Source organism: Telmatherina bonti (genome assembly GCF_933228915.1).
Source record: "Telmatherina bonti genome assembly, chromosome: 11".
NCBI lineage: Eukaryota > Metazoa > Chordata > Actinopteri > Atheriniformes > Telmatherinidae > Telmatherina > Telmatherina bonti.
Window position 1 is genome coordinate 11,326,173 of NC_136629.1, and position 121,896 is coordinate 11,448,068.

The window sequence follows — 121,896 nt, forward strand, 5'->3', positions numbered from 1 at the left end:
CAGTCCCAGTTATTAATGTGTACTGTCCAAGTTATTAACATGTACTGTCCCAGTTATTAACATGCACTGTTCCAGTTATTAACGAGTACTGTCCCAGTTATTAACGTGCACTGTCCCAGTTATTAACGTGTACTGTCCCAGTTATTAACGTGTACTGTCCCAGTTATTAACCTGTACTGTCCCAGTTATTAATATGTACTGTCCCAGTTATTAACGTGTACTGTCCCAGTTATTAATATGTACTGTCCCAGTTATTAACCTGTACTGTCCCAGTTATTAACATGCACTGTCCCAGTTATTAACGTGCACTGTCCCAGTAATTAACATGTACTCTCCCAGTCATTAACATGTACTGTCCCAGTTATTAACGAGTACTGTCCCAGTTGTTAACGTGCACTGTCCCAGTTATTAACGTGCACTGTCCCAGTTATTAACGTGTACTGTCCCAGTTATTAACATGCACAGTCCCAGTTATTAATGTGTACTGTCCAAGTTATTAACATGTACTGTCCCAGTTATTAACATGCACTGTTCCAGTTATTAACGAGTACTGTCCCAGTTATTAACGTGCACTGTCCCAGTTATTAACGTGTACTGTCCCAGTTATTAACGTGTACTGTCCCAGTTATTAACATGCACAGTCCCAGTTATTAATGTGTACTGTCCAAGTTATTAACATGTACTGTCCCAGTTATTAACATGCACTGTTCCAGTTATTAACGAGTACTGTCCCAGTTATTAACGTGCACTGTCCCAGTTATTAACGTGCACTGTCCCAGTTATTAACGTGTACTGTCCCAGTTATTAACATGCACAGTCCCAGTTATTAATGTGTACTGTCCCAGTTATTAACATGTACTGTCCCAGTTATTAACATGCACTGTTCCAGTTATTAACGAGTACTGTCCCAGTTATTAACATGTACTGTCTCAGTTAACGTGCACTGTCCCAGTTATTAACGTGTACTGTCCCAGTTATTAACGTGTACTGTCCCAGTTATTAACGTGCACTGTCCCAGTTATTAACGTGTACTGTCCCAGTTATTAATATGCACTGTCCCAGTTATTAACGTGTACTGTCCCAGTTATTAACATGCACTGTCCCAGTTATTAACATGCACTGTCCCAGTTATTAACGTGTACTGTCCCAGTTATTAACATGTACTGTCCCAGTCATTAACATGCACTGTCCCAGTTATTAACATGCACTGTCCCAGTTATTAACATGCACTGTCCCAGTTATTAACAGGCACTGTCCCAGTTATTAACAGTCACTGTCCCAGTTACTAACATGTACTGTCCCAGTTATTAACGTGCACTGTCCCAGTCAGATAAAGTAAATAAACACCACACAATGATCAATGTCACACTGTTGTTTCTGTTTTTTAAGTTCTCGTCATCATTTTCCTAAACTATGACATGAATAAATGAATGACCACACCTTACCTTGATGCTCTGATGTGATGTCAATCATGTCACTGACCGTCGTTGCATTGATGTGTTTCAAAACGTGACCTCTGACCCCTGGGAGGGGTGGGGCCTGGGGTTTGTAGGTGATGTCAGAGAGCAAAGAGCACGAGGCTCCAACTGCATTGCTGAGCGTCTCCCACTGCTCCATGTCCTTCCAGAACATTAACACACATAAACCACAGCACACATTCAAGGAGAGTTTTTTTTTTTTTTTTTACAAATGATCATCCACCAGAACGAAAACGTTTTTACACAAAGTTCACAATGTAAAATAAAACAGTTTAACGTGATTCCGGTTTGTAAACTACAAGTTTTCGTTATCTTTCTATAATCACCCGATTAAATGGACATTATCAGCATTATTAGTCCCTCCGTTTGGGTCAGTGGGGCCCTACTCTGCCTCCTAGTTGGTCCAGCAGGTTGTCATCATCTATGACACGCCTCAACAACACTGGACATTGAGGACACTGCCTCAAGGCCTATTCAGGGGTCCTGGAGAGGAAAGCCAGTCAGATAGTTTACCCTTGGACTGAGGAGGACCAGTGGTGTTTTCATCCTGGTCATGAGTGGACTGGCTCTACACCCTCTTCAGTGTCTTGAAGAGCTGTCTGTTTCTGTTTGACCAGTGCCAGAGCTTCAGTCGGACTAGTTTCCAAAGAGGATTGGACTCCAGGGATCTAGTTTGCAGGACTCAGGATTGGGTTTCCAGATGATGAAGTTCTGTTGGCTTCATAGGGCCGGATCTCCAGCGCTTGCTTGTGCAATTTTCAGCAGTGTTCAGTAGTTGGGATAAAAATCTGCCCCTCCAAATCCAAGACCGTGGTCCTCAGCTGAAAAAAGGGTGAAATGTCCTCTCTAGACTGGGAATCAGGTCCTGCACCAAGTGGAGGAGTTTAAGTATCTCAGGGTCTTGTACAGGATTGAGGGAAGGACAGAGCGTGAGATAAACAGGTGGGTCGGTGCTGCATCTGCAGTAAAGTGGACTCTGCATCGGTCTGTCGCTATGATTCATTTTCTTTTGCATTAAGTTGGAGTATATTAAGTTATTTTTCTTTCATTACAAAGAGCCCCACCCAACCTTAGCCTCGCTCTGGTGTTTTTTTGTGGTTAATCACTCTCAAGGTCTTTATTTATTCATTCATTTTCCTAACCACTTAATACGATTCAGGGTCGCGGGGAAGCTGGAGCCTATTCCAGCAGCCTGTTGGGCGAAAGGCAGGGTACACCCTGGACAGCTCCCCAGTCCATTGCAGGGCCACCTTTCAAGGTCTTGAAGTTGTATAAGCTTTAGGTTCTTTTTAAAATTAATTTAAAGTTATCAAAAGAGAAAAACAATCTATGCAAAACATGTTTAAAGCCAAGCGGTCTTCAACTCACCTCCCGTCTAAATGGATCGATCAAGGCCACCACAGCTGGGTATTTACTGACGAGGGTTTGGTACACATCCACTAATTCATCCGGAGTCTTCAGAACTCCTGCTGCAACTTCATACCTCCCTTTAGCCTAAAAGTAAAACAAATCTCATCCTCGCCATCGCTTGCTGTCTTGCCATCACTATGTTAGCATAGGAAGATGTAGCTGTGTCCTTTGTTAACTTACATAGTCCACCAGCACGGGGGCACAACAGTTCAGTGCTAAATGAAGCTCTATTCCCAGTGCCAGTCCAAGGTTACCGCAGGCTTCAGTAATCAGATCCAGAGGCTGCTCAGGCTGCTCCAAGTTTATGACCAGTGCTCCACTGTCATGCATCACGGCCTGGGCGGCCTTAGAGTAAAAAGACCACCTATCAAAGAGTGTCTCTGTGCCACGTTCGTACATACGCTACTACATTTAATACATTGACATAATACATCTCTTTACTGTTCTTCACAACTCGTGCCTTTGAACGTGTCCCATTTAAAAACAGCTAAAGCTACACAAGAATAACAATTGATAAGTATATATTCAAAATGAGTAAAGTGAGGTCACTGCAAGGTTGTTAGAAGCCAAGTGGCTCCCATTTAAACTCTGCAATTCATGTCATAAATGTAAATCATGGGGGTCACTGAACAATGCGGGAGATACTTTTGTGTGCCGTAGAAAGGCAGCATAGAGGATTTGGAGGTAAAGTAGGGAAACTATTGAATGCTTTAAAAAACATGTTTTTTTTTTATACTTCTAGGTCTGCATATGGACTTTAATTTGAAGATCAGCCATGGAAACTGAATAGGGCTCTCCTTTTATATACATATAAATTAGGAAAGCTCAGTCACAGACAAAGATTAAAATCCTGCCGGCAACTTCTTTATTCCTCTGCATGAACTCAGTTCAGAATCTTATAATAAAAAACGGCGATGGCCCTCACCCCTGCTTTTGTTGAAGAGTTCATTATTCTCATCATTTCCTTCAGTAGCTCAAAGGTCATCGTGACGGTCTGTTGAACAGGACGACAGTTCAGTGAGTTTTAGCATAAAAACTGTGCTCAAGCTTGCCAAACCTAAAATATGTTCCAAACATAACATCAACTAAAAAACAAGTAAATACAAAGTACAGAGACGAAGGAGGCAGGGTGCGACTTTTAAGTACTTGTTTGACTGTTTGTCCCACTTTGGGGACCAGGATAATCTCCTCCAGTAAACTTAGTTTTCCAGGAGATGTCTTTCCACAGCACATCAGCGTTACCATGGAGACGGGGATGTGAAACTGTTCTGGGACCTGGAAAGAAAGGGTTACATTTATCTCATGTTGCTTTCAGTGATGTTTTTCTGTGAATATCTGTATTTTATTCACGTGGCTGAACCTTTTGGTACTTCAAAGCTGCTATGTATTTGTAGAGAGGGACGCCCTGCACCTGGGCCCCGGATTTGGCCACTGCCAGTGACACTGAACCAATGGCCATGCTCCCAGGCAGAACTGGCTCTGGTGGCTCTGCTGGAGGAAGGGGTTTGTCTGAAGAGTTGTTCTTTTTACCTTTGATTAAACAAAACAATAAATAATATTAAAACCTAGAACACTTGTTCTGATGACAACAGGAGACTGGAGGAACATCTGGTTCTTCTGAACCCTACAGCATGATCACACAGGTGTCGGACTCCAGTCCTCGAGGGCCGGGTTCTTGCAGGTTTTTGTTGTCTCCATGCTCCAACACACCTGACTGAAATTAAGAAATAGGTTGACAAGAAGCTGCTGGATCCATTTGATTAGAATCAAGTGTGTTGGTGGAGGGAAACAACAAAAACCAGCCGGATACTGGCCCTGGAGGACTGGAGTTTGACACCCCTGCTTTATGAGCTCCACCTGTTCACTACTTGTTAAGTCAAATATCTAATCAGCCAATCATATGGCAGAAACTCAACACATTTAGTTACGTAGACGTGGTCAAGCTAAGGGATCCCCAGTCCTGGCCCTCGAGGACCGGTGTCCTGCAGGTTTTCTAAGTGTCCCTGCTGCAACACATCTTAAACAACGTACTTAGCAGACGTACAGAGCTTGTCTGAGTCAGAGCCAGGTGTGTTCCTGCAGGAACACCTGGAAAACTTGCAGGACACCAGTCCTCGAAGACCAGGGTTGGAGATCCCTGGTCTACCTGACTTGTTCAAACTGAGCATCAGATCGAGGTAGAAAGTGGATTTAAGTGACTGAACGTGACATGGTCTTAGAATTTGTGTGTGTTTCACACACACACAAACATCTCCAGAGTTTACAGAGATGGTCTAAAAAAAGAAAAGTGGTTTTGAATCAAGACTGGTTGGAGATGACAGAAAGACAACAGCTTATATCAGTATTTTGTTTAAAGCATGTTTACTTTCTTTATGATTAAATGACTCAGTTGTTTATTCCTCATTCTGAAAAAGCGGTTGTATTACCTAGGGCTGTGACGATTTGCTTTTGTCCCGATTCAATTCCAATTTTCATGGGTGCCGATACGATTTAAATCGCGATTCTTCAATATTGCTGATATTTGTAGCCTAAAAACAAATAAAAATGTACAAAACATTTTTATTCGACATTTTTCCTAATTTCAATGAGAAAAAACAACACAGTAGCCAGACTACCATTCTGATACTATAATGCCCAAGAAGACAAGTAAAAAGATCAATAAAACAACAAAAATGACAAAAATTTTATGATGGATTATTTTTATTTATTTTAAAAAATATTTGTTTTGTTTAAAAAGAAAAATAATTTTTTGTTTTTAAATTGTTTAAAATTGTGAAGTAAAATCTCTCGATATCCGATTTTTTTTATTTTATTTGATTATCCACCAATAATATTAACATTATTTTAGGTGTTTCAGTTTTTTAATGAAACTGTTTTGTATCATACATGTTTTATTTTATTATTCTATTTTTTTAAGTTCAATCAATGCCCTCCACGTGTGCTGATTTAATCATTTTAGTAGTCACAACTATTTACCTTTCTCCGCTCTCTTCTTGTCTTTATTCTGCGTTGGCGGAGGAGAAGGTACAGCCTCCTGCTCGCCGGCCTGATGTGTTTCCTGCTTCTCTCTGTACTGCTTGGCTTTTTCCTCCAGGATCTGGCTCTTTAGGTAATTCCTGAAGTTACAGAACACATCATTTAAATTTCTTATACTAGAAACAAAATACCGACTCATAGGTCCAGAGTGGGATTTAGTGGCATCTCCTGCCTCATTGTTGCTTTGAATGTCAGAGGAATGTAGGTTTTCTGTTCAGAAGAGTGACTGGAAAGTAAAAACATGTCACGCTGCTGGAAGGAAAACCATCTGTAACTAAAATAGCTACTCCTCATGGGTGTAAGTTTGAATCCTTTATAAAGCAGAGCATCCACCTCAGCCATACTGTTGAATAGTAACTCATAATTCTTGTGTCATTCTGCATTTTGCAAACAGGAGCTGAGAACAGGAGCTCTGTGCATCATGTTGATATGATAAGCTGTGACAACAGGCAACCCAAAGCAAATTATTAACCTCTGTGTGACCCCATTTTAAGTCAACATTCATGGAAACTAATTGGGTCCAGTTGGATCATGGAGCGCCCCGGTCATTAAACTTTCATGGCTGCCATGCAAATAACAGTCGTTTAATCAGTTCCTGCTGCCTCTGTCATACAGTACATGCACAGGTTTTTGTTCAGAAGAGTGCTTTAGAAACTTTGACATTTACAAACATAATAAGTCAAGAACAATTTGCCTGCAGTTTTAAGTTATTTTGCAGTAAAAGACTTAATTTTTGAACATTTTTGTACTTGTGTCAGATTTTAAGAGAAGTAATTAAACGGCTTTACTTTTTTACTCTGAATGTGTCTTTTCTACACGTACATCACACTGCAAATTAAAAAGTGAAAATTAATACTAACTAATTATTCTGAACTTGTTACCCCATCAAGCTGAGCAAATTGACACCAGTATGATGTAAGCCAAGTAATGTTAGTAGGTGTGTTATATTAATAGTGTTTATAATGATCAAGCATTAGTAAAAGCCGGTGATGCTGAGTGTTTGGCAGGGGGGCTGATGAGAACTCAGTCTTTGTTTTTGAGCCATGAAAAGCAGATGTTTACTCGTAATCTATAATCCTTGTTAAGATTTTTTTTTTTTTTTTTTCTCACATGGTCATACAAAAGGTAAAACAAGACTTTACAGTACAAAAAAACAAAACAGAGCACCATGCTCGAAAAGGAGCAGAAAAAAGACATTTCTTATATCTGCTCCCTTTTTTTCAAAGAAAACATAACACACCAATAAATGGTTATTGATTTTCTTAGCGATATTCATGAAAAAAGAAAATAAAAATCATTATCATAGCATAGCATGCCATATGTCTTAAGCTGTTCATTTATAAATGGATAATTTTCCACATTTTAACTGCTTGTGATAATTTCCACCAAATAAATTAAATTTCTCATACATAAAGTTCTCTACAATCATATTTACATATACATAGATGTATATACATACATACATGTATAAATATGCACACATGAAGCACGTACATACGTACTTAGAACATACATACTGTATTTATTTTACATGCATTATAATTATTTAGTCTGTCAAAACAACAACCTCCAGCGGTTAAAAGTAAAGTCTATACGGAAACTGTAGTTCCCTTCTCATCCACCAGGGGCTGGATGAGAAGGGAATGTGGCTGCATATTTCAAAAAGAGATTTTGTCACTGTACTACTAAGTGTAAGACGTGATGTTAGCATGAAGCTAAATATAATGTAGTTCAATGCTGGCAAAAGATTAGCTTTAAAGCCATGTAGGGAGGCCATGTCATATTTAGTTTCCAGTGAGTGTATTTAAGGACTACACATCAACTCAGTAAATTAAGATTTATACTGTAAAGCATGCAAGTTGCTTAGCGCTGAGTAAGCTAGCGATGATCCAATTTGACTTAAACAGGAGGCTAGCAACATGCTAGTTGATTCTAAAGTAACAACAACATGAAAATGTGGAGAATATATCCTGTAATGCAGGCGTGTTCTGTCATGATGTGTGTTTTGTAATCTTAGTTTTGGTCTCTTGTTTTGTATCTTAGTTCTGGTTTCCTGTTTTAGTTTGTAGTTTTCCTTGTTTAGTTCTCTCATGTCTAGTTTCCTTTTTTTTCTGTTTTCCTATTCATTAGCTCACCTGGTTTGATTTTCTGATTCGTTTCACCTGTTTAATTACTTCCTCCGTGTATTTATACGCCTTGGGACGTAGCCTCTGTGACGTCACCCATAGGTTTCTGAAGAGCTGAATTGAAGCTCAGTGGGCGGTTCCTACCATCGCCATCTTGGCAGCGTCATGTGTGTCATCTCGCCCGTAAAATACAAATATGGGCAAAGAGGTGGAGCTGAGAGGGGGGCTGTGAGCGTCATGGTGGATGATTGACATCGAGCGAACTCTGAGCTTTCTGTAGATAAAAGCAAACCGAACTTACCCGGTGATTACAGGAGCTAACCAGCTAACTGAGGTAAGCAGGCTAAAGCTAAGTCACGTTGTTAACCGGCTAAAAACCGCGGTTGTTCTACGTTTTTCTGACTTGAAGCCGGAGATTAGTACCTGTCAATCAAAAGGACACGCCCCTAAATATGCCGAACATCGAGATTAAATTACTTTTAAACGGGCGAGTTAGAAAAAAATTCACTCCCCCCACAGTTGTCATGAAGGTAAACCTGACCTATTAAACCTAAAATGGATTTTTGTACCAGGTTGTAAACATGTTTATTTCTGCTGTGAAGTTGGTCTTTTTAACATGGGAGTCTATGGGGATTTGCTCTGTTTTGCAGCCCCTAGTGGACGAAGGGGGAACTGCAGTTGTATGCACTTCTGCATAGGCTTCACTTTTAACCGCCGGAGGTTGCTGCTTGGTTCCCACGCTACGTATCCTGCTACGTTGCCAGATCAGTAACATTCAGCTTTTTAGCAAGGAATGGTTATCCTAAATATACACGGAATAATGGTATTCTTATGCAACAGTATATGGTGAAAATACAACAATGCCTCCAGAATATGGGTGTTTCTTTTTCATTATATATATGGAGCTACCGGCGGAGCAGCTCTTTGGCGGAGTTCGGTGCAGCTGAAATTAGCTAAACCTGGCAACTCTGACAGGGTCAGTTAGGGCCGTTAGGACAGCAGAGTTTCTGCAAGCAGCCTGCAGCTCTTGTTTGTGGAGAGAACTGCAGCGTTGAGGATCATTATGACTTGTTTAGATCGCATTTTCAGAAAGCCAGCGGCTGCTTCACGAGCTGCAAGTCAAGAGTCGGTGAGCTGCATGCGATGAGAAACACGGCACTAAAAGCTGGATCTTTGTGTCAAAACCACACATTTATAGTTATATTTAGGTAAAAAGTGCCAAATCAGAATGAAACTTGTTAGATCTGTAATGTTATTATATTTGTATGGTGAGGTAACTTCAGAAAAGGATGGGTCATTTATTACAACCTAATGAAATCATACACAGTTATAACCGCAATAATAACCATAGTCACAATAATGTTCACATAAACAGATTTGGTATCAGCTAATTTCGGTATCAGCAGATACTCAAGTTTCAGATATTGTTATCGGATCGAACTCCCAAAAAGTGGATCGGTGCATCCCTAGCAGATGATATTGTTATTTTTAAGAAGTTCTGAAAAAACTGACTTCAGCATGGACTTGTGTTGACGAGTGGCTCAGTAAGTCAAGCCTTTTTTCCAAGTCAAAGTTAAAACTTTTTGTAAAATGATACATTTAAGTTCTGTAATTTAAGACTAATTAGACCACGCTAGTGAATGCTGCAAAAACTTTTACTCATGCATTTTCTTTTTAACATTATTAAAAATATATTAGTAATTGGTCACTGTGGCTCCTTTAAACCAATAGAATATTTATACAAATAAGCTCTATGAATATTTGATAGAAAACCAATTTCTTCATCACTGCTTAATACTTCAGAAATACAATATTTAAAAATTCCCAGAAAATCTGTTGTTTAATTTATTAGGCTTTAAATGAATTCTCCCCACTATCATCGAGCTCAGACCCTGGCTGTGTCTCAATTCGTTAGTGCACTGGAATGCAGTGCACAGTGCGCACTTTTCACTACGGTGGGTAAGTGCTGTCCCAAGTGGAACACTGGACGTAGTGCACTAACCGCTAGTAACGAACTCACATTTGACCACAATTATTCTGCCGCCAAAAGTAAAACAAAGCGCTAAGTTACGAGAATGAATTTGCTTCTCTCATGAAACTCCATCGCATTAAAGGTGACGAAGGATCCTCCTCCGATTGGCTGAACATGAGTTGGTACGTATATTTATTTATTTCTAACGTGTATGACCCGCCTGCATACGTGCCCAGAGTGTGTACCTGTTGCCAGCCTCGCTTCATTGTTGGCTTATCGTTTCAGGGACAGTTCGTCCCACTAAATTCTTTTTAGGAAGTTGTAATAAAGAAATGAACAAATCCAGCAAACATAACTTTATGTATCATATCATCATATATTATGGCCTACACTATAGTGATCTATCTCAGTTGTTAACAATACAAAGCAACATCAGACTGTCATGTGTCTCTGCATGTCTCCCACAGGCTTATTAGTATAATAAAATGCAAATCAAAACACTAATAAAACAGCTTTTAAACATGCAAAGATATTTTCAGGGGAAAAAATGTCCTTTACATGAAACACATATGTTTTAACTGGTGTTTACTCTGATGCTGTGCACATTTGGCAACAGGAAACGGATTATAAATGATAATGTAGGGAATGTAATGCTGTAAAGAAGATGCTCAGACACGCAGCAAAGTTGTTATAGAAACATTTTATTGAATCCTTTATTGAATCTCCTCCTGCTTGTAGCAGTCCATCTTCCTCATGACGCTCCTCAGGCAGCCTGTCTGAATCCACCTGCAAGCTCGCTTCACCTGCTGCCTGTCAGAAGCCAGGTGTGTGTGGAGAGGTCTTTCAGGGTCCTAGAGACCAGGTGGAGGTCCGTCTTTCAGGATCCTAAAGACCAGGTGGAGGTCCGTCTTTCAGGATCCTAGAGACCAGGTGGAGGTCCGTCTTTCAGGATCCTAAAGACCAGGTGGAGGTCCGTCTTTCAGGATCCTAAAGACCAGGTGGAGGTCCGTCTTTCAGGATCCTAAAGACCAGGTGGAGGTCCGTCTTTCAGGACCCTAGAGACCAGGTGGAGGTCCGTCTTTCAGGATCCTAGAGACCAGGTGGAGGTCCGTCTTTCAGGATCCTAGAGACCAGGTGGAGGTCCGTCTTTCAGGATCCGAGAGACCAGGTGGAGGTCCGTCTTTCAGGATCCTAGAGACCAGGTGGAGGTCCGTCTTTCAGGATCCTAGAGACCAGGTGGAGGTCCGTCTTTCAGGATCCGAGAGACCAGGTGGAGGTCCATCTTTCAGGATCCTAGAGACCAGGTGGAGGTCCGTCTTTCAGGATCCTAGAGACCAGGTGGAGGTCTGTCTTTCAGGATCCTAGAGACCAGGTGGAGGTCCGTCTTTCAGGATCCTAGAGACCAGGTGGAGGTCCGTCTTTCAGGATCCTAGAGACCAGGTGGAGGTCCGTCTTTCAGGATCCTAGAGACCAGGTGGAGGTCCGTCTTTCAGGATCCTAGAGACCAGGTGGAGGTCCGTCTTTCAGGATCCGAGAGACCAGGTGGAGGTCCGTCTTTCAGGATCCTAGAGACCAGGTGGAGGTCCGTCTTTCAGGATCCTAAAGACCAGGTGGAGGTCCGTCTTTCAGGATCCTAGAGACCAGGTGGAGGTCCGTCTTTCAGGATCCGAGAGACCAGGTGGAGGTCCGTCTTTCAGGATCCGAGAGACCAGGTGGAGGTCCGTCTTTCAGGATCCTAGAGACCAGGTGGAGGTCCGTCTTTCAGGATCCTAGAGACCAGGTGGAGGTCCGTCTTTCAGGATCCGAGAGACCAGGTGGAGGTCCGTCTTTCAGGATCCTAGAGACCAGGTGGAGGTCCGTCTTTCAGGATCCTAGAGACCAGGTGGAGGTCCGTCTTTCAGGATCCGAGAGACCAGGTGGAGGTCCGTCTTTCAGGATCCTAAAGACCAGGTGGAGGTCCGTCTTTCAGGATCCTAAAGACCAGGTGGAGGTCCGTCTTTCAGGATCCTAAAGACCAGGTGGAGGTCCGTCTTTCAGGATCCTAGAGACCAGGTGGAGGTCCGTCTTTCAGGATCCTAAAGACCAGGTGGAGGTCCGTCTTTCAGGATCCTAAAGACCAGGTGGAGGTCCGTCTTTCAGGATCCTAGAGACCAGGTGGAGGTCCGTCTTTCAGGATGCTAGAGACCAGGTGGAGGTCCGTCTTTCAGGATCCTAGAGACCAGGTGGAGGTCCGTCTTTCAGGATCCTAGAGACCAGGTGGAGGTCCGTCTTTCAGGATCCTAGAGACCAGGTGGAGGTCCGTCTTTCAGGATCCTAGAGACCAGGTGGAGGTCCGTCTTTCAGGATCCTAGAGACCAGGTGGAGGTCCGTCTTTCAGGATCCTAGAGACCAGGTGGAGGTCCGTCTTTCAGGATCCTAGAGACCAGGTGGAGGTCTGTCTTTCAGGATGCTAGAGACCAGGTGGAGGTCCGTCTTTCAGGATCCTAAAGACCAGGTGGAGGTCCGTCTTTCAGGATCCTAGAGACCAGGTGGAGGTCCGTCTTTCAGGATCCTAGAGACCAGGTGGAGGTCCGTCTTTCAGGATCCTAGAGACCAGGTGGAGGTCCGTCTTTCAGGATCCGAGAGACCAGGTGGAGGTCCGTCTTTCAGGATGCTAGAGACCAGGTGGAGGTCCGTCTTTCAGGATCCTAGAGACCAGGTGGAGGTCCGTCTTTCAGGATCCTAGAGACCAGGTGGAGGTCCGTCTTTCAGGATCCTAGAGACCAGGTGGAGGTGCGTCTTTCAGGATCCTAGAGACCAGGTGGAGGTCCGTCTTTCAGGATGCTAGAGACCAGGTGGAGGTCCGTCTTTCAGGATCCTAGAGACCAGGTGGAGGTCCGTCTTTCAGGATCCGAGAGACCAGGTGGAGGTCCGTCTTTCAGGATCCTAGAGACCAGGTGGAGGTCCGTCTTTCAGGATCCTAGAGACCAGGTGGAGGTCTGTCTTTCAGGATCCTAGAGACCAGGTGGAGGTCCGTCTTTCAGGATCCTAGAGACCAGGTGGAGGTCTGTCTTTCAGGATCCTAGAGACCAGGTGGAGGTCCGTCTTTCAGGATCCGAGAGACCAGGTGGAGGTCCGTCTTTCAGGATGCTAGGGACCAGGTGGAGGTCCGTCTTTCAGGATCCTAGAGACCAGGTGGAGGTCCGTCTTTCAGGATCCTAGAGACCAGGTGGAGGTCCGTCTTTCAGGATCCTAGAGACCAGGTGGAGGTCCGTCTTTCAGGATCCTAGAGACCAGGTGGAGGTCCGTCTTTCAGGATCCTAGAGACCAGGTGGAGGTCCGTCTTTCAGGATCCTAGAGACCAGGTGGAGGTCCGTCTTTCAGGATCCGAGAGACCAGGTGGAGGTCCGTCTTTCAGGATGCTAGAGACCAGGTGGAGGTCCGTCTTTCAGGATCCTAGAGACCAGGTGGAGGTCCGTCTTTCAGGATCCTAGAGACCAGGTGGAGGTCCGTCTTTCAGGATCCTAGAGACCAGGTGGAGGTCCGTCTTTCAGGATCCGAGAGACCAGGTGGAGGTCCGTCTTTCAGGATGCTAGAGACCAGGTGGAGGTCCGTCTTTCAGGATGCTAGAGACCAGGTGGAGGTCTGTCTTTCAGGATCCTAGAGACCAGGTGGAGGTCCGTCTTTCAGGATCCTAGAGACCAGGTGGAGGTCTGTCTTTCAGGATCCTAGAGACCAGGTGGAGGTCCGTCTTTCAGGATCCGAGAGACCAGGTGGAGGTCCGTCTTTCAGGATGCTAGGGACCAGGTGGAGGTCCGTCTTTCAGGATCCTAGAGACCAGGTGGAGGTCCGTCTTTCAGGATCCTAGAGACCAGGTGGAGGTCCGTCTTTCAGGATGCTAGAGACCAGGTGGAGGTCCGTCTTTCAGTATCCTAGAGACCAGGTGGAGGTCTGTCTTTCAGGATCCTAGAGGCCAGGTGGAGGTCCGTCTTTCAGGATCCTAGAGACCAGGTGGAGGTCCGTCTTTCAGGATCCTAAAGACCAGGTGGAGGTCCGTCTTTCAGGATCCTAGAGACCAGGTGGAGGTCCGTCTTTCAGGATCCTAGAGACCAGGTGGAGGTCCGTCTTTCAGGATCCTAGAGACCAGGTGGAGGTCCGTCTTTCAGGATCCTAGAGACCAGGTGGAGGTCCGTCTTTCAGGATCCTAGAGACCAGGTGGAGGTCCGTCTTTCAGGATCCTAGAGACCAGGTGGAGGTCCGTCTTTCAGGATCCGAGAGACCAGGTGGAGGTCCGTCTTTCAGGATCCGAGAGACCAGGTGGAGGTCCGTCTTTCAGGATCCTAGAGACCAGGTGGAGGTCCGTCTTTCAGGATCCTAGAGACCAGGTGGAGGTCCGTCTTTCAGGATCCTAGAGACCAGGTGGAGGTCCGTCTTTCAGGATCCGAGAGACCAGGTGGAGGTCCGTCTTTCAGGATCCTAGAGACCAGGTGGAGGTCCGTCTTTCAGGATCCTAGAGACCAGGTGGAGGTCCGTCTTTCAGGATCCTAGAGACCAGGTGGAGGTCCGTCTTTCAGGATCCGAGAGACCAGGTGGAGGTCCGTCTTTCAGGATCCGAGAGACCAGGTGGAGGTCCGTCTTTCAGGATCCTAGAGACCAGGTGGAGGTCCGTCTTTCAGGATCCGAGAGACCAGGTGGAGGTCCGTCTTTCAGGATCCTAGAGACCAGGTGGAGGTCCGTCTTTCAGGATCCTAGAGACCAGGTGGAGGTCCGTCTTCCTAAAGGCTCTGGAAGGAGGTGAAGTACGTCCACCGTCCTCCACAACATCTGCATGAGCAGCGGTGACCTTCTGGAGCCAGATGATGATGATGATGTCAGGAGGGCAGCTGGGAAACCACCAGAAGGAGAACCAGCAGCATCTCCAGGAACCGTCTGTGAGGCTGATGAGAGGCAGAGGATGGTAATGATGTGTTACTCCCCAGATCATGACTGCATTTATATCTAAACAATAAATAATTTGGCGAATGGGGAACAAATTGTGTGTCTCTATATAATGAAGATGTACAATGAACTTCTCTTTACATTTTTCTAATATAATTAAATATTTGTAATGATTAATTTATTACCATAAAGAAAACACACTAAACATTCAGTAAATATTACATGACACCATCTACAACGTAAACTAAACACACACACACACACACACACACACACAAACACACACAAACACACACACACACACACACACACACACACACACACACACACACACACACTCGATCGATTATCAATCAGGGACAGACGAGGTGGAGCCATGCAGAAGAAAATTACACATCTCACACTTTGCACTCTAATAATCATACCAACTAAATTCACTACTATGTTTATTTTATATCTACATTTTCTCGTTCAGTCTCAGCAGTTCAGATCTGACGATACGATGCAGATTTATGGCATCAGTGGTAACCATAGTAACGGACCGCTCTCTAAAAACTGGCGCTATATCGGTATTAATACTTTACATTATAAACACCACAATGCATCATCTGGACGTTCAACAAGGATGAATGAACATACAGAACCTATTACATTGATCATTTATAACATATATAACCTGTATACGTCCACTACAGCGGATAAAAACTGCTAACAGTGTGCTAACCTACGGTGCTAACAAATGGTCAGATCCATAACTGTCGTCAGGGATATATTAGCAGGCTGCAGTATACATCACAATCATAACGGGATAATTTAATACTTACATTTACACAAATGAATCCCCGCCTGGATCGGCGTTAAACTCCGCCATTATTTACCTGGTAAACTGATGGAAAGTCCATCCTCTTCCACTACGTCAGCAAAATGGCGTCGATTTAGTGCGCGAAGTGTCCATCGTTCCACACTGCATTTATGGGCGGGTTTAGGGCAGCATCCGGGTACTTTCAGTGCACTGAGTTTTTTGCACAAAAGTCAGTGTAAACGCACTGAAACATAGTGCGCGAAGTAGTGTTAGTGCGCTGATTGAGACACAGCCCCTGTATAGGTGGTTACCTGTGTAGTACCACAGCGTGATCCAGTTTAAAGTGCTTAAATTTGCTGCAGCATCTCAGCTGGCATGAGACACTGTGCCACATTTAAAATACTTATTGGCTGAGGAGAAACCAGCAATGCAACGACCAGTGACTTTTCTCTCAAGTATTTCTCATGTCTCAAGTGTTGGATTGTGTGCATGATCATTACTGTTGTACCCTGTTCCAAATCTGTCCTGTTCCAAAGTTTTGTCCACACGTAGCAGGTATCTCACAAAACAAAGATATTTTTCTCCGATTTGGCCGGTCATCTACACCAAAACACAGATTTCTGCACTCAAAAACGCTGGTTTTAAAAACCCGACCAAAGTGAAGATGTGCAAATACTCCGTTTGCACGTCTGCATGTGGACATGTAGAAGTGGGGTTTTGGGTTTTTAAACATTACCGTATGCGACAGAAAATGCCATGACGTCACATGCTGACCTTTGTTTATGTAACTGAGGGTCTTGTTTATGTGTTCATATTTTCATAATATATAAACCAAGAACACAAAGAAGTTCTGGGGAACTGGCTGTAAATGACCTTGCTAATACTTGTTTTATTGTGAAATCAGTTCAGAAGTGTTTATGTACTGTGTATTGTTGATTTAGCTAAAGCTTTTATTTTGAAAGGGTTCGGAAGAGTAAGGTGTCGAAAATCGGCCGCAATTGCTGAAAAAGGTATGCAGCTGCAGCGTTAAGTCTCGGGTGTAAAAGAAAGTGCCCCACGGTTACGCAGGGAAATCGTTAGAGCTAAAGAAAGGCTACTTATACTGTCTTAGCACCTGGTTGATGAGGGAACAAGGTCAGTATTTCTGTTTTGTTATGTAAATGCAATTTTGTTAAATCTGACCGAAGTTTAATGTGGTCTGCAAAGTGTAAAGTTGAATGGCTTTTGGCCACTAGATGGTGCTCATGCTCTTTGATACGGACCATTCTTAATAAGAAACGTTCAAGTTTAATAATTCTGATGTTTAATCAATGTGAATGTAAATACATGTGGGTAATTTTGTGTTATACAACAGGTAAAAACAATGTTAAAATGTTTAATTAACATAAATGATAATAGCACTCAGAATAGAGATTGTTAAAGTGGATTTAAGGAAATAAGGTAAAAACATACAAATAAGGGTGCTAATCGTATTTTATTTGCTTTTGTAGCTCTTACGGCGTGTGTACATACACGGCTGATCAATAAAGGTTGTGAACCATCAGTTCGAGAGACCATCTTATCAATCGGGGATGCTACACTGGCACAGCCGCCATCTTTTATTATTAGTCAGCACCATCCAACGTTCACCAACAACACAGCGCAGATTTCCGGTCTGGCCTTTTCAAAATAAAACCATAGTTATACAGCTTACTAAACTCATTAACTCTTTTACATTTACATCAACATGGACGTCCTCGAAACTGTGACGACGTTATCTGTTGTCCAGGCGCTGGTGTTTGTTTTTACAAGCTCAAATATTCTACATAAACTACCAACGGGAAGGAACGACATAAAGGATGATCTTTTTCCGCCACCTAACCAGATCACGTTGGAGGCATGTCACGTGTTCTGTGGAAGTGATGTCATGAGACAGAAGGTTATTCTGATTGGATAGGTTGAGGGGCGCCACCGCCGCCTAAAGGTCTGATATGCTTATGGTTGTGCTAACAACCTGGTTATGCAGACAAGGCCTCTATGGCATATATGAGATGTCACAACACACAATTCATACATTCGCACACACAGTCTGCTGAACCTTAATATGTTTAGAAAAAACTGAGCCAAACTGAGCTGAACAAAGGTGGTACTGTTTATTAATCTGGTAAAGCACCAAATATTCATGTTGACCTAAAAAAACCCAAACAGTACCTGAGTTTTTGGTCGACTTCTGCTTGGTCACATGGGTTTTGGTCTTTCAGCATGCTATTCAGGGGTTCATTTATCCACTGGGAGGCAGTCGTCACATGATAAGCTCTCTCCTGACTATCGGCTCTCCAGTCCAGTGAAGTCCTTAGTGGTGCCAAACAGCTGGGGACAGCAGCCGACGACATGCTCTGAACACATTAAGAGTGGAAAAACATCTGTTACAAACTTTTTATCTAATTACGAGAAAAGTGTTAGGAGAAGACCTTGGTGTTTCCAGTTTTCTGTAATCCAGAAACCGATCCCAACCTTACGTTTGGCACCCTGACAAAGACAGAATACATGCTAAAACACAGAAAACTTAGCATTTTTCACTTATTCAGTAAAAACAATACAGCAACTCTTTTTTTTTTTTTTTTTTAATTTATCTATTTCAAACAGTAATTAGATTATAACTCAAACATGGACATAAAACGACAAAGCAAACAAAACTAAGAGGTCACACTTGTGACACACAAAATAAAATTTACAAGGGAACAATCTATATGTTCAAAAAGGAGTAGGAAGAATCCAATCCAATCCAATCCAGTTTATTTATAAAGCACCGTTAAAAACAACAAAGTTGACCAAAGTGCTGTACAGAAGAAACAATAAAACATACATATTTACATCATAATGGGGGCATCAGCACATTGTTAATAGTAAAACAACCCTTTAAATTAGTCAAACGCCAAAGAGAAAAAATGAGTCTTCAGACAAGACTTAAAAACAAGAAGCGATTCAGCCTGTCTAATGTACAGGGGCAGCTTATTCCACAACTTGGGACCAATAACAGAAAAAGCTCGGTCACCTCTCAGTTTACGCTTCATCTTAGGAACCACAAGCAGAAGTTGATCTGTGGACTTCAGAGAGCGTGTAGGGGAATACCTCACCAGCAGGTCTGACAGGTAGCGAGGGGCCAGACCGTTTAGGCATTTAAAAACAAATAAAAGAATTTTAAAATCAATTCTGTAACGGACAGAAGTGTAAAAGAAGTGTAAAACTTATTAAATCCTACCCCTTTTTCTGAATATCAATATTACACATCACATAATTACACTAACTACACAGCATAAATCCACATGTAAATAAATAGTTACAGCTTCAGACATCAGACCATCCATATTAGCCTGGTCTCCAATTTAGAGCATAGAAGATCTTAACTCACACATATTAACCCCAGACGACACTATCCATATCCTCGTATTCAGAATAGAATAGAATAGAATAGAATAGAATAGAATAGAATAGAATAGAATAGAATAGAACAGATCTTTATTAGCCACCGAAGTGGATTTTTTTTTCAGCTCACCATCCCAACCTACAGGCACCTCATGGTACTGCATGGATACAATAAAAAAGACACAAATACAAAGACATCTCAAAGATTAAAAAGGTAAATGAGTAAAAAAAAAATAGCAAAAATGCAGCAGATCAAGTAAACCTCTGTGGATTGGTCACTTTGTTAGGAATGCCAGTTGCATTTGGTATAAAAGACATTTTGAAGGGACTTTTAGCCAGTAACTTACAGCAACCAGTAAAAGAAACTTTGTCGTCAGCAGACCAGACAAGCACTGGCAACCCTGATCCCTAAAATCCCAACACTCCCATCACTGCAGATTTCATTTCACCAATAAAAGATTCATAGTACGTTTCTACCACTCAATGACGAGCTTATTCATGATGTTTTAACGTTCAGGGAACCCCCTGTTATGAAATAAATCAATCCTAATCCAGTGGCTGGGATTAAAAAATACTACTTTTGCTTTGCGTATACACCCGAGGGGATTCCAGTTTTTCACAAGCAAGCAGAAATAGAGCAGAAAAATGCCAGGAACCTGATTGGTACCTTCCCTTCTTGCCACAGGCTAACTCTTCACATCCCAGCCTCTGAGGAGACCCCTCCCTGTCACTTCGGACCACACCATGATGAATCACGCATCCTTTGTCATTTGTTTCATCTTCACACACGCTGAACTGATTATCCAGCATGACTGGCATCCAGACTTTAAAAAGCTGTAAATTCACCACGTGATATGCTGAAACAATCCTGCTTTCTAACAGCCTGACAGGATGCCATGGAGATGTTTCACCTTTTCCTTGTTGCAGACGTGACAGAAGACCTCTGCTTCAACGCAGAGCTGTCCTCGGGCGTCATAAACCTCTCTCCCCTTCAACCTGCTGATGCTCGCTGGCGCAGAGAGTTTTGCGAAGTAATCTACCTGAGAGACAGTAGGAGGTTGCAAGAATGTTAGAAGCTTCAGCAAAATAATTCAATCACTTACTGATCTGAGTACTTATTTAATAAAGGTGTAAACATGTAACCCGGGTAAGGCACATTTCACTGCAGGACGATGCGTAGAACTTGAGTGCAGAGAAAACTAAAAACAAAGAAACAAAATAAATGTTTGAAAGAGATTAAATAAAAAGAGGAAAAAAGCGCTTTGTATGAAAGTTACAGTGTTGGGAATTAACAGTTACTTTAATAAAAGGCGCAAATAAAAAGGTTTAATCTCGATTTAAAGCAGCTGAGAGTTTCAGCAGACCTGCAGGTTTCTGCGACTTTGTTCCTCATGTGAGGAGCAGAAAAACTGAACGCTGCCTCCATGTTTGGTTCTGACTCTGGAAACAGAAGGTGGACCTGTTCCTGATGACCTGAGAGATCTGGTTGGTTCATAACAAACCAGAAGATCCGGAGCGTATTCTGGTCCAAAACCATGCAGCGCTTCATAAACTAACAGCAGGATTTTAAAATCAGACAGGAAACCAGTAAAGATCTGAGGACTGGACTGGATCAGCAGCATTCTGGACTAACTGCAGCTGTCTGGTGGACTTTAGGGAGACCTGTCAGGACAGCGTTACAGTCTAGTCCACTGGTTCTCAAATGGGGATACTTTAAGACATTCCAGGGGGTACGAGAAATTTTTTCAAAACATATCCCTTTTATGTTTCCTATGCTTCTAGAATAAAATAATATAAATATAATATATAAATATTTAATAGATTTCAATAAATGTAAGTGTACATTAATAAACTGAATTTACATTTAGATTTACACCATTTTATTCCTCCTAAAACCGACGGAACATAAACCAGTCTGCTTGTTAAAGTGTGTCGATCCTTGAAAGGGAGAACTTGCATTATGAAATGAAAAATGAACAATACTTTATTAATCCCCAAAGGGAAATTAATATAAAATTAGAATTATCATTATGAAATTAAAATTATTATGGTATTATTGCTATTTTAGCTGAAAATGGTCTCAAAATGACAACAATATTATCGTCTAGCGCAATAATTTCTGAGACAATTAATCACATGGCAGAATTTGTTACCGTGACGGGCCTTTCTGAAGCTGATTGCTGATTTTTTTTATCTTTGTTATTTTAGTTTTGTAAAAAAAAAAAATCGGAACCATGTGTTAGACAGATATAATGCCCAACGTGGAGCCGGGAACACCACAGCGCGCAGAGTTGTTTAATCCTTACTTATATTTATCTATTCAGTTTACATTAGTATTTACAATTTGTCAAGACAAAGGTTCATGTTATTTGTTTGTTTTCTAAAATATGTGGAATCCTAAAGACATTTTTTTAAAAGTCACGGTTTAATGTAAAAACAAAAAAAGATTCATGTTATAGATAAAAGGATAATTGTGTTAAATAATCGAGATCTCAATTTCAGTCAAAATAATCATGATTATTATTTTTGCCATAATCGAGCAGCCCTAGCGTGAGTGTGTGCATGTAGTTGTTGAACAGCAGCGGCCCCATCATGGAGCCCTGTGGAACACCACGGGTTATTTTAGTTCAGTCAGATTTATAGTTACCTATTGATAAGACTCAAACCGCCTAATCAAACTAAATATGATACTAAAATATTGTTTTTGTTATATTTTAGTAAATTCTTTCAGATAATCCAACAAATGTTGTGACTTCAAACAATGAGGCATTTTTAATTTGAATGAAAGAATTTCTTTACAAAACAAAAACAAGTTAAACAAAGCCTGACAACATGGCCATCTTTGGTGATTTCACATCACATGACCAAAGAGTTCAATCCCTCCACTGTAAAAAAAAAAAAATCACTCATTACAGAGCACACAGGAAATAAGCGCTGATCCTTCGGGTTTCATTTAACCATAAAAAACAACTAATTATTAAAAACAATACCACATTTTTTTAACGTGCAATATTTTACTTCTACATATGTGTACAGAGATACGTTACTTTATTTGACTATATATATAGTTTATTTATTTTTCTGTTTGACTAAAATATTTATAACATAATATGTAGTCATATTTATATCGTGTAAATATTCTAAAAAGATTTACTGTTATCATCTTCTTGTTTCTCTGAGATTCATCATTTAAGACAGACTTGATGGTTCCTGGACGGGTTTAGATCGAGAATACAGTCATCTGTTCAGACAATGTTACCTAGAAGAGCTCCTAGATCCAACAACTCCGATCAGCTAGTCCAGACCCGAGTCCAAGCTAGAGTCCAGACCCGAGTCCAGACCCGAGTCCAGACCCAAGTCCAGGCTAGAGTCCGGACCAGAGGCCAGGCTAGAGTCCAGGCTAGAGTCCAGACCAGAGTCCAGACCCGAGTCCAGGCCAGAGTCCAGGCTTGTGTCCAGACCCGAGTCCGGGCTAGAGTCCAGGCCAGAGTCCAGGCTTGTGTCCAGACCCGAGTCCGGGCTAGAGTCCAGGCCAGAGTCCAGACCAGAGGCCAAATCCGAGTCCAGACCAGAGTCCAGACCAAAGTCCAGGCAAGAGTCCAGACCCAAAGTCAGACCCGAGTCCAGGCTAGAGTCCAGATAGGAGGCCTGACCAGAGTCAAGGCAAGAGTCCAGACCCGAGTCCAGACCCGAGTCCAGGCTAGAGTCCAGACCCGAGTCCAGACCCGAGTCCAGGCGAGAGTCCAAGCCAGAGGCCAGACCCGTTTCCAGGCTAGAGTCCAGATCAGAGTCCAGACTAAATACTGAGAAGCAGCATTTGGCTGCCAGTGGAGGTGAAACTGAATGCAGACATTTTAAATCCATGTTAAAACATTTGTTATCTGTGGATAAAGTCTGCATCTTTTCTTCTAAATGATTCACATTAATTCATTCGTTTATTTAATTTTATTTTCCTAACCTATTTGCAATGGCTTAATATGACTTTTTATATTCTTTAATGTTCATTTTAATGCTTCCTCTTCCGTGCGGAGTGATGCTTTTAATGTTCAATGTAAAATACTTTGAAATGTCTTGTACATGAAATGTGATGTACACATGATCAGTGTAGCTGTGAACTAGCCATACATGCAGTCATATATAAACAGATCTAATAAGAACCACTCTACTACAGTAGAGTTCTGCTCAGTTTCTTCTCCGCTCATCACTTTGTGCTTCCCCCTCCGCACCATCGGTGATGGTGGGAGAAGAGAAGATAAAGAGTGGTGATGTGGCTTCTTCAGAAAAATGGAAGAAAATCAATTTTTCACATCTTTACAGACAGATAAAGACATATTTCCAGGTTTACTATTAACTGTGAAGCCATCACAAAATGCATCAGTATATTTTTTCAATACTTGTCATATTAAAAATGTTAGTTTATTGTGCTTTAATGGGATGTTTTCATCCTAAAAAGTGAGGACAACAACAACAGACATTAAGTGATCAAACCGCCCTTTAAATGGCTAAAATCCTTAAAATTCTCTGAATGTTTGGTATTTTTTTGCAGGGCTGAAGGTTTTCAAGTAATTTATCATGACAAAGGATAATAAAATATGAATCTGTGAAGTTTTATAGCAGTTATTTGGAAATTTCTGTCTATGATGACATCTGTTAACAGAACTGATGCCTGTGGGTAAATAGTGAGAATCTATATTGGAAATAATGACAATTGCACTGGCAGGTATGGATTTTTTAGTGGACGGGGGGGGGGGGGGGGGGGGGGGGGGGGGTTATTGAATCCGATTTGTCCCATAATCTCCAAGCAAAACTTTTTAAAACTCAAGCCAAAAACAACAATTAAAACCAATAATTTCTAAAACTTAAGTCAAATAAATGATCTCAAAATCAAAAATAATCAATCATGAAAACTATTAGGTTAAATTGAGTAGTTTTGTTTGCAGTTTCCTCTTCCTGTTTCTCTCTTCTCGCTATTTTGGTTGCGCTTCACAGTCTTTGGTTTTGATTCTCGATTGTTTGGTTTAATTTCTGACATAAACCTTTCATGTGCGGGCTCTTTCGGGGGCGCATTCCGATTGGCTAGCGAGTTTTGGAGTGATACAGCTGTAGCCCAATAATATGTACACTTTATTAGGAAGTTTAAGAAGTTGAAAATTAAAACGACTTCTGATTCTCTGACAAAGAATTTGAAACTGTGGAATTGTTATTGTTTAATGGTAATTTTCTTTAACCATCAGCATTCATCTGTGCTGTTTAACCGTAACAATGTAAATATGCTTAAAACCATTAAAAGATTAGTTAACTGTTTACTTCTGAATCCTCATGAACTCAGCCGCTTTTACTTTTCAGGACACAGTAGTTAAAATGCTTTCCCATAAAAGTATACTCTAAACTTGTATCAAGAAACTGATGCAAACTGCACACTTAGTGATAAAACAGACATGGGTGTATCCATAACTCAAAGCTGAATTTGGCATACAAGGGTTTAAACATCTGGGCTACAGTTGTGTCACTCAAAAACTCGCTAGCCAATCGGAATGCGCCCCTGAAAGACCCCGCCCACGAAAGGCTTGTGTCAGAAATGAAACCAAACAATCAAGAATCAAAACCAAAGACTGTGAAGCGCAACCAAAATAGCGAGAAGAGAGAAACAGGAAGAGGGAACTGCAAACAAAACTACTCAATTTAACGAAATAAAAGCCTAATAGTTTTCAGGATGATATCTAATTTTTGATTTTGAGATCATTTATTTTACTTAAATTTTAGAAAGTTTGGTTTTAATTTTTTTTTTTTTTTTGCTTGAGTTTTAAAAAGTTTTGCTTGGAGATTCTTAAACAAATCTGATTCCACAGAGTTTGTTTTCTGGGGGGGCCACGAAGCAGTTGGCCACAGGGCAGCTAAATGTCCAGCAGCGGTCCTGGTCTTGTGAAAGGATAGTTTAGAGTTTTACTTTTTTATTCATTTCCAGCCAGACACATGTAATACCTGAATAGTTTCAGAGAAATTAAAGGAACATATAAATGTTTGTGAAGGTCTATAACTTTCCTCCCATCACGTGTTAAATGTGGTGGACATACAGAGGTTGTTGAACCCTCTCTGGGCAGGAAACTTCACCATACCAGGTGTCCGTAAAGGTCTCCCGGCTGGAGGACGAACACCTCGTTCAGAGCTCTCTCGATCTCCTGCGGGACTCGGTGGACTCGGTAAAACTCCGCCGCTGCGTTTTTAACTCCCTGGAAGTCGTGTTCCTCCGTGGAAAAGCAGAAAACACTCTGGTGAGACATTCTGGGTCGCTGAGACTCTTCTGCTTCTCTTCTCTCCCCTGTTGTCCGCTGCCGTGGAAACGAGGCGTTCACGTGACAGCGAGGAACGCCGGAAATGGGTGACAAAACGCTGCTCTTGCATTTACATCGAGAATGATTAATCATTTATTATTATTCATTATTATTATTATTATATTGATAATAATAATAATAATAATAATAATAATAATAATAATAATAATAATAATAATAATAAATAATAATAATACAGTTGTGCTCATATGTCTTCATCCCCTTTCATTAAAGAAAAGGCTGAATTTACAACAGTCACTCAAATAACTGGAGACTTAAAAAAAGAACAATAACTAAAAATTTGCAAAAATATAATTTAGTAATATAAGACACTGTTTTTTCATTTAATTGAGTTGAAGAAAGAAATAAAAAACAAACAAATGTGTCCTGGACAAATGAGAGACTTTTCTGTTGAACAGTGGGACAAAATACCTGTCCTGGTCAATAGGTGCAGAAGTCTGACTGAGAGGAACAGAAAACATGACTGGGAGCAGAACATTAAATGATTGTTTACTAATATTACTTTATGACTCATGTACTAAGTGTAATAAATGATCTTATTTGTTTGCTTTTTTAAAAAAAAAATATTTCTATTGAACCAGAATTAGAAAATAATGTAATGATTTTCATAAAGTTTTTATTTATTATTACTTTAGTCAATTTCAGCTTATTTTACTGGCAGCTGTCCCCCCCCCCCCCCCCCACCCCCCCCACCCGCTTTTTTTTTTAATGAAAGAGTATAAATAAATATGAGACAACTGTAACAATAATAATAATAAGGCAAGGCAAGTTTATTTGTATAACACCTTTCATGTACAAGACAATTCAAAGTGCTTTACATGAACAAAATCATAATAAAATAATAAATTATATTAAAATCATAAAAAGCAGAATTAATTAAAAGTTACTGTGCAGATGTCATGCATGAGAAAAGAAATGTTTTTAACCTGGATTTAAAAGTTTCTACATTCTGTGAGAGTTTAATCTCCATTGGCAGATTATTCTACTTGTTTGCAGCGTAACAGCTAAATGTTGCTTCTCCATGTTTAGTCTGATCTCTGGTCTGGACTCTGATCTGGACTCTGGTCTGGACTCTGGTCTGGACTCTGATCTGGACTCTGGTCTGGACTCTGATCTGGACTCTGGTCTGGACTCTGGTCTGGACTCTTGTCTGGACTCTGGTCTGGACTCTGGTCTGGACTCTGGTCTGGACTCTGGTCCGGACTAGTTGACCCGAGTCTTTGGATGGAAGAGCTCTGCTTAGTTGATATTCTCACTTGGTTTATATATATTATTTATAATAATAATAATACATTTTATTTCTTGGCTCCTTTCTGGTCACCTTACAAAAAGAAAGAAGAAACAGACCACATAAATTAAAAACAAATAAAAACAAAAACAGGCAAGGTAGATAGTTATACTGTTTAGAGAGAGTAGGCCTTCTTTTTAAATATAAAGTTGAAACATGTTTAATAAATGAGAGTTAAGACTAATCAAATTTGATGGAAATACAAACTGAGTCAACATTGTTTCAGCCTAAATGTGTAGTTCTGACTCAGAACCAGCAGGCTATTTGCAGCTGTCATTCATCAGACTTTGAGGTTTGTGTTTTTATCATATCATTTTTGACCAAACTGATGTGATGTGTAGCTAAACTACCTGTTTGTGCTGCGTTATTAATACAAACCATCTGTCTACACGCTTGCTGTGTAGTTCATCTTCTTCTTTTTAATGAAAGATCACATGAGTAGCGATCACATGATGCTGACGGTTACAGGAAGCATGAGGTTGTATCTGCTGAATGACTGGCATGGGGAAAAACTACAGGTAATCTTTCAGGTGAAAAAACAACAACAAACAAATTGTTTATATAAAATCATTTTCACTTAACCCTAACAGTAAGATAAAAGCTAGAGAAAACACAATCACCAAAACCTCAGTCTCAACCCAGTCCAGGTCCTCTGGACCAAATGCCCTACATGTTTTAGATGTGTTCCTGCTCCAACACACCTCATTCAGATTAATCAGGTTCTTTGCAGTCTGCCCACATCAATTAGTTAAATTCATGTGTTAAAGTTACTTCTAAAATATGTAACACTGCTACAAACAGCTATACCTTCATTCATATATCTATATTCTAAACCCCACAACACATTGTTCTTATTGGTTCTTTTAATGTTTGCACCTGATAACTTGGATAAATAAAATAATAATTCTGTTTCCAGAAAGGTTTCATTCCTGCAGCTGGTTTATTTGTATTACTTGGATTTTGGGTTGAAAGGGCTGAAATATCCAAAACCAAAACAACAAAGAGAAATGGGAGAAAAAAGGAAAAGCTCCTCCAGTTGAAGGAGGAGCTTCAGAACGTGTCTGTTTATAAGAACAATAAGGGTGACCAATGAGGGCGTCCCTACAGGTGGCAGGAGGAACTACAACTCATTAAAGTTTGCACTCCACATATGTGTGTGTGTGTGTGTGTATATATATATATATATATATATATATATATATATATATATATATATATATATATATATGTATATATATATATATATATATATATATATATATATATATATATATATATATATATATATATTATTTCAATGCAATGGATCATAATGGATTTCTTTCTTCATTGCTTTTATTTCCTTAATTGTTGTTTTTTTTTTATTTTTTTATTATTATTTTATTGTTTTTTGTTCTCTAAATTACTTTGGTTCGCTTAAACATTAGATAAAATGCTGTTCAAAGAAAGTTAAGTTAAATATCGTCCATCTGTGTTTTCTGAATAAATGACAGGAAGTGACACCAAATGTTCCTCGTGTATCTTGTAAGGCCAGTTAGTTATTTTTCTAGATTTAATCTTTTTTAATAATCTTTAAAATCTGTAAATTTTTTAGTTTTTGACAGTTAAAAAGAAAATCAATTTGCTTTTTAAGTCTCCAGAGTCCCAAGAGTCCCTATATTTCACAGACCAAAGATAACCATCATCCAGGAGGATGTTTCGAAAGGAGGAAGAGGAACGAATGTGGTTGGGATCAGAAATGTAAATAAACCATTTTCTGCAGCTTGAAGTTAAAATGAAACGACTATATGTATTTATATTTTTAACACCTGTTTCAGACATAAAATATATAGAAAAGATCAGATCAAACCAGGATGGCACACATCACAGCTATGTCTACTGTTTCTTTTCTGTTCATAATAATTATTAGAATAATGAAATGGATGAAGTTTGTATTAGAATAATCTGACTGGAAACATGAAAAGTCAAATTTGACATGAAGTGTGAACTTCATGGCTTTTTCATTAACTGGATCATAAAAAGTTAACATAAACCAATTTTCTCATTGTTCTAATATTTTCTTTACTTTCTGGGAGATGGAGAATATTCCATGAAAGTTGCTAAAAAAAAAGAGAGAGACTTGTCTGATTTAACCCAGACTGATTCCAGATAGTCTCAACTGGAATAACAAGCAGATGAGAGCATGAAATGATGGAGCATCATTCTTTTCTTCCAGCAGATCGAACACTGAAGATGAATCTTTACGATATTTTCACTAAAATCAGCTCAAAGTGCAGCATTAACACGTCTAACGAGGTGGGATGACAGAAACAGAGACTATATGATGAATATACTTTTTGTTTAACATACTGTATGTTGAATATTTGCAAACCTAATGTTTTTATTTATTTTAGCAACAATAAAATTGCAGTTCATCTCATATTAGTATATTCTATACAGACTCGATGTAAGCAGCGTGACGTAACCAGCGAGGCTATGACGTCATCCAGCTGTCCCTCATGTTGCGTGTTTGGCCCCCAGTCCCTCATCTGGATGCTCCCCAGTACCACTGGTCCAGTTTAACACACAGCTGCAGGCGACGTCGCACAAGAATTCACGAGCCCCCACGCACGCGCGCACACATCACGCACTTTCACAGCAACAACTTCTTCTTCTTTCTGAGCTCGTGACCCTGGAGCCTCATGATGTCCATTGTCAGCCTGTGAGCAGGCTGTAAATAGGACCGCACACCTCCAGCTCCACGCTGATGTGCACAAGGCCACGTAGGTCACGTGGGTCGTGGATTTCTTCCCACGATGAGGTCTGCAGACATCACAGACAATAGAAGAAGAATCACAGATGAACAACAGTCTCAGTCCCTTTCTTCTTCTCCCTCTCATTCAGCCAAGCTTTAAAAGAACATTATTATTATTATTATTATTATATTTTATTTTATTTTATTATTATTATTATTATTATTATTATTATTATTATTATTATATTTTATTTTATTTTATTATTATTATTATTATTATTATTATTATTATTATTATTATTATTATTATTATAAACAGAAGGGTTTGAGCGGTGAGATCACACAAACTGAACCCTTGGCCTGTTTATGATCTGAAATTCCCGCATAACCTTCCTCTCCTCCCTCCCTTACACACACACACACACACTCTCTCTCTCTCTCTCTCTCTCTCTCTCTCTCACAGACACACATATACACTGAACCTCTGGCTTTTGTATCCTGTTGGGGCGATGATGGACATTTCTTTCACACGCGCACAAGCCCGAATATCTATCTATCTATCTATCTATCTATCTATCTATCTATCTATCTATCTATCTATCTGCGTGTCTGTGGGTGAACTCTGCGGACAGTGCAGGAGGAATGATGAAGGATGAGGGGATGAAGACAGGAGGAGGTGGAGGAAGCTGTTCTGCAGCTCTCTCTAATCTAAAAAGGCCATTTGCTGCCTTGACATGATCCATCTTTAATAAACATCGTGGTAATTTATTTAGATGAAAAAATCCCGGTGTCATTAGATTAGAAATATAATATAAATGTAAAACCCTTCCGATCACCTATCCGTTGTCTCAGGTTGTCCCCAGTTGTTGTTACGATGTCCCACATTGTTGTTTTTCTTTACGTGATCACCGTGCGTCATTCTCCAAACACACAAACAACAAACAACTGTCTGAAAACATGAAAACTGACGAGAAAAATCCAGCAAGAAACCAAAAGCGTCAGTTCTGTCATCAGCTCTTTAACAACAACAACAATAAGAATAATACGAATAAGAATAATAATAATAATAATGTTTTCCAATTTCTTTGTGACCATTTACAGCTATTGCATACATGTGAATAAATAAATAAATACATAAATAAATAACTCGGTCCGATCAGAAGGCCCATACAGCGTTTCAGCGCGCGCCTGTGCGGCCACGCGGGGGGGGGGGGGGGGGGGGGGGCAGAATGTCTCTGCTGACGTACAGAGGGATGAATGTGATGAAGATGAGTCCATCTTCATCCTGAAGAGGGTCAGCAGGGTGGGCTTAACAAACAAATAAATAAATAAATAAATAAAAGAATAAATAAAAGAATGAATAAATGAATAAATAAATACATAAATACATAAATAAATAAATAAAAGAATAAATAAATAAATGAACAAATGAATGAATGAATAAATAAATAAATAATAAAAGAACAAATAAACAAATAAGTAAATAAACAAAAAGGCCTTTTATCCAGACTTGTAACTCTCAGATATTCTGACCTTCATGTCAGTAAACATTTAAACTGAAATAAGATGAACAAACCCAGGAGGGAGCTCCTCTACGGGAAGATTTACGTTATTTGTTTTAATAAATCAGATTTTTCATGTTCTAATGACTAACAGAAAATAACCTGAATAATAACAGATAATAATAATAAAAGCCAGGATGTCTTTACTGTCGTCACGTTCCTCTTTTACCTGCTGGACGAGGCCAGGTCGCCTCCACCACCATGCTGCAGGACAGACAGCCCTCTTGGCTTCTGGATCTTCTGCCTGTTTGCTACATAAAACACAAGTTCATTCAGAATAAACAACATTTAGGCTACAGATCTCCTCACAAGGAGCTACAAGCTCCTGCTGCTGATAAAACTGCTGCCATGCAGACGTTAAATCCTAAATCTGCAGCTTTGTGTGAAGCTGCACGTCCCTCCAACATATGAGCTTATAATACAAGCATCTTTCCTATTCCTTTGTTTTTTTTTCTTCTTTCTTCTTCCAGCGGATTGCAGGCTGCAGCAGCAGGGTGCCGGGAGGCTTTTTTAAAAAGAAAAAAAAAATGGAGCAGCTACAAAGAAAATAATTCTGGGGCGGTGAGCAGTTTGGTCTAAGTGACACAAATGGCGCATCAAATTGGCTGCATGAAAGTGTCGACAACTCATCCCTCACAGGAACAACTCTGAATGTCTTTTTCTGAAAGAGCTGCTGCCATTTGTGGGGATCCACAAGGAGTCCTTGAGGGGCTTCAGGGATCCTCAGAGGGGCTTTGTTGCGTCCCCTGGAAAATGGGGGGGGATTCCATGTCACTGTTATCTCCTTTCCCAGGAAATGTGGAGCAGAGATTCCACGTTTTACCCAAATATAAGCTGAGATACGATGTGGGTTTAAGTGAAAGGGGCGAGCATTGTGGGTAATTTTCTGTAAAGGAGTATTTAGATGAAAAGCTGTGTCCCACATCGGTTTGTTATTAAAAGGACTATGTGTGGACTTGGTGTGTTTCTCCACCTCCCTCTCTGCTGACCACCTGTTGCTGTTTGTCCTTCCACACAAGCCTTTCAGCACATGGACACAACTCATCCCGTTCCGCTGAAAGCAGTGGTGTCTGTTTATGTCATTCTAATGAATTCCAGTTTTAATGGTGGCACTGGTGACGTTAAACAGCTTACAGGGTCTCCACAGGTCACATGAATAAAAGTAGCCTCCCGTCTAATTAGCACATCTTTTTTGCAGGGGGTGCATCCAGGTCTCCGCATGGCCGCCGCCTCTAATTGCGTCTAATTAAAAAATCTCCCAGTCATGTTTTCAAACTTGACCAGGTGTGGTTTGAATGGGAACTCTGGTGGGCTTTAAAAGTCTGCTTTCCCGCTGATATCTGCAGGAGAGTCGCCTGTGATCATGATACACGGAGCTGACAAGTTACTGGAAACTTCTGATGTGTGTGTGTGTGTGTGTGTGTGTGTGTGGCCTGCTTTATGGTTCATAACTGGACTGATGGCCAATGCAGCACCAGGCTTGGATCTAATGAAGCCTCTCAGTCATTCAGGAAGTTGTAGCTGCTTCCTGGTATCAATACATACATAAATAAAAATTAAATAAAATGAAGTTGAGTTTTTACTTTTTATTTTATTTATTTGGATCGCACACAATGTGGGCTTTTAGTCAGCTGAGGAAGTCAGGACTCTAAAGTCCATCAGGTTTTCTGCAGAAATTTGTCATTTTCTATAAAAGGAAGTTGTTGTTTTTTTTATTTACAGCTGTGCTCATATGTATTCATCCCCTTTCATTAAAGAAAAGGCTGAATTTACAACAGTCACTCAAATAACTGGAGACTTAAAAAAGGAACAATAAATAAAAATTTGCAAAAATATAATTTAGTAATATAAGACACTGTTTTTTTTTTCATTTAATTGAATTGAAGAAAAAAAAAAAAACAACAACAAACAAATGTGTCCTGGACAAATGAGAGACTTTTCTGTTGAACAGTGGGACAAAATACCTGTCAACAGGTGCAGAAGTCTGACTGAGAGGAACAGAAAACACCTGACTGGAGCAGAAACATTAAAGGATTGGTCAACTAAATATTACTTTATGACTCATGTAATATGTAATAAATGATCTTATTTGTTTGCTTTTTTTTTAAAAAAAAACAAAAAAAAAAAACAAAACACATTTCTATTGAACCAGAATTAGAAAATAATGTAATGATTTTCAGCTTATTTTACAGGTAGCTGGTATTTTTCCTTCTTTAATGAAAGGGGATGAAAAAATATGAGCACAATTGTATTTAATATTTATTTATTTATTTATTTATTTTACTTTTAAATAAAAGAATAAAATTGGAAATATGTTGTGCAAATGGACAAAAGGTGTTAAAAATTAAATATTAAAAAGAAAAATCTCCCAAAACACCGCAGGACTCATCTTCCATGCAGTTATCTATCTATCTATCTATCTATCTATCTATCTATCTATCTATCTATCTATCTATCTATCTATCTATCTATCTATCTATCTATCTATCTATCTATCTATCTATCTATCTATTTTATATTCAACGATAAAATAAAATAAAATAAAATAATCATATTGTATGATTATAGTTGTTAAGTCACGTAGAGAAGCAGAAAGTGTAAAGCAGAAATTCTCTTTTTGATGACTTCTTTGTTATTTTGATTTATTTTACTTTTGGTCTAAAAACATGGAGAATTCTGCATTTTTATAAAGAGAGAAACACAGAAAATGCATCCTTCGTGCAACTAATAGTTTTTGTTTTTTGCTCAAGTTTCAGTTCCATGATAATCAATTGAACACTTACTGTGGCATGGAAATAAAATAAAATAAAATAAAATAAAATAATTATTTTAATTTAATTTAATTTAATTTAATTTAATTTAATTTAATTTAATTTAATTTAATCAACAATGCTGTTGAGTTTTAATAAAGGAGTTCAGCAGAAAGCAGGATTTTATTCTGATCACTTCTTGATTTGAATTTGTCCTGCAGAAGGAAACTGATGCTGGAAGCTGCAGAGAAAGCTGAACACAGATCCAACAATCAGCCCAGATGTTCAGGAAGCTCATGCACAACGTCCCGTTGAAGCCCAGGAAGACGACGACCTGCTGATCAACCCAGTTCTCGTTGAAGGTCAGACATTTCTACGTCTCAGATATCTGTGGAGAATCGTTACTGCCTTCCTTTTTGGTTTGTTACTTTTACCAACAACACAGCATCACATTGTATTTGTGTTCATCGGTGAAATCTCCTCGGATTAAACTCAGGAACATTTTCCCTGTTTTAGGGTGAAAACTGCAGAAAAGTGGCTCCACTTTGCGTTTCTGTTCATGCCTGTGCAGGTTGTGGAGTAAAGTAAAGCTTCTAATGATCACTACTCAGATAAAATCTAGTGAATATTTTGCATGTTTTATCCACAACACATGTGGAACATCTGAGGAGCTCAAACCCAGCAGCAGTGTGTGGATATTCTCTGTGCACACACACAGGTAAACACTGTTCATAAAGAGAGATAAACTACATTATTTCACTATTTCTATTTAACTTCAGCTCCCCACTAAGCTGCTAATGCAGGCAGAGTGAATCTCTTTGTCCTGCGGGTAATTTAATACTTCCATGATGAAAGCCTGCAGTCTGCCCGTGGTTTCTGCATCTGTACCATCCTCTAGTGACGTCCACGAGTACTGCACCTTCATCTCCATCATCCTCATCACCCACCACTTCATTCTACCACAGTCTCATCGCTCGTTACACAGCTGAACCAACTGCAGGGAAATTACACCCAAACAGGATCAAATAAACCTGGAAGAACTTCCACAGCGTCACATCTGGACACGAGGATGGAACTGGAAGCACACGGGAGGTGGAGTCAGAAAGGCAAGCAAAGCGGAATAAAGTCATTCCGCTTAAGTTTCATTCCTATGTCAAACTACAAACACGGAAAACACCAGAAGTCCTCATTCTGGTTGTGATGTTCGGGGACGGGATGTGGACATTAGATGGTCAGGCGTTTCCATGGTGAGGATGTGTTGTGATCAAAGAACTTTAAGTCAATAAAATCATGGAGCAGGATTGTCCTCATCACAACAGATAGATAGATAGATAGATAGATAGATAGATAGACAGATAGATAGATAGATAGATAGATAGATAGATAGATAGATAGATACACAGATTGATAGATAGATAGATAGATAGATAGATAGATAGATAAATAGATAGACAGACAGACAGACAGATATATAGATAGATATATAGATAGATAGATAGATAGATAGATAGATAGATAGATAGATAGATAGATAGATAGATAGATACACAGATAGATAGATAGATACACAGATAGATAGATAGATAGATAGATACACAGATAGATAGATAGATAGATAGATAGATAGATAGATAGATAGATAGATAGATAGATAGATAGATAGATAGATAGATAGATAGATACACAGATAGATAGATACACAGATAGATAGATAGATAGATAGATAGATAGATAGATAGATAGATACACAGATAGATAGATAGATAGATAGATAGATAGATAGATAGATAGATAGATAGATACACAGATAGATAGATAGATAGATACACAGATAGATAGATAGATAGATAGATAGATAGATACACAGATAGATAGATAGATAGATACACAGATAGATAGATAGATACACAGATAGATAGATAGACACACAGATAGATAGATAGACACACAGATAGATAGATAGATAGATAGATAGATAGATAGATAGATAGATACACAGATAGATAGATAGATAGATAGATAGATAGATAGATACACAGATAGATAGATAGATAGATAGATAGATAGATAGATAGATAGATAGATAGATAGATAGATACACAGATAGATAGATACACAGATAGATAGATAGATAGATAGATAGATAGATAGATAGATAGATAGATAGATAGATAGATACACAGATAGATAGATAGATAGATAGATAGATAGATAGATAGATAGATAGATAGATAGATAGATAGATAGATAGATACACAGATAGATAGATAGATAGATACACAGATAGATAGATAGATACACAGATAGATAGATAGACACACAGATAGATAGATAGATAGATAGATAGATAGATAGATAGATAGATAGATAGATAGATAGATAGATAGATAGATAGATAGATAGATAGATAGATAGCCATGTTTGTCATGTTGTGAAAATCCAGCATATATGTTCAGTTATTTAATTTATCCTCATCTTAGTGTTTTTAAATCCAGACTTGTTGCCTGGTTTATTTTTTATTTCCTATAATTTATTTACTTAATTATTTTCTAACTATTTTTATTTAATTTTCCACCTTCAAGTCTGCTTCTAAGACTCTCTAGCCTGCTTTGTTTTAGATGTTTTATTGCTTTACTCTGATTTCATTCATTTCTTTATTCTCTTTATTGACTTATTTTTACTTTCATTCTTTTGTTTTGATGTTTAATGTTTCTAATATTATTTTCATGTCTCTGGTTTATCCTCACAAGTCCTTTCTCTGATGTTTGTGGCTGAGTTTTTCTTTTCCTGACCTGCTTTGTGTATGAAAAGTCCTGAAAACATGTAGATTGATTAAATAATGAAAACTTTGTGGTCTTGTCTGCATAAAAGAGCTAATTCTTTCAGCAGATTATGTCTTGATTTGTATAGATTATGTAGAGAAAAAAAGCCTGTAGCACCTGCTTCCAACTGGACTCCAGCAGATCACCAGCACCACTGCTTGTGTTGTTCTCACTCTCAGATGTAAGTCACTTTGGAGAAAAGTGTCTCATAAAGGAGAGATTTTTATTATTCATCTTGAGAATCTGATACCAATCATGAATAATTGATGCTCTAATTCAAGTTTATTTACAACTTTGATTGACTTGGTTTCAACACTTGCTGGTGTTTATGTTTATGTTTATGTTTAGGTTTATGGACTAATGCTAAAACCCTCAATGGGACATTTCTTTTTTTCTGTTTCTATTTTCAGATCTACAATAAAAATCCACTGGTTTAAAATGGAAACTAATTTTTCTATGCTGTTTTAAAATAGATGGTCCGGCGACATGTCCAGGATGTCGCTGCCTCTCGCTCAGTGATGGCTGGGATGGACTCCAGATTCCCTTAATTGGACTCAGTGGTCAAGAAAATGGATAAACATGTATGTAACTAATGTATGTAAATAAATAGTTTAAAAAGTAAAATGGCAGGCAGAACCTTCAGATCCAGTAAAACCAGCTCCCAGTTTCATCTCCAAACTTTCCTTCCTGATAAATCTTCTTCAGGTCTGGCTTGGTGATCCTGATCCATCCCTTTAGTCCTGCTGCTGTAGGCCGAGGCAGGTGGGAGACGTCCCATGATGCACTGGGAGACATCCCATGATGCACTGGGAGACGTCCCATGATGCACTGGGCTCCTCTCTGCTCTCCATGTAGAAACATCTGACGTGGTTGTTATCATCATGTTTCTCTTCCTTCTCAGCAGGATCCTGGTTTAGAGTCACGCTGACTCCTCGTTCCTGTCCTCTCCACCCCCAATCAGTCCAGGAAGGAAGCTGTTCTTCCTGGTTCGGTGATGATGGAGGTTTTCCTCTCCACTGTCTCTTCATGCAGCTCATGATGTCCATTAATTTCATAAGCTAGGTCATTATTTATATAGTTTATATAAACACAGTAAATATAATCTGAACCAGCGTGGTGGTGGATTTATTTTCACTGGATTATAGCTGGAATGGGTCTGTAAAAGTGACCTGAGATGACTTGAGAATACTGTATAAATAAAGCTGGATTGAACTGAACTGAATTAATAAATAGATTAATAGATTTGATTCAACAACTTCAACTAAAACATTAGAGGCAGATTTTTTTTTTTTTATCCTCCATAAATACTCCAGTTAATAATAATAGTAAATGCTATTATTATTATTATTATTATTATTATTATTATTATTATTATTATTATGACTATTATTATTATTATTATCATCATCATCGTTGTTGTTGTTGTTATTATTATTATTATTATTATTATTATTATTATTATTATTATTAATGTTATTCATTTTAAATTCTAATTTAATATTATTATTAATTATAATAATAATAATTATATAATTAGTAGTAGGGATCCTGAATTGGTGTAACCGTTAATGATTGTTGTAACTTTTACCCCAAATTTCATAAACAAGCTAAATAAACAAACTGTGTGTCTGAAACTTTGAGATGTTTGTGTGTGAAACTTGGGTCAGAATGGACTCCATTGTTCTGACTAAGTACTTAGTTTTGTTATAACCACTCATAACGAATCCTCTACTACGTCTACAACACACTCAGAGCAGCCCTGCTGCTCGACAGTTTATGGAGGAAGATCCTGGTCTGGGACGACCACTAGATGGAGTAAAGTTCTGGTTATTGTGGCAGAGATGCAGCCTCACTAAATGTTGTCAAACTCCAGTCCTCAAGGGCTGGTATCCGGCAGGGTTTGGTTGTTTCCCTCTCCCAACACACGTCATTCAAATCAGATGGATCCATCCGCTTCTCATCCACCTGTGTATTCACTTCGGTCAGGTGTGTTGGAGCATGGAGACGACAAAAACCTGCAGGATGCCGGCCCTGCAGTTTGACACCTGCGCTGATTGTCTTTATATTTGAATGAAATCAGACCTGCTGTATGATTTTATATTGCAGATGAGAAGCAATGGATGGTATAATCAGGGTGTCGTGGAAAGGAAAGGAGCAGCAGAGCCTCCATCTTCTCTTTGCAACACGTGCTGTTTTCTAATTTTGGAACATGAAGCATAAAATATTGAAGCATGTTGAGCTGGGAATTCACACAGATTCTTCTGAGCCCAAATGAGACTAACTAAATTGTTAAAAAAATTTCTTTTAAACTTTTAAGATCACAAGGTCTAACAAACATTTCAGACAATCAGAAGGAATTTCTGTATGCATGGGACAAGACTGGATTCTGAAGATCTTCTGCATTAAAAGCAAACAGGATTCAGATTTTCAACTGGGAACCAGTGCGTGGACTCAGGAAAACTTCCAGAAATCCCAGTCTGTGAACACAGTTCACCCTGAAATCCATAAATGCAGGTTAAAGCTCCAGAGAAGAAGCCAGATGTGAAGAGGATCCAGAAGCAGCAGCGTCTTCTCTGGACCAGAACTCATCTAAAATGTTCTGAGACAAAGTGGAAACCTGGAGGAAGATGTGGAACTCTTTGTGGACAGCATGGACGGCGTGTCCTGCAGACTGGAGAGGAGAGGGAGCATCCAGCTTGTTATCAGTGGACAGTAGAGAAGCTGCATCTCTGATGGGATGGGGTTGCATCAGTGCAGATGTGGGCAGCTTCCACATCTGGGAAGCTCCATCGATGCTGGAACATCTGCTCCCATCCAGACAACGTCTCTTTCAGGGAAGACCTTGCAGGTTCCACCATGCTGGACCACATCCTGCATCATCCCAGCAGCATGGTGGTCTTACTGGGATTATAATCGAACCACAGTGAATTAGACTTTAGTATCTGTAAAAGTACATTGAGACACTTTGTGGTGAACTGGTGCTGTTAAATAAAGTTGAATTGAAAGTCTTGAATCTTTTGAAGCCTCTGTTGCTTTTTAAAACCCTGCATTATATAATACTTTATTTCACAACCACATTTTCTTTGTTTTTACTTTTATTTTTGCCAAATTAATCTTTGGAAACTATGTTTTTTGACAGCCAGCAGAGACTTTTATACTTCCAACCTTTTTGAATTCCTTCTCAGACAAAAACAGCTCAGGCTTCATGTTTTCTCTTTTATGTCTGACTGTGTTGTGGTTTTAAACCTGTATGACTCACAGATAACAGCGGTCATGTCAACATCCCTTTCAGCCACACAAGGAACAAAAACACAGACTCAGATTAATGACACCAACACTTGACTTTTGATGAAAATGAAATCAACCAGAAGAGGACTTACAGAACCCGCCAACATTTAATCTTTTATCCACTGATTAAAGGCGATTTGAATCAAAAAAAGTTACTATTAATGTCAGGTGATGTTTACGAGGAGCAAACACAAACTACATTTACCGTCCGGGTAGTTTTCTGGTCATACTGAAGACATCAGGATTGTTTACTGTAGTTTAAACCAATAATAATGCTTTTATTTTAACAAATAAAAAACATTTCAATCATTCATCATCCTATCCATTTAGTCCAATGGAGGGTTGCGGGGAAGCTGGAGCCTATCCCAGCAGTCTGTGGGCGAAGGGCAGGGTACACCCTGGACAGCTCGCCAGTCCATCGCAGGGCCACACAGCCACTCACACTCACTCCTAGGGGCAATTTAGAGTAACCAATTAACCCAACATGCATGTCTTTGGACGGTGGGAGGAAGTTGGAGTGAACATGCAGAAAGAAAAGCCACTGTTCAAACCTTGCCCCAGCCAAGGATTGAACCTTCTTGTTTTGAGACCACGGTGCTAACCACTATGCCACCTTCAAATATATTTCACTTTTATGTTCATTTTAGTGTTTGTGGGTTGTTTCAATTCAGCTTTATTTGTACAGCGCCTCTTCACAACAATGTCATCTCAGGACACTTTACTGATGCATCAATTCAAGCCAGTTCATTATTAGAGAAAACCAACAGATTGCATGTCGTGTTGTGTGTTTTGTGTTCTGGTTTCCTGTTTTAGTTTGTAGTCTTGTTTAGTTCCTTTGTGTCTTTATTTCTGTTTAGCTTTTGTTCCCGTTCATGAGATTCACCTGGACTTATTGGTTCATTCACCACACCTGTATCCCGTTTGGTTTCCCTGCATTTATACCCTTTGGTTTCTGTTCCCGTTGCTGGTCCATTGTGTGTGCTTGTGTTAGCTTAGTTTAACTTAATAAACCTGATTCCTGGAACCTACTAAGCAGTCTGCCTCCATCTCTGCGATTGGGTCCACACCTCCACGTCTCCACGGTACCACTCCTTGACATTGCATCAGATCCTGACTTGGATCCAGTACTCCATCCGGAGCTGCATGGGGCGACAGTGGGAAGGAAAAACTCCCTTTTAACAGGAAGACAAAACCTCCAGCAGAACTCGGCTCAGGCAGGGCAGCGATCTGCTGGACTGGTTGGTGTGGAGAGGACAGGTATAAGACAAATATGCAGCTTTTATCCAGGAATACCTACAGAAACAGAAGAAATACGATGATGTCAATACTGTCCTATGTTTCTACATGGAAGATGAGGAGCAGAGAGAGGAAGAGGAAGAGCTCAGTGCATGATGGGACGTCCCTCAGCAGTCTAAGCCTATGGCAGGGTGACTACTGGATGGCTAAACACCAAGGCCGGATTATCCAAAGGGCATTATGGGCACGGGCCCAAGGGCCATTACCCTCTTGGGGCCCATCGGTCTGGAGCAAACACCAGCAGTTTGGACATGAAACATAAAAGCCAGATCGTTGTCGGGTCTATTGGTATTGGTACTTGCTAAGAGATGCTAGAAATGTCATTTCAGTGTATCATTCACAATTTTCATAATGTTATGATGTGGAAAGGGGCCCCTGGAACACTCTGGGCCCAGGGGCCTGTGCACTATTAATCCGGCCCTGCTAAACCCCCTAACTATAAGATTTGTTAAAAAGGAAGGTCTTCAGGTTTATCTTACAGGTAGAGTGGGAGTCTGCGTCCTGAACCCACAGTGGGAGCTGGTTCCATAAGAGTGGAGCCTGATCGCCAAAGGATCTTCCTCCCATCAGTGTCCTAGAGACTCTGGAACCACAAGCAGACCTGCAGTCTCAGAGCAAAGTTCTCTGTTTGGAATATATGGAACTATGAGATCTTTCTCATCACAGCCCTCGCTGCAGCCTTTCAGATCAGCTGGAGACTTCTCAGGTGGATTTGGTACAGAACATTAATAAGGAATTGCAGTAATCCAGTCTTGAAGCAGCAAAAGCATAGATCGGTTTTTCTGCGTCTCTCTCAGACAGGATGTCTCTAATTTTTGCAATATTAAGAAGGTGGAAGGAAGTTCTAGAAACCTTTTTTAAATGTGAGCTGAAGGACGAATCCTGGTCAAAAATAACTCCAACGCTCCTCGCTGTAGTACTGGAATCAAAGTTAATACCATCCAGATTTATTACATTGCTCGACAGTTTTGTCCTGAGTAATTCAGGTCTAAAGAAAACGACCTCAGTCTTGTCTGTGTGTGTGTTTTGTCACCGGTGGCTATAATTACACATCAAATCCCAAACAGAGGCATAAAACAGATGTGATCTGAGCTGTATATCCTGTTATGAGCCACAGAGGACACTCACCAGGCCACAAACAGGAATGACTTCCTGTATTGTTGAGCCAAAGATGTTCTGATGGGGAATGTCACCAGTGTAGATTATCCTGTTACAATTATTGTGACAGAAATAATCAGGATCGGTCTGCATTCATTTCTAAACACTATGTCTGTGTAAAACCACATAAATCTCCTTTTAAGTCTTTTAGTTTGATCTGTTTCTATCATCTGACAGCAGCAAAACCTAATAAGAAACAAATTTGTTGAGTTCCACGGAGGGTGGACCAGATGCAGACATGCTTTAAATGTAAAGGCTGGACTGATAAAGTGGTTTTTGGTGGATTCTGTTCAGAGCAGCTTTGTGCTCAAATTCAGCTTCTCTCGCAGGGATGATGCCAAATTCAGACTTTTAAGGCACCAGAAAAAAGTGACATCTTACTGCTTTTTTATTTCCAATAGCATCAGATTTTATCACTGAATCATTAATTAAACCATTAATTTCTCTGATATTTTCACGTAATGTGTGTAAAACAGGAGCTGTGCAGGACGTAACATTTGCGGATTCATTTTACTGGTAACACTGGGCAGAAATGAGCCTCCTGGTAGCTGAAGCTGGTGAACTGTCTGTGTTCCAGAGGCTGTAGTGTGTGTAGTCACTATTTACTTTATTACTCCCATAAAGTCCGGTGGTGGAGCGTCCTACATGGTGTGGAGCCCACCTGCTTTTTTCTGGGTGGTTGCTGTGGCAACAGCCTCTGTGGATATTGAGGTCTGATTTCTGACGTGTATGGATCTGAAAGTTCATAAGTTTTGTCACATTCGCATCAAGCCAGATATTTATTACTTTTATTTTTATATATATTTATCTACATGAAGTTTGTGGGGGGGGGCAGAATGTTGTCTGTGCATAGCAGTGTGTGAAGTAAATTTAGTGTTTTTAATATTCTATATTGTATATTTTGGTGTGTGAAAACCTTTTTTATTCGATATTCTTTTTTAAAAAGTATGCAAAGCACTTTGCGTCGCCTTTGGCATGAAAGTTCTTTATAAAGTTTGATTTCATCTATTGGTATTTTAATATTTTGATTACTCATAAACTGCAGCTATTTACACCTGCAGTCTATTCATGAGATGATCTGATATTTTTATAACTTTTATTTGCAGATTTTAGTCCAGCACATCTCATGCTATGTGCAGCACCAGCGGTCTACAGGTACATGTTGACTGATAGACTGACCTTAAAACACAGACAACAACAGGAACACAGCTGTCATCAAGGACTTTCCACCCTAACTTCACAAGTACAGGTTTTATCTTTCTTTTTCTTTTTTATTGATTTTACATACAGAATATGATAATTAATCAAACACATATACAGTCTGGAAGCTAAGAGGCACGTTTATTGCTTGTTTTGATGTCAGTATCTGGTTCTGTGCAGAAAAGGAACCCATGTGACAGCAGGGAAGATGATGTAGGAGTCTGCACATCTCTTGATACCGTGGTTAGAGCCTTCCCTGGTCCTAACAGAAAAAGCCTCAACTCAGTCTGGAGGAAGAGGAAGATTTCTTTGGAGGCTTGCTCAGTGGCTCCAGAACCACAAGACACCACATTTAACCAAGAAAATTCAGCTATTGTTTCACAGAATCAATAACAAAGAGTGAAACATATCATTTTTATTTTATTACATTAAAAATGAGCATTGATTTTTTTTCTGTACATTAATAAAGACGTGTTTTAATGAGCTGTTTTTTGTATACTTCAACTTTACATTTTACATTCAGAAGTCAGATGTAGAAATGTGTCTGTTGTGTAGAAATGGTAAAGTTGTGTATTTACTTTTATTCAATCACTTTTGTCCTTAGTGACTGCAGCAAAGTTACTGTTTGTTGTATTTAATATGAAACTGCAAGAACATATATAATCAACTTTTACAGTTATTTGCCTTTTGATTAGCTTTACTCCTGAATTTTTGGGGTCTAGACGGGAAACTTCCCTCTCATTTCCTCCAATAGGTAAATGTACACAATCCTGCTTATAAATGTTTCTTGCATTCTGTAATGAAAAAGTATTTAAACAGAAGTTTGGTAAGGTGGCCGGCGGGTGCAAATGTGCTTCATATAGAAAAACAGCTGCATTTAAGAATAGATATGCAAGCGGGAAACGCTGCATGTATAGAAGAGCGTTGCAAATCAAAAACATAATGCAAAAGAAGAAAAACGTGCTGCGAATACAGAAACAAACTGCAAATACAGAAAATAAATATATGCATGAAGAAAAACAGCTGCAAAAAGAAAACGCTGCAAATTCATTCTCACAACGGAAGTGCTCCGACGAGTTTCTACCCTATAGTCAGAAAAAGCACTTTTTCAAATTTTTTTGGTTTAATATGTTTTTAAACAATTATTTAAAAACACTTAGAGGACAGTGAAGACATAAAAAGACCAGGTTATGATTCCTTTAAATGTGCTTTCTTCCACAGACCATCAAACACTTAACAGTAAAAGGTTTTAAAGTGTTACAACCTCAGTTTGTCCTGGGGAGCAAGAGGTGGTAACATTATTGCAACAAAACTAAGAAAACATACAAAATATTTGTTTAAGACCCTCTGGTCATTTCTGGATACCAGGACCGACAGGAGTTACTCAAGGAGAGATAACCAAAAACAAACAAAAAAAAAAACAAATCAACAAAAATAAAGCACAAACCAAAGCTTACACCAACTGAGCAATGAACACAATAGTTTCACAAAACCCAAATAGTCAAAACTCAGGCTTTGTCCACACGTAGCAAGTATCTCACAAAAGGAAAACATTCCTCTCTAATTTGGCCTGTCATCCACATCAAAAAGCAGATTTCATTCGTTCATTCATCATCCTAACCGCTTAATCAGATGAAGGGTCGACTGGAAGCTGGAGCCTATCCCAGCAGTTTTTGGGCGAAAGGCAGGGTACACCCTGGACAGCTCGCCAGTCCATCACAGGGCCAAAACGCAGATTTCTGCACTCAAAAACCATGGTTTTAAAAACCTCAGACAAAAGTGAAGATGTGTGAATACTCTGTTTGCACGTCTGCATGTGGACATGTATAACCGTGAGTTTTGAAGTTTTAAATGTGACTGTCTGCGTCAGAAAATGCCATCATGTCACATGTGTGACCTTTGTTTATGTAACTAAGGGATATTGTTTACGCGTCTATACTTTTATAACATACAAAACAAGAACACAAAGAAGTTCTGCAGAACTGGCACAGTCAAACATTCACATCCGGTCTGGCCTTTCAAAATAAAACCGTAGGCACACCGCTTACTGAACACATGAACTCTTTTACATTTACACCAGCATGGACGTCCTCGAAACTGTGATGGTGTTATTTGTTGTCCAGGTGCTTGTGTTTGTTTTTACAAGCTCAAATATCACTCCACATAAACTACCAACGGCAAAGGATGACATTAAGGATAATCATTTCCCACTATCTACAGCCAGAGCGGGGAAGATATTTGGTTTTTTTTTTTAAAAAAACATGGCTACGTGTGGACAAGGCCTCAGTCACTGGCAGTGAATGATTGGCAAACTGTAACACAGAGACCCAACCAAACACTGCTGCCATGAACAAAGAATGATGGCAGCTTTTATTCTGGTGCTCAGCAGAGTGTGGGCGACCAATCACCAACCAGCACATCACTCTGAGGGCGGCACCAGGAAAGAAAACAGGTGTGGCCAATCCCCAAGGTGCTCTTACACAGTCCTCATTGACATGGAGATGGTGTTGATGAGATGACATGCCATGGGTCACAACAGGGGTAATATCTAATCTAGTCTATCTAATCAACAGTAAAGTTTATTTTGAAATAGCGCAGGTAGTCCAGCAACTACTTAATCATCCTGTTTGCTGTATAAAATGATTGCCCACCCTTGCCATAGTCACAGTTTTACACCCTAACATTCGCTATCAGCAGTAGCTTAGACACATGGAGGACAGCTTGTAACTTATCAGCATCACTACCAAAACAGAATTATGTATCGTTCTGTACCTTATCGCCTGACGGAAATCCAACTTGTGCAAGATGTTGACATTTTCACATTTGTGACTCTGTGTCTTCCATAATAACACACTTAAACGACAAATCTTAAATGGCAAAGGATCCAGTTTGGTGACCTCAGGATTGGATCTCTGCTTTTTGCAGATGCCTGTTGGCTTCATCTGGTCGTGATCTCCAGCTCTCACTTGAGTGATTTGAAGTCGAGTGTGAAGCGGCTGGGATGGGAATCAGCACCTCCAAATCTGAGACCATGGTCCTCAGCCGGAATAGGGTGGATTGCCCTCTCCGGGTTGGGACTCAGGTCCTGCCTCAAGTAGAGGAGTTTAAATATCTCGGGGTCTTGTTCATGGTATGGAGGATGGTCTGCATGAGATCGACAGACGGATCGGTGCGGCGTCTGCAGTAATGTGGACTCTGTGCCGGTCTGTCATGGTGAAGAAGGAGCTGAGCCAGAAGGTGAAGCTCTCGATTTACCAGTCGATCTACATTCCTACCCTCACCTATGGTCATGAGCTGTGGGTCGTGACTGAAAGAACGAGATCTCGTATACAGGCAGCTGAAATGAGTTTCCTCCGCAGGGTGGCCGGGCTCTCCCTTAGAGATAGGGTGAGGAGCTCGGTCATCCGGGAGGGGCTCAGAGTAGAGCCGCTGCTCCTCCGCATCGAGAGGAACCAGTTGAGGTGGTTGTGACATCTGGTTGGGACGCCTCCTGGTGAGGTGTTCCAGGCACATCACTGCGGAAGGAGATGCCAGGGAAGACCCAGGACACACTGGAGGGATTATATCTCAGCTGGCCCGAGAACGCCTTGGGATCCCCTCGGCAGAGCTGGCAAATGTGGCTGGAGAGAGGGACGTCTGGGTTTCCCTGCTTAGGCTGCTGCCCCCATGACCCAACCCCGGATGAGCGGCAGAAAATGGATGGAACAGCAAAGCGCTAGAGAGCGTGACTGTTCTTGGTTGTCTGTTGTCGGTTAGCGCACCGCTAGATGGCACCAACCCTCACATACTGGAGCTGTTAATGTTTTATTTTCACCCAATAAGAAGTTTGTCAGCTGATTAGATAACAAATTATTAAAGATTTGTTTAATCTTAAAGGGGTGCTCTGATGGTATTTGGAGTTTTCTGAGCTTTCTACAGTGTTACAGTGTTGAATCCTCATCAGACATGTGAACGGCACTGTTTTTTATCACCTAAACGCATGTTTGAGTTTGAGTTCCAGCACTCTCTCCGTTCGGTTTCCATGGCGATGAAAAACGCGTCGTTTTAGAGAGTTTTTTCTACTTGGAAATCCTTGTGACGTCCCGGGGGATAAGGTTCGGTGATTGGTTACCTTCTACTGGATAACAAGGGCATGTACAAATACATCAGGCGGGTGGAAAACGTGGGATAAAGTTATTTCCAACGATGGCTGGTGAGTTTACCAAAGAGAGACATCCTGCTGCATTCGTTGCTGTGGGTTGCTGTTTTCCACTTCGTTTTCAGGCTCTGATTCAGGTTCCAACATGTAGGGCTGTATGCTATGTGTTGACATTGTATTTGGTTTTTATTATTGAGTTCATATGAGCCTAATCCTTCTGTTTATGAGATGTTACAATGACGGCGAAAGCAGGTACGGTGCGCGCTCCCGATGTAGTGCAGTGGCGGGAGGCGGGGCTTAATGCGGAAGAGTCTCAATCCACTCGTTTTGCCCGCAGGCTGATCTGACAGCCTACGGAGAGGGTCGGTCTGAAGTAAATAAAGCCATTTGTGAAAATAACTCCATCAATCCCGGCCCTTCTGGTCTCAGAAATAAAAATAAATTAGCCTGAATGCACATAATAGTTCCACTTTAAGGTGTTGTTTGTAATTACACAAATTTATACATTCTTGTATACATGTACATGTAGCTTTAACACATGTGCTTCAAACCTGCTAAAACATTCATTCATTATCCTAAGCACTTAATCCAAAGAAAGGCTTTGGACTGGCTTTTGTCTGGCTTGGTGATCCTGATCCATCCCTTTAGTCCTGCTGCTGTAGGCTGAGGCTGCTGGGAGACGTCCCATGATGCACTGGGAGACGTTCCATGATGCACTGGGAGATGTCCCATGATGCACTGGGAGACGTTCCATGATGCACTGGGAGACGTTCCATGATGCTCTTCTCTGCTCTCTTTACTCTCCATGTAGAAACATCTGACATTGTTGTCATTCGTGTTTCTCTTCTTTCTCAGCAGGTATCCTGTTTTAGAGTTAAGCTGACATCTCATTCCTGTCCTCTCCACCCCCAACCAGTCCTGGAAGATCGCCATCCATCCTGGTTCTGGTGCTGATGGAGGTTTTCCTCTCCACTGTCTCCTTGTGCAGCTCAGGATGGAGGACTGAATGAAGATGAAGATCTGCTGTAATCTTCTGGTTTCCACAGCAAGTTTGTTGAAGATTGACTAGCGCTACACAAAAATGAAAAAAAAAAAAAAAAAAAAAATTGAAAACAGAATTCCTGGACCTTTTTCGGTCCAGTGTGTTAGATTATCACATCTCGACTCTAAAATATAAGAATTATTCAGGAAAATGACCAGATACCAATAGAAAACCTTTCTTAATAATTCAGTTCTCTACTTCATTCAAAACAGATTAGAATAAATATCTACATTTGTGAAGTCTCAGAGGAATAAAACAAGTGGATTTATACATTTTGATGATCAAAAAATGCATAAAACTGAACAAATTGTTGAACTTATGTCACATTATCTGTGGCTCAGGAGGAAGAGTGGTCCTTTGCCTGTCTGTCAAAAGGCTGGTGGTTCAAGCCCAGATTTCCCATGTTTAAGTGTCTTTGGTAAAGACACTAAACCTCTGCGTTTGCTCTTAAGGGTGTGATAGAAAGTATTATTATTTTGTCCTGTGTTGGGAGATAAGGCATTCCTTTTTAAATTAAGGCATTGGTTTCCAAACTGGGCGGCGGGCCCACCGGGTAAGGGGGGGTTGGCCCAGGGTTATAACATGGGGGGGCAGAGGGAGTTTTGGCACTGGACAAATTTGTGACACTACCACTGAGACACAGTAATGAATCAACATGAGCGACTTCAAATGCAAAAACAAAGAAAAGAAAATATGATAAACATTTCCGCCCCTGCTTGACCAAGTAATGGTCGAGTAATAGTACTTAGTGCTGGGATGGACCGGCGAGCTGTCCAGTGTACCCTGCCTTTCGCCCAAAAGACAGCTGGGATAGGCTCCAGCTTCCTCACAACCCTTCATCGGACTAAGCGGTTAGGATGATGAGTTGATCAATAGTAGGGGAGACCGGGGATGGTTGGAACATGGGGAGAGTTGAAACACCACCATTTCCACCAATTAGGAATGAGAAAATAGTCAGATGATCATTTCAGTGTTTACCCACTTCCTTCTCAATCTCACATGGCAGTGGTCAAGGCTGAAAACGTGTATGCTGAATTTATTGACCAAAGAACTGATTTTGAGGTAAGAAAGTATTTTTCTTTACCAACACTAAACTTTGTTCAGCACTCATGTACCTAAAGATAAAACCACATGGCTTGCAATAAATCAATTTGTTGTCTTTTAGGCAAACTGTGATCCATCACCTAACTGCTCATTTAAAACCAACATGCGAATATAGTTCAGAAAAACAATGGCTGACGGGGTTGGGGTGGGTTATAACATTTATTTTAACAGTGTTACAACCATCCCCTTATATAACCCAAGTATATTTTTTTCATTTTATTCCTTTTAAAGCAGGCTTAGGCAATGGAAAATGAAGACAGAAGTTTACCTGCTAGTGTTTTTTTAAAAAAAAGCATCTGATGAGGTCTCAAAGAAGGACAAGTCAGTCAGATCAGTGGCAAAGGAACAAAATAGGAAAAAACTGCAAGATAAAAGGAAAAAGCATAAGAAGATGCAAATCCCCGCCCTCTAAAAAAATTTTTAAAAAATTTGAGCGGCAAAGCTGAAAATCCTGAGACCTCAGATGACATTTGTTGCATGGAGCCAAGTGTGGGTAAAATGCACCTGATGTAATCTTTGGGCCCACCAAGCTTGAACTGCAGGGCTACAAACACTCATTTGTCAACATTGTGATTCAGATTAAGAACATAACTGAGCACAATATTCACACACCGGCCCTGTTTCTTTGTTTGTTTTTTTTTTGTTATACTGTGTTTTATTATATGCATCATGTATATAGGCTAAAAATGCAGTGAAAGTGCAGAGCGTTCATTAAGCAGCCATACTGTTTACACACTCCAGAGTTAAACATTGAATGTTTGAACAATAGTAATTGAAAGAGAGACTGTTCTGAATTGGTTTTTTTGTTTTTTTTTGTTTTAATAAATCCACTTCTGAAGCATATTACGTGGTGTGTCTTATGTTTTTGCTTCTTTGCGTGTTGTTTCTCTCCCCTACTTAGTATAAACAATGGTGAGAACTGAAGAGACCACAGTGTAAGTATCACAACATTATCATTGGATATTATGAAATATGAAGCCAAACAAGTTTCAACACCACTTGAGAACTTTTTATCCTGAAAACAAAGAAAAGCCTTTTAGTTACTTTAGAAATAAAGCAACTATCATTTAGCTGTTTATTATTTATTATTTTTTTTTACTAAAATAGCATCCGTCTCATTGCAAACTCTGCTCATCTGAAGTAATTTGCAGATGTTTAAAATGTTTCACTAAAACAGAAGAATGGATAATAATTCTGACATTGACATGGTTTTTACTATAGTTTACACTGCAACCAATAAACTAACGACCCATTTCTTAGCATGTTTCTTTAGTTGTTGGGATGGGTTGGGGGGACCTTGACATTAGTGTCTTTGATAAGGGGGTCCTGCAGAAAAAGTATGGGAACCACTGAATTAAGGTAGGAAGTAGGGGTAGGAAATTTGAATAATAATTTAAAAAAAAAAAAAAAAAAAAATCAGAATTTTTTCCTTTGTTTTTAGTTCAAATTTTTTTTCAAATAAATAAATTTAATCCACTTTAAAATGTTGTCATATTTATCGTTTTTATTGATCTTTTAACTTGTCTTCTTTGTCATTATAGCAGCAGAATGATGGTCTGGCTACTGTGTTTTTTCCTCATTGAAATCAAGAAAAATGACGAACAAAAATAAGTTTTATACATTTTGTTTTTAATCACACTCAAAAATAGAGGTACCAGCTTGTACCTAAAAAGGTACAAATGCTTGTCGCTGCGGGTGTACTCTTTTGAGAGACGTTTCTGTACCCTTCAGTTCTGGTCTATTTTTGTACCTTATCAAGTTATGTTTTTTATATTTTTCACAGCATCAGGCCTGGTCCATGCCACTTAGCAATATTATCTTATCTTTAATCTAGAAATAATCTTCAAAAACTCAAAACACTGACATTGTGGGCTACAGCAAGTGTTGTGCGTCTAAACCGGTCTTAACAATACATTTCTTTTGAGGCGACGTTTTAAAAATGAAAAATAAATAATAAAATCATCAAATATCAGTGGTAATATGTGGTGAAGTCGTAGGAGGGTATACTGATTGCTGAAGCAAAGCTGGTAAAAGTCCCAGTATGCACCATACGCTGTAAAAAATAGTCCTGGTACGCAAAAGGATAGAATTTAAAAGTGCCGGTACTGCGTACCGCTGCGTACCGGCCCACTTAAACCACTGCTGCTAACAATAGTTTTTGTCACAACAAACATTTTTCAATGCTGCAGGTACCCTTATGGTTAAAATGGTACAAATGTGTACTTTATGTCACTTTGAACCCTTTTTCGTACTCTGAAGGTGTGCTTCTGGTCTCTTAAAGACCAGTATTGTACTTTTGAGAGAACATTTCTTTAAAATGTACCTATAGGTACAGAAATGTCCCTATCTTGTACCTCTATTTTTGAGAGTGATCTACAAAAATCAGTAATATCAAAGAATCGTGAAAATCGTGATTTAAATCGAATCAGCACCCAAAAAATCGGAATGAATCGGGAGAAAAGCATATCGTCACAGCCCTAGTGGGAAGAGGAACTCTAGTCTTTACAAGATTCAAACTACAGGGGTAAAAAGTCCCTCCGTAAGGGTACAACAGGACCTAGAAACACTCTGTATCCCTACAGGTACAGATAGGGACTGTTTTTCTCAGAGTGAGTTACATAAGTGAGCCCAGCCCTGTTTTAAATAAATCATTATTTTCTAAGAAGTTCCTGAGCTCTGCTTGTGTCGCTTTGTGCGGATCTTTGTGGTCGTGGGCAGCGGGGAGCGGAGCAGCATTCCTGGCCCGGACAGGCTGAATGCGATGGGAGGAGCGGACAGCAGCAAGTCTGGGGTCCTACATCCTCTGCACTGAAGCTCACTGCCCCCTCCTGCTTCACCTAGCCCCACAAACCTGCCCCTCCATGTGTTTTTAAGACGCTTCTGTTGTCCGGAGAAAGCTGCAAGCGGCCAGAAGTCAACGGGGACCAAGACTCGCCACGGTGGAGCGTGTTTTGGCGTGTTTCCCCCCCCCCTCTTTGGCCCAGACACGCAGGAAGATTGCTTGGTGCAGCTGTATCGGGGAGAAGGCTCGGGAGGAGGTCAAACTGCGGGACACGATGAGTGAGACGGACAAGATCATCACAGGTCAGTAAATCTGACCACTTTTAAGCAGCGGCGCTCGTGTCCAGGACTAATTAATGCGCGCGCACGTACGCAGTTTCTCTTCGCTTGTGCTTCACGTGCACTCCCGCTAAGATTTGGGAGGTTTCAGTAAAGCTTGCACGCGGACTGGGATCGGGGTTGGAGCTGGATCCAGACTGGGAAGCCTCCAGCTGGTCCTGCTGCAGTGCGGAGCGGATAAAGGACAGCCGCAGCGCGCGGGACGTCGCTTCCGGCCTGCGCGAGCGCCACTCCTCACCTCTAAACACACATATCTCAGCTTTTTTAGTGCTTAGTACTTGTGTTTTCCACGAAAGAGGCCCAACTCAGGGACTGAAATGGCCCTCCCGCCGTTGGGGGAGCGGATCCATCCCAGTCCGGTCCTCCATAACGGTGCAGGGTTTGGTCACGTGACCCGTCCCACCGGAGTTGTGACTCAATGCAGCAAAGTCTGCAGCACGTATTCAGGTAACGCAGTGCTCATCACATGGAGCTGCTTCAGAGGCTCCCTGCTGATGGAAAACAAACGTGTGTTTCACGTCTGACAGAGAGAAAGTTCAGAGATGGATCAGTCCCACAAGCTGTCTGTCTGCTGTTATGGTTGCCTTCTATATTCATTATTTACTTCCACGTAATGATGCTCAGGTTTTGCTCCTGACAACACAACAAATTCCTCAGACTATAAATGCCCTTCACTGATCCAGTCTGATTCTGAGCACAGTAGTGTTTTAAGGTTCTTGATGATTGCATAATCTGCACAGATTATCCGTCTGCAACTTTCATGAAGTGTCAAATGAGACAAAAATGAGAAATAAGAAGAAGTTTGGCTGGTTTAAACTTTCTTCTCACGGGAGATGCTGAGGCGAACCCCTCTGGAGGCTTGGCTTCATGCCAGAGTTATGTAATCCACTGATTGCTTCAGAAAATGCACCCTGATAACGCACTGCAGGAATGATGGTTAAAACGTATGACTTAAATTCCTAAAGCTAAAAAGAAAACAAATTTGGCTTTTGTTGTTAAAAGGCAGGGTTTGACTCCCATGCTGGAACCGTTGCAGGTAACAGCTGAGAATACAGCAATATGTAACCAGGAAGCACTGCTGCATGCTGGAAGCTGAGAAACGCGGTGCATGCTCTGCCATGTGGACTTAATTCAGAGGTTTTACATAAAGAGTTGTTTTTTGCTTTTGCTCTTCCACCTCCTCTTCACCGCTCAGGTTTTGTAGCAAACAGGACCGGTTTATTAATTACAAAACAACCAACCAAGGTTAAAGTAAACAAATAATTATAGGTCTCATAAGAGGCACAACTTTGTCCAGAGGAGATGTGAGGAAACTGTTTACATAGTTAGTAGGGGCAGGAAAATCGAATCGAAAAATTGAAGATCAGGATTTATGCTTCACAATTTTAATTTTTTTTTTTTTTTTGTTAAAAAAATAGATTTTTTGAAAATAAATAATAATAATCTACTATAAAATCTTTGTAATTTTTATTGTTTTTATCGTCTTTTTACTTGTCTTCTTGGCCATTATAGCAGCAGAATGATGGTCTGGCTACTGTGTTGGTTTTTCCTAATTGAAATCCAGAAAAATGACGAGCAAAAAAAAGTTTATCGTGAATTTCTTTGTTTTTAATCTACAAAAATCAGCAATATTGAAGAATTGTGAAAATCACAATTAAAATCGAATTGGCCCCAAAAAAATCCGAATCGAATCTGATCAGGACAAAAGCATATCGTCATAGCCCTAATAGTTAGCTTGCTGGTGTTAGCTCCAGTTGACATGTAAAGGTTGAGATGTACTTGCTGTGTACACTTACGTACACTGCAACAAACAGCTACTGTGTATATACTCGCTGCAAACAACGCAATTAGGCTACAGCCAAAATGTTCAATACGGGAGGTCGCCACTAGGGGGCAGAACACACCACTAGGACTTTGTACTGGTAAAAAGGTCAATCCACCGGTAGCGTTGTATTTCTGTGGTATTTGTTACGAAGGTTTGTCACTGTGCAGAGGTGTGTGGAGAGTTGAGAGAGTGTGTTATTCGCACTGTGGAGAGGAACTATTATAAAAATTATATATAATAATTATATATAAAAATGACGGTAATTACAAACAAGGTCTGAGAGGCGCTTTTCAAAACTACCTGCCATTGTGTTTACCTTTGATCTCATGTTCATGCACTTGTTTGCATGAGCACCTCTAGTGTTCAATTTAATATTGCACCTTGACATGTTATCTCACGTCAGTGCACGTGGACTACCGTATTTTCACGACCATAAGGCGCATATAAAAGTCTTAGATTTTCTTCAAAATGAGAGGCAGTGCGCCCTTTGTGTGCGTGTTGTTGTTGTAATCGGACGTAGTAGAGAACACCATGAGAACGTTAAAGGGTGAAGCGTGGGCGTTGATCGCATATAAAAGAACAGGTATGTGCGTTATGCAGAACACCTTTTTCTAACAACCCTGAAAAGGGCAAAAAGATACGCTATGAATGAAGATATGAAGCACAGTTTAAACTGAAGGCCATCAACTACGCCAAGCAACATGGAAATCGAGCAGCCGAGAGAGAATTTAAGATTAATGAATCGATGGTTCGCAAGTGGAGGAAGATAGAAAACGAGCTCCGACAGGTAAAGAAGACGCAGCTGAGTTTCCGTGGACATAAGGCAAGGTGGCCCGAGTTGGAGGAAAGACGCTTGGGCTAACGTGTCTGCTGGCGCTGTTGTCCGCGCTTTCGCAAAAGCCGGCATCATTTCCGAGGAGCCGCACGGCACGGAAAGTGACTCTGACAGTGAAGAAAGTGAAGCTCGCATGTTTGCTGGAGATTTAGCGCAGCTGTTCAATTCAGAAACAGAGGATGAGGACTTTGATGGGTTTGACTGATGACGATTACTGGTAAAAAATATGAGTACCAAACTCAGTTTTGGTCCCGGTCTATTTTTAAATACGCACACTTGTGTGCTTGTTTTATCCGTGTATTTTACCATGCCTGCGCCTTTTGATGATTGATTGATGATTAAAAAATGTTAGTACTTTGTAATCAATACTTAAATAAAGCACAACCAAACTCAGTTTTGCTCCCGCTCTTTTTTTTAAAAAAAAAGGCATACTTGTATGCTTGTGTGCATTGAGAATGTTAAAGGGGGAAGTGTGGGCGTGGATTGTACCGGTATATAAAACCCGCGCCCTATGGTCAGGTGCGCCTTATGTATGTGTTAAATACAGAAAGGGCGCACATAACTGAGACTGCGTCTTTTAGTACGGTGCGCCTTATGGTCGTGAAAATACGGTAATGCAAAAGTAGGCCTGTCATGGTAGCAAATTTTACCATTTGATTAATTGTGTCAGAAATGATTGCGATAGACGATAATATTGCGCTTAGCAATTAATGTTGTCATTTTTAGACCGTTTCAACTAAAATAACAAGAAGGCCATAATAATGCAAGTACAGCCTTTCAAATATCAGCATACTTTATTTTCTAAAGAACATTTAGCTCGATGTGCAGACTTGTTTATGCTCATCTAGTCTGCAGAAACAGATCAGAATTTCTCCTGGGGTTTTGGCAACGTGGTTATCTGGAACATATGGTTTCGAAACACAATGTAACTGTGTTACATTGTGTTTTGAGTTCATATTAGGGGACATGTTTGGACTTGACCAGAGGTGGAATGGTAAAATTGAATGTCTTTGATCCCCTTCAGTACGTCATTTTTTATGTCATTGTAAAGTTGTGGATTTGCTGTTTGTAACATGTTTGTTCATCCAGGCAGATTGTAAATATCTTTTTATTTTTCCTAGCTGGGATAAAACTGCAGTTGATGATTGTGTTTTAAGTACAGATGGAAGCTTGTAGTATTGCCGTGTTTAGTTATATTGTCTTAAAACAAATGCGGCAGTCGCTCAGAGTGATCGAAAGAAAAGAAAGACAAATGAAAATTATCGCGTCCGGCAAACTTATTGCTAACATTTTTTCTTATCGTGCAATTAATTGACTTATTGCTTACTGCGACAGGCCTATGCAAAAGGTACGCTGAGAACGCATGGCCACCATGACACACATGCACACATCGCTAGTATATCCCAGTGCTAATTGTAAGCAGAAAATGTTCAGTATGAGCAACTCTACAGGATAAAGAAGACTCCAGTATGAACTCCTGGCGGTAGAAAAGACTGACGATGGGAACTTAAAGCTCTCAGTTAAAGATCTACAGGACTCTGCTGATGACCACATGATATAACAGTAACCTATATGAACCCCCTTCCATCTAAACCAAGCAGGGTGTTGATGATATCGGGCATGTTGAATCATGAAAACACTGTTTTTTATGATGTAATTGTAAAGACTCCTTTGCAACGTAGACACATCATCACAGCTGATCTCCCTCTTCAGGGCTCCTGCCTCTTCTTCCTGCAGGGAGACCAGAGGTCAATAACTCAGAGCAGGATGTCACATCACACCCAGAGGTCATACAGATGGACTTGTCTGACAGGTCTTTGCATTTTAGATTCAATAAAACAGTTTACCACTCAGGACAGAGCATTTTGGTCTAATCTCATTTACTTGTTTGCAGTCATTTAAGCTAATGAGGATTTATCTTTGGAGGATAATGGGGCCCTTTGTTCATGCGGATGTGGTTGAAACTATGTTGATCCAATCCATAGACTGCATATAAACATGGCCAGAGCCTCCACGACCTCACTGCAGGTTTCTGAAGAGCTGAATTGACGCTCATTGGGTGGTTCCGACTGTCGCCATTTTGGTAGCGTCATGCAGCGTCTCTCTTAGAAAACACAAAAATGGGCGAAGAGGTAGAGCTGAGAGGGGGGGGCTGCGAGCGTGGGGGTGGATGATTGACATTTATCAAACTTATACCTGCCTGTAACTAAGAGTTAACCAAGCTAACCCAGAGTCAACAGAATCTAACCTGTTAAGGAAGGTAGGCAGGCTAAAGCTAAGTCACCCTGTTAACTGGCTAAAAATATGGCTGTGCTACATTCTGCCTTCTTGCAGCAGGATATCGGGTACCTGTCAATCAAAAGGAAATTATGATGAATTTCAAGATTAAATTACCTCTAAACAGAGGAGATTAAAAAAAAAAAAAAAAAAAAAATTAACTGCCTGCAGAGTTGTCATGAAGGTAAACCTGACCTATTAAGCCTGAACTGGATTTTTTTTTTTATCAGGCTGTAAACATGTTTATTTCTGCTGTGAACACGTTTATTTCTGCTGTGAAGTTGGTCTTTTTAACATGGGAGTCTATGGAGATTCGATCTGTTTTTGAACCCCTAGTGGATGAAGGGGGGAACTGCAGTTTTATGCACTTCCGCATAGGCTTCACTTCTAATCTTCGGAGGTTGCTGTTTTGACAGACGAAATAATCATAATCCATGTAAAACAGATCCAATATGTATGTTCTAAGAACATCTCTATAGTGATTATAGATCCGGAGGTCACGGCAATTCCATCTCAAGACGCTTTACAGACAGAAAAAAACATAATGAAAGCCAATTCATAACAGCCTATATAAGGAAACCAACAGATTGAGTTGGATGTCTGCTCCACTTTTAGATCTAAATAAACTTTTCAGCAGCTACCTTTCCTCTGTCCGGACTTTGATAATAAGCTTGTCGGTTACTCTCGAAGTTTACCTTGCACTCTGGCTTGAAATAGGCCCCGCCCCTTTCCCCGTCACCACACTGTGTTTACTTGCAGAGCAGTTGTCAGACGGCAGAGTAGTACTGTGCTTCTGGAGGAAGGTTCAGTTAAGAAATGTTGACATTGCCCATGTGAAACAACTTAATTCGTGGCGTTTTGAAGGAGTGGCACTAAAAATATAGCAATGGCGGCCTGCCACGACTGAGTCACTGTAGGGGAAACACTGCCATCAATGGTTTACAGTGTGTCAAGTCCACCCTTTAGGGTCACAAAAGGGTGGCGCTGGACCTGAACATCCCTGGTGGACAAAGAGCCTGAACCAGATTAAAAAGGCGCTGAAGACTGTTTTTTGTTTTAAAAACCAGGGTGCCCATTGCTGCATCAGAAGGAATAGACCTCTTTCTGGAAAGTCTGAAGACATCATCAGCTCAGTTTGCTTTAAATCCACAAACCCTGAAATGAGATGTTTAACTTAAACTGTTTATCTGACCTCATTTGTCTGAGGAACAACAACAACAGAGGAAACACCAGATCCTTTTCTCTGCCATATCAGTCATGTCAGATAAGAACCCTCAGTGATGTGAAGATGGAGAAGAAGTGACATGAAACAGATTTGAGACGTCTAGCAAATGAGGCTGCTTACAGGTTCTGCAGAGATAACGCAAAGCCTGGTGGGCAGATATGGACATATACACAGGTCTGCACACGGTAAATGTCAAATGTTTACATGGAAACATACAGAACAGGACCATTAGAGAAGATAAAAAGAAAAGATTTTGTCCTTTAACTTGGAATTTTATTCACTTTTTCCCAGAAGTAGAGACAGATTTTTATATTAGTGACTCTTTCTGTGTCCCTTCAGTCCCGCAGTGTTGGGATTGTGACACAGGATCTTTGTTCCAGCTGCTACAGCAGCAGTTTCCCGGCTAATGAGGAGTATAAAAGGTAGTTCATCTACATGACGATGAAGTGACTTCTTGTTGTTGACATCCATCTGTGAACAGCGTGGGAGTGGGGTGGAAGCTTGTCAGACAGGGTTAAGGTTGATAGTCGCTATTAAGGGGGTTGGGCTCATTTGACATCCTGACCATGACTTCTGTGTGACGGATCTGTGCTGAAACATTAAAGATGTGTTTTCAGTATCTCATGAACTTCCTTGTTGTCAGTAGGCTCGTCGGCTGATTCTATTGCTGGAGTTACGGGCTCTATGACCTTCTTGACAAGACTCCTGTTCAGGATGCAGCATGACCCTACAGTTCAGAAGATGTTTGCAAACACCAGGAAGCAGCAATGCTAACATGTAGCATGGCAACATGATGGGAAGAAACTGAGACTTCCAAGCTTTGGCATCCAAACCAAACACAGTTTAAACTCCAATCTATCAGCAGAAAAACATGAGAACAGCACATCCTTTCTCCAAGCAAACCACTTAAACAAGGAAAGCAGAGACTCCGCTGGTCACAGATGACTAAAACTCTGAGAGCTAGAAGCCAGAATCAGAAATCATGTCTTACTTTTGCTGTTTTGTGGTGAACAGTTTCATATAACTCTGCGAATGTGTCTGTTTGAAATTAATCATGAAGGTCCTGCTGGTTTCCATGGAGATAAAGGAGGTTTTTGTATTGTTCACTATTCTGATCATGTACTGTCTTGGATTTTACTTCCTTCTGGATCCTCATGCCGTGCGTTTACATCAGAGTTTTAAATCCTATTTAATTACAAATAAAAGTTAATTCCGCTTTAAACTGATGAAAAACGACCATGTAAACACTTAATTCCTAATCTTAATTTCTATTCGGAATTAAACTTAATTCCGATGTAAGTGTCTGGTTTATTCGCATTTTAATTCCGAACTATTTAATTCCTCTGTCATGTAAACCTTCATTCCACTCTAAGTTAATTCCGGTTGTTCTGAGCATGCTCGTTACCTTGTCCTGTCCCGATAACGCGCGTTGTTTTGCCTCCCGTGTTCGGTGGTCTATCTTTCTTCTCCTTCTCAGTTGCTGCAGAAAGTGAAGTAGTATGCTGGTGTTGAGCTGCTACTTCAAACTTTTAATAAAAATAGCGGCGAAACTGGTACTTGTTATGTAGTTTTTACAAGTTACGACTGAAAAGACGGGAAGCAGGAAGTTAACTTATTTATTTATTGTGTATTTACGGTATACGTCATACGTCACGTGCACCGTCTGTCCAATCAGAAGCCTTCCCAACCCGCCGCTCTAAAGAGGAATTAAAGACGTGTTTCATGTAAACCTTCATTCGAATTATTATTTTCATGTAAACTCATTAAAACATTACTTCCGAATAATTTAATTCCGAAATATTAATTACGAATGAAAAAAATCACATGACCGTAGCGTAGACATTTGTCTAAACTAGGGCTACTCTGGTCCTCGAGGCCTGCAGCCTTGCGAGTGTTAAGACTTTTACTGCTTCAACATCCCAGAATCAGATCAAGGCGTAATTGGCCGACTGGAGCAAGTTTAATGTCCCGCTTTTCCGGTTATGTAGTTTTTACAAGTTACGACTGAAACGACGAGAAACAGGGAGCCTACTTTGTTCATTTCTGGTATACCTCATACGTTACGTGTACCGTCTGTCCAATCAGAACCCTTCCCAAACCGCCGCTCTAAAGAGGAATTAATTAAGTGAGGACATGTTTCATGTAAACGTTAAGTCTGAATTATTATCTTCATGTAAACTCATAGGAGAATATGTTAATTCTGAATGATTTAATTCTGAATTATTAATTCCAAATAAAAGTTAATTCTGCTTTAAACTGATGAAAAACGACCATGTAAACACTTAATTCCTAATGCAAATTTCTATTCAGAATTAAACTTAATTCCGATGTAAGTGGCTGATTTATTCGCATTTTAATTTTTTAAACTATTTAATTCCTCTGTCATGTAAACCTTCATTCTGTTCTAAGTTAATTCCGAACACCATGTTACCGTAGCCATGGTGTCTTTAAGGTGAATACGGGTCTATCCCTGGATTCTCCAGACTCTGACTACTGATTAAGGTGTCCATCATCAACATTAGCCGATGGTTTTCTGAGATATTTAGCGATATAACACCTCTGTTAAATAGCTGGAAAACAGCTCAGATTCACTTTTTACCTTCTATACACTTAAAACTAGAGGTACCAGCTTGTACCTAAAAAGGTACAAATGCTTGTCGCTGGGGGTGTACTCTTTTGAGAGACATTTCTGTACCCTTCAGTTCTGGTCTATTTTTGTACCTTATCAAGTTCAACCTCACCTTATCAAGTTATGTTTTTTATGTTTTCCACAGCATATGGCCTGGTCTATGCCACTTAGCAATATTATCTTATCTTAAATCTAGAAATAATCTTCAAAAACTCAAAACACTGACCAGACATACACTTAGTTTGCAGCATCTGACCTTCATTGCCTGGTGTAGTAAATGACTGTTAAGTAGTACTACTGTCATCACTTAACTCAGCTCTAGTTTGTAACATTACAGCCATTAACATTACATTTTTCAATGCTGCAGGTACCCTTATGGTCAAAATGGTACAAATTTGTACTTTATGTCATTTTGAACCCTTTTTCGTACTCTGAAGGTGTGCTTCTGGTCTCTTAAAGACCAGTATTGTACTTTTGAGAGAACATTTCTTTAAAATGTACCTATAGGTACAGAAATGTCCTTATCTTGTACCTCTATTTTTGAGAGTCAGTTCCTCGTCGGACATGACTTATGACCAGGATTTACTATGCTGAGTTGCGCTGTTATCCTCTGCTTTTCGTTGAAAGTGATGTGGTTTTCCTTTCGGAGCAGATAAGCATTTACATTTTCTACTGTGCTTTCAGGTGAATTTACTCAGACACAGTAACACACATCTTGATTCTGACACTTCTGTAGTAATTTCACACAATTCAGCTTTCTGTAGAGACCACAATTATACATACAATCCCTGTAGTTGAGGAGCTGTCCTTCATTGATTTTGGGTTTGTCATTACAGGCAGGAGGCAAAAGAAAGGCCTCTTCAAGAAGAGGTTAAGAGCCTGTTAACTTATCAGTGACCCTTGTTGCAGAGTGTGCACATGGAGACAGATTTCTTCCTGGCAAACATACAAAGGAGAAATGTTCTTTATATTGTTTTTAAACAGCAGCAGGTAGTAAAATTCAACTTGCTGATGATAAACTATCAAATGGTTGAATACCCTCTTCTGTGCGTAATCCATCTCTGCAGAGGACGGTAACAAGCCATTTATTTGATTCAGCTGTCTTTGTCAAGGATTGCCTCTAAAAGTTTCTGGATGGTAGCTCTCAAGGACCAAACTTAGAACCATAAAGTCTGCAGCCGATCGATGTCCTGCTCAGGCAGTAACCTCGTGATGAGATAATGTTTTATGCTAGCAGGATGACTCCTTCAAATATGAAACAACGTTGATGTGACCACTCCCTTCCCTTTACATTATTTCTAGGTTGTTTAAATATGCAGACAGATCAAGGTCCTTCCGTCACATCAGCATCCAGTCATCAGTATGACGCCAACGTCACCTCAGTAGTGGTCTATTTTTGTCCAGCATGGGTTAAGGAAATGGTCTTCAGTAACCAGACTGTGCCTGAGTGGAGCTTTAGCTGTTATCAGATGCTGTTTTCCATTACATACAGGCAGGAAGGAAGGTCATTGTTTAGCAGAGAGTTTTAAGGCATTTCCTCAGATTGTGACCTCTTCAGGAACCTTCCTCACTCAGTCTCTCTGTCATAGTCTTTCATATGAAACCTTTATGCATTCTACTCTCACCAACTGTGTTAGTTTGGAAATGTGGAGCAAATGAAAGATAGCAGGTTCAGCTGGCAGTCAGAAATGAAACTACTTTAATTGTTAACAGGTGGGCATTTTAAAGTCAGGGTAGGTAATACCGGGATAGCAAAATGAGAAAATAGCACCCTGTCTTGGCTCCTCCCCTTCTGGTTTTGCTTCTTGCGTGATCCAAGGCTTTTTTCTTACCTCCGCCAAGGAGGTTATGTTTTTACCGCCATTTATCTGTTTTTGTTCAAGATAACTCAAAAAGTTACAGACGGATTTTAGATAAATTTTCATGAGTTGTTGGAAATGTAAAAAGGAAGAACTGTTTTAATTTTAAATAATAAATAATAAATAATAAATAAATAATGCTAATAATAATAAACCGAGCCGGGTCGGGAAATCCTTCCTGCATTTTCTCAGCCATGTTAGCCTTCCGAGTTTCTTCTTCACTACTTTGTATTTCCATCCTAACACGCTGTTTATATGCAGGGTGTGGCTATCAGGTATGTGCTGCTGGAGGGGGAGGAGGGGAGCCGGGAGAAGAAGCTACGAAATATAAGAAATGAACAACTTCCATTCGGTCCGAACGTTTTGATTGGTCAGAGTTTTTACAGATTTACAGGAAACTGAGGGGTCTAACTATATTTCTGATTATTCATGATTATACAGACTACTATCAGGATGAGGAACCACTTCACCCAGAGTAAAAATAAAATGTCTCTGAGCAAGATTACCAACTCTAGCTTTAAATGAAGTTTGTTTTCTGATCTTATCATCGTAGAAAAATCTCCAGATCTCCAAATATTCATTCCTACTTTAGAAGAGGACCTTTTACTTCTAAATCTCCATTCAGAAATAATCTTGTATCTTCTGTTTAAGATAAGGTCCCTGTCGACCAACACTGCAGAGTGTAGTTTTGAGTTTCAATAAACTAGGATGTGTTTATGTTTGTACACTACTTTGAAAAAAGTCACATATTTCCATTCAGTAGCTTCCTGTAACACCACTAGTGGTGCTTATTCACAGTTCTGTACACAGTGGGGTTTAGTTTTACATTGTACGTACTACTAACTAACTCCTATATTGTACTTTTGTTATTGGTTTTTAGCTCAGCTGAGGTTCAAACTGCACATATTTACCATCAGAGCAGAGGAAAGCGAACCCAACAAGAACCAGAAAGCTGATTGACCATTATTGACTGAAAATGTTCAGGTTGTCTTCACATGTGATGTTCAAATTGCCCAATCATCCTCAAATGAAATGAGAATCCAGCACCATTTAGAGGGCTTAAACCAGTCAGGTTTTCCCATGTGCGCTTGCAGCTAAGGACCACATAACTTTCAGTTAAAGAATGTGAGAGTTATTCTTGTTTTCAATGTAAAACTGTAGTGTAATACAGTACCTGAACAGTAGGTGGCAGTACTGCGTCCGTCAGTTGTTTAACAAATTACAGTAAGCATATGACAAGACTAAGCTAGCTGCCAGCCTGTAGCTAAAAATTGAGAAGCAGTTAAAAAATGAAGATGGGGTGGTGCCAAAACTCCGAAAAGGTAGTTTCAGTCCAATTAAGTAGTTTTACAAACGAGTTAAAGAAATTGTGCCCAGTGTGAGGAGTTTTAACTAACCTTATCCAGCACTGCAGGATTCACACCAGCCCTTCTGATTCAAATCCTTGTTTGTTAGCTAAAAAAGGCCAGTTCATTTGGGGTGGTGTGAATTCAGCCGAAAGGCCCATTTATGCCCGACACGGAATACAGATAGACAGTGAGATATGAACACTTTGCTCATGTCTGCGTGATTTAAGTAGAGAGATAGATAGGATAGATATGACTTTATTCAGTGTTATTAAGTGTGTAATTTGGTCCATTTTGGGGTCTTTGTTGATCCACAGCTTGAAGCAGAAAACACAGCAATACCACCTGAAACTGCAGGGGCAGTGTTGAGTTATAAAGATGACACACTGTACAAGCAAACCAGACACAAACCAGAGAAGAAGATGACGATGATGATGGTAGCAACTGTGGGTATGGCAGGAGCTTTGAAAGAAGGTCGTATGTCAACCATGTTGATAAATTGGGACATTCGGCTTTATCCTAAAACACAAAGAAATCTTTTTTAATAAATTTATTTGGCCTACTCTGTAACAGGTCACAGCAGGGCCGTTACCAGTCTTTTGAGGCCCTATACATGCCTCCTTTGTGGGACCGCCTCAAGCAAACCTCCTCTTGGTCACAGCCTAATAAAGAAGATTTCCATTTTTACTATTTCCTTCGTCCTTAAGACTCCAAAGTTAATTCTTACTATAAACTCTGAGGCATTATTTTAATTTCCAATTTTCTTTGGTCATCACAGACTTTTCTGTTTTTTCTGCAGACATTTCTCGAAAAACTTCAACTCTGCTCACAGTTTTGAAACATTCAGAGAATCTGAATTATTTTAAGCCTTTAAATGGCGGTTTGTAGTTGTTGTCCTCAGTTTTAGGAAAAAAAAGTCCTATTAAGTCTAATTAAACCAACCTTTTTAATGTAATAGTTGTTGCAGAACAAAAGTATTTATTCTGCATTGTTTCTCTTAACATTATATTACAGGGTGTCCCCTTAAGAAGGTCAACTTAACTTTATTCAAAATGGACAATAATGTTCATATGTTCCAGGTACAGATGAACAGTGGCAGCAGTTTCATAAAACTTACTCTAAAACAAGAAAGTGAAAATGAATTTAAATTAAAATAACATGGTTATGGATTAACGGTGCCACCAAACATTAAGTAAATCAAAATGTTCCACTAGAAGCATCAAGACATTTACTGAGGGTCTCTGAACATGTAAGAAGCGCAGAAATCACAAATCTGTGAACAATTAAGATCTGTAATTGGCTGGAAGTTCTGTATTAGTCTGGAAAGGGAATGAAGAGTTGAAAAGGAGGTGACCTTACAGATGTTGGTGGCTGTTCGCAGGATTTTGGGGTTTTTTTTGCCATGGTTACGACCACCAGCAGCTTTTGGCTTCCTATTCAATTAATAAATTGTCAATGTTGGAATTCTACAATAATTTTAACTTTAGGTATGACGTGATTATGATTGACCATTAGCCTAATTTTTAGGCAGTGTGTAATTTGCATGATGGGATCGGGGGGGTTCTGGATTACAACCTCACATTTCTGTGCTGATTATCATGTAAATTACTGGGTCTGAAGGGGTTTTGGAGGTCCTTTACAAAAAAAAAAGACTTTGCAGTTTTGTATGTTGTCTCAGTCTGTCACCATTCCAGTTAAATGGGGTGTGTTGCTCGTACAAATATTTTATTAAAAGGTTGCCAGAAACACACACCTGCGTCTCGCTGTGTTTGTCAAACGTAAGATCTGTGTTTCCGCCTGGTTAGTTGGTTTGTCCTTAGAGAAATGCCCCGTCAGACATCTGGTGAGCAGAGAAACGACACCACCCAACAAGCATCTGAACATTTCCAGCCCATTTTAACAACTGTGGTGACAGACAGCTGCTTACGTTGATGATAAACTGAGGAGAGACGATCCCTGAAAACCCGAATTGCTGGACACTGGTGCATGTTTGACAGGTCTGTGTGCGCTGTAACTGCAGCCCAGTGTATGTTGATGTGTGCGTAGTGGCTGCAGCTGTTGTCAGGCTGTTTCTCTGAACTGTGTGTCTGGGCTGACGGCCAACTGGATGCAGCGAGCCGCAGAGAAACGTGTGTGTGTGTCTTTCTTTGCTTGGCACGAATGAATGGAAGCTCAGATGAAGGGATGAAGACAGAGCACATTCTCTCCTCAAACTCATTTTGCAGCCGGTCTTATGAATGTGGCTCTTTGATAGCTGATTTGTGTGTGTGTGTGTGTGTGTGTGTGTGTGTGTGTTTGTGGCATTTGCTGAAGTGAATTTAATGAGGCTCCTCTTTTGCTATTGTAAGCGCCAGTGGGAGTTTAGCTGTGTGTCTGGGCTTCTTCACCGTCTGACACTTTATTATTTTTATTTTTCTCTGGACTTTTGTTGTAAATTTTAAAGGCACCTGTAATATTTTGAAATAGATTCATTGTTGGATTAATTCCAACATTAATGCAGTTTGAAAGCAACAGATATTGTTCAGCAGAAAAGGTTCATCTCTGCAGCTTTCTACCTCGACTTCTTACTTTCTTCTGTCTTCTGGTGCAATGAAAGCTGCATTACACACTGCAAAAAACTGAAATCTAACTAAGATTAAAAATCTTAAACTGAGTACACTTTTTTTTTTTTTAAAGGTAAGATCATTCTTGGGTTTTATGCCAGAGAATTCCTCTTGTTTTATGAGTATTTTTACTTGTTTTGTGAAGTCTTGACAAGCCAAATTTTCTTCTTCTGTTGGCAGATAATTTATTGTATTTTAAGCAACATTTCCCTAATTTTTGTATATTTTTTTTCTTGTTTTTTAAGGCTGAGTTTTTGCCGTGCACTGCTAAAAACATCTTAATATTACAGTGTTTTTCCTGTTATTTCAGTTTTTTTTAAACATGCTTTTGAAATACAGAAAAACAACAAGATTACGGAAATAGAGTGCAAGTATACTGAAAATTTCATTTATTTTAAGGAAATATAATTTTATTTCACATAAAAAGACTCATAGATTTTCAAATTTGTCATGTTTAAAATTAAATGTATTTTTAAAAGAAAATGGTTAAACAGCTAAATACTGTTTTTACACTTTAACATGAAATTATTTATACTGTTAATGTTTGTAATCCTAAATCAGGCGTACTTATATACATACAGAGGTGAAAGAAGTAGGTTTGGGGCTGGAGGACCCAGGTTTAAGTCTCTTGACGGGAAAATTAGGTGAACTACTGTTGGCTCTTGACCATGGCCCTTAACCCTGACTGATCCCTGGGCACCAGAATGCCAGACATCCCAGTGCTCCCAGTAATAACTAGAGATGGTTAGAAGCACAGGATATACGTCCCAACCGGGATCAATAAAATATATTTAAATTTTTTTTTTTTTTTTAGATAAAAAGTGATATAAAAAATTATTCCTGTGGTGAATGTTGCAGGTTATAGACTGACGTTGCAGTTTCTGGGTTCCTACTGGATATAATAATGTAGAAAATACACTCCACATCCACACTTATAGTCCAGGGTTGGACCCCTTTTCCCTCCAGAACTGCATTAGTTCTTGGTGTGACAGTTTGATCAAAGTGTTGGAAACATTCCTCAGAGATTTTTCTCCATGTTGACATGAAGCATCACATCATGATGAGAATCTTCCGTTCCACCACGTCCCAAAGCCGCTCTGTTGGACTGAGATCTGGTGACTGTGGAGCCGTTGGAGGACAGTGAAGTCATCGTCATGGTGGAGATGATGTGAGCTTTGTGACATGGTGCATCATCCTGCTGGAAGTTTCCATCAGAAGATGGTCAGCAACCACGGCAGGATGGATCCATGTTGTCATGATGCTTCCAGCAGATTCTGATCCTACCATGTGAATGTGGAGCTGAACTGGAGACTCATCAGACCAGCAACGTTTCTCCATCTTCTATTGTCCAGTTCTGGTGAGTCTGTGTGAATTGTAGCCTCAGTTTCCTGTTCTTACTGACAGGAGGGAACCCGCTGTGGTCTTCTGCTGCTGGAGACCATCTGCTTCCAGGCTGGACGTCTTGTGTGTTCAGAGAGGATGTTCTGCAGATCTTAGTTGGAACCAGTGACTATCTGACCTCTTGTTGTCTTTCTATCATCTTCAACCAGTCTTTTCATCCTTCTCTGACATCAACCAAACATTCTGGTCCAGAAAACTGCTGCTTGCTGGATATTTCCTCTTCTTCAGACCTTCTCTGTAAACACTAGAGATGGTTGTGTGTGAAAATCACAGTAAAATCTCAAACCAACAACCATGCTGCCATAAAGCTTCTTCTTCCTCGTTCTGATGTAGGACCAAATGAAACTGCAGGCTTTGTAAGTCCTTACACTGACTTCTGCATCAGTAGTTTTCCATGTTGTTGTGCAGATGCCGTGTGAGACAGATGCTGTCTGATGTGTTCATGGTGACATACCGTTTCCCTAGAGAGCAGGCTAAAAGCATTTATTGGATTTACTGCTTTTCTTTTATCAGTCTGTGTTAAAGTGACCTTATCTCAACGCATCAAAAGATGCACCAATGTCATCAGAAAATGGAAGACTTCCCCTGCTTGTATAAAGCCGAGGAAGGCAGTTCTTAATGCTAACGGTGTGGGATCTCTGTACCAACACGCTGCTGTGGTCTCTAAGTAACAGCCATTTGGGAAAGAGATGGAATAAGAGGCCAACAGGAAGTCACTGCTCCTGCTGAGAGAAGAAAAAATGTTGAAATGTCAACATGAGTTGAGCTGACTTCTCAAAAGAATACAAAATTTCCTGTTTATTTTTACTCATCCTCCAGCAGCGTGTGTGTGTGTGTGTGTATGGGTGGAGGGTCTTTCAGGTCTTCTAGCTATTACACCAGTCTTTCTGTTCAGCTTTGCTTACAACAGGAAATCCTCTTACTTTTTCATTCAATCATGACTTACACAATTATTTTTACGAGACTCAAAGACTTTAGTTTAATTTAGGTTTAACTTCACGTGAAATAGATTATTTTAGCATAAGAGTGGAACTGGTAAAAGATGAACAGAGTCAATACTATTACGTGTTTCCATTAAAGTTTTTTCGCAAAATAAAAGGGATATTTCTAAAATTTAGACAAAGCACCATTGTGATTTGCAGATGTTTCCATTAGAAAGGTGTTTAATGCCTGAGCTGTAAAATCCCTAAAGACGCCCCTCTGAGAAAGATGGAGATAAAACCGTTTGCATTTTTTCATTCCCGTTGCCAGTGCTGCTGTCCGCATCCGAAGACGAAAGTCAGCAGAAACACACTAGGGATTTCTGGGAGACGGTCACTGCAGAATTCACAGACAAATTATGGATTCAGAATTTTAAATTTCAGAAAATTTAAGAATTTTAGAAAATTTCAGATTTTTCTCGCCATCTTGAAATGAACTGGTCATGTAACCCCATACATCACGTCTGGTGACATGTAAACATGAGGAAAGTGTTTCAATACACTTTAATAATACGTCTATATCAACATGTCAAAAAAAAAAAAAATGTGAGCAGAATTTTTTTTTTTTTATTCTCAACTAATTGTGATGCAAGGATTCTGATACTAATTTTTAGAAAACACAAAATGCAGACGGGAAAATGAGACTCTAAGGTGTTATTATGACACTCATGGATGCTTTCTTTAGTAAACAAATATTTTTTTTTCCCATTTTTGTCAAATACATTTTATTTTTACCTGTAAGTAGAGTCTAGTATGCAAATTAAGTAGAAGAAATATTGCAAGATTTCTCTGGTATAAGTTTTCAGTGTAGGGTTGGGTGATCATATGATTACACTTAATGAATGCAATAAATTTGAGATTAATTATGGTGATCAGCTGTAAGCCTATTGACTTGATCAAACATGGTGGAAATGGATGTGACAACAGCCAATCAGAGTAAATCTTTTCCTGTTAGCAGGAGAAGCTAAAATTAGGGCATCATCGGTTGTGTGTCGGTGTTTTGGGTGTGATGTGAATCAAATTAAATCGATATGCAAAGTATATCAGCAAGCTATGCTCCCAAAAACCAGTAAAACTAAAAATCTTATTCATTTGAAGGAAAAAAAAACACACAAGTGACTATCTGGGAGACAAGTTTAGCCACTGCTAGCAGTTCAGCCACACGACCAAAACAACCACCCATCATAAATAATGTGTACTATATTTACAACAGATGATGTTTACAAGTTTTGCACTTTATATTTACTTGTTAATGACTCAGGACTTCCTGGAAAAATCGTTTAAGCAAGCTACATTTTGAAAATATCCAATTAAAAAGTGCAAACCCCTTTTTTTAGACGTCCCCCGAAGCCACACCTCCAAAACACAGAAACATGCAATGCTTGTTCCCAACGGGTTGATGGGGCAGGGACAAATGGCAGTTGAGTTATATATTTACAAGTAACTTTACAAAAAAAACTAGCCCAAATTCGCTTATAATAAGCAAACCTGGCAACACTGGTTCTGACTGCAGCTGGAAGCTGGATGCCACGTGAGGACCAAGCTTCCAGTGTGTTCTTCTGGATGGGGGAGGAGCTTACAGAGAAGCTAACGCGGAAGAATAAACAATTTGTGCTTTCATGTTACTTACCAGAAGTCCCCATATCACTAGAAAATGTAGCTAATCGTTGTTACTCGCTTTTTTTTTTTTTTTTTATAGGTGATAGTCCGTAGAGGGGTCTGAAAATAGCAAAACATTGCGCCAAAGTTTTAGCATAAGTCATTGTTCATCAGTGTACCAGAAAACTGTGCAAAGCAAACGTTCCGCAGTTAAATGAGTTAATTTTTTTTTAAAAATAATTAATATTTCTGTAATAAATTTATCGTAATGAACTTGTTAAAGTGCCACTGATAGTTTTATTCTTGCACTATGCTGATACTTTTATGTTGTTTGTCTGGAATAGTTTATTGTTAAATCTGGTGCAGCCGCACTTTTTATTTCCCACAAATAATTGACGTAATTGGACATGATCCTTAAATTAAAAAAAGAGTAAAATGAACACAGATGTCATTGGTCACCTTTATCAAATCAATTGATTCTAAACATTAATGTTTGACCAAAAATACACTTCTTGAAAATAAAAAGCCTAAACAGTTTCAGGATTTTTTTTCAGCCTTTATGAAGATTAATCGGCTTAACCACAGGGAACCGTCTAATCTCTGGATAAACGTTCGCACTCTCAGTTCATTAAAATCTTATTATGAACAAGAAAACACAATTTTATGTGCTATTTTGGCACTTTTTGCTGTTAAACCAGAAGACGGAGTGAACGTAAAATGGCTCATTGGGAAGGTGTAATGACCTCACCATCTGGATTCCAGCTGATGTTCATGAAAGGAAGAAATTCATGTCCAACTTTAACTGGAACGGAGATGTTTCCACAGAAACTCACCTGTTAAGGTGCAATCAAACATTTATGGTCATTTCATTCTGATGTATTTCCTCCCGTTGTTCAGGAATTTAGCGCCCTAGCATGCAGCTGCAGGACAGAGATGTAACTCGCTGTCCTCAGTCTTCAACACTTCAAACATTTATTGCTAGATTACGTTTACTTTACTTCTCTGCCCGGGATTTGATTTTTCGAGCTTTTGTTGAGAATAAAAAGTCCATGTTGTTAAGGTGATTTTGGGAGTGGGCTGTGGGGCCGCAGAGAGACGAGCTGGATGATGGTTAGATGGAGTCTAGCCACAGGTGGTCCGTAATTCGGTGCTGTAATTGCCTGGCAAAGTGTATTACGGGTCTTCAGACCACTCATCCACTCGGTAGGGGTGGACTAGAGAAAAGGGTGAGTGAGGTGGAAAAATAGGATGGATAACATGATGTCCCGCCGTGAGACAATTCTGCCAGACACTCACAATACGTCAGGGGAGGACTATTATTATTATTGTACGTGTTCAAAGAACACTTTGAGTAAAGGCTATTAAAGCAGTCTAATGAAAATGATGGTGGTAAATGGGGAGACAATCTCCAATTCACTGGAAATGTCACTGTTTTTTAAAGACAGGTGCAACACACAATTTCTGCTCTTTCAATGGAGTGGATTTCGCCAGTTTTGTTGTGGGTGAGGGGCTAGTAGGATCCAAAGAGCGGACACTGTCTGAGTACAGAGAGAGGTTTATTGATTTCCCACAGATTCCTGTGAATTCTTCCAGCGGAACCTTCAGAGACTGGCAGACCGGCGAGCATCAGGAGGCAGGCAGGCAGGGGAGCAAGCGAACGAGCAGTGAGGCAGGTTTTTCTCTGGCAGGAGGAAGACAGGACAGGTTACAAATCAAGGTCTAGCACAAGCAACGTAAGCTGAGGCCAAGAGCTGTTTTACCGCAGGGCAATCAACAATCTGGCGCTGGATAGCAGGCAGAGCTGGTCTTAAATAGGTGGTTCGTTGATTGCAGAAATGTGGATCAGCTGTGCCTCCAGTTCCCAGCTGACCACGCCCACCAGGGAACAGGAATCACCACAGTACCCCCCCCTCAACGGGAGCCACCCGGCGACCGGAACTTCTCGGGATGGGCCCGACGGAAATCCCTGACCAGGGAAGGATCAAGGATGAAAGAGCGGGGGACCCAGGCCCGCTCCTCAGGGCCATAACCCTCCCAGTCAACCAAAAACTGGAAGCCCCGGCCGCGACGGCGCACATCCAGAAGACGTCGGACGGTGTACGCCGGGCGACCAGCCACAAGCCAGGCGGGAGGAGGGGGCCCGGAAGGAGGGACCAGGGGGCTGGAAGACACAGGCTTCAACTGGGAGACATGGAAGGAGGGATGAATCCGCATAGATCGGGGGAGCTGCAGGCGAACCACCGTGGGATTGATGACCCACTGGATTTCAAAAGGTCCCAGGTAGCGGGGAGCCAACTTCTTGGCGTCAGTTCGCAAGGGAATGTTCTTCGAAGACAACCAGACCTTCTGACCAGGAGCGTATCTGAGCCCAGCCGTGCGATGGCGATCGGCCTGGCGTCGACTCCGTTCCCCAGCCCGAAGTAGAGCAGTCCGAGCCGTCCTCCAGGCCCGACGACAACGGCGGATGTGGTGCTGAACCGATGGAACAGCTACTTCAACCTCTTGGACAGGGAACAGGGGCGGCTGGTACCCAAGAGAGCCTTCAAAAGGAGATAAACCAGAAGCTGAGGATGTGAGGGAGTTGGGTGAGTACTCAACCCAGTCCAGATGGTCGCTCCACGATGACGGGTTGGATTCAGCCACACAACGAAGGACGGTCTCCAGGTCCTGGTTTGCTCTCTCTGCTTGACCGTTAGTCTGGGGGTGGAAACCGGAGGACAAACTGACTGTGGCGCCAATGGAGAGACAAAAGGCTTTCCACACCTGTGAAGTGAACTGAGGTCCTCTGTCAGAGACTATGTCAGCGGGCAATCCATGGAGTCGGAAGACATGGTGCACCAACAGGTCGGCAGTTTCCTTGGCTGAGGGGAGCTTGGGGAGAGCGACGAAATGCACAGCCTTGGAAAAACGGTCCACTATAGTCAGGATGGTGTCTTTACCTTTGGAAACGGGTAGGCCGGTAACAAAATCTACTGCAAGGTGCGACCAGGGTCTGCTAGGGACAGGCAGAGGACGTAGAAGACCAGCTGGGGGGTCGATGCAAAGCCTTACTCCTAGCACAAGTGGTACAGGCAGCCACGAACTCCTGCGCATCCTTCTCCATGGTTGGCCACCAAAACCTGCGTCTGATAAGGGAGAGAGTGCGTGCGTCTTTTTTTTCACTTCTCAACCATTTACAGCCTGTAAGTTTACAGCGTTTGGGGTCAGCAGCAGGATGGACCCTCTGGAGTCATTTGGTGTTCAGTTCCTGGTTTTGGGTTACTTTGCATGAACAGCACCAAGAAAACACTTCACAAAAACTCCTCGTGGCTTACCGGGTGTGTGAAAACGCATCTGGCTGCTGGGAAAATCAAAAAGGAGATGAAATAATTTCCTTTTTGCTTCTTAACTTGGTGTTGGTTATTCTTTTATAAGTGGTTAAAAACTGATCCCAACAATGAGCATCTGGGAGTACCTGTCTCTGTCTTCATGTGGACAAAATATTCGTCCTTTTCTTCTCCAGCTGTCCAGTAACTCCTCATCTTTGACCTGTCCAGATGTGGCAGCTGGATTTGGCCTTGTTCTCATGTTTATTCAGTCGCTGACCCCAGGAAACCAAGCAAACACCATTCATTTAAAACTTCGGACCTTTGATTAAAGAAATTCCCACATCAGTCCATCCATTCAGTCCAGGCTTAAGCCAGCGGATTGAAAAGGGTTTTAAGCAGACCCAAGCACGTCCAGAACAAGGATCTGCCTGCAGAAAAACTAAGAGACCAATGAATTTTCTTCTTAAATCAGCATCTGATCGCTAAATCATCACTCAAGAACTGTTGGCTGACATCAGCTGGCCTGTTAACATGATGCCAAATGAAGAGCGGGGGGAAGTTCATGGACGAACTGTTGAAAACAGACTCTTACAGGAAAAAAGTTATTTGAGCCAGAAAAAAAAACATCCTTGAGAAGTAAAAACAGCACAGGAACTGGACTGTAGAAGTCTGGAGTCCAACTTCTGGCCATCTTCTGATTAGACGTGGTGAGGTCTACAACTCAGTCTCACATCAGCTATTAAATGTGTGTGTGTGTGTGTGTGTGTGTGTGTGTGTGTGTGTGTATTAGTAGGGCTGCTCGATTATGACAAAAACTATAATCACGATTAGTTTGACTGAAATTGAGATCTCGATTATTTAACACAATTATCCAGTATTTATAAACAACGCTGCGCGTCGTGGTGTTCTGGACTCCGTGTCGTGCATTATAACCGTCTAATGGACGGTTCCGAGTTGTTTAATCCGCTTTTACAGCTTATATAGGAACTATTTTACGTTGGCCTGGATGTACGTTTTATTCCAAACAACCGCTGTCAGGCTGCAGCGCGTTTCTCTCATCCACCTGTTAAAAGACGGCTGATCTGAACCAGCTGATTAACACGTTGCTATGGTAACGCCCCGTAACAGAGGGATATTACAGTGTTTAACTTGCCGAACTATGTATAGGAAAATAATGCAGCCAGTTGTCACTGACAATGGTATAAACTATGTTTAGGTGAACTTCCACAACCTACTGCAGTTATTCTACATGGACCTGCAGCCGGAGCCGACTGAGACTGGCCGCCTGGGAGTGCTTTAGGACGGGAGAGGCTCCCGCTGCTCCTTCCTTACAGTAACTGCAGAACAATATGTGTCTTCAAGTCAGTCGCCTAAACACCAGAAAAGTCTCTAATAACTCCAGTAAAAGCTGCTAGATTTGTCGCTTCTAACAAAAAAAAGTCTCCAGATTTAGCGAGAAAGTCGCCAAGTTGGCAACAGTGTCTGAATGAAAGCAAAGCGGCTGTGGGAGGAGTTTACAGCACAGCGCTGCAACGCCAGAGACGCTCGATTAGCAGCTGAAGACAGCAGGAAAGGAAACTGCAGAGAGAAAAAAAAATCACATCCTTTTATTTTTATGATCGTTGAAAACCCAGATCGTAATTGAGATTAAAATCGCCCAGCTCTATGTATTAGCATGTGGCGGTTTACAAACGAGTTCCATTCCTACCGCTGCGACGTAACCCAAAATTCTGCGTAGATCAGATTTTTATCCTTAAGTTTCCTCCTTGATCGCTAAATAATAATATATATATACACATATTATGCATCATATTAATAGAAAAACGGTACAGGTAATTAAAACACGCACTGAGGCGTCGTCTCAGCCTCCATGTCACGCGTCGTCGGAGCTTATGTGGACCCTCCTAACTTCAAAACTTGCTCTAAGTTTTTTTATTTACATGTATTTAAGTGTTGTAAAGTGGAAATGACATAAGTCAGAAACTGCGTATATATATCTGTATATACATATATATATATATATATATATATATATATATATATATATATATATATATATATATATATATATGTATATGTATATATATGTATCTATATATACAGCTGTGCTCATATGTTTTCATCCCCTTTCATTAAAGAAAAGCTGAATTTACAACAGTCACTCAAATAACTGGAGAAAAACTTGCAAAAATATAATTTAGTAATATAAGACACTGTTTTTTCATTTAATTGAGTTGAAGAAAGAAAAAACAAACAAACAAACAAACTGGTCCTGGACAAATGAGAGACTTTTCTGTTGAACAGTGGGACAAAATACCTGTCAACAGGTGCAGAAGTCTGACTGAGAGGAACAGAAAACACCTGACTGGAGCGGAAACATTAAAGGATTGTTCAACTAAATATTACTTTATGACTCATGTAATATGTAATAAATTATCTTATTTGTTTGCTTTTTAAAAATAAAATTTCTATTAAATCAGAATTAGAAAATAATGTCATGATTTTCATAAAATTTTTATTTATTACTTTAGTCAATTTCATCTTATTTTACAGGCAGCTGTTTTTTTTCCTTCTTTCATGAAAGAGTATGAATAAATATGAGCACAACTGTAAATATATATATGTATTTATATATGTAGAGCCAGACCATCACCTTGCTTTCAAGTTGGACAGGACAAGTTAAGAAAAAGTAAGAAGAAAAAAAATAAAAAATTATATATATATATATATATATATATATATATATATATATATATATATATATATATATATATATATATATATATATATATATATATATATATATAACTGCTATCATCACTAGTTTGCAGTTCTAGTTTGTCTGCTTCGTCGTCTGTGGTTGAGCATGATAACAAGCCAGAGACCATAAAAAACCAAAGATTTGTGTTTGTTTTTCTCTCCAGATGCGACAGTGAACCCCTCTCCAGCTAAGAGCATGGGTGATCCTGGAATCACTCCTCTGTCTCCTTCACATAACCAGGTGACTCTTCTCTGCATCACGTTTGTTCATCTGTTCTCACTCCACACCAGCTGACAGCTTTTACAAACTTCTCCTCTCATAGTTTGCATAGATTTATGCTCATCTCTTCCTCTGTGAATCATAGTTTTACCAGATATTGTCTGACTCCAACATCTGCCTTCTGACTTCACTGCTGCAGCAGAAACTCTCCTTATATTCCTGTCAGACGACAAACCCAGCGTCTCTCCAGCCTTGCTCATGTATCTTCTATGCCAGTGTCAGAGGGTTGTAACTGAGCTGTGTATTTGTATGTTTTCCCGTGTGCACAGCAGAGCGACGCGGACCAGGTGCAGTCGGAACCGTCCTTCGTGGTGGTGGTTGCCATTGATTTTGGCACCACATCCAGTGGTTATGCCTACGCCTTCACTAAGGAGCCAGAGTGCATTCACACCATGAGGTACGTTAGTGCTGCAATGCAGACGTTCACTGGGAAGAGGAGTCGGGTGGGAGGGGTGTGACGTTCTCCTGCAGGCTTTGAAACAACTGCCCCACATCTGGAGAATAAGATATCAACTAAATGATGGACTAAAACGGAAAAATGAAACAATGTGATATAAAGATTTATTAAACAAAAAAAAATCAAACATAAACAAGTCATTCCTGTTTGTCAGAAAATGTTTTTTCTTACTTGGAAAAGTTGATTCCTTCTTGTTCCAAAGAATGAAGAAATGTGCTGACAGTGCGCTCCGTAAATTTGAGCCATAAATTCAGCGTAGCTGCAGATAAAAAGGAGCTTGGACAGAAACACAGGTTTTATAGGCTGTACCTCTGAAACCGTGACAAGCACAGGAGGAATTTATCTAACCCAACATGGATTCGTTTTAAAATGGTCCAAAAATATCTGAAGTCTGGAAATAAAAATCAGTTCAACAAGTTTTTTCTTCAGAAACTTCATTGAATTAAGAAAAGGGCTGAGAGTACTAAGTTCATGTACACATGTAGTAAAACCGAATACACCCCCTCCAGTCCCTCCACCTCGTCCTTTAAGATAAATCTGTCCACATCTAACTGCATCAGCACATTGTTAACATATCTGCTACGTGTGGACAAGGTCTGAGAATCTCTGTGTCCAGAGCCTGAAGTCTCGTCAGTGTTAGGAGTTTCCCTGCTGCAACACACCTGACTCACATCACACTTTATTAATGACATATGCAGAGCGGGACATTAAACTTGCTCCAGTCGGCCAATTACGCCTTGATCTGATTCTGGGATGTTGAAGCAGTAAAAGTCTTAACACTCGCAAGGCTGCAGGCCTCGAGGACCAGAGTAGCCCTAGTTTAGACAAATGTCTACGCTACGGTCACGTGATTTTTTTCATTCGTAATTAATATTTCGGAATTAAATGATTCAGAAGTAATGTATTAATGAGTTTATATGAAAATAATAATTCGAATGATGGTTTACATGAAACACGTCTTTAATTCCTCTTTAGAGCGGCGGGTTGGGAAGGCTTCTGATTGGACAGACGGTGCACGTGACGTATGACGTATACCGTAAATACACAATAAATAAATAAGTTGGCTTCCTGCTTCTTTTCAGTCGTAACTTGTAAAAACTACATAATAAGAACCAGTTTCACCGCTATTTTTATTATAAATGTGAAGTAGCAGCTCAACACGAGCATACTACTTCACTTTCTGCAGCAACTGAGAAGGAGAAGAAAGATAGACCACCGAACACGGGAGGTAAAACAACGCGCGTCATCGGGACAGGACAAGGTAACGAGCATGCTCAGAACGACCGGAATTAACTTAGAGCGGAATGAAGGTTTACATGACAGAGGAATTAAAAAGGTTTGGAATTAAAATGCAAATAAATCAGACACTTACATCGGAATTAAGTTTAATTCCGAATAAAACTTAGCATTAGGAATTAAGTGTTTACATGGTCGTTTTTCATCAGTTTAAAGCGGAATTAACTTTTATTCGGAATTAAACAGGAATTAAAACTCCCGTGTAAACATGCGGATTGCCTCCTCGTGACTCTGTGTTGCTCCCAGTAAATGGTCCTGCTGGGGATTTTTTGTGGCAAACCATTAATTACTGGTTTGCTAAATTCAACGTTCATCGACATTTTGCACGTGCCACACTTTTGGAATTGGATCAAGCGGTTAGGATGATGAATGAATGAATGAATAAAACTCCCATGTAAACGCACGGATTGGCTCGTCGCTCGGCATGTACAGTGTGGGACAAAAGCTTTTTACCTGTGAAACTGACTTGCAGAGTTAATCTCTACTTGTAAATATCTGTAATTGTTTTTACAGTTACAGACACGGAGATGCACATGAAAAGAAAAAACACCCGTGCAAACTGCAGACTTCTGTTGATGTTGTAGCTCCGTAGACAACCTGACGCCACAGCTCTGCAGAACACACCAGCTGTGTTCTGCCGTCCGGGTAGCGCCATGTCCCGTTCACCGGGTGTGTAAACGAGTTTCACAGGAAGTTGCCACTCCTCCTACAGTCCACAAACCAGCTTGCTAAGAATGTCTGGTGACGGTGAAATGAATGGTGAGCGTTGGTCCGGTGATGGTCCGGCAACCTGTACCGTGATTACAAAGATGTTTCATCCCCAACTGACCCGTCTGAAGGATGACAACGATCAGGCTGTCTGCTTAATAACATTATAAATGAATTATCTGTTGGTGTTATTAGAGGGAAAACTTATTAATCATCTGAATCATCAGACGGTGGACATGGCGTTGCATTTTCAGTAGAGGGTGGCTGAAGGTTCAAAGCATCCTAAGAAGCCTGAAAACCTGCTTTTAGTGAGCTCAAGTCTGTTGTTATTCCACAAACCTGTTTGAGAATAAGCCATATTTTATTCCGAGTAGAAGAAAATCAACATGTCAACAATATTCCATCCTCTCCGGTCTGGTCCAGCAGCATCAATTCTGCAATACAAAACAATTATCCAAAAACAAACTGGAAAATAAAATAAAAATCCAGAAATACAAGGGGATAATTTTGGCTCAGCTAAACTTGCTCAGCTAAACACAGCATCCTGAACATCAGTCTGCTTGCTTAAATGCTGGACAAGACAATTTATAAAAAAAAAGAAAAAAAAAAGAAAAACATGTCAAGACGTTGAAACGGAGAAATTTAATAGTTTCTTACAAGCTAATTGTAAAACCAATGGCAGCGAGACGTCTGTAAAAAGTCGTTCCAGGATGATGTTTAGCATCGTTAGCATCTCCTCTTCTTCTAACATCTGGAAACATCTGGGAAGTGAGGAGAGCAGCTGCTGGAGTTTCAGGAGAGGAATGTCGTCCCGTTCTGGTCTGATGCAGGATTCCAGCTGCTTCCATGATGCTCCAGATGTTTTGTACTGGTGGAACTGGACTGCAGCAGACCAGTTCTCCTGTTCCACCATGCTGCTGGGATGATGCAGGATGTGGTCCAGCATGGTGGAACCTGCAAGGTCTTCCCTGAAAGAGACGTTGTCTGGATGGGAGCAGATGTTCCAGCATCGATGGAGCTTCCCAGATGTGGAAGCTGCCCACATCTGCACTGATGCAACCCCATCCCATCAGAGATGCAGCTTCTCTACTGTCCACTGATAACAAGCTGGATGCTCCCTCTCATCTCCAGTCTGCAGGAGGTGTGAAACACCTTGATTAATGACTAGTAAAAATCCTTTAATATCTTCACTTTCAGAAAAGAGGATGTGGGAACCACGTGATCAGCTCAGTGCAGCTCATGCTCAGAATGACAGCAAAGTTGTAAACGAAGTATATTTCAAAGGGCTGTTATTCTGGTATTTGGAGTTTTCTGAGCTTTCTACAGTGTTACAGTGTTGAATCCTCATCAGACATGTGAACGGCACTGTTTTTTATCACCTAAACGCATGTTTGAGTTTGAGTTCCAGCACTCTCTCCGTTCGGTTTCCATGGCGACGAAAAACGTGTCGTTTTAGAGTTTTTTCTACTTGGAAATCCTTGTGACGTCCCGGGGGATAAGGTTCAGTGATTGGTTACCTTCTACTGGATAACAAGGACATGTACAAATACATCAGGCGGGTGGAAAACGTGGGATAAAGTTATTTCCAACGATGGCTGGTGAGTTTACCAAAGAGAGACATCCTGCTGCATTCGTTGCTGTGGGTTGCTGTTTTCCACTTCGTTTTCAGGGTCTGATTCAGGTTCCAACATGTAGGGCTGGATGCTATGTGTTGACATTGTATTTTTATTTTTTTTTTTATTGAGTTCATATTAGCCTAATCCTTCTGTTTATGAGACGTTACAATGACGGGGAAAGCAGGTGCGGTGCGCGCTCCCAATGTAGTGCAGTGGCGGGAGGCGGGGCTTAATGCGGAAGAGTCTCAATCCACTCGTTTTGCCCACAGGCTGATCTGACAGCCTACGGAGAGGGTCGGTCTGAAGTAAATAAAGTGATTTGTGACAATAACTCGATCAATCCCGGCCCTTCTGGTCTCAGAAATAAAAATAAATTAGCCTGAAATGCACATAATGGTTCCACTTTAATGAAAAGTATTCCAGATAATGAGTTATTCCCTGCAAAGGGACGAATTAAATCATCCTGAAGAGATTTCTTTGTTTCCAGAAAAATGAACTGAGGTGTGAGGACGGCTCACAGGCCTGTAAAAGAAATCCATCCAATCTGTTCCAGCTGCTGCAGGTTAACCAGCAGCTTTCTAGCATGAAGTCGAAGGGAGATGTTCAGTAACTGGGTTAAACTAAGATAACTAACGTACTGGTTGGGCTTGAAGCAGCATAACCAGTTTCTTTTTCTGAAGACTAAATTATATGGATGCAAAGTGCAGGGAAATGAAATTTACTGGGTAGTTTAGCTGTTCCAACATGACCGACCCAACATGAGGCCCATGTGCTTTGGTGGTCAACGGTTTGATGGGCTTTCTAAAGAAATGTTTAAAAGCTTTTTTATGATGCAAAGAAGCCCCTCAAGTCCAGGTAGACGTCCTGCAGCCTTTCCATCTCTTCTCTCTGACAGAAATCCAGAGTTCACATGTAGGATTTATTTGTTCTCCACACAGCAGAGGAGATTAAGATGGAATTTACTTTGTTGTTCTATTATTTTATGTTGGCATCAGTAGATTTAAATAAAACCTAAAGATCTGTAAGAAGTGTTGATGTGGTTTTTACACATTTATAGTTTTGGGAAATTGATTAATGCAGAATGATTGTACCAAGAAAATCTAACAATATTACATGTTTCTGCCATTTAACCCAGTTAGCTGTCAGATGCTCCTCCAGTTGGAAAGACACAGACGGTCCGAACGTTCTACAATCACGTAAGCTCGTATTGTGGGTAGTTAAGGTTGGATGCAGGTGTAGGCAGTACGTGCAGTCCTCAAACTGCTTTACCAAGACAGTGGTCTCTGGTCACATGGTTTCACCCATAGACTGTATATGAAAGATGGACGGAGCCTCCGGCGGTTAAAAGTGAAGCCTATGTGGAAGTGCATAAAACTGCAGTTCCCCCTTCATCCACTAGGGGCTGCAAAACAGTGCAAACTTCTGAATTTGGCACACATATACAAGGGTTTAAACAACATCTGGGCTACAGTTGTGTTACCCAAAAACTCACCACCCAATCGAAATGCGCCCCTTAAAAGAGCCCACCCATGAAAGGTTAGCAGGTTTGCAGGTTTCATAGTTTTTAGGTCAGGTTTACCTTCATGACAACTGTGGGGGGAGTGAATTTTTTTCTAACTCGCCCGTTTAAAAGTAATTTAAACCTCAAAATTCGGCATATTTAGGAGCGTGTTCTTTAGATTGACAGGTACCCGATCTCCCGCTTCAATTAAGAAGAACGTAAAACAACTGCGGTTTTTAGCCGGTTAACAACGTGACTTAGCTTTAGCTCGCTTACCTCTGTTAGCTGGTTAGCTGCGGGTTAGCTCGGTTAGCTTTTAGCTTCAGAAAGCTCGGAGTTCTCTCGATGTCAATCATCCACCATGACGCTCACGGCCCCCCTCTCAGCTCCACCTCTTTGCCCATATTTGTATTTTCCTCTGCCAAGATGGTGATGGTAGGAACCGCCCACCGAACTTCAATTCAGCTCTTCAGAAACCTACGGGTGACGTCATGGAGGCTCTGCCCATCTTTCTATATACAGTCTATGGTTCCACCTCATCCTCATGGCAACCGTCACTGTGAGGGAAACCAGGTGTTTTCACAGACAAGGTGAAAGCAGCTCCAGATCTGTGCAGGTAATCTCTGTTAAAAATGTCTAATCTAAACTCTGACTGGACAGAAGAAAAGGACTATTTACAGCATAGAGCAACTGAATGTGGCCGCGTCCTGGTGCTAGGTCACCTGTCCTCACACAGGAGGGAGAACAGTCCCTAAAAGCCAGAACAGTCTGAGGTGTGAACAGCTGTTTGCAGTGAAGAGTTCCTACCTCAGCTGAGCTCCTCTCAGAGTGATATATATATCCATCATTAATGAGCAGCATGGTCCAGAGCCCACGTCACCGTGGAGGGTCATATGAGGTGAGCCTCTGTCTTTAACGTTGACCTCATTTTATTCTTTATCATTATTTTTGCTGATAAATGGCATGAAAGGATCCAGATGAATCAGTCTGAGTCACTGCGAAGCCTCTGTGGGTGTCAGGCTGCACGATGTGGGAACGGACTGGATGGAGTCTGTGAAATGAACTGGGAGCTTCCACTGTGCTCATTTACCAGTTCTCATTTTCATTCACTGGAACTGGTTTAGTGTGTTTCAACCTCAGCTAGTAAAGCCTAAAACCTGAGTAGCGTCCATCCATCCGTCCATCCATCCATCCGTCCATCCGTCCATCCATCCATAAATCCACCCGTCCATCCATCCATCCATCCATCCATACATCCACCCACTCGTGCATCTGTTCACCTATCCATCCATCCATCCATCCTTCCGTCCATCCATCCTTCCGTCCATCTACCCTTCCATCCATCCATCCACCGATCCATCCATCCATCCATCCATCCATCTATCCATCCACCTGTCCATCCATCCATCCATTACTCCACCCGTCCGTCCATCCCTCTGTTCCTCCATCCATTCATTCATCCATCTATCCATTCATCCATCCAGCCATCCCTCCATCCACCCACTCATGCATCCATCCATCCATCCGTCCATCCATCTTTCTATCCATCCATCCATCCACCCACCCGTGCATCCATCCATCCGTTCATCCATCCACCTGTCCATCTATAACTCCACCCGTCCGTCCATCCCTCTGTTCCTCCATCCATCCATCTGTTCATCCATCCACCTGCCCATTCATCCATCCATCCATCCATCCTTCCATCCATCCTTCCATTTACTAGACACGTATAGAAACCACTACAGCATTTTGAGTAAGAAAACATTATATTTTCTGATGTCATTATTATTCATTATGTTATGAAGCAGAAACATTCTGCAGACTTTTCCTCAGGTTGGACATCTACATGTCTGTGATGCGATAATACACGTTTCCTCTGCTGGAAAACATAAACTTCAAACCCACTGAAAGCCAAATTTCTATCACTATAGCTGAAATATTCATATTCTACTTGTGCGTGTTTACTGAGAATGAACTGTCAGAAGAAAGCACCAACATGAGACTGAAGGAAAGAATCTGTTTTAATATTTTACTAATGATACCTGCAAGTTAAATGAATAAAAATTAATTTTGCTGATTACTCTCAGTTTACCAGAAGCAGCAAAAATACAAATAATAACACAAACGATCCCACTGAGCTCAAAGCAAAATGCTGTTCTCTGAGTTTTTCTCACATTTTAAATGAGATTATATTAAAGACAGTCTCTACATCTCATCAGACTTTTCCTGAGGTAGAGAGATCACGCTTAGAATAGCTGACCTCAATTTGTCCAGAAATACTGTGGCAGCTCAATCCTCCGAGGAGCTGAGCAGATATGGCTTCTCTCTGAGAACCACAGGTTTCAGTCTTATCTTTCCTCAACTTAATGACAAGAATCCAAAGTAGAAACTTTAAAATGTTAATTAAAAAGCAGAACTTCAGATTTACTCTCCATCTGTTTCTGACCGTCTTGTGTCTTTCCAGGCGATGGGAGGGAGGAGATCCCGGTGTGTCCAATCAGAAGACGCCAACGACCATCCTGCTGACTCCCGACAGGAAGTTTCACAGCTTCGGCTATGCCGCTCGGGATTTTTACCATGACCTGGATCCTAGCGAGTCCAAGCAGTGGCTCTACTTGGAAAAATTCAAAATGAAACTCCACACCACTGCAGTAAGGATGCAAACACCTTCTATATAATCAATAAATGCATATCAGCTCTCTGGGTCGCTCATTTTGCCAGCAGCAGCAGTTTAGACACTCTTCATCTTCATCACTCAGGGACTGAAACTGCAGCAGACTGCAGACTTTTCGGTCCTGTAGGAACCTTTTCTGCCATGTTGCTCTTTTATTAACCATGACTGTTGTACACAGATATCACACAGGTTACTGACAGGACTTCACGCTACCCTGAGTTCTGGTAGTAACTTGTGCTGTTAGAGTGCTACACATTCATATAAACACACAATAAAATGTTTCTCAGTTTCTCCTTGTTTTGCTGCAGCCGTCAGAATGATGATGGAAGCATGTTAAACCAATCCAAAATCTTCTTTCACCTCAAACAGACACTCTTAACAGCATAAAGCTGCAGACAGGGAAATGCAGGATGAAGAAGTTGTGTCCATGGTAACTGATAAAATGATCCTTCTCAGTTTAAAGAAATCTGTTATTAAATGGCATCAACAGAAAAGCAGCTGAAGACAGCAGGGAGGCTTTTGGTCGTTCTGGAAACCTGACATGGACTTCTTCGTCAATCACTGCTGGAATAGCGTCTCAGAACCTGTCAGTGAGACCAGGAGAAGATGTTTAACCCATCTTCTACTGGAAAATGTCACACTATCAGCCATCACCCCAGGCCACCTGCTGGGTGATGACAGTGTCCATTAGCGATGCATCGTGGGCTCCTCCAGCTGCTCCAACAGTCCCTCCTCTTCATCTGTTCATAGAATCTGGCAGAGAAACATGAAGATTCACCACACAAACTCATTTATTTATTTTTATTTCTGTTGCTTTTATCTCTTTCTGTTTGTTTTTAGGTTTATCTTATTTCATTAGTTCCAGTGATTTCCTCCTGAGGATCCTTCACTCTGGTAGCTTTGTCTGCTTGGTCTGCGGGGTTGTTGCCATGGGGACTACCTCGGTTTGTGTGGCTGTGAGAGTCCGGCACATCTCTGTGGCTGTGGTGTGGATCCCGGCCTGCCCGGGCCTGGTTGGTCCCGTGGTGGCGCCCTCTCTGGCTGTGTGTGAACAGATCTCCAATATATTGTTTCCTCACAGCAGCATCAAGCCAGATTGATACTTTTATACCTACATTTAATGAAGAGACAGTAATGAAGATGGGAGTTTATGGAAAATGTTGTAGGGGTGGGTGAGGGGAATGTACATGGGCTCTTTTTGTGTGGGTTTTTCAATTCAATCCATTTTCTTATCTGCTTAATCCAATTCGGGGTCACGGGAAGCTGGAGGCTATCCAGGTACACCCTAGATGGGTCACAGGGCCAACACAGAGAGACAAACAACCATGCTCACTCCTAGGGCTGGGCAATATGACGATACATATCGTTTGGACGAAAGAAAATGTCTATCGTTTCATATGAGGTTCTATCTTTTACGCCAAAATAAGGTGCTTTACTGCAGTATTTTACATCAAGATGCGCTTTACGGCATGCAGGCTGTAATACATAAACAAACATGGAGGTAGACGGTAGCAGACATGTTTCAGAGCAGGATAATTCACTAGAAGATGACCAGCCAACCCAACTGGTGAGCTTGTTCATAAAAGAGGGGGAATTTCTGTCACATGGATGTGGTTTGGATAGAAAAAGACCAACTTGGAACCGACCGCTCACAGTCCCAACAACGGACTCCAACACAACTAACTCATTTTATCACCTGCGCAGGAATCAGGATGAAGAATACAGAATAAAGAATAGAGTCAACGAGCAAAAGCAGCGTCAAGGGGAGGCAAAAGCTCAAATTAAACTCCAGACACAAATGCTGCAACAGTCTTTAACTCGTGAAACTTGAAACGGAGATCACTGCTGCCGTTGCCAAAGATAACTGACACATAACTGATGACTGACACAAAATTACACAAACAGTTTTGTATCGTTATGGGGATATAAAATGAGCGATATCGGGGTATGAGATTTTGGTCATATTACCCAGCCCTACTCATTCTACTAGGGACAATTTAGAGCAGGGGTGCCGAAAGTCTGTCCTCCAGGGCCGCTGTCCTTCAGGCTTTCCATGTGTCCCTGCTCCAACACACCTGGCTTCCATTAAAAGGATCCAACATCCAATGAAGTTCTGCACAATGACTGGTTGGGTTGAGTCAGGTGTACAACAGGGATTCATGGAAAACCTGCAGGATTTTGGCCCTTGAGGACTGGAGTTGGACACCACTGACTTAGAGAAACCAATTAACCTAACATGCATGTCTTTGGATGGTGGGAAGTACTAACCATGACAACACCCTTCGAAATTGCTGTTATGAATGCTTTTATATGCAAAAATTGTTTAAATAACATAAAGCGCTTTGTGTTGCCTTGAACAACAAAAGTGCTTTAGAAATAAGATTTTATTTTATTTTATTTTATTTAAATTTGATTTGATTTGATTTGATTTGATTTGATTTATTACTTAGTGTAATTTTGCTTGGTTTGACTAAAAACGATCAAATTAAGCAGAGAATAAAAAAGATGGAGGAAAAAGGAAAAGTTACTCCACTTCAGATCCACTTTCTTCCTTATCTTGATGCTCAGTTAGAACTTCAACAAGTCGCCGTCACCTTGTCTGCCTGACTAAATGCTGCCATGTGATTGGCGGGTTGGATACCTGCGTTTAGTAGGAAGTTGAACAGGTGGAGCTGATAACACAGATGATGAGTTTATGTCAACATGTGGAGAAGTTTCTGTAAAAGTTACAAACATTACCATGTTTTTGAGTCTTTTACTGCATTCTGTTAAATATTTCTAACCTGGATGTATCTCCATCTGTCCTCAGAATCTTTCCATCGACACCGATCTCCATGCAGCCAATGGGAAACGAGTGAAAGCTCTGGACATCTTTGCATACGCCCTGGCCTTCTTTAAGGAGCAGGCGTTGAAGGTAGCATCCACTCACACAACCAGATAGGATGAGATGAGATAAAATGAGCTAAAATGAGATGAGATGAGATGACATGAGACAAGATGAGATGACAGATAAATTGAGATGAGATGAGATTAGATGAGAAATGAGTTGAAATAAGATGATCTGAGATAAAAATGAGATTAGATGAGAACTGAGATTAGATAAAATGAGCTGAGCTGAGATGAGATTAGATGAGAGATGAGATAAGGTGAGATGAGCTGAGATAAAATGAGAGATAAATTGAGATAAGCTGAGATGAGATGGCATGGGATGAGATGAGAAATTAATTGAGATAAACTGAGATGAGATGAGAAATTAATTGAGATAAACTGAGATGAGATGAGAGATGAGTTGAGCTGAGATGAGATGAGAAAGGAGTTGAGATAAACTGAGATGAGATGAGAAATGAGTTAAGCTGGGTTGAGTTGTGTTGAGTTGAGATGAGATGAGCTGAGATGAGATGAGATGAGATGTTTAAACGTTTATTTTGCAGGAACTCAGTGATCAGACAGGTGGTGAATTTGACAACAACGATGTGAGATGGGTGATCACAGTTCCTGCTATCTGGAAAATGCCTGCAAAGCAGTTCATGAGGGAAGCTGCCTATAAGGTAAACTCAGCTTCACACTCAGCCAGTCTGTAAATGGTTTACTCCATAACATGACCATGCCACCATCTTGTTAAATGATACTCATGTGAGAACACACACAATCGGCAGCCTGGAGTAGAGGACGTGAATCAGACAGAGGTCGGGCTAAGGTCAGGAGGCTCACCGGATGCTAACATCACAGAACATTTGCTGGCTTTCCTCATATTTGTCTGTCTGTCCTGTATAGGACATGTTGTCTGCGGGTTAGCTATCAAACCTGAGATGATACTGGTTTGGGTTATGAAAAGCTGTCGTTGGTTTGTTTGGTTGTGTTTCCTTTTGCCCTCTGAGTCTGTCGTGTGTCTGACTCTCCAGACCGTTAATGTATGTGTGGTCAGCTGGGTGTGGCTGTCTGCAGCCACTAGGAAGACAAAGAGGAGGGGGAGAGGAGAGACGCAGAGCCGCCATGAATGGGTGGGATGAACCAGGAGTCTGTGCTTTAATTACTTCTATGTTCAGATTATGAAGCTAAATATGAGTTTTAATATTTATTTCCATCATTTTAAGAAATGAAGGGTTTTTCTTCAGTCCCCTCGGAGATGTTTCATCCTGCAGAACAGCTGTAAAAACAACCAACAACCAACCCACAGACAGAGCTGTTAACTAACAGCTGGATCACTGTTACTACATCTTTTTTCACTTTGCAGCTTCCTGTTTTGTGAAACTTGTGGCAACTTGAACCAGTTTCAGAGTTCAACTGGCCGGCAGATTTCATCTCCACCTCCGATTCTACTAAAACGCAGCAGTCACACGGAAGGACAGAAAGCCAGAACACCGAGACAAGACTGTCTCCAACAACGCCACCTTTCTGTTCTGACACCTCCCTGGTGTACTGCTGAAGAGATGAGGGGGGTGGAAATGGGAGGAGTGGGACTGGAGGCAGGATGAAGGGACGAGCTGATGGAGAGAGGAGATGGAGGGAAGGATAGCACAGTGACTCAGCAACTGGTACAGATTGCCTGATTGGCTGTTCACAGGAGGAAAAGGGAGGGAGTAAAGGAGTGAACTGCACTGTTACCACTTTTACTCTGATTTATTCCCCCCTTATTTCCCTCGTGATGCAGCTTCCAGCCTTCGCTCTCCCATTTTATCCTCCCTGATGCGACTGCAGCTACTCTGGACGTCGTCACAGCAAAGATTAGCTTTAAATCTGCTCATAAAGGAGCTAAAATCAGAAGTTAGGAAAAAAGAAACTAATATGAGTCCTGAGAAACATCCACTGCTTCGATTTGATACAGGATGAGCTGCTAAAAGTCCCAGTGAGAGTCCAGAACAATCTCATTCCTCATCTGCAGCTGTCACTTGTGCAGCATCATGGCTAATGTTTTGCATAATTGCATTGAGACACATCAGGAACCCTGTTTTTGTTCTCAGACCCAGAATAAAAATTTCCTGCCACTGAGTTTTGGCAGAACACCGAACTGTTTTATCAGCTATCACATCCTGCAGGGTTAGCGCTTAAAGCTGCAGACACTGTGGGAATATTGCACACTGTACTGATTAGTTTACCAGTGTGGCCAGAACAGACAGTTTTACTGTTAATAGTGTGGAAGTCAATAAAACAGTCAGCCACAATGTCAGATACCTGCAGAAAGCTGCAGAGAGAGAAATCAGCCTGGATTTACTGCACAGTAGTTTCAATCAGTCAGCACTAACCGGAAGGTTTAACAAAGAGGAACGCTTTAGGCTTCATTTTAAAAGTAGACAAAGGTCTTCTCATGTAGCTGATTGTACAGAAGAGAAGCTGAGATGAAGCATCTGCTATCCTCATCCTCTAAAGGTGCATTTACTGTGTGCTTGATGCAGAAGACAGACATGCACACGGACGGACAGTTTCATCTGTCTCCGTTTTTCAAGGGCTTGGGTATCCATCACTTGATCCAGAAAACAGCTGGACCACTGGAAATCACAGGTGTGTTATTTAGCTGTACAGCTGATTCAACCATCAAAACCAGAGAAGAAGAGGAACAGGAAGGCCATGACGCAGAAACTGCAAAATAAAAAGCACCTGAAGAAGACGCAGATGAAGTGGAGGAGAAGAGGCAAAAACATTGTGGTGTTATTCTTCTAGTCCCTCTGGTGTTTGTGCACAGCTTTATACAACTTTATACTGGTTCATTGCTGCTACCATCCAGTGTGAACATGCAGAAGTGAACCCAAAGATGGCAATGTGAAACATACATGGATGTATGAGAGTGGAGTTTGAAATGAATGGTCCCATTAATGTACATAGGGGACCATAGATGGGGCTTAACAAACCCTGAACCCTTTCACACCCCTGTGGTCACAGGGTCACCCTGGTACTTCTGGCCTCTTTGATTTTTTAGGAAATGAATATTTCATTTATTTTCAATTACTGTTATTTATCTAATGATTCTATAGTATTTGTTTTCATTTATTTATTATGAATTCATTTAATATTTAATTGTATTTAATTGGATTCAAGTCTTTTCATCTTAAGGTGTTAATGTTGCAGTAGCAAGAATTTCTTCAGGTTTTCTGATCTAGACAGTAAAAACTGTGTGGTACCTTGCTAGTTCTGGTTCGGACCCCCATTTTCCTCCAGAACTGTCTGAAATCTTGGTATGATTAATATAACATTAAGTGGAAAACATTTTATTCCGTGTTGACACAAAGCATCACACAGTTGCTGCACATGATGATGAGAATCTCCCGTTCCACCTCATCACCATGAGAATCTCCCGTTCCACCTCATGATGATGAGAATCTCCCGTTCCACCTCATCATGATGAGACTCTCCCGTTCCACCTCATCATGATGAGACTCTCCCGTTCCACCTCATCGGGATGAGAATCTCCCGCGCCACCTCATCATGATGAGAATCTCCCATTCCACCTCATCATGATGAGAATCTCCCGTTCCACCTCATCGTGATGAGAATCTCCTGTTCCACCTCATCACCATGAGAATCTCCCGCGCCACCTCATCATGATGAGAATCTCCCATTCCACCTCATCATGATGAGAATCTCCCATTCCACCTCATCATGATGAGAATCTCCCGTTCCACCTCAACACCATGAGAATCTCCCGGTCCACCTCATCACCATGAGAATCTCCGTTCCACCTCATCACCATGAGAACCTCCCGTTCCACCTCATCATAATGAGAATCTCCCATTCCACCTCATCATGATGAGAATCTCCCGTTCCACCTCATCATGATGAGAATCTCCGTTCCACCTCATCACCATGAGAGTTCCCCATTCCACTTCATCACCATGAGAATCTCCCGTTCCACCTCATCACCATGAGAATCTCCCATTCCACCTCATCATGATGAGAATCTCCGTTCCACCTCATCACCATGAGAACCTCCCGTTCCACCTCATCACCATGAGAATCTCCCATTCCACCTCATCATGATGAGAATCTCCCGTTCCACCTCATCATGATGAGAATCTCCGTTCCACCTCATCACCATGAGAGTTCCCCATTCCACTTCATCACCATGAGAATCTCCCGTTCCACCTCATCATGTTGAGAATCTCCCGTTCCACCTCATCATGATGAGAATCCCGCATTCCACCTCATCATGATGAGAATCTCCCGGTCCACCTCATCACCATGAGAATCTCCGTTCCACCTCATCACCATGAGAATCTCCCGTTCCACCTCATCACCATGAGAATCTCCCGTTCCACCTCATCACCATGAGAATCCCCCATTCCACCTCATCACCATGAGAATCTCCCGTTCCACCACATCATGATGAGAATATCCTGTTCCACCTCATCATGATGAGAATCTCCCGTTCCACCTCATCATGATGAGAATCTCCCGTTCCACCTCATCGTGATGAGAATTTCCCGTTCCACCTCATCGTGATGAGAATCTCCCGTTCCACCTCATCGTGATGAGAATCTCCCGTTCCACCTCATCATGATGAGAATCTCCCGTTCCACCACATCATGATGAGACTCTCCCGTTCCACCTCAACACCATGAGAATCTCCCGTTCCACCTCAACACCATGAGAATCTCCCGTTCCACCTCATCACCATGAGAATCTCCCGTTCCACCTCATCATGATGAGACTCTCCCGTTCCACCTCATCGGGATGAGAATCTCCCATTCCACCTCATCACCATCAGAATCTCCCGTTCCACCTCATCATGATGAGAATCTCCCGTTCCACCTCATCATGATGAGAATCACCCGTTACACCTCATCGTGATGAGAATCTCCCGTTCCACCTCATCACCATGAGAATCTCCCGTTCCACCTCATCATGTTGAGAATCTCCTGTTCCACCTCATCACCATGAGAATCTCCCAGTCCACCTCATCACCATGAGAATCTCCGTTCCACCTCATCACCATGAGAATCCCCCATTCCACCTCATCATGATGAGAATCTCCCGTTCCACCTTATCATGATGAGAATCTCCGTTCCACCTCATCACCATGAGAGTCCCCCATTCCACCTCATCACCATGAGAATCTCCCGTTCCACCTCATCACCATGAGAATCTCCCGTTCCACCTCATCATGTTGAGAATCTCCTGTTCCACCTCATCACCATGAGAATCTCCCGGTCCACCTCATCACCATGAGAATCCCCCATTCCACCTCATCATGATGAGAATCTCCCGTTCCATCTCACCATGATGAGAATCTCCTGTTCCACCTCATCACCATGAGAATCCCCCATTCCACCTCATCATGATGAGAATCTCCCGTTCCACCTCATCGTGATGAGAATCTCCCGTTCCACCTCATCACCATCAGAATCTCCCGTTCCACCTCATCATGATGAGAATCTCCCGTTCCACCTCATCATGATGAGAATCACCCGTTCCACCTCATCATGATGAGACTCTCCCGTTCCACCTCATCGGGATGAGAATCTCCCATTCCACCTCATCATGATGAGAATCTCCCGTTCCACCTCATCATGATGAGAATCTCCCATTCCACCTCATCATGATGAGAATCACCCGTTACACCTCATCGTGATGAGAATCTCCCGTTCCACCTCATCACCATCAGAATCTCCCGTTCCACCTCATCGTGATGAGAATCTCCCGTTCCACCTCATCATGATGAGAATCACCCGTTCCACCTCATCACCATGAGAATCTCCCGTTCCACCTCATCACCATGAGAATCTCCCGTTCCACCTCATCATGTTGAGAATCTCCCGTTCCACCTCATCGTGATGAGAATCTCCCATTCCACCTCATCATGATGAGAATCTCCCGGTCCACCTCATCACCATGAGAATCTCCGTTCCACCTCATCACCATGAGAATCTCCCCTTCCACCTCATCACCATGAGAATCTCCCGTTCCACCTCATCACCATGAGAATCCCCCATTCCACCTCATCACCATGAGAATCTCCCGTTCCACCACATCATGATGAGAATATCCTGTTCCACCTCATCACCATGAGAATCTCCCGTTCCACCTCATCACCATGAGAATCTCCCGTTCCACCTCATCGTGATGAGAATCTCCCGTTCCACCTCAACACCATGAGAATCTCCCGTTCCACCTCAACACCATGAGAATCTCCCGTTCCACCTCATCACCATGAGAATCTCCCGTTCCACCTCATCATGATGAGAATCTCCCGTTCCACCTCATCATGATGAGAATCTCCCGTTCCACCTCATCGTGATGAGAATTTCCCGTTCCACCTCATCACCATGAGAATCTCCCAGTCCACCTCATCACCATGAGAATCTCCGTTCCACCTCATCACCATGAGAATCCCCCATTCCACCTCATCATGATGAGAATCTCCCGTTCCACCTCATCATGATGAGAATCTCCCGTTCCACCTCATCACCATCAGAATCTCCCGTTCCACCTCATCATGATGAGAATCTCCCGTTCCACCTCATCGTGATGAGAATCTCCCGTTCCACCTCATCACCATGAGAATCTCCCAGTCCACCTCATCACCATGAGAATCTCCGTTCCACCTCATCACCATGAGAATCCCCCATTCCACCTCATCATGATGAGAATCTCCCGTTCCACCTTATCATGATGAGAATCTCCGTTCCACCTCATCACCATGAGAGTCCCCCATTCCACCTCATCACCATGAGAATCTCCCGTTCCACCTCATCATGATGAGAATCTCCCATTCCACCTCATCACCATGAGAATCTCCCGTTCCACCTCATCACCATGAGAATCTCCGTTCCACCTCATCACCATGAGAATCCCCCATTCCACCTCATCATGATGAGAATCTCCCGTTCCACCTCATCGTGATGAGAATCTCCCGTTCCACCTCATCACCATGAGAATCTCCCAGTCCACCTCATCACCATGAGAATCTCCGTTCCACCTCATCACCATGAGAATCTCCCAGTCCACCTCATCACCATGAGAATCTCCGTTCCACCTCATCACCATGAGAATCTCCCGTTCCACCTCATCGGGATGAGAATCTCCCATTCCACCTCATCACCATCAGAATCTCCCGTTCCACCTCATCATGATGAGAATCTCCCGTTCCACCTCATCGTGATGAGAATCTCCCGTTCCACCTCATCACCATGAGAATCTCCCAGTCCACCTCATCACCATGAGAATCTCCGTTCCACCTCATCACCATGAGAATCCCCCATTCCACCTCATCATGATGAGAATCTCCCGTTCCACCTTATCATGATGAGAATCTCCGTTCCACCTCATCACCATGAGAGTCCCCCATTCCACCTCATCACCATGAGAATCTCCCGTTCCACCTCATCATGATGAGAATCTCCCATTCCACCTCATCACCATGAGAATCTCCCGTTCCACCTCATCACCATGAGAATCTCCGTTCCACCTCATCACCATGAGAATCCCCCATTCCACCTCATCATGATGAGAATCTCCCGTTCCACCTCATCGTGATGAGAATCTCCCGTTCCACCTCATCACCATGAGAATCTCCCAGTCCACCTCATCACCATGAGAATCTCCGTTCCACCTCATCACCATGAGAATCCCCCATTCCACCTCATCATGATGAGAATCTCCCGTTCCACCTTATCATGATGAGAATCTCCGTTCCACCTCATCACCATGAGAGTCCCCCATTCCACCTCATCACCATGAGAATCTCCCGTTCCACCTCATCATGATGAGAATATCCCGTTCCACCTCATCACCATGAGAATCCCCCATTCCACCTCATCCCAAAGCAGCTCCTTTGGACTGGATGTAACTTAAAGGAGTCACATTCCTGGCTTTATTTTGTCTCTCTGCAGTCTGGTTTGGTTTCCCGGGACAACCCGGAGCAGCTCATCATCGCCTTAGAGCCGGAGGCAGCGTCCATCTATTGCCGCAAGCTCCGCCTCCACCAGATGGTGGACCTGGGCACGCAGACGACGCAGAATGGTTTTAGCCCAACTGACAACGTGGGAAGTGGGATGAGCCAAGGTATGACTGAACAGAACTCACACTGAGAGTTTTACTGTATAGGTCAGTCATTATTACTTCAACTGTACTCAGTTGAATAGTTTGACATTTCTCCATCCTGATTTCTTCTTGTTTGATGTTGTTTGTATCATCAGTATCTCCAGGTAAACAACTGTTTGTTGTCTGCATGAGGATTAACATGCACATGATTTTTATTTCTTTTATACCTCACATTTCAACTTGCTTTTGCATCTTTTCTCTGAGGGATTATTACCATTCTGTAGCATGCTGGTAAACATGTAGACTGCATATAAACGCAGAAATAATCTGACTATTGATTATTAAAGCCTTAAATTACTCATCATTATCTGTTGTCATAAGCAGACATCCAGAGCTATTTTAGTGTGCTCTATGTAAAGCAGCAACAGCAAATATTTCCCCTTTTCCCCACACTATGTCATCTGTTGTTAAAAAAGTTTGTCCACAAACACAAAAATGAGGAATTATCTGGTGCTTTCACCATTTGTCTCATCTTCCCTCTACACTGTTTATGTTTTCTTGCATGTAAACTTTACAAATTAAGCTAGTTTTCATTTGTTATGAGAATCAGAGATTTATGAAGAAAGAAAATGGTTCTTGCTCAGATTTTCATCTGTTCCTTTCTCCATTTAACCTCCTATTGGTTCATCAGCGATAACCTCTTTAAGTAAACAAAGAGAGATTGCATCCATATGGGAAGCGACTTAAATGACCCAACAGCCTCCTACACAACAAAGTAACTGGTTACTGTAAAGTACTATAAAGTAAAGTACTATAAAATACTACAAAGCAACTGAAACCTGCCACATCCTCCATGAGAAGCAAGAACCTTTTTCTTGTTCTCCAGGCTCTGAGAAGAAAATTATGTCATTTTGTTTTCGCTGACGTGACTGAAGACAGTTTTCAACACATCGGACTTCTTTTGGGGCCCGGAGAACTATCGTGTGATTGGTCAGACATTTGAGGGGGCGTGGTTAACACAGAAAAGCATAAAAAAGACAGTTGCCTCATTTTAGCTAGTGCAGGTAAAACAGATTGTTTTGATAAAACAGCTGATCAAGGTGGTGAGAAAATACAACGATTTTTACAACATGTGGCATTAAAACAGCCGTGTGTATAAAAAAAAAAACAAGGAAGCCAACATCACCGCAGTGATCCCTCCCCGTTGCAGATGAAGCGTCTTGCAGAGTATGAATCGACCGAATGAAAAAAAAGGTTTTTCTTGTTCTTACGACCTCAAGCACAGGAACAAAGTTCTCACCTCTCGTGGAGAATGTAGCAAGCTTTAAAGAGGTGGAAAACAGCAGAACAGGAACAGGAATGGATGGATCTAGTCCTTATTTCAGTCACCTTATCAACAAAGAATATCAGAAGGTTTTCACATGCCTTGAATGACGGTTCAGTGCAGACAATCTGGAGCTGTAAGAATAATATCTATAGTCTTTAAAAGGACATAAGGCTTTCTGCAGTTTAACAGTTTTTACAGTTGCCTGATCGTGATGCCAGACGCTCCTTAACATGCGACTTTTGGATACTTCAGCTTTGCTCCAGTCCCACTAGGGAATAGCTAACTGTATGCGACCCAGTCTAGATTGTGTCTTCCTTTCAGGGTTTTATTGTCTCCTGTAAGCCAAACTAAGACCTGAACAACATGTACATTGACACTCGTTCTTTGAGCCTCAGTCTCAGGAGGTAAGTGTTGTATCTGTAATGATGTTGTTGCAGGAATGTAGACTGATGTCATGTTAACAGTAGACCTTTCTCATGGCCTTTGCACAAATAATGAGAATCAGAAGAGCTGTCCTTCCTTTCTCTTTTCTTTCCTCTGTGTAGAAGGAAATGTGCCTCTGACATTTACTTCTGTCAGGTCTTCCTGCTTTAACCAGTTAGTGACATGGCTTCCCCGCCCTCCATGTTTAATAGACTCAGGGTCATTTTTACAGCCCCAATTCCATTGAAGTCGGCATATTGTGCAAAACATAAATATAGAGTACAATGATTTACTAATTCTTTTCAACCGATACTTATTTGAATACAGTACAAAGATTAAATATTTATTGTTCAAACTGATTACTTTTGTTTTCTGGCAAATATTCACTCGTTTTAAATATGATGCTTTGATTCGGAAACAGCGAGGACATGGTCACGTTTACTACTGTGTTACATCACATTTCCTTTTAACAAAACACAAGAAGCGTGTGGGAACTGAGGAAACTAACTGGAAGTTTTTTACGTGGAATTCTTTCCCATTTTGATGCCCAGATCTGGACAGCAGGCATGCCCGTCCCACTCTTTTTTACCGTAAAGTGATGTTGTAACGTCTCCTGAATGTGGCTTGGCATTGTCTTGCTGAAGTAAGCAGGAACGTTCCTGAAAAAGACGTCACTTGGATGCAGCATATGTTGCTCCAAAACCTGCAAATGTGGAAGCGACCCATGCTATGGGCACTAGTGCTGCCTGTAGGATTGAAGGTCATGGGCATTCAGTGTTGACTTTCAGCCTTGTGCTTACGTGGTGAGATTTCTGCAGATTCTCTGAATCTTTTGATATTATGGACTGTAGAGGATGAAATCTCTAAATTCCTTGGCATTTTAATGAGAAGTATTGTTCTTAAACTGTTGGACTATTTGGTCACACAGTTAAGTGTTGAACCTAATCCCATCTTTCCTTGTGAACGACTGAGCATTTCAGGAATGCTCCTTCTATACCCAATTATGGCACCAATCTGTTTCCAATTGACCTGTTCCTATGTAAAAGGATCCAAACAGGTGTGTTTTGAGCATTCCTCAACTTTTCCAGTGTTTTGTTGCCCCTTTCTCAGCTTTTTTTGGAACATATTGCAGACAAATTCAAGATGAGTGGATATTTGCAAAAAACCAATCAAATTTATCAACTTGAAAATTTTAGTTCATTCAAGTTAGTAAAGCTTTAAAAAGATTGGCAATGATTGTTCTTTGTATATTTTACACAAAATCTCATATAAGCTGGGATTGTATGAGTAGGTCCCCATCTGTAGTGGTGTTCACATGCTGTTGCTTTTCAGGATGCAGATGACAGAAATAGTCAGATTTAATTTTAAATAGTGTTAAAAAAAACTTTTTAATTTATTTACACTCTGTTCAAACCACAAAGACAGAAAACACCCCAAATTAATCAGACAAATAAAAGAGTGGTTGAAAGCGGCATCTTAGGACCTTGTGTTGGACACTGTGGTAGCAGTTTGCAGCTTTTACATATGCTTATTATTTAGTTCTGGCTTCATTTAGCTTCTGAAACCAAATTCAGGAGGAGACTGCTTACCATGGATACTTACCAAAGTATCAATATTGTAATAATAATTTGGGGTTAATATGTAGTTTAAAACAAACTAGAGTACAGTTACACTTTATTTTTAATAGATTAACCCATAAAAAACAAAGATATTACTGATGAAATATTAAGAACTCCAAATTGGGTGTAATGAGTTACCGTGAGGATCCGAAATTACAGCCACACACAAGGAGTAATGGACAAATGACCAGTTTATTGGCGAAGGAGTATGGGTAGAAGATCAATCCAGGTGACTGGTCTGCAGAAGAAACCAGGCTCCAGCTGGGAGGTAATGGAATGGCAAAATACTCGTCCAGGCAAAGACAAGGCTCGGAGATCCAAAGACAGGCAGGGTCGGTAACCAGAAGATCCGAAAAGTAGCGGTGTCCGTCAAGGGCAAGGCAAGGAGGGTAATCCGGGGGCATGAAGCAGAAGGTCGGCAACTGAGGAACAATCCGTAGACCGCTGGAACACAACTAGACATAGGTCTGATTATTATCTGGCAGAAAAGGAGAGATTGGAGGGAGCTTAAGTAGGCAGTGACAAAAGGAAACCAGGTGAACTGAATGAAACAGCAGAGGCAATTAGGAAGCCAACAGGTGGATCGAGTTACCAATGATGAATGCCAGGAGATCAGGATGGCAAAAACATGACAATTGGGCATTATCTCAGCTGAATAAGCCAATTTTGGGCAAACGGGCACTTTGTGACCACGGTGAACTGAATTCACCAAACGCTTATTCTCCTTATTTACAAGAACACAAGAAAAATAAGCCGCTGCATCTATGTAATGTCTATTTATGACTGTAGCCAGTGTAGGTACCAGATCTGCTCGGGCTGCGCCTGACGATGATGTGCTCCATAAGAGTGCAATATGATATTTGTGGTCTCTAATTTATCAATATATACTTTTGCTTTTATTTCCCATTTCCTTTAGCCACCTAAACATGTTTTCCCCGGACCAATAAAGCCCTTTTGAATAAGAAGATGAATCGATATGATTATCATGGAAACTTCTCAACACATTGCTTAAAACACCACCAAGCGGAACTTGTCCTGGTAGTGATACATTTATCCATCTAATGCAGCAGGAAAAAGAACAGTACCGTATTTTCGGGCCACAAGGCGCACTAGATCAATTACGCAGTCTATTTCCATGTTTAAGTCAAACATAAGGCGCAGAGCATTACTGGGTACTTGCTAAAACAAAAGTAAAACAAAGTAATGACAGCAAAAAAGTGAGTTTGGTTGAACTTTATTGGACTACGGGACAAATTTAAAAATACACATTTTATCATTTGATCAGTCTATTGTCACAAATCCATCAAAGTCCTCAACTTCTGTTTATGAACCGAACAGCTTGACAATTTGCCATCAGGCATGCCGTTTTCTCCCTCATCATTGTCGGAGTCAGTGTCGTTGTTGGTCGGCTGTTCAGCAATGATACCGGCTTTTGCGAAAGCTTGGACAGCAGTCAAAGGATATACCTTAGCCCAGGCATCCACAATCCACTCACATAGGGTTGCATAACTGGCCCAATGCTGCCTCCCAGTCTTTGTAAAGGTGTGTTCACCCTGTCCTTTATCCATCACCACCATGGCGCTCGCAACTTCACTTTAAACGCCCTGTTTTAAAGAGTTCCTTTGTTAATCCTCTGAATTCATTTGCTTCACTCGATTTTTCACAATATATTTTGGAACCCAGTGAATATATAAGGTGCACCGGGTTTAAAGGGGCACCGTCAATTTTTTAAAAAAATGAAAGGCTTTTAGCTGCGCTGTGTGATGCAACAAATACGGTGATTTGGAATTTATGTATAACTGGTTAAATTGTGAAAAAATATTGTAAATATAAACTAAAACGGTGTCGCTAATATTTACGTTAAGTCAAACTGTTATTTTTTATGTTGTAATTTTTCGATGCCTACCAAATGGCGGCCTTTCTGCTCTTTGGAGTTTTAGAAGGGATAGTCAGGCTGTGGTAAGTCCTGATTTTCATCACAGATTTTTGTCTGTTCAGCTTGATGCCGATGTTAAACAGAAGAAGCAGCTCAGGTGACTCCGGAGTTAGCAGAGCATGACCACAGTCATGAGTGGGAGTTTAGTCCCCTTAATGAGACTGAAAAGCATAAAAGGAAGGAAATAGGTTGTTAAGAGGAGAATTACTGACTATTCTATTCTACAGTCATTTAACAGATGCTTTTATTCAAAGCGACTTACATATGAGTGAGAACAACACAAGCACAAAACCAAACCGTAGAGGACATCATAGGAAGGTGCTAGTGGACTGTCCAGTTGGACGCAGGTCCTTACATAAAGTGCTACAGGCTTAAGTTCTGGATTAAGGAGTGAAGGTAGACGGGAGCCATTTGAGTTATTGTTTTGTAAGCCAGAAGCAAAGCTTTAAATTTGATACGTGCTGCAACCAGAAGCCAGTGAAGTGCGATTAGCAGCGAAGTGACATGAGCTCGTTTGGGTTGGTTGAAGACCAGACGCGCTGCGGCATTCTGGATCATCTGCAGAGGTTTAATTGAGCATGCAGGCAGACCTGCCAATAGAGAATTGGCAAGTACAAATATGATATCAAAATGTCGATGTTGAATCAACCTAAAGTTAAAGTTTCTACTTAATTTTGCCTCATTTTTACATTTGCACTATTTTGTTAAATATCTATCTATCTATCTATCTATCTATCTATCTATCTATCTATCTATCTATCTATCTGTCTGTCTGTCTGTCTGTCTGTCTATCTATCTATCTATCTATCTATCTATCTATCTATCTATCTGCCTGCCTGCCTGCCTGCCTATCTATATATCTATCTATCTATCTATCTATCTATCTATCTATCTATCTATCTACCTACCTACCTACCTACCTACCTACCTACCTACCTATCTATCTATCTATCTATCTATCTATCTATTATCTATCTATCTATCTATCTATCTATCTATCTATCTATCTATCTATCTATCTATCTATCTATCTATCTATCTATCTATCTGTCTGTCTGTCTGTCTGTCTGTCTGTCTATCTATTTATCTATCTATCTATCTATCTATCTGCAGATATGGGCATATTTCCACGTGTTTACATTTAAATGTGAAGAAATGAAACATCTTATGGACGCATTAGGAATTACAGACTATATTGGTTTTTTTTCCTGCTGGATGAAACTTATTCATTTCCAAATCTTTTGAGCTGTTGTGATCTTAGAAGTGGAGTTGGTTGATGATAAAGCAGAAGTTACCACCACTATCAGGTTGGAGAGAGAGCGAAACACATGGTCCCAGCTAAGGGTAAGGGAGTTGGACTGGACTCTTTTTGACTGTATCTAGAGCCTGAGGTGGAGCTCAGTCTGGGTTTAGATGTCCATGGAGATTATTAAAACCAGCAGGTTAAATCTTTGCTTGCTCTGGAAACGTTGGAAGTAAAACGAGTCTGTACACCTGTGTTGAGGATACAACACATTTATAGACCGCTTATTAAACAAGAAGCTGAATAAACTGGTAGGAACCAGATGTCCTGACCATGTGGATCCATGTTCACCTCAGCCTCCTGCTTGCCTCACACACACACACACACACACACACACACACACACACACACACACACCTGTATTTCCATGTAAACCACACAGCTTCACGCCATCATCACACTCACCGCAACATTCTCTCTCTGTTAACAAGCAGCTAAGGAGCATGTTCGGCGCAACCGACAGAGCCGCACCTTTTTGGTGGAAAATGTCATAGGAGAGCTTTGGTCGGAGCTGGAAGAAGGTAGAGTCTTTCTCCTCTTTTACTCATCTGTTTGCTTTTCTTTCCCTCTTCCTGTCGAGGGGATGCTCTTCTCTTCCTGTTTTCTTTTTACTTTCTAAAAAACAGCATGTTTATCTTTCCAGAAACTAACATTCACTGAAAGCCACAGGTTGTCATTTTTAATAATACAGTCTTTATGTTCTTCTAATTTTCCTTGTTTCATAACAAGTAGAAACGCGAATCATTTTTATGTGAATAACATATGAAGCCCCTGTAAAAACATGTTGATTTGGAGCATTATTATTATTATTATGATTGTTATTAATATTATTATTAATATTAGTAATGATGATAATAATAAATAATAATAATAGTTATAATAATTGGTCTTATTAATTAGGCCAGTTATGAAGAGTCTTAAAGAACAGACTTGTGAAGTGACTACACCCATCGTCCACTTCATCAGCTCCACCTGTTCATCTTATTAACACAGTTATGTAACCATCCAATCACATGACAGAAACTCAACACATGTAGTCATGTAGACATGGTGAAAATTATGTGCTGAAGTTTAAACTGAGCATCAGAATGAGGAAGAAAAGGGATTTAATTTACTTTGAACGCAGCATGGTTGTTGGTCTGAGTATTTACTGGGACTTTCACACACAACATTCTCTAGAGTTTACAGAGAAGGTCTGGAGAAGAGAAAATATCCAGTGAGCAGCAGCTGTCTGGACCAGAATGTCTTGTTGAGGTCAGAGGTCACAGGAGAATCAGCAGACTGGTTGGAGATGATAGAAAGACAACGGGAAGTCCAGTAAGCACTGGTTTAAACTAAGATCTGCAGAACATCATCTCTGAACACACAACACGTCCAGCCTGGAAGCAGATGGTCTCCAGCAGCAGAAGACCACAGCGGGTTCCCTCCTGTCAGTAAGAACAGGAAACTGAGGCTACAATTCACACAGACTCACCAGAACTGGACAATAGAAGATGGAGAAACGTTGCTGGTCTGATGAGTCTCCAGTTCAGCTCCACATTCACATGGTAGGATCAGAATCTGCTGGAAACATCATGACAACATGGATCCATCCAACACTTCAGTCCTGATAAAGAGGTCTATGAGTGTGGAAGACTTCTGGTCTGATCCAGTTTGCAGATCAGATAAATGCTCAGTAAATCAGTTCCACAGCCATTAGCAGCATAAACACAAACCTGTGACTGACGTCAGCAGCCTTCTGCATGGTGCCGTGCACGTGCCTGCACTAACCAGCCTCAGATAGCATCTCAGCTTCATTTCCTCCGTCGTTGCCTTCTCTGTGACACACCCTGCTGCTGCTGCAGTCAGACATACACACACACACACACACTCACAATTCAACAACAATTTCACTTGTTTCTTCCAACAAATAAGAAGAAAACAAAAAAATCTGCTTTGACAGTGTTTCATCCACTGAGTTGTGACAGTTGAACCAGAGAAGATGAAGCGCACCAGGAGTGTCTGAAGGGCCACATCCACCCTCCTTTCCACAGAGATGGAGAAGGGGGTGGCTGCATGTCAGAGCAGTAAAGGATGCTGTTACATGGCTGTGTGTGCTATTTTCCTGTGCATGTACAGCATCTTCTAGTTTCACGTTGTTTCTGTGCAGGTGACCGTTATGTGGTGGTGGACTGCGGTGGAGGAACCGTGGACCTGACAGTCCACCAGATCCGGCTGCCAGAAGGACATCTCAAAGAGCTTTACAAGGCCTCAGGTAAGGAACACTCAGTAGGCCCGTTTCCATTACACCCAGAATTACTAAACTAAATATTGCATTAAAAGAAACTCAAATGGAAACGGCTACATTCTGAAAAAAAGGTTAAAAGGTTTTTATGTTTTTATGCTCTTCTCAGAAGTTTTTATAGAGAAATTTATTGCAAGGGAGTCCCTTCTTTCACATTTACATGTTCCCTGATGTGATGTAGGGGTTGTGACCAGTTAACTTCCAGTAAAGATGGCGCAGTATGGAACAAACAACAGCAAATTTTAACATTTTAAAAAAGAAAATGATGGAGAAAAACTTGAAAAAGCTGTAGCTAATTGTCAACAGAAGTAGAAAACCCCAACATAATGCTATGTGGCTACTTGCATAGGCCGCAATTCTCGTAAAACCTTATCCAGCTGACGATTTTTTATGCGAACTGAGGCTGATGCGCTGTTCAATGGAAGCACGAGCAAATCACAATTTGTCAATACTTTGAAATATTGCTTTTACTTTGCGAACAAATGTAATGGAAACACAGCATGTGACGTTCTTCAAGCAGCTCCAGTTTCAGATTGCATTAATTTGATTCCCTCTTCATTCATTTGATTCACCTCTTTCTTTAGGTGGACCCTACGGCTCCATCGGCATCGATTATGAATTTGAGAAGTTATTGTGTAAAATCTTTGGCCAGGATTTCATTGATCAGTTTAAGATCAAGAGACCAGCTGCCTGGGTGGACTTGATGATCGCGTTTGAGTCTCGGAAGAGAGCAGCAGCTCCGGACAGAACCAACCCTCTAAACATTAACCTGCCCTTCTCATTCATTGACTACTACAAGAAGTTCAGGGGCCACAGCGTGGAGCACGCCCTGCGCAAGAGCAAGTGAGTGTAAAACGGAAATCAGGAATGGTCAAGATCTACATGTCGGGATGATCCTGACCTGGAAGAGTTTAACTGCTTTCTGATTGAAAGGATGTACAGACTTCTTCTGTGTCTGAGTTTATTTACAAGGCTAATGTGAAATCATCTCATCAGTACAAAGTTGAATGAGAAATAATGAATAAAAAAGGTTAATAATTTATTCATGGATTACCACAGATCAGGTTCAAAAGTTCAACTTCATGGGAGGTTGGAACCAGGACACAGTTAGCCACACAGTTAGTCAGTCAGTTAGCCACACAGTTAGTCACACAGTTAGCCACACAGTTAGTCAGACAGTTTGCCACACAGTTAGTCAGTCAGTTAGCCACATAGTTAGCCACACAGTTAGCCACACAGTTAGTCAGACAGTTAGCCACACAGTTAGTCAGTCAGTTAGCCACACAGTTAGTCAGACAGTTAGCCACACAGTTAGCCACACGGTCAGACAGTCACCCACATAGTTAGCCACACGAGTTTGCCACACAGTTAGCCACACAATTAGTCAAATAGTTAATCACAGAGATAGCCACACGGTTAGCCACACAGTTAGTCACAATGTTAGTCAGACAGTCAGCCACATAGTTAGCCACATAGTTAGCCACACAGTTAGTCACATAGTTAGTCACATAGTTAGCCACACAGTTAGTCAGACAGTCAGCCACATAGTTAGCCACATAGTTAGCCACACGAGTTTGCCACACAGTTAGCCACACAATTAGTCAAATAGTTAGTCACAGAGATAGCCACACGGTTAGTCACAATGTTAGTCAGACAGTCAGCCACATAGTTAGCCACATAGTTAGCCACACAGTTAGTCACACAGTTAGTCAGACAGTCAGCCACATAGTCAGCCACATAGTTAGCCACACAGTTAGTCAGACAGTTAGCCACATAGTTAGTCTAGCATAGCGTCAAATTCATGTTCATTTTCCTGGATGAATGCAGATAAAGTCACACATAATATAAGCCAGAATGTTGAACGTGCAACATGTGTGTTGTCTGATGCTCCCCCAATTCTCCACTTGTCCCCCACTTTTCTCTCCACCTTCTTCTCTACTCTCCCCTTCACCTTCCCCTCTAACTTTCTCTCAACTTGCATCTTCACCTCCATAGCCACCTTTCCCTTCACTTTTCCCTCCAACTTCCTCTCCATCTGCCTCTCTTCTTGACTCTCACCCTTCTTATGTACCTCTATTTTACCTTCCCCTCCACCTTTCTCTCCACCTGCTTCTTCACATGCCTCCCCAGCTTCACCTCCACCTGCATCTCCACCTGCCTTTTTACTTGCCTCTTAACCTTCTTCTCTACCTTTACTTTACCTTTCCCTCCCCCTCCCCCTCCACTTTGTTCTCCACCTGCCTCTCTATCTGCCTCTGCACCTTCCTGTCTATGGTCCTCTGCACCCTTTTCTCCGCCTGCCTCTCCATCTGTGTCTCCACCAGCGAGTTTTTCCAAGTTGGTTTAGTTCAATGACATCCTGAGACCGACTCCCCCTCCTCCACAGATGAGGTGGTTGGAGAACTTTCTGATCTCTGCATCCTTATATTAAACCAGTGAGCTGTTATTATTTGAGGCATAGTTTTTACCGGTGGTACAGGACCTAAACATCCAGCTGCAGCTGAAAAACAGGAGGAAAGCAGACGTTTACCTGCATCATGTGCAGCCCAGCCATGCAGATCCATCATCTATTCTTTCAGCTTGTTGTTTTCTGACAAAGTTACAGAAATCAGATTAAATTTAATTAAAAACACTTATTATTTATCAGAAGAACCTGAGACTAGCAGCTAACAGTGTCAGATCTGAGCTCTGGACCCTTCACACATCTGCTCATGGTAAAGCTCATTAAACGTTATTGATGTGAGGGACTCCGAAGTCCTCCTGGGCGTCCCGGGTTCCTGACTGGAAATGTTCCTCTGTACCGGAAAGTATGGTGAGGAGATGACACTAGGATCACAGCAGATGGATATTATTGATTATTCCAGGATCTATTATTCAACAGATGGTATCAGGTATGAGAGATATTGGTCTCCAGAGACAGAACTGTGGGGAGCAGCCTTTTAAAAAAATCTATTGATCTGCTTCTTGGTACGGAGCACTTTCCTCTGCGACTGGTGGACAAAATGCAGAAACACGACAGACCTCACATTTCCAGCAGGCAGATTGTGTAAACATGGAAGTTAAATAGTTTTTCTAGCATCGTTTTTATGATTTTGTCAAGTTTGATCAGCAGCAGGAGCTCTTGCAAATGTTCATGAGCTTATTTACCTTCATATTGCTATTTAGAGTCACTTTTAAGTCACTGTCTTCTAGGAAGAAATGTAAAAAAAACATCCTGAATGATGGTCATTTGTGATCCTTAAATGTTTGGTGAAATCAGATGGAAGAAAAACAACAGTAGAACTCAGGGCTGTGTTGACAGTAAGAACAATCTGAATGGAATTCAGTGGATTTGGACTGAATAACTGTGTAGCAATGAGAAAACCACCAGTCAGTGAGGCTAAGCTGAGAAAAAGGTTTCAGTTTGCTTGGAAGCATAAAGACCAAAGTCTGGAGCTGGAAGAAGGTCATGCGATCTGATGAGTCTAGATTTACTCTGTTCCAGAGTGATTGGAGCATCAGAGTAAAGGAGACAGATGAAATGATGCAGACATTTTTCCCAATGCCAACTACACAAGCCTGTAGGGCCAGTCTGTGATCTAGGGTTGCTGCAGTGGGTCAGGTCTAGGTTCAGCAACATTATGTGTCCAAAAGAAAGACTTCAGCTGATACCTGAATATACTAAATAAGCAGATTATTCTATCTTCCCTGATGGCATGGTCATATGCCAAGATGACAGTATCAGGATTCATGGGGCTCAGATTGTGAAAGAGTGGTTCAAGGAACGGGGGACATCATTGTCCCACATGGGTTGGCCAGACCTGAACCCCTTTCGGAATATTTGGGATGTGCTTGCGGCCTGACTCTTCATCATCACTACAAGATCTTAAAGAAAAATGAAAGCAACACTGGATGGAAATACAGTGGGGCTCCAAAGTTTGGGCACCCCTGGTAAAAATTTATTTTAATGTGCAAATAAGGAGCTTTAAAAAGATGGAAAATCTCGAAAAGGCATCAAAGTACAGTTTAGACATTCTTATAACATGTCAAAAAAAAGTTACATCCTATTTCCATCATTTAAACCTTCAAAATAACAGAAAACAAAACATGGTGTCTGTAAAAGTTTGGGCACCGTGCAGAGTTAGTACCTTGTACGCCCCCAATTTGACAACAGAGACCTGACAGTGTCCTGGATTGTTTACAGTTAGTGTCTGGAAAGACCAGGTGATGTCAATCTCAAAGGTTTTAAATGCTCAGACTCATCTGACCTTGCCTCAACAATCGGCACCATGGGTTCCTCTAAGCAGCTGTCAAGAACACTGAAACTGAAAATAGTTGATGCTCACAAAGCCGGAGAAGGGTGTAAGAAAATAGCAAAGTGTTTTCAGATGCTAATATCCTCTGTTCTGAATGTAATCAAAAAATGGCGGTCATTGGGAAAAGAGGAAGTTAAAGCAAAATCTGGAAGACCAAGAAAAATATCAGACAGAACAGCTCGCAAGATTGTAAGAAAAGCAAGTCAAAACCCAAGTTTGACTGCACAATCCCTCCAGGAAGATCTGACTGATACTGGAGTCGTGGTGCACTTTTCCACGATAAATAGGTACTTGTACAAACATGGCCTTCATAGAAGAGTCATCAGAAGGAAACGTCTTTTACGTCCTTACCACAAAAATCTGCATTTGAAGTTTGCAAAGGAACATATAGACAAGCCTGATGCATTTTGGAAACAAGTTCTGTGGATTGATGAGGTTAAAATTTAACTTTTTGGCCGGAATGAGCACAGGTACGTTTGGAGAAGAAAGGGCACATCATTTAATGAAAAGAACCTCTATCTAACTGTTAAGCATGGGGGTGGATCAATCATGCTTTGGGGTTGTATGGCAGCCAGTGGCACAGGGAACATGTCACGAGAAGAAGGAAAAATGGATTCAATGGGATTTGAGCAAATTTTGGATGCTAACCTAATGCCATCTGTGAAAAAGATGCAGTTAAAGAGAGGATGGCGTCTACACATGGATAATGATCCTAAAAACATCTCAAAATCCAGAGTGGATTACATCAAGAGGCAGGAACTGAAGGTTTTGCTATGGCCTTTACAATCTCTTGACCTCAACATAATTGAAAGTCTATGGATAGACCTTAAAAGAGCATTGCGTCTCAGATGGCCTAGAAATCTCAAAGATCTGGAAGACTTTTGCAAGAAAGAATGGGCAAAGATACCTAAAACAAGATTCAAAAGACTATTGGCTGGCTATAAAAAGTGTTTACAAGCTGTCATACTTGCCAAACGGGGGAATAGAAGGTACTAACTATGCAGGGTGCCCAAACTTTTGCAGAGGCCATTTTTTGTTTTCTGTTGTTTTAAAAGTTAAAATGATGGAAATAAGAATGACTAATCTGTAATTTGACGCCTTTTGGAGATGTTCCATCTTTTGTTAGCTTCTTTTTGGCACGTTAAAATAAATTTTTACCAGGGGTGCCCAAACTTTGGAGCCCCACTGTAAATACGAAATTGTAAAAGTTTATCAAGACTGTGCCAGAGAGAATGCTGCTGGGATCAGGAATAAAGTGTGTGCAGTGAAATATTAAAGTAGGACTTTTCTTTTAGACCGGTTCTCTGTGAAGAAGGATCATTCCCATAATCAAGGTGTTGATGTGAAAATGAGCGAAACAAATCCTGATTCAACAGAAATCTGTGGTGATCCATGAACTGTTTGTAGTTCAGCATGGAGGCATTTTATTTGATAAACAATCTGGTTTGAGATTTCACCGTCTTGATTGCATTTAAATATGGTCACTATGGTGGGATTTTTACATGCTTCTCTCCTCTCTTCTTTGCACAGTGTGGACTTTGTTAAGTGGTCGTCTCAGGGGATGCTGAGGATGAGTCCGGACGCCATGAATTCCCTCTTCAAACCAACCATCCAGCACATCATCCAGCATCTCAGTAAGCTCCATGAGACTCCTAGTAAAGTCTGTAATGCTGACCTGGATGTAGACCTGCTGTCGTTGGGTCAGGGGGGCTGCGCTGGTCAGCGCTGTCCTCTCCCACCATGACTGTTTCTGGTTCCAGTCTGGTACAACCTTCATGTTTGATTAAACTGTTGACCTGAGTGTCCACCGCCTTGTCTCTGTCCTGCGGTGGACTGGGAATCTGTCCTCAGTGGACGCCACCTCTACATGACTGAAGCTGGTTTAGAAGGCAAATGGAAACCAGTGCTTTTTATTTCCAGTAAGCTTCAGCATGGGAAGCGTTTGTCTCGGTGATCTCAGGTCTGTCTCCTGAAAACCAGCCGCCTGCATAATTCATCGCTTCCTCCACCAGGAAGATGTAGGTCACATTACTTCAGCATGGATTGGTGCTCCTTCATTTTCATTGGTTCTCTCCCAGCGTAAAACATGTTTGGGACTGGTGAACTGGTTTTCATGCTCTGCAAGCTCTAAAGGGAGAAACTAACAGTAATTTCGCTGACAAATGACCCACAAGCAGAGAGAAGATGAGACTGGACCAGTTTTCACTGAGACTGGATGACGTTCCCATCAATTCCTTCAGAAAATGTTTCTTTTATGTAAGACTTTGACAGAACCTAAAACTAATCCTGTTTGGAAGATGTCATGTTTGCAGTTCTGTTCTCTTGTGAGAATCAGTTTTCCGACATTCTGTGAGTTCTGGCAGAGTTTGAGACCTTTGTGGCTTTGCATTTATTAAACAGTATGTTGGGGTATGTAGTGATGTGGAGGAACTGAGTAGACGAGAAGACGTGATGGACTTTAATAAGAACCAGGACCCTCATTTAACAAGTGTGCTTACAGATTTCTGACTATTTATTGTGTCAGAACATTTGTACAAGTCTGAATTTACCAACTTGTTCCAAATATAATCTGATCCTCGGAGCAACAGAACCTGGTTCTGGTAGTACAGAGGAACTGGAAATATCTTCCATTCACACAAGGAAGTCTGAACATCAGCAGAGGTTCCTTCTCTGCTCCAGATGATAACAGACATTTAGACTAAATGAATTGGTGTAAAAACTTTAACATTTATTTGTTAGTATCGCTCATTTCATTATGACAAAACTTTGTGTTTTATATAAATGGAAACATAAATAAATTGGAAGGAAACGTAAATTCTAGATCAAATTCAGAAGAGAGAAAAGGGAAGTCATCGATTCAGGATCAGAAGAGAGAAACAAAGAAGGGAAAAATAATCTGGCATTAAATTCAACTCTAAAAAAACATCTGCAAGTGAAGGAAAACAGAACCCAGCAGAGCTTCCATCATTCCAAAAATATCCCGAGCATCGTTCCCAGCATCGTTCCAGTATCCTACCAGCATCATTCCAAACATCATCCCTAGTATCATTCTGAGCATCATTCCCTGCACACTCCCAGTATCCTTCAAGCATCATTCGTAGCATTGTTCCAGCATTGTTTCTGGCATCATTTCCAGTATTCTTCCAGTATCATTCCTAGCATTATTTCCAGTTTTTCTTTTCTACCAGAACCAGGTTCTGCGTCTCGGCGGGTCAAACTCACCGACATGCCTCGGATGTTTACTCACGCTTCTGAGGAGACGTTCAGGCTTTTACATTCAGACTTCACGCAGAAACGTTGGAACACTCTCAACATGCAGATTTCAGTGGTTAAAACCAACTGATAAAGGAGGAACCTGAACACTAGCTTGGAGCTGTTATAAAGGAGCGTTTCCACGGAAACGGCCATTATGTTCAGGTTTATGGGTGTACAACAGAGATCTTTAAATAGACTCACAGATTTTTACATTTTTGGTAATGATTTTATGTTTCTTCTGCAGCTGAGCTCTTTGACAAGCCGGAGGTCAGCGACATCAAGTTCCTGTTCCTGGTTGGAGGCTTTGCTGAGTCAGCCTTGCTCCAGCAAGCGGTCCAGAACATGCTCCAGGGCCGCAGCCGGATCATCATCCCCCATGATGTTGGTCTAACCATCCTGAAAGGTGCCGTGCTCTTTGGCCTGGACCCCAGCGTCATCAAAATCCGCCGCTCGCCGCTCACATACGGGGTGGGCGTCCTCAACCGCTTCGTGGAGGGTAAACATCCGCCAGAGAAGCTCCTCTTGAAGGACGGCACTCGCTGGTGCACCGACGTCTTCGACACCTTCATCGCCGCTGACCAGTCGGTGGCGCTGGGCGAGCTGGTAAAGCGGAGCTACACGCCCGCCAAGCCTTCCCAGCAGGTCATTGTCATCCACGTCTACTGCTCAGAGAAAGAGAGCGTGGCCTTCATCAGCGAGCCCGGCGTCAAGAAGTGTGGGACTCTTCGTTTGGACGTGAGCGGGACGGAAAGCACGGCGCCGCGCCGGGAGATCCAGACGCTCATGCAGTTCGGTGACACGGAGATCCGAGCAATGGCGGTGGACGTGTCCACTGGGCGCACCGTCAAAGCTAGCATTGACTTCCTGAGCCATTAAGTAGGCGGTAACAAAGTTCACCTTACATGAAAACATGCAGCTTACACACACACACACACACACACACACACACACATGAACAAGGGATATTTACTGGAAAGTGGTGAATGTTATTAAATCTCAAGGCTTAAAGATGAGTAGCGGTAAACATGACCCACAGTTTCAGCCTAGACATCCAACATAGGAAGCTACATGTAAGGAGGAAGCTGGAGGAGACTTTAGGTCAGAGTTTATTTTTAACCAAGGGCTCCAACACGTCCAGACGAAGCCGTCTTCTCCTTCCTGAAGCTGCAGCTTTGTTGAGTTTAAAGCTTTGGTTTCTTCTTACCATTAGACTTGTTTTATACACAACCTGTCCACAAACAAAGTCACTCTCTTGTTTCATCACACCTTCTTTATCTTTAATCCCAGCAGCGTTCTCTGAGGCAAAGTCTTGATAAAGCTTTCTCCAAGATCTTGTAGTGATGGTGGAGCGTCAGACCTCCAGCACATCCCAAAGACTCTGAACGGCGTTCAGGTCTGGACCAATCCATGTGTGAAGATGATGTCCCCTGTTCCCTGAACCACTCCTTCACATCCTGAACCACATCAATCCTGATGTTGTCATCGTGGGATCTGGTTGTGCTGCCATGGAAGATGAAATACCTGCTTAATCCGGTCGTCAGCTGACCTCATCCTTTAACACACATAATGTTGCTTGATCTATACCTGAACATAGACCTGACCAACTGCAGCAACCCCACAGTCGGCACTAGGCATGACGCCTGCTTCACTTCATCTGCCTTTCTTTAAACCCTGATGCTCCCGTCACTCTGGAACAGGTTAAATCTGGACTCATCAGACCACATGACCTTCTTCCAGCTCCAGTACAGACTTTATGCTTCCCAGCAAACTGAAGCCTTTTTCCTCCATTTAGCTTCGCTGATCGGCGCTTTTCTTATGGTTGCACAGCAGTTCAGTCCCAACCTCTTGAGTTTCACATTGTTCATGTTTAAATGTTCCTTTTTTCACTTTTAAACCCTGAATTCTACTGTTGTTTTTCTTCCATCTGACTTTACCAAACGTTTGGGTGATCACTCATCACCATCATCCAGCTGAACTGGTTGGTTTCCAACCAGTTACTTCCAGTTTTTTACTCATGTTAAATCGTTTTAATCCAGTTTTAGACGTTTCTTGAGATGTCTTTTAGTGCTTTATGCCAATGATTTGACCCTTCAGAAACTGTCTTTAATGTCTGGGAATTTTGGGAATGTCTTCCCCGATTAACACAGTCTATGTATCTATCTATGGCTGCTTCAGAAAGGAGAAGCTTCTCCCTGCAGCGGCTAAGGTTGGAGAACTGGGGACTGTTTTTGGACAGGTGTGTATGTTGGTACTGACTCTGATTCAGGGTTAAATGCAGCACATCAAACATTCAAGGCCACAATGAAGCTGTGATGACACATTAATTCAGCCAGTCACCGTCCATATTTCCTGGAAAATCATCAGCACCATTTCTCTACACTTCTGAGGACCACATTGTTAGTCTTGCATGATTCAGACGTTTTAATTCAATTCAGCTTTATTCGTATAGCGTATAGTGTCAAGGCATTTCACAGATTAAATCACTTCAGGCCAGTTCATCGACAACTAATTAAAGTCTAATCAACAACAGTCCAGTTTATAATAACTGTATTATTACACAACAATTCATAAAAAGCTAATTGACTAGTTAGAAGCGTTCAGCCCAGAGACTCGTAAGCAGCTAGTCTTCATGTTTTCATACTGTTCTCTTCACTTTTAATGTCGCTGAAGTGACGGTTGAATCCATCAGACAGATGTGGAAGATGTCCTGACAGAGAAAAATGGACCAGGAGGTTAATATGCTGCATCTGCATAGTTTTTCATCCATTTTGCTCCAGATTGTGTAGATTTCATTGGCTGAGTGGGTTTCTTCTGACTGGATCCAGATGTTTGCTGCTGGCTGAAACCAGCATGACAGTGACACCGAACCAGACCAGAAACCCGAAACAGATCTGTGTTTTTAGTTTCACTTTACATTTCAGTGTAATTAATGGTGGCCGAATACGTGGAGATTATCTTGTAGGTGATTGGTGGAGAAGTTCAGGTCTCAGGTTCTCTCTACTTAGTTGACTTTTCGGGATTTGACCTGTGAGTTTAAACCGGTTTTTTGGTCACGCAGAACCACCAGTTCACCACGTGAAGTCTGAATCCAAAAATGTGAAACGTGTTGCGAGCTCAATCTGAAAAGCAAGAAGAGCCATCAGATATGTTCAGCTGTTGCCTTTAATTGTTTCTGCTTCTGATTGGCAGTGGACGACTCCGCCCACTTCAGGTGCGACTGCAGGTAGAGCTGCAGGCCGGATGACACGAAGAGTTACGTTTGTTTATTTCTGTAAATACAATATTTAAATATTGTACAGATTTGTAGCATCATTGCAGCAGCTTTAGAGAGGAGTGAATCTACACTCGAATGTGTGTGTGTGTGTGTGTTTTCACATCAGCATTTCATGTTTTTCATTTCCTTCTTCACCAGCCATGAGTGAGAGGCCGAGGTTTTTACGTTTAGAGAAGAGATGTGTGGCCTTATTATTACTTTGCAATCACAAAGGAAACTTGAATACCTCCGTCCTTAAAACGCATTTCAGAGAACGGGTCCGCTGTCGATCAGAGGAGTGTGTCCACGCCATAGACTGTATATAAATAGATGGGCGGCGCCTCCGTGATGTCACCCGTAGGTTTCTGAAGAGCTGAATTGAAGCTCGGTGGGCGGTTCCTACCATCACCATCTTGGCAGGGGCACGCGCATCATCTCGCCCGGAAAATACTTATATGGGCAAAGAGGTGGAGCTGACAGGGGGGCTGTGATCGTCATGGTGGATGATTGACATTGAGCGAACTCTGAGCTTTCTGTAGCTAAGAGCTAACCGAGCTAACTCAGCGCTAACAGGAGCTAACCAGCTAACGGAGGTAAGCAGGCTAAAGCTAAGCCACGTTGTTAACCGGCTAAAAACCGCGGTTGTTCTACGTTCTTCTTACTTGAAGCGGGAGATTGGGAACCTGTCAGTCAAAAGGACACGCCCCTAAATATGCCGAACTTCGAGATTAAATTTCTTTTAAACGGGCGAGTTGGGAAAAAAATTCACTCCCCCCACAGTTGTCATGAAGGTAAACCTGACCTATTAAACCTAAAATGGATTTTTGAACCAGGCTGTAAACATGTTTATTTCTGCTGTGAAGTTGGTCTTTTTAACATGGGAGTCTATGGGGATTTGCTCTGTTTTGCAGCCCCTAGTGGATGAAGGGGGAACTGCAGTTTTATACACTTGAACAGAGGCTTCACTTTTAACCGCCGGAGTCTCCGTCCATCTTTCATATACGGTCTATGGTCCAGGCCCATCCGCCATCATGACTGCATGTGGGGGATTTTAAATGCTCCTCCTGTCTTACAGGCTGAGGCAATAATCATACAAGGAATGATAATCAGAAAGCCTCGTATGAATAAAATATGATGTCAAGATTCACTCATCCAATCAGATCATAGAGTCTGAATGACAAACTGCACACACCAGATTTATTTGTGACATTTTCTCTGATCATCACACTGAGCTGGAAGTTCCTGATGATGATGATGATGATGATGATGAGTTCATCGTGCAGCAGGTGGTGACGGCTTCTTCCGTCCACTATAAAACGCTATTTCCCTGCTGCTGAACAGAATAAGGTCACAGCAGACGGGATGGTGACGTCACAGCTTTCTCCATGTGTGGATATCTCACTATGTTAGCTCCAAACTCTCCCCAGGAACTCTTTGTTCTTGCAAGTTGTTGTGTTGCTGCAGAAAGTAGGTTTTGCTGAACCGCCTGTGAAAAACAAAATGCACACATTCCTCTGAGACAAGAACCGTGAGAAACCGTCCATGTGGAAACGAAGCACTGTGCACTATGCTTTTCTACTGACTTTAGTAGATTCCCTTTTGTTTGGCAGTTCCATCCCTGAATTCATTGGTTAATTTCAGTGAGAAAAGATCAGAATAAAAGCAGTCAGAAGAGTCAGACGGCTGATTTTAGTGAAATCTCAGGAGCTCAGAAAGTGGATAGATATGTAAATTACAGAACAGGATCATAATCATGACTGTTAGGATGAGATTCAGGATGCAGGGATCAATAGAAGAAGATATCAAGGCTGATTTAACAATTCCAGTCACTTCCATTCATGGTAAATAAAAAAAATCTTATTTTCATTCTGATTAATTAGACATATAAAAGAAAAGAAAATCAGACTGAACTTTGATGTTTAGCTTTTCGGTTACGGGAAACAAAAAGAATAAATCTGTAGACATTGAATCGTAATATAGAGCAAACCAAACTAATCAAATCAGATTTTTTAATCTGATTATTTATGGAATAGCTGTGGATTAAAACATGTAGCACATGGCCAGCGGTGTGTAGAAGATTAGGGGTTCAATGTAAAACTGCAGTTGTTGTAACTGAGGTGCTTCGGTGTGGCTAACGACGATTGATTGTTTTTATTTAATTCTCAAATGGACGCAGTTTTTGTTTTTTCTTTTTTTTTTTTTTTTTTTTTGTTTTGTTTTTCTTCCATCCTGCTCTGGTTTCAATCGTCAAACAATTTCTTCTTTTTGTTATTTTGGCGTTGGGCACGCAGCAGTTTGGTGCATTACTGCCACCTGCTGGTGGCCGTGTCACAGCACCTGTGTCAAGCGCCACAATCAGCTTGCCAAACTTTTCATATGGTATGAGTAGTAACTTTGTTAAATAGGCTCATGTGTAAAAATATTCAAATTTAAATAAATGCCTTAATTCTACAGATTCTCCTTACTTTAATTTTAACAATTCTCCTTTTTATTTATTAGTTCATCTTTTGATCTTTTATTTGGGTGAAACGGTGCATCTTAACAACCATACGATACGATACGATGATGCAACCAGTAAAAAAATATCATTTCAGCAGCACATAAAATAACAACAGAACATCAGCATTTTATATTTTATTTCCAGTCCTAACGATACATAAACTGGAGTTCATATGAAGCAGGTTGCATAAGAAAGGATAGAAAAGCAAATATGCTGTCTTTTGTTTTGTCTTTGTTTTTCTTCTGTAACCTGTTTTATATAAAGTCTAATTTAAATTCTCTATATTGTTAGAAATGCATGTTTTTTGCCCAAAACAGGTGTCTCTCAAAAACCATAGACAAGACAACAAAATAATAATAATTTCAACAAACATGTAACAATAAAGTGTTTGGAGGCGGTGCCTATCATTAGGTGCTATTAGTAAAGGTTATAATAACCAGGTTAGTACAGTCTTATTGGATATCCACATTTTCCACGTCAGATTACAACGTAATTCCTGAAGAAACTCTGACAGATTACTGGATCCATGTTCCAGATTCCCAGTTTGGATAATTGAACAATGTGGATAGATGCGTTGTTACACACTCCCTCACTGTGACCGATGACACGGAGGATGCAGATGTGTTTTACTCTCCACCAGCTCAGTGACGAGGGCATGTACGGTGAAAAGAAGGAGGGAAACATGAGCTCTTATGATACGTTTCTGTTACCTGAAGCTGATCTTTATTATGTCCTTTATTTGAACTGTGAATTAAAGCTCATCTGGCTTTTCAGCAGCAGCTGCGGCACCCTCGGCCGTCCCTGCTGCTTCTTTCTGCGATGCACGTTTTGCATGTGTCACATAGGAATGGCTAAAACAAGTTTACTACTAAGTCATGGTGATGATGATGATGATGATGCAGTGTTGGAGACTGGCAGGGCTGCTTTCTGAACTGATACTGACCATCAGAACACACATTTTACTGCTAACTAACTTTTCCTTGTGCTGACAGCAGTCAATCGTTTGCAGCGTGTTGGTAGACCCCCCCCCCCCCCCCCCCCCCCCCCCGCTGGGAACTCCTCTGTAGCTGCGTTATGTGACGTTTAGCTGGCATCAGTCTCCCTTTTCTCTGCGTGGAGGAGCGTTTCTGGTCACTGGGATGTTGTGTGGTTTAGTGGAGGTAAACTGAGGTAGCATTCTAGCTCACATCGCATACAAATACCTGCTTCTCACGAGCTAAAGTAGTGAATAAATCTACAGATTTTAACCGGAAAGTGACTGAGCTGTTAGTTAGGATCACTCAGCCACTCTGGACAGCAACACTATGTTCATGTTCTGTTTGTCTTTTATTGCTAATAACAAACAAGTTCTCTTTATTTTGCTTTTTAACTTGACTTACTTCTTTGTTTTCTTGCAGTTTTCACAGTATCTGATGTATTTGGATCAATGCCATGTATTAACCGTCCGATTGTCACCAATAAAAATATACATGTATTTTAAATTCATTTGGTTTCTTCTTCTTTTCTCTCCAGGTCACCTGAGTTTGTTCACTTCCCATCTTAACCAGCCTGACAATGCTCCAAACAGTGTCTTATTTTGTCGTAAATGTTTTCATTTCTTAGTTTTTTTGCTGACTTGTGACCTGTTAAAGTGTACCTGCCTTCTGCCCAGTGATTACTGGGATGGACTCCAGCTTCCAAGCGATCCCTGACTGGACTAAACGGTTGGGAAAATGATTAGATGGACGTTTTGTTACGTTAGGCCGTCAAACTCCAGTCCAAGATGGTCGTTGTTCTGTCAGTTTGGCATTCCTCGTTGGAATAGCAAATAGGGCTGTGATGATATGCGTTTGTCCTGATTCAATTCCGATTTTTTTGGGTGCCGATTCAATGTAAATTGTGTTTCTCACAATTCTTCGATATTGCTGATTTTTGTAGATCAAAAACAAAATCAACGTATAAAACTTTTTTTTTTTTTTGCTCGTCATTTTTCTTGATTTCAATGAGGAAAAAACAACCCAGCAGCCAGACCATCATTCTGCTGCTATAATGCCCAAGAAGTGAAAAGATCAATAAAAACAATAAAAATGACAAAATTTTTTATACTGGATTATTTTTATTTGAAAATAAAAAATCCAGATCCAGTTGCAGGTTTCTCCGTCGGTTTTTGCTTAGTTGGAAAAACAGAGGCCTAACCCCAAAAAGACTAGTAAACACACATCTTATACACTGTTCGGTGGTACGCATGCATGTTAAGTATGCTAAACTAATGGAACATCTGTATCCGGCAGGTTTTTGTTGTTTCCCGGCTCCAACACACCTGATTCAAGTCAAATGGCTCCAACAGTTTCTCGTATTCATCCATTTCAGTCAGGTGTGTTGGAGCATGGAGACAACAAAAGCCTGCAGGATGCTGACACTTCAGGACTGCAGTTTGACACGTGTGCCCGGCCTGACAGAGCTTCTGGGAATTTTCCAGATCCTTGAGGAATGTTACTGAGTCAGAAACTCTGTCCTCCAGAGCGTTCATCAGGTCCACCTTCCAGAACTGGATCAGACCCCTCCAGG

The 121,896-nt window shown here is 41.2% G+C and overlaps 2 protein-coding genes across 2 annotated transcripts in view; one reads left to right on the forward strand and one right to left on the reverse strand.

Moving 5' to 3' along the window:
• The window catches only part of eno4 (enolase 4), a gene marked incomplete at both ends in the record, with an annotated part of 29,718 nt that extends 4,291 nt beyond the window's left edge, over nucleotides 1-25,427 (reverse strand). The window contains 10 exons of the mRNA XM_079248703.1: nucleotides 1,446-1,620; nucleotides 2,847-2,972; nucleotides 3,069-3,233; nucleotides 3,814-3,882; nucleotides 4,035-4,163; nucleotides 4,249-4,418; nucleotides 5,865-6,004; nucleotides 17,932-18,116; nucleotides 20,058-20,186; nucleotides 25,263-25,427. Of these exons, the coding sequence (XP_079104829.1) occupies nucleotides 1,446-1,620; nucleotides 2,847-2,972; nucleotides 3,069-3,233; nucleotides 3,814-3,882; nucleotides 4,035-4,163; nucleotides 4,249-4,418; nucleotides 5,865-6,004; nucleotides 17,932-18,116; nucleotides 20,058-20,186; nucleotides 25,263-25,427 (1,453 nt within the window). The remainder of the gene's footprint in view (nucleotides 1-1,445; nucleotides 1,621-2,846; nucleotides 2,973-3,068; nucleotides 3,234-3,813; nucleotides 3,883-4,034; nucleotides 4,164-4,248; nucleotides 4,419-5,864; nucleotides 6,005-17,931; nucleotides 18,117-20,057; nucleotides 20,187-25,262) is intronic.
• A 27,345-nt stretch (nucleotides 25,428-52,772) lies between these two features.
• On the forward strand, nucleotides 52,773-115,586 carry hspa12a (heat shock protein 12A). Its single transcript, XM_079249136.1, has 13 exons — nucleotides 52,773-52,965; nucleotides 77,813-77,889; nucleotides 78,198-78,325; nucleotides 85,971-86,157; nucleotides 88,990-89,094; nucleotides 89,612-89,728; nucleotides 97,004-97,175; nucleotides 104,197-104,283; nucleotides 105,912-106,016; nucleotides 106,631-106,889; nucleotides 111,872-111,975; nucleotides 113,841-114,472; nucleotides 114,887-115,586. Exons 1-12 carry the CDS (start codon nucleotides 52,938-52,940, stop codon nucleotides 114,470-114,472), a joined length of 2,001 nt encoding a protein of 666 aa, XP_079105262.1. The 5' UTR covers nucleotides 52,773-52,937; the 3' UTR covers nucleotides 114,887-115,586.
• Nucleotides 115,587-121,896: the final 6,310 nt, after the last annotated feature.

Bases quoted from the DNA above. Each gene is read 5' to 3' on its own strand.
- hspa12a (XM_079249136.1), top strand. From the start codon at position 52,938: ATGAGTGAGACGGACAAGATCATCACAG. The intron at 78,326-85,970 runs GTACGTTAGTGC...GTGTCTTTCCAG, and splicing joins GAGTGCATTCACACCATGAG to GCGATGGGAGGGAGGAGATC. The intron at 111,976-113,840 runs GTAAGCTCCATG...TTTCTTCTGCAG, and splicing joins GCACATCATCCAGCATCTCA to CTGAGCTCTTTGACAAGCCG.